General features: G+C 43.1%; 4 protein-coding genes across 6 annotated transcripts; all 4 read left to right on the top strand.

Annotated features, from left to right (window-relative positions):
* Positions 1-13,252: 13,252 nt before the first annotated feature.
* On the top strand, positions 13,253-65,100 carry LOC311116872 (tripartite motif-containing protein 16-like). Of its 3 annotated transcripts, none has more exons than XR_014611518.1 (7): positions 13,260-13,930; positions 14,341-14,436; positions 22,759-22,992; positions 23,105-23,264; positions 23,390-23,449; positions 23,686-24,754; positions 64,728-65,100. XR_014611518.1 is itself a non-coding variant. In XM_084191899.1 (6 exons), the coding sequence occupies exons 1-6, from the start codon at positions 13,334-13,336 to the stop codon at positions 24,195-24,197; spliced, it is 1,659 nt and encodes a 552-aa protein (XP_084048025.1). In that variant the 5' UTR covers positions 13,253-13,333; the 3' UTR covers positions 24,198-25,437. The 3 variants fall into 3 exon arrangements, 1 of the variants encoding a protein (XP_084048025.1); XR_014611519.1 differs by lacking the exon at positions 64,728-65,100 and adding an exon at positions 24,942-25,437 and having other exon boundaries at positions 23,686-24,382; XM_084191899.1 differs by lacking the exon at positions 64,728-65,100 and having other exon boundaries at positions 13,253-13,930; positions 23,686-25,437.
* Positions 33,641-52,460, top strand: LOC311116875 (E3 ubiquitin/ISG15 ligase TRIM25-like; the record flags this gene model as incomplete). The annotated part of the gene is made up of 2 exons (XM_084191902.1): positions 33,641-34,273; positions 52,407-52,460. The coding sequence occupies exons 1-2, from the start codon at positions 33,677-33,679 to the stop codon at positions 52,458-52,460; spliced, it is 651 nt and encodes a 216-aa protein (XP_084048028.1). The 5' UTR covers positions 33,641-33,676.
* Positions 52,499-85,620, top strand: LOC311116874 (E3 ubiquitin/ISG15 ligase TRIM25-like). Its single transcript, XM_084191901.1, has 12 exons — positions 52,499-53,105; positions 54,166-54,261; positions 63,185-63,418; positions 63,511-63,670; positions 63,796-63,855; positions 64,092-64,582; positions 71,722-71,772; positions 74,500-75,096; positions 75,558-75,605; positions 83,016-83,243; positions 83,642-83,690; positions 83,927-85,620. Exons 1-12 carry the CDS (start codon positions 52,509-52,511, stop codon positions 84,439-84,441), a joined length of 3,126 nt encoding a protein of 1,041 aa, XP_084048027.1. The 5' UTR covers positions 52,499-52,508; the 3' UTR covers positions 84,442-85,620.
* Positions 85,621-119,807: 34,187 nt separating this feature from the next.
* Positions 119,808-130,281, top strand: LOC311116873 (tripartite motif-containing protein 16-like). Its single transcript, XM_084191900.1, has 6 exons — positions 119,808-120,489; positions 120,903-120,998; positions 128,069-128,302; positions 128,435-128,594; positions 128,720-128,779; positions 129,016-130,281. Exons 1-6 carry the CDS (start codon positions 119,893-119,895, stop codon positions 129,522-129,524), a joined length of 1,656 nt encoding a protein of 551 aa, XP_084048026.1. The 5' UTR covers positions 119,808-119,892; the 3' UTR covers positions 129,525-130,281.
* Positions 130,282-131,347: the final 1,066 nt, after the last annotated feature.

The following is a 131,347-nucleotide window of genomic DNA, read 5'->3' as shown; positions in this document are numbered from 1 at the left end:
AGCCTACCTGGAGCTGAAAAACCTATTTAATAAGTAGCCTATAACTTCAGTTTGTTGTAGACTTGTGTTATTATGCTATTATTAATGGACATTTTTAGTTAATTAAATTGGAAATTATCAAAGCCGATCAGTTGTTAGAACGCATTAGATTGATGGTAACAGTAGTCAGATTAGGCTATAGGTAAAACAAATTCAAAAAAATAAACACTGGCTGTTGTTGACAAGCATATTTAATTCATATACATATTATTAATATTTAAATCAGTGATTGGTAACCAGTTTATAATAGTAATAAGGCACCCCGGGGTTTGTGGTATATGGCCATATCCCATACCCCATTGTGCCTTATTGCTTAATCATAGCAGTTAAACGAGTTAAATCAACATCCATTGATGGAAAATGATCTGGCGATTTTAATTAGGGCGAATTATCTTTTCTCTTGCCACATATTCAAATTCCTTTATTATGTTATGTCATAGCTTGCAATAATTATTATTTTGAGGAAACTCGAATTTTGCTTCTAAAGCCGTTACAAGTTACTATGATATTCCTTCTTAAATGGCTTGATAACATTATGGAAAAAGGGTTTATTGTATAATTATGGCAAGTCCTCTCTTGCTGTGAAAAAAAAAAACGGGGCTAGTTTTCAGCCTTTTGTACAGGTTTTGAGTTGTCATTGGGTTAGAAATGTATCTTCACCTGGCAACCCTGCTTCTGTGGCATACTGTATCGGACACGAAGCCGGCGCAGAAGAGTGTTATGGGTGGAAGATGGCACAATGATGCCATCTGTTGGTAAATGTTAATTACTGCAACTCCAGTGTTTTACCGGTGTACTTGAGATACCCGGATGTATTGCAATATACTGAACAAGACTGGTTACTCGCATCAATGCCTCTGTCTCGTCATTGAACATTCAAACATGGTGTCAGAGTCGGATAACTAACCATGCTTTCCGCAAATTAGAGTCACCTGTTCTGGTTTACAAAAAAAAAAAAAAGCTTAGTTGAGTAAAACTTTGCCGGAATCCTGTAGCACTAACTCCAAAAAGTTTTGGGACACTGTAAAGTCCATGGAGAATAAGAGCACTTCCTCCCAGCTGCCCACTGCACTGAGGCTAGGAAACACTATCACCACCGATAAATCTACAATAATCGAGAATTTCAACAAGCATTTTGCTACAGCTGGCCATGCTTTCCATCTGGCTACCACTAACCCGGCCACCAACTCTGCACCCTCTGCTGCAACTTGCCCATGCCCCCCCCCCGCTTCTCCTTCACACAAATTCAGACAGCTGATGTTTTGAAAGCGCTGCAAAATCTGGACCCCTACAAATCAGCTGGGCTAGACAATCTGGACCCTTTCTTTCAAAAACTAGCCGCCGAAATTGTCGCAACCCCTATTACTAGTCTGTTCAAACTCTCTTTCATAACGTCTGAGATCCCCAGAGATTGGAAAGCTGCCGCGGTCATCCCCCTCTTCAAAGGGGGTGACACTCTAGATCCAAACTGCTACAGACCTATATCCATCCTGCCCTGCCTTTCGAAAGTATTTGAAAGCCAAGTTAACAAACAGATCACCGACCATTTCGAATACCACCGTACCTTCTCCGCTATGCAATCCGGTTTCCGAGCTGGTCATGGGTGCACTTCAGCCACGCTCAAGGTCCTAAACGATATTATAACCGCGATTGATAATAGACAGTACTGTGCAGCCGTCTTCATCGACCTGGCCAAGGCTTTCGACTCTGTCAACCACCGCATTCTTATTGGCAGACTAAATAGCCTTGGTTTCTCAAATGACTGCCTCGCCTGGTTCACCAACTACTTCTCAGATAGAGTTCAGTGTGTCAAATCGGAGGGCCTGTTGTCTGGACCTATGGCAGTCTCTATGGGGGTGCCACAGGGTTCAATTCTTGGGCCGACACTTTTCTCCGTGTATATCAATGATGTCGCTCTTGCTGCTGGTGACTCTCAGATCCACCTCTACGCAGACGACACCATTTTGTATACATCTGGCCCTTCATTGGACACTGTGTTAACAAACCTCCAAACGAGCTTCAATGCCATACAACAATCCTTCAGTAGCCTCCAACTACTCTTAAACACTAGTAAAACTAAATGCATGCTTTTCAATCGAACGCTGCTGGCACCCGCCCACCCGACTAGAATCACCACTCTCGACGGGTCTGACCTAGAGTATGTGGACAACTACAAATACCTAGGTGTCTGGTTAGACTGTAAACTCAACTTCCAGACTCACATAAAGAATCTCCAATCCAAAGTTAAATCTAGAATCGGCTTCCTATTTCGCAACAAAGCCTCCTTCACTCATGCTGCCAAACATGCCCTCGTAAAATTGACTATCCTACCGATCCTTGACTTCGGCGATGTCATTTACAAAATAGCCTCCAACACTCTACTCAGCAAATTGGATGTAGTCTATCACAGTGCCATCCGTTTTGTCTCCAAAGCCCCATACACTACCCACCACTGTGACCTGTACGCTCTTGTTGGCTGGTCCTCACTATCAATCAATCAATCAATTTTATTTTATATAGCCCTTCTTACATCAGCTAATATCTCGAAGTGCTGTACAGAAACCCAGCCTAAAACCCCAAACAGCTAGTAATGCAGGTGTAGAAGCACGGTGGCTAGGAAAAACTCCCTAGAAAGGCGAAAACCTAGGAAGAAACCTAGAGAGGAACCAGGCTATGAGGGGTGGCCAGTCCTACACTACATGTTCGTCGTCAAACCCACTGGCTCCAGGCCATCTATAAATCACTGCTAGGCAAATCCCCGCCTTATCTTAGCTCATTGGTCACCATAGCAGCACCCACCCGTAGTCTGCGCTCCAGCAGGTATATCTCACTGGTCATTCCCAAAGCCAACACCTCCTTTGGCCGCCATTCCTTCCAGTTCTCTGCTGCCAATGACTGGAACGAATTGCAAAAATCTCTGAAGCTGGAGACTCTTATCTCCCTCAATAACTTTAAGCATCAGTTGTCAGAGCACCTTACCGATCACTGCACCTGTACACAGCCCATCTGAAATTAGCCCACCCAACTACCTCATCCCTATATTGTTATTTATTTTGCTCTTTTGCACCCCAGTATCTCTATTTGCACATAATCTCTTGCACATCTAGCATTCCAGTGTTAATACTATTGTAATTATTCTGCACTATAGCCTATTTATTGCCTTACCTCCATAACTTGCTACATTTGCACACACTGTATATATATTTTCTGTTGTATTTTTGACTTTATGTTTTTTTACCCCATATGTAACTCTGTGTTGTTTTTATTGCACTGCTTTGCTTTATCTTGGCCAGGTCGCAGTTGTAAATGAGAACCTGTTCTCAACTGGCTTACCTGGTTAAATAAAGGTGAAAAAAATAAAAATAATAAAAATTGTCCTTAGCTAGATTGAGTTTGCTAGTTAGCTTCCGTGTTGTTAGCACCGTTTAGACATGGCAGCGAACATTCCCCCTCCCGCCGTTATGAAGCTCAGCGGAGATTGGAGCACAAACTGGGATACGTTTAGAGGTGAATGGGAGGACTATGCACTAGCCACGGGACTTCGGGAAAAGGACGATGAGGTAGTGGCTGCCACTTTGAGGACTATAATGGGAGCTGAATGCCGACACGTATACAAACACAACCTGAACCTAACAGCAGCTCAGCAAGGTAACGCTACAGCTATTCTTGATGCTCTCCAACTTTACTTTAAGCCAGCAAAGAACGTTATCTACGAGCGTTATGTTTTCGGTTGTTGCAAACAGGAGGACGGGGAGTCCATTGACAGCTTTGTCACTAGGCTAAGGGAAAAGGCAGCTACATGTGACTGTGGCGCTTTAAGAGATGAACTGATCAGAGATAAGATAGTGCTTGGCATAACTGATGAGGTCACCCGCAGACGTTTGCTGAGAGAACGTGACCTGACACTGGTCTTGGCAGTGGAGACATGCCGTGCAGCAGAGCTTACTGATATACGGATACGGTCCATGGAGCTAGAAAGGCAACATATGGACAATGTCAATGGTACATTCAGGCAGCCAGTAAAGAAATTCCCTTTTGCCACAGCTAATGCTAATACTACAGCCAACTCTGCAGTAGACAACCCCAATGCATGCCGATATTGTGGCATTTCTCATGGACGAGGAAAAGAACACTGCCCAGCCTATGGAAAAAGATGCAAATCCTGTGGTACAGCCAATCACTTCGCAAGGGCCTGCATGAAAAGCAAGAGAAAGGAGGGTAAAGTGCACTCCATTGAAATAAACACAGATGAAGGGAACAACAGCACAGAGGATGTATATGCTAGCGAGTGCATAGGGGCAGTAAGGGCAAAAGGAAAAAAATGGTTTGTCACTCTGCTACTTAATAATAAACCACAGCAATGCCAGCTAGATTCAGGGGCCACATGTTACATTATGAGCCTTACAGATAAAAGGAGGCTCGCGCCCAGAGACAAACTCACACAGAGTAGCACCAAGCTGAAACTGTATTCAGGCCAGTTCATGACCTCTTTAGGCCTGTTTGTGACAGAGTGTGTTTTACGTGGCCAGAAACACACTCTTGAGTTTGAAATAGTTGAGGCTAGTCAACAGCCATTACTGTCAGGTTCTACATGCGAGCGCCTTGGGCTTATTAACTTCACGATCCCAGCTGAGCTTAACATTATAGACAAAGTCCAGGCTGGGCCCCTAAGCAAGGAGACACTCTTAAGCAAGTACCATGATGTCTTCAACGCACCGGTCGAGTCAGTTCCCGGCGAAGTCCACTTTGAGTTGGACGCAGCAATCCAGCCTGTCCAGTGTGCACCCCGCAATGTACCAGTGGCCATGAAAGCAGCTACGAAGGCTCAGCTTGACAAATACGAAGCAGATGGCCACATCATATCCGTCACCGAGCCTACAGACTGGATAAGTAATATGGTTATCGTCAAGAAACCAGACAAGCTACGGATATGCATTGATCCTAAACACCTCAACCGGGCTCTGAGACGTTCACATTACATTATGCCCACGTTGAGGGATGTTCTTTACAAGCTCCCAAAGGCCAGAGTCTTCACGCTCGTGGACGCCAGAGATGCCTTCCTGCAGTGCAAGCTTGACGAGCCCAGCAGCTACATGACCACCTTTTGGACACCCTGGGGCAGGAAGAGGTGGTTGAAGCTCCCGTTTGGTGTCTCCGTGGCTCCAGAGGTGTATCAGCGGAAACAGCACGAGCTGTTGATGGGACTCAGTGGCGTGGAACCCGTAGCAGATGACATCCTCGTAGTGGGCTGTGGGGACAGTGATGAGGAGGCAGAATGTGACCATGACGCCAAGCTGCTGGCCCTGATGGTCAGATGCAGACAGGTCAAGCTAAGGCTAAGCATAAAAAAGCTTCAGTTTAAAGTGCCAGAGGTTCGCTTTCATGGGCACATCTTGTCCTCCACCGGATTGAAGGCGGATCCAGAAAAAGTGAAGGCTGTCTTGGATATGCCCCACCCATCTGACGTGAAGGCAGTGCAGCGCTTCGTCGGATTCGTCACCTACCTGGCCAAGTTCCTACCGCGGCTCTCTGAAGTGTGTGAACCACTAAGGAGGCTCATGGACAAGGACACCATCTGGCATTGGCTCCCAAAACATGACACAGCGGTGAGGGAAATAAAACAACTGGTCACCCAGACACCTGTACTGCGATACTACGATGTGTCAAAACCTGTCACGATTCAGAGTGACTCAAGCCAGTATGGACTGGGCTGTTGCCTCATGCAAGAGGGCCAGCCTGTGGCATTCGCCTCTAGGGCACTCACTCCAACAGAGCAGAACTATGCCCAGACAGAGAAGGAGTGCCTCAGCATTGTGTTTGCATGTCAACGCTTCCACCACTACCTGTACGGGCGTGACAATATTACCGCAGAGACAGATCACAAGCCCCTTATTGCTATATTCAGCAAGCCTCTCCTGAATGCCCCGAAACGACTGCAGAGCATGCTACTGGCCCTACAAAACTACAACCTCAAGGTGGTGTATAAGCCAGGGCCAGAGATGTATGTGAGTGACACGCTCATTAGGGCTACTGCATCAGGCACTCACACACGCTCCATGCATGAACAACACGCAGTGTGCAGCTTACAAACAGAGCAAGTGGATGTTGAACACATCAACCAGGCTGACTACCTCAATGTTACGGACCAGCGCCTTATACAAATCAGACAGCACACAGACAGGGACGAGCAACTCCAGGCATTGAGGTCTGTGATTCTGATGGGCTGGCCCGACTGCAAGGAAGAAACTGCTTTAGCCACCAGAGAATATTGGCCAGTCAAAGAAGAGCTCAGTGTTCAAAACGGAGTAATATTCAAGGGTCAGAGAGTCGTTATTCCCCGGTCTCTGCGCCCTGAGATGTTGGCGCGCGTGCACTCAAGTCACATTGGAGGTGAGGCCTGTTACAGACAAGCACGTGACACACTGTATTGGCCAGGAATGCAGAGTGAAATCAAAGACTATGTCAGTAAATGCACAATCTGCAATGAATATGCCATTGAGCAACAATGCGCCCCTGGCAGATAGTAAGTCTAGATCTCTTCCAGCACAGTGGCAAAGACTTTCTGCTGGTAGTTGATCATTACTCAGACTTCTGGGAGATTGACCTCCTCCCCGACCTCTCAGCAGAGACAATGATCAAACGCTGCAAGGCTCAGTTTGCCCGCTATGGCCAGCCAGATAGGGTAATTTCAGATAATGGACCCCAATTCTCCGGAAGTGAGTTCCGAAAATTGCCTGGAAAGCAATCCTGCAGTGGCGCAATACCCCGACAGAAGGCATGATTAGCAGCCCGGCCCAGCGCCTCATGGCACAGCGTTTAAAAGCAGCTCTGCCAGTAGCAAGCACTCTCCTGGAGCCATGTGTGGTGACAGCCGTGCTGGTGAAGCTACGTCACAGAAGACAGGTCTCCAAGTTCATCTATGACAAACCAGCAAAATACTTACCTGAGCTCAGGGTGGGTGAAACGGTGCGAATGAAGCCACTACCAGGGGACCGGACGGGCCTCTGGAGACTCGGATCCTGTCTACAGAAAGTGGCACCACGCTCCTACTTTGTCGAAGTGAATGGATCACTGTACTGTCGTAACAGGGTTGTCCTTCGGATTGCTGAGCCAGCATCTACTCAGAACTCTGATGGTCATAGGGGTCGCATGACAAAAGACGGAACCCCAGCAAGTCAACATGGGGCCTGAGGCACTGGGCGAAGTGCCAGGGGATCACAAGTCGGCCACTCCCTCGCCCATCAATACTCCCCTTAGACAGTCAGGTGACACGCCTGTGCGGGAGCCCGCAGTCCACGCAGACAAGTCCCCTGTCTTTTCACGCTGCGGGCGTCTGTCCCAGCCACCAAAAATACTTAATCTGTAGGTTTCCCATTAGGGATTGTTGACAGACAGAGATAAAAGTGAAGAGAGTATCAAAATGTGTTAAGTGGTTAACTGAAAAAAAAAAATACTAAACTGTTCATGTTGGAAATTACTACTAGGTTTGTTTTGTTAGTGAATTGACAGTTCCTGTCCTATTTTATAAAAGGGAAGATGTTATGGGTGGAAGATGGCACAATGATGCCATCTGTTGGTAAATGTTAATTACTGCAACTCCAGTGTTTTACCGGTGTACTTGAGATACCCGGATGTATTGCAATATACTGAACAAGACTGGTTACTCGCATCAGTGCCTCTGTCTCGTCATTTAACATTCAAACAAAGAGTGGGAGATCTCAGCTTAATGCACGATACTTGTACGGCTCCGGTTAACTTGAATAAAGAAGTACTTATGTTTTAAAGAACAGTTGTTTTCTTTAGTATTTCTTAGACAAGAAGATACAACATGGTACCAGGAGTGAAATAACTCGATTTGACTCATCCATCATCGAGTTTTGGTCGAAAATGCTGAACGCCACCAAGAGGCTTCACGTCAACTAGCTAGCTAACTTGACTAACGTTAGCTAACTAGCCACTGGGCTAATGAGACTGAGGTAAAAATAACCACGCCGGAGCTAACGGAGCGTTTAGTGCATGTAGCTAGTCGTTTTGCAGTGCTAGCTGGCTAACGACATGGAGCAGCTAAAGCCTCCAACAGAACTGAAACTGAACGGCAACGTTGAAGAGCAATGGAAGCGGTTCAAGCAGCGTTTCACCCTCTATCTGACGGCGATAGGAGCGGCTGGAAAAGACGACGCACAGGAGGTCGCACTGTTTCTCACAGTCTAGGACACCATTGATGTCTACAACAGCTTTCAGCTAATGGATGAAGAGCAAGCAGATTATGAACTGGTATAAGTCAAATTTCTGTATTTTTGTTCTCCCAGAATAAATTATTATGGACTTGAATCTGAAATGTCAGTGGTGTAATTTCAGTAAAATTGCAGACTTTCTGATATGAGAGAATTGTCATGGGGGTGAGAGACAAGGGGCTGAGAGAAGTTATTTGGTGAGAATGAATTGACACTAGAAAGAGCGATACAAATGTGTCAAGCTAGAGAGGTGACTCAGAGTCGCATACGGCCAATGGACAGCGGTGTTCTTAGTGACACCGTATGCAAAGTGGAGTACGTTAGCGAAGGAAGAGCTACAGCGAAACGGCTAACTTCAAAGGACAGCAGCCCACTTCAGGGAACCAGCGCTCCTGCAGCAGCTGTGGAGGAGAGCACAGACCTTGCCAGTGCCCAGCATATAGAAAAGAGTGTTACAACTGTGGCATGAAGAACCCCTTCTCAAATGCAGGCAGCGGAGACAACAAAATACAGTACACTGTGTCAATGAGGACCAGGACAACAGTGGTGACAACGAGTACAGTGATGGGTCTTTTGGTGACCTCTTTGTGGGAACAGTCGCACTTGCAGGACTAGACGAGGACTGCTACCTACAAGACTAATGGAACTGATATTGTGTTCAAACTTGACACTGGAGCACAGGTCAACATCATTCCAGAGACTGAATTGTTACTTTTACAGGTAAAACCAGTGGACTTCAGGGACATGCAGGTTGGTGCTGGAGGTAGATGATGAATCTCACAAGGTTCCGTTTGTCATAGTAAAGGGAGAAACAACACCCATCATTGGGTTAAAGTCATGTAACTTACTGGGTCTAGTGAAATGGGTTCATATGGTGAAGTGACTCATGTTGAGGATGCATATGCTGATGTTTTTCAGGGAATAGGAAAACTCAAGGTGCAGTACAAAATAGAGTTAGATCAGCCAAATAGACCAGTGATCCATGCACCTAGAAAGGTACCATTATCACCAAGAGACTAGCTAAAAGCAGAGCTGCTGAGGCTAGAGTCCTTCGATATCCTAGACAAAGTAGAAGAGCCTACTGAATGGGTCCACTCACTAGTAATAGTTGAGAAGGAAGACGGCTCGCTCAGACTGTGTATGGATCCAAAAGAGCTAAACAAGCATGTAAAAATGGAACCCTTTCAGCTGCCTACCAGAGGGGAGATATTCAGGGACATAGCAGGGGCTAAATACTTCTCAAAGCTAGACGCCTCTTCAGGGTTTTGGCTGATCAGTCAAGACAAGGAGAGTACAAGGCTTTGTACTTTCAATCCTCCTTTTGGTAGCTAGTCATTTAAAAGGCTCCCGTTTGGTCTCACTTCAGCACCAGAAGTCTTTCACAGGACAGTCCAACAGATATCTGAGAGTGTGTCAGGCACCACAGTGTCCATTGATGATGTGCAAATATGGGCTCAGACTCTTGAAGAGCACAACACCAGGTTGAAAGCAGCACTTGATCTAGTCAGAGTGGCGCAGTGGTCTAAGGCACTGCATTGTGCTAGCTGTGCCACTAGAGATCCTGGTTCGAATCCAGGCTCTGTCGTAGCCGGCCGTGACCGGGAGACCCATGGGGTGGCGCACAATTCGTCCAGGGTAGGGGAGGGAATGGCCGGCAGGGATGTAGCTCAGTTGGTAGAGCATGGTGTCTGTAAGTCGCTCTGGATAAGGGTGTCTGCTAAATGACTTAAATGTAAAATAATGGGCTAAAGCTAAATGCAGACAAATGGGAATTCAGAAAGACAGAAATAACCATCTTGGGTGAAAAACTAACATGTGAAGGTGTTCAGACAGACCAGAGCAAAGTGACCGCCATCAAGAACATGCCACTGCCTACCGATCAAGAGGACGTACAAAGGTTCTAAGGGATGGTTAACTATGTGGGCTAATTTGTACCTAATCTGGCAACTCACACTAGTCAGATGAGAAGTCTACTGTGTAAAACTACAGATTGGTGTTGGAACAGTAATCATCAGAAAGAGTTTTGAGGAGCTCAAGGCATTGATCATGCATGCTCCACTACTTTGGTTCTATGATAAAAAGCTCAAAACCTCAATCTCAGCAGATGCCTCTAAAGCAGGTTAAGGTGCAGTGTTGTTACAGCAGTATGGCACTAGATGGCGCCCAGTTGCATATGCCTCCAGGGCTCTGACAACTTCTGAGTGGAACTATGCTCGAATTGAGAAAGAGGCATTGGCACTGTCATGTGCATGTGAGAAATTCAGTGTGTTTATCTGTGGTAAAACAGTGTGGGATGAAACAGATCATCAACCTTAAGTTACTATTGTAAAGAAGGGTCTAACGTACACACCACCAAGGGAACAGAGACTGTTTCTAAAACTTCAGAAATATGACTTGCAACTCGAGTACAGGCCAGGGAAAGAATTGTTAGTGGCAGACACATTGTCCAGAGCTTTTGACAGCTCAGAACCAAACCAGATATATATGAGCAGGACGAGACCATACATGTAAACCTTATCAGAGAGAGTTGCCCAGTCTCAGATGAAATGTGGACAGTTATTTCACGTGCTACTGCAGAAGATGAGTGTTTGCAAAAGGTGATACAAGCCATAACATGCAGGTAGTCTGTACAAGCTATACCATACCCTTATGGTCAATACAGGGATGAGCTATCTGGACTTGATGGAATTCTGTTTAAGGGTTCAAAAATTGTGATACCAAGTTGTTACAGAAAAACACACTGATCAATATATACAGGTAAAAGTCAGTAAATTAGAATATTTTGAAAAACTTGATTTATTTCAGTAATTGCATTCAAAAGGTGTAACTTGTACATTATATTTATTCATTGCACACAGACTGATGCATTCAAATGTTTATTTCATTTAATTTTGATGATTTGAAGTGGCAACAAATGAAAATCCAAAATTCCGTGTGTCACAAAATTAGAATATTGTGTAAGGGTTACATTTTGAAGACACCTGGTGCCACAAAATAATCAGCTGATTAACTCAAAACACCTGCAAAGGGCTTTAAATGGTCTCTCAGTCCAGTTCTGAAGCCTACACAAACATGGGGAAGACTTCAGATTTGACAGCTGTCCAAAAGGCGACCATCGACACATTGCACAAGGAGGGAAAGACACAAAAGGTTATTGCAGAAGAGGCTGGCTGTTCTCAGAGCTCTGTGTCCAAACACATTAATAGAGAGGCAAAGGGAAGGAAAAACTGTGGTCAGAAAAAGTGTACAAGCGATAGGGATCACCGCGCCCTAGTCAAGATTGTGAAAAAAAACCCATTCAAAAATGTGGGGGAGATTCACAAGGAGTGGACAGCTGCTGGAGTCAGGGCTTCAAGATCCACCACCAAGAGACGCTTGAAAGACATGGGTTTCAACTGCCGCATACCTCGTGTCAAGCCACTGTTGACCAAGAAACAGCGCGAAAAGCGTCTCACCTGGGCTAAGGAAAAAAAGAGCTGGACTGCTGCTGAGTGGTCTAAAGTCATGTTTTCTGACGAAAGCAAATTTTGCATTTCCTTTGGAAATCGAGGTCCCAGAGTCTGGAGGAAGACAGGAGAGGCACAGGATCCACGTTGCCTGAAGTCTAGTGTAAAGTTTCCACCATCAGTGATGGTTTGGGGTGCCATGTCATCTGCTGGTGTCGGTCCACTCTGTTTCCTGAGATCAAGGGTCAACGCAGCCGTCTACCAGCAAGTTTTAGAGCACTTCATGCTTCCTGCTGCTGACCTGCTCTATGGAGATGGAGATTTCAGGTTCCAACAGGACTTGGCGCCTGCACACAGCGCAGAATCTACCCGTGCCTGGTTTACGGACCATGGTATTTCTGTTCTAAATTGGCCAGCCAACTCCCCTGACCTTAGCCCCATAGAAAATCTGTGGGGTATTGTGAAAAGGAAGATGCAGAATGCCAGACCCAACAACGCATAAGAGTTGAAGGCCACTATCAGAGCAACCTGGGCTCTCATAACACCTGAGCAGTGCCAGAAACTCATCGACTCCATGCCACGCCGCATTAATGCAGTAATTGAGGCAAAAGGAGCTCCAACCAAGTATTGAGTATTGTACATGCTCATATTTTTCATTTTCATACTTTTCAGTTGGCCAACATTTCTAAAAAATCCCTTTTTTGTATTAGCCTTAAGTAATATTCTAATTTTGTGACACACGGAATTTTGGATTTTCATTTGTTGCCACTTCAAATCATCAAAATTAAATGAAATAAACATTTGAATGCATCAGTCTGTGTGCAATGAATAAATATAATGTACAAGTTACACCTTTTGAATGCAATTACTGAAATAAATCAAGTTTTTCAAAATATTCTAATTTACTGACTTTTACCTGTATATATATATAAATATATATATATACACACACACTCCGGACTCTAACATTGCTCGTCCTAATCTTTTCATATTTCATAATTCCATTCCTTTACTTTTTAGATTAGTGTGTATTGTTGTGTATTGTAAGTTATTACTGCACTGTTGGAGCCAGGAACACCCTACACCCACAATAACATCTGCTAAATATATTTATGCGACCAATAAAATGTGATTTGATTTTTGAAAGTGTTCCATAATTCTCAATCCGTATTGCGTTGTGCCTAAGAACAGCTCTTAGCTGTGGTATTGTATATTGGCCATTTACCACACCTCCTCAGGCCTTATTGCTTAATTTAAACAAGTAAGTGTATTATAAGGCATTATAAAGGTCATTAAAATAATTATACATATGTTCTTCATAGAAACTGATATCCTTTATATATTCTAACAACTCACATTTTAAGATTCATTATTTAATTTGTTCCATGTTAAGGCCTCTAACCTAGGAACAAAACTATTTGTCTCCCTCTTGCTGTTGCATGCAGTTCCTCTCTCTCTTCCTCCATTCTTCTAACCCTTCCCTCCCTCCTTTTAACCCCACCCCTCTGACAGAACCAGGAAGTCCCTCCCCCTGCCACAAACTCTCTTCTGAGGAAACGAAACTGATCTGAGTCTCTGTGTCGTCTGTCTACGTGAGAGTGAACAACTGTCCAAATGGCTCAGCAGGGAGTTCTGCTCGACCAGGACCAGTTCTGTTGTTCTGTCTGTCTGGATCTACTGAAGGAGCCGGTCACTACTGCCTGTGGACACAGTTACTGTAGGAGCTGTATTGAGGGCTGCTGGGATCAGGATGTTCTGAAAGGGGTCTATAGCTGTCCTCAGTGCAGACAGACCTTCACTCCAAGGCCTAATCTGAGGAAAAATAACATGTTGGCTGAAGTGGTGGAGAAACTGAAGAAGACAGGACTCCAGGCTGCTCCCCCTCCTGCTCTTTGCTATGCTGGACCTGGAGATGTGGCGTGTGATGTCTGCACTGGGACCAGAAAGCGGAAAGCCCTCATGTCCTGTCTGACGTGTTTGGCTTCTTACTGTGAGACTCACCACCAATCTCACTATGAATCTCCTGCTTTGAAGAAGCACAAGCTGGTCAAAGCCACCGCACAACTACAGGAGAAGATCTGCTCTCATCATGACAAACTGCTGGAGGTTTTCTGTCGTACCGATCAGCAGTGTATCTGTTATCTGTGTACAATGGATGAACATAAAGGCCATGATACAGTGTCAGCTGCAGCAGAGAGGACTGAGAAACAGGTAAGACCAGAACTACTTGTTGGTGACTGTCTGATAAACAAATAATAATTACAGTAGGAACTAAGGCTGTTTGAATATGAGATCATTCAAATGAAATCAATCCTCAGCAGAACAAATATGAACACAAACCTTGATTATATAGATATGCTAACCCAGATTCTCCAAATGTATCACAATTTTCTAAAGTCAAACACCATTATCATTCGTTATCAAACACCCAATCAGCTCCCCTGTTTTGTGCACTGTTAAAACTATAATCATTCACATAACAACATAATAATATAATTTCACACAGACTCTTCCTCAACATATTAATCCCTATCTTCTATGGGCCCTATGTCCCATTACTATAATATTGATCTACTGGACAAATAAAGCTTGATAGCTCATTGAAGAGTGATTCTCCACAGAGGCAGCTGGGGATGAGTCAGCAGAACGTCCAGCAGAGATTCCAGGAGAGAGAGAAGGAGCTGAAGGAGCTCCAACAGGCTGTGGAGTCTCTCAAGGTGAGTATTGTTGACCAGAGGAGACACAATTTCACTTCTCTCTTCCAGTCAGAGAGAGAGAGATGCCCCTATCCAATCCCACTGGCCCCACTGTTGGGAACAGGCTGTCTTAAAGTCACAAGTGGGGCTACCTCATCACATAACCTTGAGTAACCATGAGTGACTCATGTCCGCTATACATTAACAGAGCTCTCTCTCTCTCACTCACTCTCTCTCAATTCAATTAAATGGGCTTTATTGACATGGGAAACATGTTACATTACCAAAGCAGGTTAAATAAACAATAAACAAAAGTGAAATCAATGATCAGAAATTAACAGTAAACGTTACACTCACAAACATTTCAAAGTAATAGAGACATTTCAAATGTTATAATTCAAGTGAAAACAGAGTGAGTCAGACCGAGTTCAGGAGGTGAAATGGAAATGAATGAGGGAAAGTTAAGTGAGGTAGAAGGTGTGGTGATGAGCTCAGAACCAGAGCCTGGCATCAATGGACATGATAAAGAAGAATCTGGTGCAGTAGGAATTACATTTTTGTAGAAAGTGGATCCATACCTTTTGGCAGATCCATTTGTGGTTTCAGGGTGGGTGGGAAAGAAGTTGGGTGCAGTTGAATCAGTGAAGGTAACCTGTAATGGACTTGTGATATTTGTTTGTGTTTCTTCTGACCAGAGGGAGTGGGCGCTCCGTGTCACGCAACTTGGGTCAAGATCTGTTTCTTGCTTTGCTCTTAGGAACAGGGCACCATTGAAAGGAGTGATTTCTGGGGTAGCGTTAAGTGTAGAAGTGGAGCAATTAAGGTTGAAGACTGCTGGTGTTTGTGATTCCCGCCGTTTGGTGCAACACAGACCCGGTGGTGAGCGTGGTGAAACAGAGGAGTCACTGTCAGTCCTTTTGAGTTATGAGTCTTTAACAGAGAAAGTCATGGTAGGATATATCAGTTATCCTGTTAGAGCTTTTGTGGCGAATCCACTGTGCTGTTTCAGGTGCAACGTTTATGGTCATGTTGCAGCAGTTTGTAGGAGGGAGATTCAAAGATGTGGGAAGTGTGCAGGAGGGCATGGGATAGAGGATTGTGTAGTTTTGGTGGATACAAATGTGTGTCAACTGTTGGGATGCCCATGTTGCTGGGGATCGGAAGTGTCCGGTGCGAGAGAGGCAGGTTGAGGTGGCTAGAGTCAGAGTAGTGCAGAAGGTGTCGTATGCTGAGACAGTGAAGGAAGTAGAGGAGGATGGGTCAAGGGTGAGAGATCCTGAGAGGATCCCTGTGAGTAGTAGATCTGTGCCAGCACAGAGGGATAGGCCAACGAGTGATATATGCTTCAGTAAAGTTAGCTTCTTAGAGTTCATAGCAATGGTTATCAACTGTACCGCAGAAATGGAACGTAAATCAAAGAAAAAAGATGTTGTGGTGGCAGCTGCAGATAAGTATTTGGGCATACAAGATTTGACTTCAGAAGAGTTACAGGGTGTGTTGAGTTGTGGTTTCCTGTCCTCCCAGGCCGTTGGCATGGTGCAGGAGCAGATAGGGTCAAAGTAGTGGAATGGGGTAGTGGGTTTTTAATGAGTAGGGTTAGTTGGAAGGGTGTTTTTCTGTATTATTATAATTTCCCCTTTTCCCATTTTGTGTCACAAAGTATAATGGATTTATATTATAGTCCAGTTGGGGGCGGTAATGCAACATATTGGATGCCAACCGCCGTTAAACTCCAAAGAAGAAGAACCGTTATATTATGGCTATGTACAGTGTTGTAACGATGTCTCTGTCTCTCTCATTCATTAACTTTCGCGGTAGTTGGTTGTGTGGGTCTCTGGTTATGAATAGGGTGCTGACAGACAATTGTTGATGGATATTTATAGAGCTCTGATCAGGACGACAATTGATTACTGGTGTATAGTTTATCGAACAAGGCAAAACTTGGCTTCAGAAGCTGGACAGAATCCAGTATATAGCTTTAAGGATATGTACTGGTGCATTTAAATCAACATCTGTATGTGCCTTACTGGTGGAGGCAGGAGAGATGCCTTTGGATATACAACGTAAAAAATGGTCATTATCTTATTGGGTTGAAAGGCTGTGAGGTTGAGCATCCCACTGCTACTGTTCTAGATGACTGTTGGGAATATACTAGTAGACAAGGCAGTGGTTTTGGTTGGACAGTTGGAAAGCTTGCTGATGAGAGTGGTTTGAGGAAGTTGGAGGTTGGCCCTTCTGTGGTGATAGGGGATGTTCCTCCATGGTTACTCCCAGACCCTGTTGTTGATCTAACCTTGGTAGAGAAAAGGAAAGATTGGTCAGAAGTCAGTGATATAGTGAAACTAATTGACAATTACATTGGTAAAAGTTTTCATGCTTTTTTAATGCTTTTCACAGATGGATCCAAGGACCCAGATAGTGGGCTCACAGGAGCAGGCGTTTACGTTCCTGAATTTGATGTGCTGATTGATTGATATTAATGTTCCACTGGGTAGAGGTGAGGCCAAATGTAAGATCAGAGCCATTTTGATAGATGTGTGGCAGAAGAGATGGTAATCTGAGCACAAATGCCGGCATTTATATGAATAGTTTACAGTTTTACAGAAAGGTCGATGGACCAAGATTCAAAAGTCAGATTAGGAAGGAAGATGTGGTGTTAACTCGATTGTGCTTAGGACATTGTACATTGAACTCGTCATTACATCTGGTTGGCAAGCATGGGAATGGTTTGTGTCTGGAAGGTACGGTCGATGAAACGGTGGAGCATGTGTTGTTATATTGTTGTAAGTATGTTGAAGAGAGGGAAAGATTGAAGTGTAGGGTCATTGAGGTTGGACGGGGTTGGGGGGGTTTGGAAGGGATTTTGGGGATGGGGGAGGGTCTATTAGAAGTTAGTGGGGCTCTTCTTTATTTTCTCAGAAGTACTGCGTTAGGTAGGAGGAATTAGAAATGTTGGAAACCGTGATTGACCACACACTCCAGCACAGTAGGTGGCGGCATGCACCTTTAACGTTGGTTTGTGGACCGCCATTATATCATAGAAGAAGAAGTTGGTTGTGTGAGAGATTGTGGTTCGTGAGGAGGGCTACTATTCTTTTTTCTTTTGGTTCTTGCGTATTTTCTGAATGTATTTTCTGATGGTGGAGGGTTTGTTTATTGGTTTCCACTGTTTATCGTTTAGAGTTGAGGGGGGAGTAGGGGTAGTTTGTTAGGGCGGCGTGATGGCCTCAACCGAGTGGAGAAGAAACGCTGTCGCTTCGGGTGCGTTCCGGAGAAAGGTGTGGAGGAAGTTTTGCTCATGGTCGGCGAACAGGTTGGAGCGGAACATCTGCACACTGCATCCAGAATGAACAAGGCGGTGGTTGTGGTAATGAAAAAGGTTTGTCTTGTTGTCAGTGGGATTTTTGTGAGGGGTGTGTTGGTGTAGATGTCGCCTCTTTCGATAAGAGTTGTGGTGGCTAATCTGCCTCCGTTTATTACTTACGAACAGACCGCAAGTAGTTGGTTAGTTTTGGTAAATTTGCAAGTGGTTTTCGTGTGCTCTCGGCTGGGTGCCAAGCGGAATCTGTTAAACATGTCTCTTTTCGTAGACAAGTGTTTGTTTCTTAACAAACTTCAAGGTTACACAGGGGAGGGGTGGAACACAGGGTTTGCTAGCACATATAGTTTTCGGTGTTTCTAGTGTGGGGATCATCAGTTATAGGCTACAAGCAGCAATATGATTGATATGTAGGACAGGTATTGAACCCAAATAATCCCTACTCAGATGCGCTAACCTCAACCCTAGTAAACATGCATTATAAAAACCTTCTATATAAAATTATCTCATATTGGGAGTAAATAGCCTCTGAATAGAAAAGAAAAAACACTGCATCTTCCAGCCCACCAATAAATTACATAATGCAACCGTTGCGGTTAGCATATTTACCTCAACATGCCCCTCGCTTGCGTGAGAAGGCAGAGTGCTCGATGCTGGTTGATGAAATTGACAATTAATGTACTAGGAAAATACGTTTTTGTTGACCAGAGGTGACTGAATTAATGTTTAGGCTTATTGATAATCATTATAGTAATGAAGTATAATTTCAAAACATGACCATAAAAACAGGTAATAATAAACATGACTCATCATTATATTACTTCACAGTAATGTGTTTTCAGTCCTTCCTCTTGCGTTAGCAGTGTGGAAAGGGACAGTAAAAAGCTCAGGCAGGAGGAGTTTTCCTGTGAGGGGGAGTGGTGGTGTATCCAGGGAGAGAACTAAATGAATCTTCTGAAATGTCATTCATGGTCTTATGCTGCCATCTATTGGAATTATTAAGCAACTGCAGTAGGACTGAATAAAGTGTTTTTCCTTACTAATCCTTACTAAAGTAGTGATTACTCAGAATTGCAAAATAAATGGCAGGGGTACCAGGAGGGAGGAGAGTAGAGCAGGGTCAAGTGGTGGTGGTACCAGGAGGGAGGAGAGTAGAGCAGGGTCAAGTGGTGGTGGTACCAGGAGGGAGGAGAGTAGAGCAGGGTCAAGTGGTGGTGGTACCAGGAGGGAGGAGAGTAGAGCAGGGTCAAGTGGTGGTGGTACCAGGAGGGAGGAGAGTAGAGCAGGGTCAAGTGGTGGTGGTGGTACCAGGAAGGAGGAGAGTAGAGCAGGGTCAAGTGGTGGTGGTATCAGGAAGGAGGAGAGTAGAGCAGGGTCAAGTGGTGGTGGTACCAGGAAGGAGGAGAGTAGAGCAGGGTCAAGTGGTGGTGGTACCAGGAGGGAGGAGAGTAGAGCAGGGTCAAGTGGTGGTGGTACCAGGAGGGAGGAGAGTAGAGCAGGGTCAAGTGGTGGTGGTACCAGGAAGGAGGAGAGTAGAGCAGGGTCAAGTGGTGGTGGTACCAGGAGGGAGGAGAGTAGAGCAGGGTCAAGTGGTGGTGGTACCAGGAAGGAGGAGAGTAGTGCATGGCCAAGTGGTGGTGCGCAGGCCGTGGAGAAAGCGGTGGTGGGGAGGGTTGCAGCTGGGCTACATGAGCTGAGGCAGGTTTCTGTAGTAACGGAGACTCCGGTAGGCGAAGGCTTGGTGGGCTCATTCCAGGAAATATTGCCTGTCATTGGGGAAGAGGCACTGATCATGGGGGAAGTGCAGGGGGGCAGAGACTGGGAAGGAGGAGGACGGTACCGTGCCAATGGAGGAGGAGGAAGAGGGGGGAGGTGAGTCTGCGGGAGCGGAGGACAAGGCGGTCTCGTTTTCAGACGGCTCATTGGATCCAGAGCTGACAGCCAGTCAGGCTGAGGGCCCAGTACATACGGTGAGAGAACTTTCTAGGTTCCTGATGGAGACTAAAGGGGAAAATGAAGGTTCTGCTGGAGTCTTATTTGATTGATCCTGGAAGGTTTGGAAGGTCAGTACAACACAAGATGAAGAATGAGGGGTTTAGTGTCCTCTCACCCAGGAAGCGGTATAGGCTGAGAAAATGGGTCATGGGTTCTTAAGGGCATGTCTTCAGAATCTGCTTAAATGGATGGTTTTTTCTGGCATGGCGGCTTTATGGGCTTCTCTACTGGTTTCTGATTGTGGTGATTTTCGGCCAAAAACATTTAAACGTGATTTTTTTGCAAGAGACACACAGTGATGTGATTAATGAAGTGTATTGGGGTTCTGGTGGAAGGGGGCGCAGGTGCTGAGCCATGGCACAAATCTTAGTGCAGGGGTAGCAAAAGAGGTGTGTAAGGGTAGGTTGTTAGTGGTTAGAGCCAAAATCAATGACCTTGTCTTTGCTTTCCAAAATGTGTCTGCACCTAGTACAGGGCTCAGTTCTCTGTTTCACCAGGGCCCAGGCAGGTGGGTCTCCTGAGTGGCCCAGTGGTCTAAGGCACTGCATCACAGTTCTAACTGTGCCACTAGATCCTGGTTCGAATCCGTGACCGGGAGACTCATGGGCGGCGCACAATTGGCCCAGGGTAGGGGAGGGAATGGCCGGCAGGGATGTAGCTCAGTTGATAGAGCATGGCGTTTGCAACGCCAGGGTTGTGGGTTCGCTTCCCACGGGGGGCCAGTATAAAAAAATAAATATATATATATATATATATATATATATATATATATATATGTATTCACTAACTGTAAGTCGCTCTGGATAAGAGCGTCTGCTAAATGACTAAAAAAAAAAAAAAAAAAAAAGGTGTCCTATTGGAAATTCCATGTCAAGCTCTTCCAAGATGTCACTTTTTGCTCAAACTTCCAAGGCTTTTGGGAGAGGTGGGGACAGCAGAAGGGGGAGTAACTTCTGTTATGGGGGAGAGGAGGGAGCCTGATGGGTGGGTAACTTCTGTTGTGGGGAGAGGAGGGAGCCTGATGGGTGGGTAACTTCTGTTGTGGGGAGATGAGGGAGCCTGATGGGTGGGTAACTTCTGTTGTGGGGAGATGAGGGAGCCTGATGGGTGGGTAACTTCTGTTGTAGGGAGATGAGGGAGCCTGATGGGTGGGTAACTTCTGTTGTGGGGAGATGAGGGAGCCTGATGGGTGGGTAACTTCTGTTGTAGGGAGATGAGGCTGTGGAGTTGTACTCTGATTTATAAAGGGCAGAACTCTGTGGTCCTCTGTAGCTCAATTGGTAGAGCATGGCGCTTGTAATGCCAGGGTAGTGGGTTCGATCCCCGGGACCACCCACATGTAAAAATGGTCTGTGAGCAGAACCTGAGAACAGGATAATAATAATAATAATAATAATAATAATAATAATAATAATGTCATTTAGCAGACGCTTTTATCCAAAGCGACTTACAGTCATGCGTGCATATATTTTTGTGTATGGGTGGTCCCGGGGATTGAACCCACTACCCAGGCGTTACAAGCGCCGTGCTCTACCAGCTGAGCTACAGAGGACCACGTAATGTCGCGGTCGTATGCTGGGGCTTCATGTATGGTCAAGGTGTGGGGAGGGCTCAGTAGGCCAGTCTGGGTAGGGAGGGGCATTCACCAGGGATGCCCTCTGTCAGGGCAGCTATACACTCTTGTTATTGAGCCCTTTCTGGGCCTGCTACGCAGGAGGCTACAGGGAGTGTGGGAGCCAGGCATAGGGTTGGGGACAGGCATAGCAGTGTCAGCATACGCTGATGACGTCTGTGTTGGTTAGGGATGAGCAGAACCTACAGGCCCTGGAGAATAGTTTGAGGGTTGGGATAGGAAGAACTGGGAAGGAGTGTCACAAGCGGTGGTGTCGAGGCTGACGAAGTGGAGGTGGCTCATCTCCCAAGTGGCATACAGAGGGGCGGTGCTGATCATCAACAACTTGGTGGCATCCTCTCTATGGCTTAAATTGGCCATTCTCAACGCCCCCGGTGGTCTGCTTGTGGACCTGCAGCGCAAGTTAGTGAATTTTTTTCTGGTCAGGGTGGCAGCGTTCTGACTCAGCAGCACAGAGGCTACTGTACCGTACGGAGGTGGGCTGGAGGGAACCAGCATGTACTCTGTTGAGGAGGGCTGGTGGTTTGGGGCTGGATCAGCAGCTCTTCATCATGCGGCAGGAGAGACTCAATACAGCAGGGGTCTCTGATTTCTATGCTGCAGTACTGAGGGCTGGAGCAGCCTGAGGAGGGGCCACCACCGTTTCCACCACTGCAAGTGACAGCAGAGACTGGGGACTGGCAGGAGAGTCTGGAGGACTTACTGACTTTTAACACTCTGAGCTTAGTGGGAGTGAAGGGGCATCAGTGGCAGGGGGTTGTGGGGGCTGAGAGCATGGCAGGGTATAGGTGGAGGGTGCTCTATAAGCTCCCAGTGCTGGAAAGGTCAGGGGTCGTCCAGTGGAGGGTATTACATGGAGCCCTGGACACCAATAGCTGGTTGGCTCGGGTTGACCTGGGAGTTGGGGAGGGGTGTCCGTTTTCTGCAATGACAGACTGTTCATCATGTTTTTTCTGTGTTGCCAGGGTAATGCCATTACTGTTGACGCCTTAGGGTTGAGTTTGAGTTGTACAAAATGATCAACAGTGTGGAGATGTTTCAGGAGGTATGGGGGCTCAGGGGGGCTGTCTGTACGGCTGGAGAGGAGGGGTTGGATGGACGGTTGGAATGTGGTGCTGGTTGGTGTATTGTACTGTGGTGTTGGGTACTGGATAATGTGATTGTGTGGAGGTTGTGGTGGCACGCAATGTGTTGTTAGGAGGGGGGGTGTTAGTGTAATGAGGATGGCTCATTAAAGTGAGACAAGTGTCTCTCTCTCTCTCTCTCTCTCTCTCTCTCTCTCTCTCTTCTCTCTCTCTCTCTCTCTCTCTCTCTCTCTCTCTCTCTCTCTCTCTCTCTCTCTCTCTCTCTCTCTCTCTCTCTCTCTCTCTCTCTCTCTCTCTCTCTCTCTTAACAGCGCTCTGCACAGGCAGCAGTGGAGGACAGTGATAAGATCTTTACTGAGCTGATCCGCTCCATTGAGAGAAGGCGCTCTGAGGTGAAGGAGCTGATCAGAGACCAAGAGAAGGCTCAAGTGAGTCAAGCTGAAGGACTCCTGGAGCAACTGGAGCAGGAGATAGCTGAGCTGAGGAAGAGAAGCACTGAGCTGGAGCAGCTCTCACACACAGAGGATCACATCCATTTCCTCCAGGTAACTCAACTGCCTTGATACATGTGATATGTGAAATTAAAACTCAATGTGAAACTCTCAATCATTTGGTTCTGCTCCCTCTCTCTCTCTCTCTCTCTCTCTCTCCCCCCAGAGTTATCAGTCTCTCTCCAGTACCAGTGTATCTTCAGACTTACCCAGCATCGTTGTCCGTCCTCTTCAGTACTTTGGAGATGTGAGTAAGACTGTGTCTGAACTGAGAGAGAAACTAGAAGACGTCCTTAAAGGAGAATGGACCAAGATCTCCTCTACAGGTGTGTTGAAAATAATAAGAACATCAACTTTAGACCATTGAAAGTTCCCTACTAGTCATATACATGTGGAATATGGTATGATGATAACATTCCCTCTCTCTGTGAATGTGTTTGTGTGTCTGTAGTGAATATAGTGGATGTTGTACTGCCTCCAGAGCCCAAGACCAGAGAACAGTTCTTACAATGTGAGTCTCTTTATTCTGAAGTAACTAACAGTCTCTTTTTACTGACACTCCTAACAATCCCTCTAGAAATATATAGCAATAGTAGATCTAATCAAAGACTGGGTATCTATCTGACTCCTCATATTTCTCTGATTTGATCTCTGCTGTGCTCTAATCAAAGACAGGGTAGATACAGTATCTGACTTCACTTATTGTTCTAACTCCCCTCATTGGTCTCTGCTCTGCTCTTCTCCCAGATTCCTGTCAGCTCACACTGGACCCAAACACAGCAGGCACACTCCTCTCTCTGTCTGAAGGGAACAGAAAGGTGACACTTACAGGCCAAGAACAACCATATCCTGATCATCCAGACAGATTCACTAACTACTGTCAGGTTCTGTGTAGAGAGGGTCTGTCTGGACGCTGTTACTGGGAGGTGGAGTGGAGTGGGGAGTGGGTTGTTACAGCAGTCTCATATAAAGACATCAGCAGAACAGGGACAGATGGTAGATTTGGACACAATGACAAGTCCTGGAGGTTAGAGTGCTCTAGAGGTGGTTATTGTTTCATACACAATAATGTTGGGACTAAAGTATCAGGCCCTCAGTCCTCCAGAGTAGGAGTGGACCTGGATCACAAGGCAGGTACTCTGTCCTTCTACAGTGTCTCTGACACAATGACCCTCCTCCACAGAGTCCAGACCACATTCACTCAGCCCCTCTATCCTGGGTTTAGGGTCTATGGTACTGCTGAGCTGGTTAAACTGTAGTAGGGTCCACATAGATACTAGTCATGCTGGTGTAGTCTATAGCTGAGCTGGTTAAACTGTAGTAGGGTCCACATAGATACTAGTCATGCTGGTGTAGTCTATAGCTGAGCTGGTTAAACTGTAGTAGGGTCCACATAGATACTAGTCATGCTGGTGTAGTCTATAGCTGAGCTGGTTAAACTGTAGTAGGGTCCACATAGATACTAGTCATGCTGGTGTAGTCTATAGCTGAGCTGGTTAAACTGTAGTAGGGTCCACATAGATACTAGTCATGCTGGTGTAGTCTATAGCTGAGCTGGTTAAACTGTAGTAGGGTCCACATAGATACTAGTCATGCTGGTGTAGTCTATAGCTGAGCTGGTTAAACTGTAGTAGGGTCCACATAGATACTAGTCATGCTGGTGTAGTCTATAGCTGAGCTGGTTAAACTGTAGTAGGGTCCACATAGATACTAGTCATGCTGGTGTAGTCTATAGCTGAGCTGGTTAAACTGTAGTAGGGTCCACATAGATACTAGTCATGCTGGTGTAGTCTATAGCTGAGCTGGTTAAACTGTAGTAGGGTCCACATAGATACTAGTTATGCTGGTGTAGTCTATAGCTGAGCTGGTTAAACTGTAGTAGGGTCCACATAGATACTAGTCATGCTGGTGTAGTCTATAGCTGAGCTGGTTAAACTGTAGTAGGGTCCACATAGATACTAGTCATGCTGGTGTAGTCTATAGCTGAGCTGGTTAAACTGTAGTAGGGTCCACATAGATACTAGTCATGCTGGTGGTGATGGTACCCAGATATAATACTCTGTTTTTCTGTACAATTATTTTTGTCTGACTGATATAATCTTCAGAGTGTAATTAAAACGTAATAACATATTTTTATCAAATGCAATGTTTTAATTGGCTACATTTACATTAATCATGATGTATGCTGTTAATGTATGTTGGTTGTCATTCAGAACCATTGAAATGTTTTCTCCATTGGTTCTCTGTCTCAATGTCATTTTCCTCAGTATCATGGAACAGGTAGTGTTACTTACTTGCTAATTGAACTATATGGGCCGGTTTCCCGGACACAGATGAAGCCTAGTCCTAGACTAAAAAGCATGTTCAATGGAGATGTCCGGGAAACCGACCCTAAGTTTGGCATCTTTTATTCTCCCATACTGCTCAGTCAAGCAACATTAAACCTGTCCAGCAGGTGGTGCTATTAACCCAACAATAAAAACCCAGCAGATATCTTGACTTGCCACTCAGTATATCAGTAATGTTCAGAATTGTACTTTAATATCATTGGAGATTGATGGTCTTTTTAATCCACTATCTAGAGTCAGGAACAGATGAAGTTAGGTCTGCTACTGTTCAGTTATTAAATATGATTCATGGTGATGGGAAATAAAAAATTCATCTAGTAGTAGTTTTCCTTTGCTATTTATTCCAAGGTGTGTCTTTAACTTGTAAATGGATTGTGTTGAAGCTGGCATGTGGTGTGGATGGTAGAATAGAGTGAATAGAGGAGAGAAGAGAGGAGGAGAGGAGAACATCATATAGAAGACAGATAAGATAGAGAGACAATTCATACCCAGGGGAGTTACTGACTCTGGCCCAAATGACACCCTGTTCCCTACGTAGTGCACTAGGCTACTTCTGACCAGATCTAAAGTAGTGCACTACATAGGGAATAGGGTGGAGATTTGCTCACTGTCATTAGAATGAAGATTTCCATCCAGGAGTTACTGTCTCTGGCCCAAATCTCACCCTGTTCCCTACGTAGTGCACTAGGCTTCTTCTGACCAGATCTAAAGTAGTCTTCTAGATTTTACATGTTTTCTCCCTGTCGTTAGAAAATGACAATATGGTAATGACTTTAGTGGTTTCCTCCCCCTTTGTTTTTATTGGTTGTGTGTTATGTGTGTTGTTGTGTTAGGTTTTCCCCCTGTGTTCCTAATGGAAAATCCATTAACAATGAATCACAAACAAATTATATTCCAGTTGTGTTTATACAACTTCATGGCTGACATCCCCCAGTTCTGTTAAGACCCATTGAACTGGGTCACATTCTAAATGGTCACTTGTATTGATAGTCCATACTGGGCCTAACTGGGGTTAACCATACTGGAGGGTTTCTTTCTGCACACATATTCCCTCATCTCCAGAACTTTACCTGATGTCCTCTCTCTCTCTCTCTCTCTCTCTCTCTCTCTCTCTCTCTCTCTCTCTCTCTCTCTCTCTCTCTCTCTCTCTCTCTCTCTCTCTCTCTCTCTCTCTCTCTCTCTCTCTCTCTCTCTCTCTCTCTCTCTGTCTCTGTCTCTGTCTCTGTCTCTGTCTCTGTCTCTGTCCTCTCTCTCTCTCTCTCTCTCTCTCTCTCTCTCTCTCTCTGTCTCTGTCTCTGTCTCTGTCTCTCTGTCTCTCTGTCTCTGTCTCTGTCTCTCTCTCTGTCTCTCTCTGTCTCTGTCTCTGTCTCTGTCTCTGTCTCTGTCTCTCTCTCTGTCTCTGTCTCTCTCTCTCTCACTTCCTCTCTCTCTCACTCTCTCTCTGCCTCTCTCTCTCTCTCTGCCTCTCTCTCTCTCTGCCTCTCTCTCTGTCTCTGTCTCTGTCTCTCTCTCTCTCACTTCCCTCTCTCTCTCACTCTCTCTCTGCCTCTCTCTCTCTCTGTCTCTCTCTCTCTCTCTCTCTCTGCCTCTCTCTCTCCCTCTCGCTCTCTCTCTCTCTCGCTCTCTCTCTCTCTCTCTCTCTCTCTCTCTCTCTCTCTCTCTGTCTCTGTCTCTGTCTCTCTCACTTCTCTCTCTCTCTCTCTCTCTCTCTCTCTCTCTCTCTCTCTCTCTCTCTCTCTCTCTCTCTGTCTCTGTCTCTGTCTCTGTCTCTCTCTCTCTCTCTCTCTCTCTCTCTCTCTCTCTCTCTCTCTCTCTCTCTCTCTCTCTCTCTCTCTCTCTCTCTCTGCCTCTCTCTCTCTCTCTCGCTCTCTCTCTCTCTCGCTCTCTCTCTCACTGCCTCTCTCTCTCTGTCTCTGTCTCTGTCTCTCTCTCTCTCTCCCCTCAAACCGTATAGAAAGTAGACAACCTCAATATGGTTCCATTCCTGTAGTTATCAGGACACATGAGGTGTGGAACTATTATCTCCTTTCTAAGTGTGAACTTGTCCGCTTCCCTTCATGTATGTAAAAGGAAATGACTGGTATATGTAAACTCCCTCTACCCCATGCCAACACCAATCCAATGCTTTTACATTTGAGAGGAGTAGTGAAGGAATGCTACACTTCAGGAGGAAGGAGAGATTATTGGGACACACCCATGGAGTGATGATAGAGGGATGTGAAAGAGGAGAGAGGTAATGGTTGGACTTGACTTATTTATTCTCTCATTAGACTTATTCTGTTTCAATAACATAACTGCATAACACAAAATAAGTACATTTAAGGAAGTATCCATGTATTATAGATTTTATAATCACTTTTGTACTATTTTCACAAGTATGTGGTAGAATTTCACAACTCTTAATACAAAACTCAAAACAGATCATCAAAAAGGCTGTTTTTTCAAAACTTTAAGCACATTTTCAATTGACTAAGTACAACACACAAAGGAAGTATCCATGTATTATATCTTAATATGTTAAATGCTCACTTCCTCCCATAAGTCATTAGTAGTTGATGTAGGGTTTCATCTGTCAAAAGGTAAATCACACCTGGTGACTTATGAGTTATAAATGTTATTACTGTGGAGTCACCATGATCAGATTACTGTGGTGTGTGTGTGTGTGTTAGTCTTTGATTAGTTTAGTCATCAAGGCTGAGAGGATGTATCTATTTGAAAGGGTGTCCTGGTCTTTGATCAGACCAAATGGTTGTAAAGTCCTCAAGACAATAGAATGGTTGTCAGGCAGTGGAGTCTGGTGGGAGGAGCTATAGCAGGACAGGCTCATTGTGATGTCTGGAATGGAATAAATGGAACTCAGTCCAACATGTGGTTTCATGTGTTTGTGTTTGATACGTTCCATTGATTCCATTCCAGCCATTACAATGAGCCCATCCTCCTATAGCTCCCCCCACCAGCCTCCTCTGGTGTCAGACCTGCATGGTGCCTCAGGGTCTGTGTAGGAACTGTGAGGTGGGTGTGTTGGGAACATTATTCCCTATTTTTCATAGTTCCACAATCTATTAATAGCCAGAGATGTGAATTAAACATTCTGCCAATCATGGTTATTTTATTTATAACCAGAGAATTGGGCTGATTCAAACAAGACCAAACATGCTTATTTTTAAAGTAAGGACATGTCCAAGAAATGTTACTTGGAAAACTAAAATAACCAACACCCTTTCTTGTGATTGTAATATATAGAAAATATAATAATATATTTCCATTCACATTGTGTGTGTGTGTGGTCCAATGTGTGAGGGGCTTGTTGTGATCCTGGGGGTAGTGCATTGGTCTGTACACTGACTGTATGCCTTCTTAATATTGAGTTGCATCGGGTGGGGGGCTGTTGAAACTGTTTTGAATGGGGTGTGTTTTGGGGTCTGGGGGTGAAATCAAACAGTGTATTCAAACTGGTTAGGGGTAGACTTAGACCCCCCAGAACATTCACACCTGGTCCTTTGTTGCAGGATTTGTTTTAGACATGTTTGTACATTAATTGCTTAAATTTTCATTCCCAGGTTAAATGTCAATAAGAAGTAATATAATTGTGTGTATGACTTTACAATGTCCAGCTACATTATACACCACATAGCTTTATAGGAAGCAGACTTGACAATGTCCAGCTACATTATACTCCACATAGCTTTATAGGAAGACATAGCTTTATAGGAAGCAGACTTTACAATGTCCAGCTACATTATACTCCACATAGCTTTATAGGAAGCAGACTTTACAATGTCCAGCTACATTATACTCCACATAGCTTTATAGGAAGCAGACTTGACAATGTCCAGCTACATTATACTCCACATAGCTTTATAGGAAGCAGACTTTACAATGTCCAGCTACATTATACTCCACATAGCTTTATAGGAAGCAGACTTGACAATGTCCAGCTACATTATACTCCACATAGCTTTATAGGAAGCAGACTTTACAATGTCCAGCTACATTATACACCACATAGCTTTATAGGAAGCAGACTTTACAATGTCCAGCTACATTATACTCCACATAGCTTTATAGGAAGCAGACTTTACAATGTCCAGCTACATTATACACCACATAGCTTTATAGGAAGCAGACTTTACAATGTCCAGCTACATTATACTCCACATAGCTTTATAGGAAGCAGACTTTACAATGTCCAGCTACATTATACTCCACATAGCTTTATAGGAAGCAGACTTTACAATGTCCAGCTACATTATACTCCACATAGCTTTATAGGAAGCAGTTCCTAATCTACTGAAACTTCTTCATGGCCAAGTTGTTTTATTGAATAATTTTGACCCACCCTTGGTTTTTTAATATATTAAACTTTGAATTTGGCTCTATACTCCAGCATTTTAGGTTTGATATTAAATGTTTTATATGAGGCGACAGTACAGAATGTCACCTTTTATTTGAGGGTATTTTCATTCATGTCTGTTTTACTGTTTAGAAATAAATATACTGTATTTATCTAGGCCCTCCATATGTAGGTGTCATAAGTATTTGGACAAATTCACTTATAGTGTATTACACTTTGTCAAAAGTTTAGTATTTGGTCCCATATTCCTAGCAGGCTATGACTACATCAAGCTTGGGACTCTTGTTGGATGCATTTGCAGTGTGTTTCGGTTGTGTTTCAGATGATGTTGTGCCCAATAGAATTGAATGGTAAATAATGTAATGTGTCATTTTGGAGCCACTTAAACATATTATGTTCTTATTTACAATACAAGTGCATAATTTTTTTTGGTGTATGGGTGGTCCCGGGGATCGAACCCACTACCTTGGCATTACAAGCGCCGTGCTCTACCAGCCGAGCTACAGAGGACCACGTGATGACGAAATGCACATACAAATATATATTTTAGAAAATACTAATATATTTTTGCAGTTAAATTCCCATGTACCGGTTAAAAACGTTCTGTTAAATGGGTTTCCATCACATTTTCAACTCTACTGATGGTTTTGTCAGATTTGGTTGTGCATTATATAGTGAACGTGCCCACTCTGGACAGGCTACCTACATGATGACATTATTATGGACAAAAAGACCCTCGATATTTATTGGAAAGGAGCATCAAGCTCTTCACTGTGAACTTTCACCACCCTGTGAAGTTCAGCATAACTTATTTCATCTGTAGCTTAATAAACTGCATGGTTTCCTGAGTCGTAGTGGGAGGACCACACCACATATCATCGTGTGACTCCAAGTTTACTTCAATATGATGGTTATTATATCAATATTTGTCCATAAAGCCGTTTCCACCGCCATTTCTCGCTTAATTAATTCTACAGAGGTATTTGCACCCCACTGCATCCACATGTTTCTTTACAATTTATGATCATTTTACATGACTGAAAATGAAATAAAACTTTTGATTTGACATATTCATCATTCACCACTGTGGCTTCTGAATAGGTCACTGTACATTTATGGAACCTTTAAAACGTTGTAATGTTTTACCACAACCTTATATTTGGTTACACGTCACTATGGCTTCCATCCCTATATACCTCAGTGCATCCATCCAGGACTAACGTCTCCAAACAGATCTAAAAGGCCTCCCCCACCACTCAGACTTTCAAAGAAATTAAAGTTATCTCTGATACTCTGCTGTGCAGTTTGTTGTATGGACATTGCAGAGGCCCTTTTAAAATATCCACTCTGCTGTCTGGATCTACCAAAGGATCCAGTTACTATTCCCTGTGGACACAGCTGTATGCAACGTCATCTTCTTAGCTTGACTTCCATCCCCCAAAAACCTGTAGATACAGAGTACACAGTCAAGAGGAAGCCACTCCCTGTCCTCTGGTGTAGAGTTCCAAGAAACAGAAAGTCATTTTTGACACCCTGTTGCTCAACCTTCAGGTGAAAGCACTAAAATGGCTGACAATCTAGAACTGTTCTGTTGCTCCGTCTGTCTGGATCCACTGAAGGATCCGGTGACTACTGCCTGTGGACACAGCTACTGTATGGGCTGTATTAAAGAAAGCTGGGATCAGGATGATCTGAAAGGTGTCTACACCTGTCCCCACACTCTAAACAATACTGGGTTGTTTGGTTGACCCAAATGTTGGGTTGCAGGCGTTGGGTCACTTAGCTGGGTTGTTTTCTTTAAAAACTGCTGGGTTATGGATGCTGGGTGTTGGGTTATTGTTGCTTGGTTATTGAGATATGACCCAGCAGGTCAGATCAGAAGACTGTAGGCATAGTTTAGTAGGGGTTTGGCTTTCAGATAGTTATTTTTAGCCACCCATGAGAGTAAATATAATTCCTGTTCATCTGGTCTGTTGCGTAGTTAGCACATGTTAAGGTTGAACATTGACATTTTTGTAGCTTCAATGATGCTTATAGAGTTTCCTAAAAGTCCACGTATGTCTCATTGTTGGGCAATAATACAGTGGTATACCTTATTATAATATGTAATACATACTCTACATATTATAGAAGAATTTAATAAGGAAACATTGAGTTTACAGTATGTAAATTTGATATGATAAACTGGAATTACATTTAGTCTCATGGGTGGCCAATAAGATCTAGCTGAAAGCCACGCCCATAATAAGCCTCGCCCTTAATAAGCCAAACTGAGCATCGGGGGAGAAGGGCCTTGGTCAGGGAAGTGACAAAGAACCCGATGGTAACTCTGACAGAGCTCCAGAGTTCCTCTGTGGAGATGGGAGAACCTTCCAGAAGGACAACCACCTCTGCAGCACTCCACCAATTAGGCCTTTATGGTAGAGTGGCCAGACGGAAGCCACTCCTCAGTAAAAGACACATGACAGCCCGCTTGGAGTTTGCCAAAAGGATCCTAAAGTACTCTCAGACCATGAGAAAGAAGATTCTCTGGTCTGATGAAACCAAGATTGAACTCTTTGGCCTGAATGCCAAGCGTCACGTCTGTAGAAAACATGGCACCATCCCTATGGTGAAGCATGGTGGTGGCAGCATCAGGCTGTGGGGATGTTTTTCAGAGGCACGGACTGGGAGAATAGCCAGGATCGAGGGAAAAATGAACAGAGCAAAGTACAGAGAGATCCTTGATGAAAACCTGCTTCAGAGCGCTCAGGATCTCAGACTGGGGCGAAGGTTCAACTTCCAACAAGACAACAACCCTAAGCACACAGCCAAGACGCAGGAGTGGCTTCGGGACAAGTCTCTGAATGTCCTTGAGTGGTCCAGCCAGATCCTGGAGTTGAACCCGATCGACCATCTCTGGAGAGACCTGAAAATAGCTGTGCAGCACTGATAGCAACAACAACCACCGCAGAAAAGTTGGCTGTGTTTACAGACAGACAGACATACAGACAGACAGACAGAGGTTGTTTACTATGACTGGATGAAGGGATACAGTGTTGAAGGCTTCCTTTAGGTCTCCTGGTCTCTTCGGATTTAAACAGTGAATACAGTTAGATAGTCCTAACCATTCAATCAATGTACAGAACAAACAGTCATCATTAACACTATACAGAGTGGAGCCTATGGATGTAATATATTATCTTATAATATAATATAATTTTATGAATAGAAAATAATAACTGTTTTGACATGAAAGCACAGCCAGATGATTTGACTTGACAGTGTGTCTCTATACCTCAGTCTCTGAAGACACCCAGCAATGGTTAGGATTATTAGAGAAGCTTTTCCTGCTGAAAGGCAGTTTCATTTCATCTGTTTGCAGAAACAATTCATTGGATATGTTCATAACCCCGTCCACCTATAATATGTGGGGGGTTTCTGTCTGACTAAGAAGAGATACAAAGAACTCTGATTATAAAACGTCTTCTCTTTTTAGTCCTAGATATGGCTAGGGTTAGGGTTACTGCTGAATGTAGTAACTCTAACCCTGACCCTAGGCCTAACAGTAATACCCACACTGTAATGTAAAGTATTACCTCATTCTCAATGATCAGTCAATACATACAGTATTCATTTAAACTACAGTATATTGTATCAATATCAAGCCCCCCCATTACAACCACTTATTTATTATTATAGACACTTATAATCAGTGTTATAACACATAAGTGTATTATAAGGCATTATGAAGCTTATTATAATAATTATAATATGTACTTCATAGGAACTGTTACCCTTTATATATTCTAACAACTCATATTTGTTAGATTTATTCCAAATGAAGGGCCCTAACCTAGAAACTAAAATATTTGTCTCCCTCTCCACGTTGAACGCAGTTCTCTCTCTATCCCTCCCTCCCTCCCTCCCTCCCTCTAACCTCACCTATCTGGCAGATCCAGAAAGTCCACGCCCTCCCAAAAACTAACTTATGTGGAAACGAAACTGATCTGAGTCTCTGTGTCGTCTGTCTGTGTGAGAGTGAACAACCGTCCAAATGGCTCAGCAGGGAGTTCTGCTGGATCAGGACCAGTTCTGTTGTTCTGTCTGTCTGGATCTACTGAAGGAGCCGGTCACTACTGCCTGTGGACACAGTTACTGTAGGCGCTGTATTGAGGGCTGCTGGGATCAGGATGTTCTGAAAGGGGTCTATAGCTGTCCTCAGTGCAGAGAGACCTTCACTCCAAGGCCTAATCTGAGGAAAAATACCATGTTGGCTGAGATGGTGGAGAAACTGAAGAAGACAGGACTCCAGGCTGCTCCCCCTCCTGCTCTGTGCTATGCTGGACCTGGAGATGTGGCGTGTGATTTCTGCACTGGGACCAGAAAGCAGAAAGCCCTCATGTCCTGTCTGGTGTGTCTGGCCTCTTACTGTGAGACTCACCTCCAACCTCACTATGAATTTCCTGGTTTCAAGAAGCACAAGCTGGTCAAAGCCACCGCACAACTACAGGAGAAGATCTGCTCTCATCATGACAAACTGCTGGAGGTTTACTGTCGTACCGATCAGCAGTGTATCTGTTATCAGTGTGTGATGGATGAACATAAAGGCCATGAAACAGTATCAGCTGCAGCAGAGAGGGCTGAGAAACAGGTAAGACCAGAACTACTTGTTGGTGACTGTCTGATAAACAAAGAATTAAAGATACAGTAGGAACTAAGGCTGTTTGAATATGAGATCATTCAAATGAAATTGATCCTCAGCAGAACAAATATGAACACAAACCTTGAGTATATTGAGTTTGATCCAAATGTATCACAATTTTCTGAAGTCAAACACTATTATCATTCCGAATGCCCTTTTAATAGTTCAAAGTTCAGTCTCAACCCCTTGATACATGTACACCTACCATAAACACTATAATCATTCACATAGAAACATAGAAAATGTCATATGGTAAAGGGACTTCCTCAAGATTTTAGACCTTCCTCTCTATGTGCCCTATGTCACATTACTATACTATTGATCTACTGGACAAATAAAGCTTGATAGCTCATTTAAGAGTGATTCTCCACAGAGGCAGCTGGGGATGAGTCAGCAGAAGGTCCAGCAGAGATTCCAGGAGAGAGAGAAGAAGCTGAAGGAGCTCCAACAGGCTGTGGAGTCTCTCAAGGTGAGTATTGTTGACCAGAGGAGACACACCATTTCACTTCTTTCCTCCAGTCAGAGAGAGAGAGAGAGAGAGAGAGAGAGAGAGAGAGAGAGACAGAGAGAGGGAGAGGGGACTCTCTCCAATCCCACTGACCTCACTGTTGGGTACATGCTGTCTGGACTATTTTCAGAGAATAGACTGCTTAATGTAACCGACGGGATATGAACCAGGTCTACCGCGGGAGAAAGCAACAGCTTGACCGTTACACCAAGAGGACATTCCCTATTGGGCTGAGGCATAGCCTATTTTTCACATCTGATTTAATTTCATACAACTTAATATTGCTACACTAAAAATCTTTGTCTGGACAATAGCCCATTACTCAGCTTTTATTAGAAAATGAATGGCATGCCACTGTGATCATTTTCTGTGACGACAGAGTAAATTATTATGCAGCCTCAGAGGGGTGCCCAAACTTTTTCAGACGACTGGATGTACTTCATAGAAACTGTTACCCTTTATATATTCTAACCACTCTATTTAATGTATTCCATATTAAGGGCCCTAACCTAGGAACACAAATCTTTGTTCCTATTAACATTGTGGACAGTTCTCTCTCTCTCTCTCTCTCTCTCTCTTACTCCACTGTTTTCACTCTTTCTCTCTCTTCACAATTCACTTTCTCTCTCGTTCTGTCTCACTCCACTGTTTTCACTCTCTCTTTCTCTATCCTGGGCACTTCATTTAATATAACAGGCTTTTAAAAATGCAATATTGTTGCACAATTTGTATGTAGCCCTTTAAAGTATACAGGTTGAAAATGGCACTGATAAACGCCTAAATTGGTACGCAGTGGCTGTACAGTAACATGCTATACATGACTTCAGACCACAGGCTCTACGCTTCAGAGGACTAAATGTATTTTGAAAGATGAGACGTTGAGGACTATAATAAATACTGCTTTGATGTCATACAAGCAAGCAAAACACCCATGAGTCCAAATGTGCACTTCAAATGTTCTTATTATAAAACTCATGTCAAATACAGTGTCAACATTTATGATCACTATATTTGATGTATAGTTACAAGATGACATGACGTCATACCCTGGGTTATTCTGAACAGAATGAGCCTGTTTGTCTACTGTGAATAAACTTAGCCGTGGCATACGCACCTGAATGCACTCATGATTCCTATGCGCATCAAAATTACAATCTGTTTCCAGGAATGTTATTGTGAAAGCCTAACTCTGTAATATACTTTTTTTTATAACTTAGCTAATCATGTTGGCAATAGAACCAGATGATGCCATCTTCCTAAAAAATGTCTCAGGTGTTGTCAGGCCATTGTTCTGATGTTTGAAGCTCCTCAAGTTGAGGAATTTCACACCTCTGTGTGGGGGTTTCACAAGCCGTTAGGTTTAGATAGGAATTATAATTATGTCAAGTAGTCTGAATTGTGGCAGGGATGAGGCTCAGTTTGTAGAGCATGGTATTTGCAATGCCAGGGTTTAGGGTTTGATTCCCACTGGGGGGCAGGTATGAAAAAAATAATTACACAAAAAATATATTAAGTCACTCTGGATAAGAGTGTCTGCTAAATGACTAAAAATAAACTACAGGGGTGCCCAAGGGCGCTGTTACTTTCATTCGAAAAATGTTGCAATGCTGTGTTGATCTCCTGTGGAGGTGTTTTTCCCAGCATTGCAACCTCCCTCCTCCATGACCCAACAGCATAATGCAAGGAGAATGGCATGTTATATAGAAATATTGATTTGGAGAATGGCGTGTTATATATGAACATTCATTTGGAAGACAATTGCCCACCCAAGGTGTTGTCGCCTAGGCCATTGCTCTGATGTTTGAGGCTCATCTAGCTAAGGGATTTCACATGTCTGTGTGTGGTTTACACAATATGTAAGTTTTATGTCCAGAAGTCTGAAATTAATATATTTCCAGATTATGGTTGGGGGGCATATAAAGAGCAACATATGTGAAGATCAGCAGGCTCTGAATGGAGGTGAAGCTTCACTTAATCTACTTTGAAGCAGAAAAAAAAAATGAAAAATTATTTTTTCAAAAATATGAAAATGAAAAAAAAGAAGACATGGGGGCGTGCGGGACGCACTCGCTAAGCGGACCGGCACATTGAACGCGGGTCGGCGACTCCCCGCTTGCCAGGAGCCCTCCGAAAACGTGGACGGATCCTGCCGAGTAAGAAATGATACTCGGGAGGAGACAGAGAGAGGGAGAGGGGACTCTCTCCAATCCCACTGACCTCACTGTTGGGTACATGCTGTCTGGACTATTTTCAGAGAATAGACTGCTTAATGTAACCGACGGGATATGAACCAGGTCTACCGCGGGAGAAAGCAACAGCTTGACCGTTACACCAAGAGGACATTCCCTATTGGGCTGAGGCATAGCCTATTTTTCACATCTGATTTAATTTCATACAACTTAATATTGCTACACTAAAAATCTTTGTCTGGACAATAGCCCATTACTCAGCTTTTATTAGAAAATGAATGGCATGCCACTGTGATCATTTTCTGTGACGACAGAGTAAATTATTATGCAGCCTCAGAGGGGTGCCCAAACTTTTTCAGACGACTGGATGTACTTCATAGAAACTGTTACCCTTTATATATTCTAACCACTCTATTTAATGTATTCCATATTAAGGGCCCTAACCTAGGAACACAAATCTTTGTTCCTATTAACATTGTGGACAGTTCTCTCTCTCTTTCTCTCTCTCTCTCTCTCTCTTACTCCACTATTTTCACTCTTTCTCTCTCTTCACAGCTCTCTCTCTCTTTCGCTCTGACTCACTCCACTGTTTTCACTCTCTCTCTTCTCACAATTCACTTTCTCTCTCGTTCTGTCTCACTCCACTGTTTTCACTCTCTCTTTCTCTATCCTGGGCACTTCATTTAATATAACAGGCTTTTAAAAATGCAATATTGTTGCACAATTTGTATGTAGCCCTTTAAAGTATACAGGTTGAAAATGGCACTGATAAACGCCTAAATTGGTACGCAGTGGCTGTACAGTAACATGCTATACATGACTTCAGACCACAGGCTCTACGCTTCAGAGGACTAAATGTATTTTGAAAGATGAGACGTTGAGGACTATAATAAATACTGCTTTGATGTCATACAAGCAAGCAAAACACCCATGAGTCCAAATGTGCACTTCAAATGTTCTTATTATAAAACTCATGTCAAATACAGTGTCAACATTTATGATCACTATATTTGATGTATAGTTACAAGATGACATGACGTCATACCCTGGGTTATTCTGAACAGAATGAGCCTGTTTGTCTACTGTGAATAAACTTAGCCGTGGCATACGCACCTGAATGCACTCATGATTCCTATGCGCATCAAAATTACAATCTGTTTCCAGGAATGTTATTGTGAAAGCCTAACTCTGTAATATACTTTTTTTTATAACTTAGCTAATCATGTTGGCAATAGAACCAGATGATGCCATCTTCCTAAAAAATGTCTCAGGTGTTGTCAGGCCATTGTTCTGATGTTTGAAGCTCCTCAAGTTGAGGAATTTCACACCTCTGTGTGGGGGTTTCACAAGCCGTTAGGTTTAGATAGGAATTATAATTATGTCAAGTAGTCTGAATTGTGGCAGGGATGAGGCTCAGTTTGTAGAGCATGGTATTTGCAATGCCAGGGTTTAGGGTTTGATTCCCACTGGGGGGCAGGTATGAAAAAAATAATTACACAAAAAATATATTAAGTCACTCTGGATAAGAGTGTCTGCTAAATGACTAAAAATAAACTACAGGGGTGCCCAAGGGCGCTGTTACTTTCATTCGAAAAATGTTGCAATGCTGTGTTGATCTCCTGTGGAGGTGTTTTTCCCAGCATTGCAACCTCCCTCCTCCATGACCCAACAGCATAATGCAAGGAGAATGGCATGTTATATAGAAATATTGATTTGGAGAATGGCGTGTTATATATGAACATTCATTTGGAAGGCAATTGCCCACCCAAGGTGTTGTCGCCTAGGCCATTGCTCTGATGTTTGAGGCTCATCTAGCTAAGGGATTTCACATGTCTGTGTGTGGTTTACACAATATGTAAGTTTTATGTCCAGAAGTCTGAAATTAATATATTTCCAGATTATGGTTGGGGGGCATATAAAGAGCAACATATGTGAAGATCAGCAGGCTCTGAATGGAGGTGAAGCTTCACTTAATCTACTTTGAAGCAGAAAAAAAAAATGAAAAATTATTTTTTAAAAAATATGAAAATGAAAAAAAAGAAGACATGGGGGCGTGCGGGACGCACTCGCTAAGCGGACCGGCACATTGAACGCGGGTCGGCGACTCCCCGCTTGCCAGGAGCCCTCCGAAAACGTGGACGGATCCTGCCGAGTAAGAAATGATACTCGGGAGGAGACAGAGAGAGGGAGAGGGGACTCTCTCCAATCCCACTGACCTCACTGTTGGGTACATGCTGTCTGGACTATTTTCAGAGAATAGACTGCTTAATGTAACCGACGGGATATGAACCAGGTCTACCGCGGGAGAAAGCAACAGCTTGACCGTTACACCAAGAGGACATTCCCTATTGGGCTGAGGCATAGCCTATTTTTCACATCTGATTTAATTTCATACAACTTAATATTGCTACACTAAAAATCTTTGTCTGGACAATAGCCCATTACTCAGCTTTTATTAGAAAATGAATGGCATGCCACTGTGATCATTTTCTGTGACGACAGAGTAAATTATTATGCAGCCTCAGAGGGGTGCCCAAACTTTTTCAGACGACTGGATGTACTTCATAGAAACTGTTACCCTTTATATATTCTAACCACTCTATTTAATGTATTCCATATTAAGGGCCCTAACCTAGGAACACAAATCTTTGTTCCTATTAACATTGTGGACAGTTCTCTCTCTCTTTCTCTCTCTCTCTCTCTCTCTTACTCCACTATTTTCACTCTTTCTCTCTCTTCACAGCTCTCTCTCTCTTTCGCTCTGACTCACTCCACTGTTTTCACTCTCTCTCTTCTCACAATTCACTTTCTCTCTCGTTCTGTCTCACTCCACTGTTTTCACTCTCTCTTTCTCTATCCTGGGCACTTCATTTAATATAACAGGCTTTTAAAAATGCAATATTGTTGCACAATTTGTATGTAGCCCTTTAAAGTATACAGGTTGAAAATGGCACTGATAAACGCCTAAATTGGTACGCAGTGGCTGTACAGTAACATGCTATACATGACTTCAGACCACAGGCTCTACGCTTCAGAGGACTAAATGTATTTTGAAAGATGAGACGTTGAGGACTATAATAAATACTGCTTTGATGTCATACAAGCAAGCAAAACACCCATGAGTCCAAATGTGCACTTCAAATGTTCTTATTATAAAACTCATGTCAAATACAGTGTCAACATTTATGATCACTATATTTGATGTATAGTTACAAGATGACATGACGTCATACCCTGGGTTATTCTGAACAGAATGAGCCTGTTTGTCTACTGTGAATAAACTTAGCCGTGGCATACGCACCTGAATGCACTCATGATTCCTATGCGCATCAAAATTACAATCTGTTTCCAGGAATGTTATTGTGAAAGCCTAACTCTGTAATATACTTTTTTTTATAACTTAGCTAATCATGTTGGCAATAGAACCAGATGATGCCATCTTCCTAAAAAATGTCTCAGGTGTTGTCAGGCCATTGTTCTGATGTTTGAAGCTCCTCAAGTTGAGGAATTTCACACCTCTGTGTGGGGGTTTCACAAGCCGTTAGGTTTAGATAGGAATTATAATTATGTCAAGTAGTCTGAATTGTGGCAGGGATGAGGCTCAGTTTGTAGAGCATGGTATTTGCAATGCCAGGGTTTAGGGTTTGATTCCCACTGGGGGGCAGGTATGAAAAAAATAATTACACAAAAAATATATTAAGTCACTCTGGATAAGAGTGTCTGCTAAATGACTAAAAATAAACTACAGGGGTGCCCAAGGGCGCTGTTACTTTCATTCGAAAAATGTTGCAATGCTGTGTTGATCTCCTGTGGAGGTGTTTTTCCCAGCATTGCAACCTCCCTCCTCCATGACCCAACAGCATAATGCAAGGAGAATGGCATGTTATATAGAAATATTGATTTGGAGAATGGCGTGTTATATATGAACATTCATTTGGAAGGCAATTGCCCACCCAAGGTGTTGTCGCCTAGGCCATTGCTCTGATGTTTGAGGCTCATCTAGCTAAGGGATTTCACATGTCTGTGTGTGGTTTACACAATATGTAAGTTTTATGTCCAGAAGTCTGAAATTAATATATTTCCAGATTATGGTTGGGGGGCATATAAAGAGCAACATATGTGAAGATCAGCAGGCTCTGAATGGAGGTGAAGCTTCACTTAATCTACTTTGAAGCAGAAAAAAAAAATGAAAAATTATTTTTTAAAAAATATGAAAATGAAAAAAAAGAAGACATGGGGGCGTGCGGGACGCACTCGCTAAGCGGACCGGCACATTGAACGCGGGTCGGCGACTCCCCGCTTGCCAGGAGCCCTCCGAAAACGTGGACGGATCCTGCCGAGTAAGAAATGATACTCGGGAGGAGACAGAGAGAGGGAGAGGGGACTCTCTCCAATCCCACTGACCTCACTGTTGGGTACATGCTGTCTGGACTATTTTCAGAGAATAGACTGCTTAATGTAACCGACGGGATATGAACCAGGTCTACCGCGGGAGAAAGCAACAGCTTGACCGTTACACCAAGAGGACATTCCCTATTGGGCTGAGGCATAGCCTATTTTTCACATCTGATTTAATTTCATACAACTTAATATTGCTACACTAAAAATCTTTGTCTGGACAATAGCCCATTACTCAGCTTTTATTAGAAAATGAATGGCATGCCACTGTGATCATTTTCTGTGACGACAGAGTAAATTATTATGCAGCCTCAGAGGGGTGCCCAAACTTTTTCAGACGACTGGATGTACTTCATAGAAACTGTTACCCTTTATATATTCTAACCACTCTATTTAATGTATTCCATATTAAGGGCCCTAACCTAGGAACACAAATCTTTGTTCCTATTAACATTGTGGACAGTTCTCTCTCTCTTTCTCTCTCTCTCTCTCTCTCTTACTCCACTATTTTCACTCTTTCTCTCTCTTCACAGCTCTCTCTCTCTTTCGCTCTGACTCACTCCACTGTTTTCACTCTCTCTCTTCTCACAATTCACTTTCTCTCTCGTTCTGTCTCACTCCACTGTTTTCACTCTCTCTTTCTCTATCCTGGGCACTTCATTTAATATAACAGGCTTTTAAAAATGCAATATTGTTGCACAATTTGTATGTAGCCCTTTAAAGTATACAGGTTGAAAATGGCACTGATAAACGCCTAAATTGGTACGCAGTGGCTGTACAGTAACATGCTATACATGACTTCAGACCACAGGCTCTACGCTTCAGAGGACTAAATGTATTTTGAAAGATGAGACGTTGAGGACTATAATAAATACTGCTTTGATGTCATACAAGCAAGCAAAACACCCATGAGTCCAAATGTGCACTTCAAATGTTCTTATTATAAAACTCATGTCAAATACAGTGTCAACATTTATGATCACTATATTTGATGTATAGTTACAAGATGACATGACGTCATACCCTGGGTTATTCTGAACAGAATGAGCCTGTTTGTCTACTGTGAATAAACTTAGCCGTGGCATACGCACCTGAATGCACTCATGATTCCTATGCGCATCAAAATTACAATCTGTTTCCAGGAATGTTATTGTGAAAGCCTAACTCTGTAATATACTTTTTTTTATAACTTAGCTAATCATGTTGGCAATAGAACCAGATGATGCCATCTTCCTAAAAAATGTCTCAGGTGTTGTCAGGCCATTGTTCTGATGTTTGAAGCTCCTCAAGTTGAGGAATTTCACACCTCTGTGTGGGGGTTTCACAAGCCGTTAGGTTTAGATAGGAATTATAATTATGTCAAGTAGTCTGAATTGTGGCAGGGATGAGGCTCAGTTTGTAGAGCATGGTATTTGCAATGCCAGGGTTTAGGGTTTGATTCCCACTGGGGGGCAGGTATGAAAAAAATAATTACACAAAAAATATATTAAGTCACTCTGGATAAGAGTGTCTGCTAAATGACTAAAAATAAACTACAGGGGTGCCCAAGGGCGCTGTTACTTTCATTCGAAAAATTTTGCAATGCTGTGTTGATCTCCTGTGGAGGTGTTTTTCCCAGCATTGCAACCTCCCTCCTCCATGACCCAACAGCATAATGCAAGGAGAATGGCATGTTATATAGAAATATTGATTTGGAGAATGGCGTGTTATATATGAACATTCATTTGGAAGGCAATTGCCCACCCAAGGTGTTGTCGCCTAGGCCATTGCTCTGATGTTTGAGGCTCATCTAGCTAAGGGATTTCACATGTCTGTGTGTGGTTTACACAATATGTAAGTTTTATGTCCAGAAGTCTGAAATTAATATATTTCCAGATTATGGTTGGGGGGCATATAAAGAGCAACATATGTGAAGATCAGCAGGCTCTGAATGGAGGTGAAGCTTCATTTAATCTACTTTGAAGCAGAAAAAAAAAATGAAAAATTATTTTTTAAAAAATATGAAAATGAAAAAAAAGAAGACATGGGGGCGTGCGGGACGCACTCGCTAAGCGGACCGGCACATTGAACGCGGGTCGGCGACTCCCCGCTTGCCAGGAGCCCTCCGAAAACGTGGACGGATCCTGCCGAGTAAGAAATGATACTCGGGAGGAGACAGAGAGAGGGAGAGGGGACTCTCTCCAATCCCACTGACCTCACTGTTGGGTACATGCTGTCTGGACTATTTTCAGAGAATAGACTGCTTAATGTAACCGACGGGATATGAACCAGGTCTACCGCGGGAGAAAGCAACAGCTTGACCGTTACACCAAGAGGACATTCCCTATTGGGCTGAGGCATAGCCTATTTTTCACATCTGATTTAATTTCATACAACTTAATATTGCTACACTAAAAATCTTTGTCTGGACAATAGCCCATTACTCAGCTTTTATTAGAAAATGAATGGCATGCCACTGTGATCATTTTCTGTGACGACAGAGTAAATTATTATGCAGCCTCAGAGGGGTGCCCAAACTTTTTCAGACGACTGGATGTACTTCATAGAAACTGTTACCCTTTATATATTCTAACCACTCTATTTAATGTATTCCATATTAAGGGCCCTAACCTAGGAACACAAATCTTTGTTCCTATTAACATTGTGGACAGTTCTCTCTCTCTTTCTCTCTCTCTCTCTCTCTCTCTCTTACTCCACTATTTTCACTCTTTCTCTCTCTTCACAGCTCTCTCTCTCTTTCGCTCTGACTCACTCCACTGTTTTCACTCTCTCTCTTCTCACAATTCACTTTCTCTCTCGTTCTGTCTCACTCCACTGTTTTCACTCTCTCTTTCTCTATCCTGGGCACTTCATTTAATATAACAGGCTTTTAAAAATGCAATATTGTTGCACAATTTGTATGTAGCCCTTTAAAGTATACAGGTTGAAAATGGCACTGATAAACGCCTAAATTGGTACGCAGTGGCTGTACAGTAACATGCTATACATGACTTCAGACCACAGGCTCTACGCTTCAGAGGACTAAATGTATTTTGAAAGATGAGACGTTGAGGACTATAATAAATACTGCTTTGATGTCATACAAGCAAGCAAAACACCCATGAGTCCAAATGTGCACTTCAAATGTTCTTATTATAAAACTCATGTCAAATACAGTGTCAACATTTATGATCACTATATTTGATGTATAGTTACAAGATGACATGACGTCATACCCTGGGTTATTCTGAACAGAATGAGCCTGTTTGTCTACTGTGAATAAACTTAGCCGTGGCATACGCACCTGAATGCACTCATGATTCCTATGCGCATCAAAATTACAATCTGTTTCCAGGAATGTTATTGTGAAAGCCTAACTCTGTAATATACTTTTTTTTATAACTTAGCTAATCATGTTGGCAATAGAACCAGATGATGCCATCTTCCTAAAAAATGTCTCAGGTGTTGTCAGGCCATTGTTCTGATGTTTGAAGCTCCTCAAGTTGAGGAATTTCACACCTCTGTGTGGGGGTTTCACAAGCCGTTAGGTTTAGATAGGAATTATAATTATGTCAAGTAGTCTGAATTGTGGCAGGGATGAGGCTCAGTTTGTAGAGCATGGTATTTGCAATGCCAGGGTTTAGGGTTTGATTCCCACTGGGGGGCAGGTATGAAAAAAATAATTACACAAAAAATATATTAAGTCACTCTGGATAAGAGTGTCTGCTAAATGACTAAAAATAAACTACAGGGGTGCCCAAGGGCGCTGTTACTTTCATTCGAAAAATGTTGCAATGCTGTGTTGATCTCCTGTGGAGGTGTTTTTCCCAGCATTGCAACCTCCCTCCTCCATGACCCAACAGCATAATGCAAGGAGAATGGCATGTTATATAGAAATATTGATTTGGAGAATGGCGTGTTATATATGAACATTCATTTGGAAGACAATTGCCCACCCAAGGTGTTGTCGCCTAGGCCATTGCTCTGATGTTTGAGGCTCATCTAGCTAAGGGATTTCACATGTCTGTGTGTGGTTTACACAATATGTAAGTTTTATGTCCAGAAGTCTGAAATTAATATATTTCCAGATTATGGTTGGGGGGCATATAAAGAGCAACATATGTGAAGATCAGCAGGCTCTGAATGGAGGTGAAGCTTCACTTAATCTACTTTGAAGCAGAAAAAAAAAATGAAAAATTATTTTTTCAAAAATATGAAAATGAAAAAAAAGAAGACATGGGGGCGTGCGGGACGCACTCGCTAAGCGGACCGGCACATTGAACGCGGGTCGGCGACTCCCCGCTTGCCAGGAGCCCTCCGAAAACGTGGACGGATCCTGCCGAGTAAGAAATGATACTCGGGAGGAGACAGAGAGAGGGAGAGGGGACTCTCTCCAATCCCACTGACCTCACTGTTGGGTACATGCTGTCTGGACTATTTTCAGAGAATAGACTGCTTAATGTAACCGACGGGATATGAACCAGGTCTACCGCGGGAGAAAGCAACAGCTTGACCGTTACACCAAGAGGACATTCCCTATTGGGCTGAGGCATAGCCTATTTTTCACATCTGATTTAATTTCATACAACTTAATATTGCTACACTAAAAATCTTTGTCTGGACAATAGCCCATTACTCAGCTTTTATTAGAAAATGAATGGCATGCCACTGTGATCATTTTCTGTGACGACAGAGTAAATTATTATGCAGCCTCAGAGGGGTGCCCAAACTTTTTCAGACGACTGGATGTACTTCATAGAAACTGTTACCCTTTATATATTCTAACCACTCTATTTAATGTATTCCATATTAAGGGCCCTAACCTAGGAACACAAATCTTTGTTCCTATTAACATTGTGGACAGTTCTCTCTCTCTTTCTCTCTCTCTCTCTCTCTCTCTCTCTCTCTTACTCCACTGTTTTCACTCTTTCTCTCTCTTCACAGCTCTCTCTCTCTTTCGCTCTGACTCACTCCACTGTTTTCACTCTCTCTCTTCTCACAATTCACTTTCTCTCTCGTTCTGTCTCACTCCACTGTTTTCACTCTCTCTTTCTCTATCCTGGGCACTTCATTTAATATAACAGGCTTTTAAAAATGCAATATTGTTGCACAATTTGTATGTAGCCCTTTAAAGTATACAGGTTGAAAATGGCACTGATAAACGCCTAAATTGGTACGCAGTGGCTGTACAGTAACATGCTATACATGACTTCAGACCACAGGCTCTACGCTTCAGAGGACTAAATGTATTTTGAAAGATGAGACGTTGAGGACTATAATAAATACTGCTTTGATATCATACAAGCAAGCAAAACACCCATGAGTCCAAATGTGCACTTCAAATGTTCTTATTATAAAACTCATGTCAAATACAGTGTCAACATTTATGATCACTATATTTGATGTATAGTTACAAGATGACATGACGTCATACCCTGGGTTATTCTGAACAGAATGAGCCTGTTTGTCTACTGTGAATAAACTTAGCCGTGGCATACGCACCTGAATGCACTCATGATTCCTATGCGCATCAAAATTACAATCTGTTTCCAGGAATGTTATTGTGAAAGCCTAACTCTGTAATATACTTTTTTTTATAACTTAGCTAATCATGTTGGCAATAGAACCAGATGATGCCATCTTCCTAAAAAATGTCTCAGGTGTTGTCAGGCCATTGTTCTGATGTTTGAAGCTCCTCAAGTTGAGGAATTTCACACCTCTGTGTGGGGGTTTCACAAGCCGTTAGGTTTAGATAGGAATTATAATTATGTCAAGTAGTCTGAATTGTGGCAGGGATGAGGCTCAGTTTGTAGAGCATGGTATTTGCAATGCCAGGGTTTAGGGTTTGATTCCCACTGGGGGGCAGGTATGAAAAAAATAATTACACAAAAAATATATTAAGTCACTCTGGATAAGAGTGTCTGCTAAATGACTAAAAATAAACTACAGGGGTGCCCAAGGGCGCTGTTAATTTCATTCGAAAAATGTTGCAATGCTGTGTTGATCTCCTGTGGAGGTGTTTTTCCCAGCATTGCAACCTCCCTCCTCCATGACCCAACAGCATAATGCAAGGAGAATGGCATGTTATATAGAAATATTGATTTGGAGAATGGCGTGTTATATATGAACATTCATTTGGAAGACAATTGCCCACCCAAGGTGTTGTCGCCTAGGCCATTGCTCTGATGTTTGAGGCTCATCTAGCTAAGGGATTTCACATGTCTGTGTGTGGTTTACACAATATGTAAGTTTTATGTCCAGAAGTCTGAAATTAATATATTTCCAGATTATGGTTGGGGGGCATATAAAGAGCAACATATGTGAAGATCAGCAGGCTCTGAATGGAGGTGAAGCTTCACTTAATCTACTTTGAAGCAGAGAAAAAAACGGAATGTTGGAGAAGCTGACTTAATCTACTTTGAAGCAGAAAAAAAAAATGAAAAATTATTTTTTCAAAAATATGAAAATGAAAAAAAAGAAGACATGGGGGCGTGCGGGACGCACTCGCTAAGCGGACCGGCACATTGAACGCGGGTCGGCGACTCCCCGCTTGCCAGGAGCCCTCCGAAAACGTGGACGGATCCTGCCGAGTAAGAAATGATACTCGGGAGGAGACAGAGAGAGGGAGAGGGGACTCTCTCCAATCCCACTGACCTCACTGTTGGGTACATGCTGTCTGGACTATTTTCAGAGAATAGACTGCTTAATGTAACCGACGGGATATGAACCAGGTCTACCGCGGGAGAAAGCAACAGCTTGACCGTTACACCAAGAGGACATTCCCTATTGGGCTGAGGCATAGCCTATTTTTCACATCTGATTTAATTTCATACAACTTAATATTGCTACACTAAAAATCTTTGTCTGGACAATAGCCCATTACTCAGCTTTTATTAGAAAATGAATGGCATGCCACTGTGATCATTTTCTGTGACGACAGAGTAAATTATTATGCAGCCTCAGAGGGGTGCCCAAACTTTTTCAGACGACTGGATGTACTTCATAGAAACTGTTACCCTTTATATATTCTAACCACTCTATTTAATGTATTCCATATTAAGGGCCCTAACCTAGGAACACAAATCTTTGTTCCTATTAACATTGTGGACAGTTCTCTCTCTCTTTCTCTCTCTCTCTCTCTCTCTTACTCCACTATTTTCACTCTTTCTCTCTCTTCACAGCTCTCTCTCTCTTTCGCTCTGACTCACTCCACTGTTTTCACTCTCTCTCTTCTCACAATTCACTTTCTCTCTCGTTCTGTCTCACTCCACTGTTTTCACTCTCTCTTTCTCTATCCTGGGCACTTCATTTAATATAACAGGCTTTTAAAAATGCAATATTGTTGCACAATTTGTATGTAGCCCTTTAAAGTATACAGGTTGAAAATGGCACTGATAAACGCCTAAATTGGTACGCAGTGGCTGTACAGTAACATGCTATACATGACTTCAGACCACAGGCTCTACGCTTCAGAGGACTAAATGTATTTTGAAAGATGAGACGTTGAGGACTATAATAAATACTGCTTTGATGTCATACAAGCAAGCAAAACACCCATGAGTCCAAATGTGCACTTCAAATGTTCTTATTATAAAACTCATGTCAAATACAGTGTCAACATTTATGATCACTATATTTGATGTATAGTTACAAGATGACATGACGTCATACCCTGGGTTATTCTGAACAGAATGAGCCTGTTTGTCTACTGTGAATAAACTTAGCCGTGGCATACGCACCTGAATGCACTCATGATTCCTATGCGCATCAAAATTACAATCTGTTTCCAGGAATGTTATTGTGAAAGCCTAACTCTGTAATATACTTTTTTTTATAACTTAGCTAATCATGTTGGCAATAGAACCAGATGATGCCATCTTCCTAAAAAATGTCTCAGGTGTTGTCAGGCCATTGTTCTGATGTTTGAAGCTCCTCAAGTTGAGGAATTTCACACCTCTGTGTGGGGGTTTCACAAGCCGTTAGGTTTAGATAGGAATTATAATTATGTCAAGTAGTCTGAATTGTGGCAGGGATGAGGCTCAGTTTGTAGAGCATGGTATTTGCAATGCCAGGGTTTAGGGTTTGATTCCCACTGGGGGGCAGGTATGAAAAAAATAATTACACAAAAAATATATTAAGTCACTCTGGATAAGAGTGTCTGCTAAATGACTAAAAATAAACTACAGGGGTGCCCAAGGGCGCTGTTACTTTCATTCGAAAAATGTTGCAATGCTGTGTTGATCTCCTGTGGAGGTGTTTTTCCCAGCATTGCAACCTCCCTCCTCCATGACCCAACAGCATAATGCAAGGAGAATGGCATGTTATATAGAAATATTGATTTGGAGAATGGCGTGTTATATATGAACATTCATTTGGAAGACAATTGCCCACCCAAGGTGTTGTCGCCTAGGCCATTGCTCTGATGTTTGAGGCTCATCTAGCTAAGGGATTTCACATGTCTGTGTGTGGTTTACACAATATGTAAGTTTTATGTCCAGAAGTCTGAAATTAATATATTTCCAGATTATGGTTGGGGGGCATATAAAGAGCAACATATGTGAAGATCAGCAGGCTCTGAATGGAGGTGAAGCTTCACTTAATCTACTTTGAAGCAGAAAAAAAAAATGAAAAATTATTTTTTCAAAAATATGAAAATGAAAAAAAAGAAGACATGGGGGCGTGCGGTACGCACTCGCTAAGCGGACCGGCACATTGAACGCGGGTCGGCGACTCCCCGCTTGCCAGGAGCCCTCCGAAAACGTGGACGGATCCTGCCGAGTAAGAAATGATACTCGGGAGGAGACAGAGAGAGGGAGAGGGGACTCTCTCCAATCCCACTGACCTCACTGTTGGGTACATGCTGTCTGGACTATTTTCAGAGAATAGACTGCTTAATGTAACCGACGGGATATGAACCAGGTCTACCGCGGGAGAAAGCAACAGCTTGACCGTTACACCAAGAGGACATTCCCTATTGGGCTGAGGCATAGCCTATTTTTCACATCTGATTTAATTTCATACAACTTAATATTGCGTACAAAGGTTCTTAGGGATGGTTAACTATGTGGGCTAATTTGTACCTAATCTGGCAACTCACACTAGTCAGATGAGAAGTCTACTGTGAAAAACTACAGATTGGTGTTGGAACAGTAATCATCAGAAAGAGTTTTGAGGAGCTCAAGGCATTGATCATTGTGAGGACAACAATGACTAGATGATGTTCTAATACTGTTATTGCATCAAATGGTTGTTTTCTGCAGTAGAAAAGGGTTCTTAGAACTCTCATGTGTCTGTTAACACTGACAGTAGATTAACGATGCCTTTGGTGATAAAACCTACAGAACGCATTCCATAGAATGAGTTGGTGTAATGAGGTACCAGGGAGAGATGGCTTGGCTATGGATAATGATGAGAGGAAGCTTGTTTTGGAGGCTAAACTCTGATTTCCATACAGTAAGAACAGTCTTCATAGCAAATGCTTTCTGGCTTGGGGATACTCCTTTCTCATATATCAAGTCTCACCTTTTGACTCCTTCCATACATCTGTTATTTGTCATGTAGACTAAGAGGGTGTATCTTTGCTATAAAAGATCTTTAGTATTCTTTGTGTCAAGACTGTTGGGTCGACCAGCCTCACTTATTACCTTATTGATACGTTTTGAATAAAGTAATATCCTGATTGGTGATTGACCCTGTCTCTCCTCATTATTGATTAGAATGTCCACTACATCATGCATGCTCCAGTACTTTGGTTCTATGATAAAAAGCTCAAAACCTAAATCTCAGCAGATGCCTCTAAAGCGGGTTAAGGTGCAGTGTTGTTACAGCAGTATGGCACTAGATGGCGCCCAGTTGCATATGCCTCCAGGGCTCTGCCAACTTCTGAGTGTAACTATGCTCAGATTGAGAAAGAGGCATTGGCACTGTCATGTGCATGTGAGAAATTCAGTGTGTTTATCTGTGGTAAAACAGTGTGGGATGAAACAGATCATCAACCTTAAGTTACTATTGTAAAGAAGGGTCTAACACACACACCACCAAGAGAACAGAGACTGTTTCTAAAACTTCAGAAATATGACTTGCAACTCGAGTACAGGCCAGGGAAAGAATTGTTAGTGGCAGACACATTGTCCAGAGCTTTTGACAGCTCAGAACCAAACTAGATATAGGAGCAGGATGTAAACCTTATCAGAGAGAGTTGCCCAGTCTCAGATGAAATGTGGACAGTTATTTCACGTGCTACTGCAGAAGATGAGTGTTTGCAAAAGGTGATTCAAGCCATAACATGCAGGTAGTCTGTACAAGCTATACCATACCCTTATGGTCAACACAGGGATGAGCTATCTGGACTTGATGGAATTCTGTTTAAGGGTTCAAGAATTGTGATACCAAGTGTGTTACAGAAAAACATGCTGATCTCTCATATATATATATATATACACACACACACTCCGGACTCTAACATTGCTCGTCTTAATCTTTTCATATTTCTTAATTCCATTCCTTTACTTTTTAGATTAGTGTGTATTGTTGTGTATTGTAAGTTATTACTGCACTGTTGGAGCCAGGAACACCCTACACCCACAATAACATCTGCTAAATATATTTATGCGACCAATAAAATGTGATTTGATTTTTGAAAGTGTTCCATAATTCTCAATCCGCGTTGCGTTGTGCCTAAGAACAGCCCTTAGCTGTGGTAGTGTATATTGGCCATATACCACACCTCCTCAGGCCTTATTGCTTAAGTAGAACACATTAGTGTATTATAAGGCATTATAAAGGTCATTAAAATAATTATACATATGTTCTTCATATAAACTGTTATCCTTTATATATTCTAACAACTCACATTTTAAGATTCATTATTCAATTTGTTCCATGTTAAGGCCTCTAACCTAGGAACAAAACTATTTGTCTCCCTCTTGCTGTTGCATGCAGTTCCTCTCTCTCTTCCTCCCTTCTTCTAACCCTTCCCTCCCTCCTTTTAACCCCACCCCTCTGACAGAACCAGGAAGTCCATCCCCCTGCCACAAACTCTCTTCTGAGGAAACGAAACTGATCTGAGTCTCTGTGTCTTCTGTCTGTGTGAGAGTGAACAACTGTCCAAATGTCTCAGCAGGGAGTTCTGCTGGACCAGGACCAGTTATGTTGTTCTGTCTGTCTGGATCTACTGAAGGAGCCGGTCACCATCCCCTGTGGACACAGTTACTGTAGGAGCTGTATTGACGGCTGCTGGGATCAGGATATTCTGAAAGGGGTCTATAGCTGTCCTCAGTGCAGAGAGACCTTCACTCCAAGGCCTAATCTGAGGAAAAATAACATGTTGGCTGAGGTGGTGGAGAAACTGAAGAAGACAGGACTCCAGGCTGCTCCCCCTCCTGCTCTGTGCTATGCTGGACCTGGAGATGTGGCGTGTGATGTCTGCACTGGGACCAGAAAGCGGAAAGCCCTCATGTCCTGTCTGACGTGTTTGGCTTCTTACTGTGAGACTCACCACCAATCTCACTATGAATCTCCTGCTTTCAAGAAGCACAAGCTGGTTAAAGCCACCGCACAACTACAGGAGAAGATCTGCTCTCATCATGACAAACTGCTGGAGGTTTACTGTCGTACCGATCAGCAGTGTATCTGTATGCTGTGTACAATGGATGAACATAAAGGCCATGATACAGTGTCAGCTGCAGCAGAGAGGACTGAGAAACAGGTAAGACCAGAACTACTTGTTGGTGACTGTCTGATAAACAAAGAATTAAAGATACAGTAGGAACTAAGACTGTTTGAATATGAGAGAAATCAAATGAAATTGATCCTCATCAGAACAAATATGAACACAAACCTGATATATAGCCCTATATACTAGTAGTATGATATATAGCCCTATATACTAGTAGTATGATATATAGCCCTATATACTAGTAGTATGACATATAGCCCTATATACTAGTAGTATGACATATAGCCCTATATACTAGTAGTATGATATATAGCCCTATATACTAGTAGTATGATATATAGCCCTATATACTAGTAGTATGACATATAGCCCTATATACTAGTAGTATGATATATAGCCCTATATACTAGTAGTATGATATATAGCCCTATATACTAGTAGTATGATATATAGCCCTATATACTAGTAGTATGATATATACAGTGCCTTGCAAAAGTATTCATCCCCCTTGGCGTTTTTCCTATTTTGTTGCATTACAACCTGGAATTTAAATGGATTTTTATTTGGATTTCATGTAATGGACATACACAAAATAGTCCAAATTGGTGAAGTGGAATGAAAAAAAAAAAACTTGCTTCAAATCATTCTAAAAAATAAATAACGGAAAAGTGGTACGTGCATATGAATATGGCACCACATTAAACCTGCCAAGAGAGGGCCGCCCATCAAAACTCACGGACCAGGCAAGGAGGGCATTAATCAGAGAAGCAACAGAGACCAAATATAACCCTGAAGGAGCTGCAAAGTTCCACAGCGTAGATTGGGGTATTTGTCCATAGGACCACTTTAAGCCGTACACTCCACAGAGCTGGGCTTTACGGAAGAGCGGCCAGAAAAAAGGCATTACCACACGTTTGGTGTTCGCTTAAAACTATAATCATTCACATAACAATATAATAATATAATTTCACACAGACACTTCCTCAACATATTAATCCCTATCTTCTATGGGCCCTATGTCCCATTACTATACTATTGATCTACTGGACAAATAAAGCTTGATAGCTCATTGAAGAGTGATTCTCCACAGAGGCAGCTGGGGATGAGTCAGCAGAAGGTCCAGCAGAGATTCCAGGAGAGAGAGAAGGAGCTGAAGGAGCTCCAACAGGCTGTGGAGTCTCTCAAGGTGAGTATTGTTGACCAGAGGAGACACACCATTTCACTTCTCTCCTCCAGTCAGAGAGAGAGAGAGAGGGGCCCGTCTCCAATCCCACTGACCCCACTGTTGGGAACAGACTGTCTGGACCCATTTCAGAAAATATACTGCTTAATGTAACCGGCGGGATATGAACCCGGGTCTACTGAGGGAGAAAACAACATCTTGACCGTTACACCAAGAGGACATTCCCTATTGGGCTGAGGGCCGACACTGATTTTGAAGTCGAAGGCGGGGCTACCTCATCACATAACCATGAGTAACCATGACCGACTCATGTCCCCTATACATTAACATGGAGCTCTCGCTCTCTCTCAATTCAATTGAATTCAAAGGGCTTTATTGGCATGGGAAACATATGTTTACATTGCCACAGCAAGTGAAATAGATACTAAACAAAAGTGAAATAAACAACCAGAAATGAACAGTAAACATTACACTCACAAAAGTTCCAAAGGAATAGAGACTTTCAAATGTTATAACTCAAGTGCAAACAGAGTGAGCCGTGCGCCAGACCGAGTTCTGGAGGTGAAATGGAAATGAATGAGGGAGAGTTAAGTGAGGTAGAAGGTGTGGTGAAGAGCTCAGAACCAGAGCCTGGTATCAATGGACATGATAAAGAAGAATTTGGTGCAGTAGGAATTACATTTTTGGAGAAAGTGGATCCATACCTTTTGGCAGATCCATTTGTGGTTTCATGTTGGGTGGGAAAAGAGTTGGGTGCAGTTGAATCAGTGAAGGTAACCTGTAGTGGACTTGTGATATTTGTTTGTGTTTCTTCTGACCAGAGGGAGTGGGCGCTCCGTGTCATCCAACTTGGGTCAAGATTTGTTTCTTGCTTTGCTCTTAGGAACAGGGCACCATTGAAAGGAGTGATTTCTGGGGTAGCGTTAAGTGTGGAGGTGGAGAAATTGAAAATGAAGATTCCTGGTGTTTGTGATTCCCGCCGTTTGGTGGGACGCAGACCCGGTGGTGAGCGTGGTGAAACATAGGAGTCAGTCCTTTTGAGTTTTGAGTCTTTACCAGAGAAAGTCATGTTATGATATATCAGTTATCTTGATTCAAGCTTTTGTGGCAAATCCATAAATTCAGGTGCAACGTTTATGGTCATTTCGCAGCAGTTTGTGGGAGGGAAATTCCAAGATGTTTTATGTGTGCGGAAGAGAATGGGATAAAGGATTGTTCTGGTGAATAAAGTGTGTGTCAACTGTTGGGATACCCATGTTGCTGGGGATCGGAAGTGTCCGGTGCGAGAGAGGCAGGTTGAGGTGGCTAGAGTCAGAGTAGTGCAGAAGGTGTCGTATCCTGAGACAGTGGAGAAAGTAGAGGAGGATGGGTCAAGGGTGAGAGATCCTGAGAGGATCCCTGTGAGTAGTAGATCTGTGCCAGCACAGAGGGATAGGCCAACGAGTGATATATGCTTCAGTAAAGATAGCTTCTTAGCATTCATAGCAATGGTTATCAACTGTACCGCACAAATGGAACGTAAATCAAAGAAAAAAGATGTTGTGGTGGCAGCTGCAGAGAAGTATTTGGGCATACAAGATTAGACTTCAGAAGAGTTACAGGGTGTGTTGAGTGGTGGTGTCCCGTCCTCCCAGGCTGTCGACATGGTGCAGGATCAGATAGGGTCAAAGTAGTGGAATGGGGTAGTGGGTATTTAATGAGTGTAGGGTTAGTTGGAAGGTTTTTAATTAAATGTTCCTTTCCCCTTTTCCCATTTTGTATCACAAAGTAAAATAGAGTTATATTATATTCTAGTTGGGGGCGGCAATGCAACATATTGGATGCCAACCGCCGTTAAACTCCAAAGAAGAAGAAACGTTACATTATGGCTATGTACAGTGTCTCTGCCTCTCTCATTCCATCACTTTTGCAGTAGTTGGTTGTGTGGGTCTCTGTCTGTCAGCACCGCATTCATAACCAATCGTTGATGGATATTTATAGAGCTCTGATCAGGACGACAATTGATTACGGGTGTATAGTTTATCGAACAAGGCAAAACTTGGCTTCAGAAGCTGGACAGAATCCAGTATATAGCTTTAAGGATATGTATTGGTGCATTTAAATCAACATCTGTATGTGCCTTACTGGTGGAGGCAGGAGAGATGCCTTTGGATATACAGCGTAAAAAATGGTCATTATCTTATTGGGTTGAAAGGCTGTGAGGTTGAGCATCCCACTGCTACTGTTCTAGATGACTGTTGGGAATATACTAGGATAGGAGTGACCTGCTATTGGAGGTATTAATGTTATTATGGAGAATTGAGAGAATGGGGGTAGTAGTGACATTCTGCTGGGTCCCAGCACATTCTGGTGTGGAAGGGAATGAAATTGTAGACCAGTTAGCTAAAAGATCTTTGAAACTAGATATAATTTATATTAATGTTCCACTGGGTAGAGATGAGGCCAAATGTAAGATCAGAGCAATTTTGATAGATGTGTGGCAGAAGAGATGGTACTCTGAGCACAAGGGCCGGTATTTATATGAATAGTTTACAGTTTTACAGAAAGGTCGATGGACCAAGATTCAAAGGTCAGATTAGGAAGGAAGAGGTGGTGTTTACTCGATTGTGCTTAGGACATTGTACATTGAACTCGTCATTACATCTGGGTGGCAAGCATGGGAATGGTTTGTGTCTGGAGGGTACGTCTGTACGTTGAATGTATGTCTAGTATGTTGAAGAGAGGGAAAGATTGAAGTGTAGGGTCATTGAGGTTGGACGGGGTTGGGGGGGTTTGGAAGGGATTTTGGGGATGGGGGAGGGTCTATTAGAAGTTAGTAGGGCTCTTCTTTATTTTCTCAGAAGTACTGAGTTAGGTAGGAGGATTTAGAAATGTTGGAAACCGTGATTGACCACACACTCCAGCACAGTAGGTGGCGGCATGCACCTTTAACGTTGGTTTGTGGACCGCCATTATATCATAGAAGAAGAAGTTGGTTGTGTGAGAGTTTCGTGGTTCGTGAGGAGGGCTACTATTCTTTTTTCTTTTGGTTCTTGCGTATTTTCTTAATGTATTTTCTCATGGTGGAGGGTTTGTTTATTGGTTTCCACTGTTTATCGTTTAGAGTTGAGGGGGGAGTATGGGTAGTTTGTTAGGGCGGCGTGATGGCCTCAACCGAGTGGAGAAGAAACGCTGTCGCTTCGGGTGCGTTCCGGAGAAAGGTGTGGAGGAAGTTTTGCTCATGGTCGGCGAACAGGTTGGAGCGGAACATCTGCATCCAGAATGAACAAGGCAAGGCGGTGGTTGTGTTAATGAAAAAGGTTTGTCTTGTTGTGAGTGGGATTTTGTGAGGGGTGTGTTGGTGCAGATTTCGCCTCTTTCGACAAGAGTTGTGGTGGCTAATCTGCCTCTGTTTATTACGTACGAACAGACCGCAAGTAGTTGGTTAGTTTTGGTAAATTTGCAAGTGGTTTTCGTGTGCTCTCGGCTGGGTGCCAAGCGGAATCCGTTAAACATGTCTATTTTCGTAGACAAGTGTTTGTTTCTTAACAAACTTCAAGGTTACGCAGGGGAGGGGTGGAACACAGGGTTTGCTAGCACAGATAGTTTTCGGTGTTTCTAGTGTGGGGATCATCAGTTATAGGCTACAAGCAGCAATATGATTGATAGGTAGGACAGGTATTGAACCCCGGCCAAATAATCCCTACTCAGATGCGCTAACCTCAACCCTAGTAAACATGCATTATAAAAAACCTTCTATATAAAATTATCTCATATTGGGAGTAAATAGCCTCTGAATAGAAAAGAAAAAACACTGCATCTTCCAGCCCACCAATAAATTACATAATGCAACCGTCGCGGCTAGCATATTTACCTCAACATGCCCCTCGCTTGCGTGAGAAGGCAGAGTGCTCGATGCTGGTTGATGAATTTGACAATTAATGTACTAGGAAAATACGTTTTTGTCGACCAGAGGTGACTGAATTAATGTTCAGGCTTATTGATAATCATTATAGTAATGAAGTATAATTTCAAAACATGACCATAAAAACAGGTAATAATAAACATGACTCATCATTATATTACTTCACAGTAATGTGTTTTCAGTCCTTCCTCTTGCGTTAGCAGTGTGGAAAGGGACAGTAAAAAGCTCAGGCAGGAGTTTTCCTGTGAGGTGGAGTGGTGGTGTATCCAGGGAGAGAACTAAACTAATCTTCTGAAATGTCATTCATAGTCTTATGCTGACATCTATTTGAATTATTAAGCAACTGCAGTAGTACTGAATAAAGTGTTTTTCCTTACTAATCCTTACTAAAGTAGTGATTACTCAGAATTGCAAAATAAATGGTGGGGGTACCAGGAGGGAGGAGAGTAAATTTTTTACATTTTAGTCATTTAGCAGATGCTCTTATCCAGAGCGACTTACAGTTAGTGAGTGCATACATTTTCATACTGTCCCCCCATGGGAAACGAACCCACAACCCTGGCGTTGCAAGCGCCATGCTCTACCAACTGAGCTACACGGTAGTAGTGCATGGCCAAGTGGTGGTGCGCAGGCCGTGGAGAAAGCGGTGGTGGGGAGGGTTGCAGCTGGGCTACATGAGCTGAGGCAGGTTTCTGTAGTAACAGAGACTCCGGTGGGCGAAGGCTTGGTGGGCTCATCCCAGGAAATATTGCCTGTCATTGGGGAAGATGCACTGATCAGGGGGGAAGTGCAGGGGGGCAGAGACTGGGGAGGAGGAAGACAGTACCTTGCCAGTGGAGGAGGAGGAAGAGGGGGGAGGTGAGTCTGCGGGAGCGGAGGACAAGGCGATCTCGTTTTCAGACCGCTCATTGGATCCAGAGCTGACAGCCAGTCAGGCTGAGGGCCCAGTATATACGGTGAGAGAACTTTCTAGGTTCCTGATGGAGACTAAAGGGGAAAAAGAAGGTTCTGCTGGAGTCTTATTTGATTGATCCTGGAAGGTTTGTAAGGTCAGTACAACACGTGATGAAGAATGAGGGGTTTAGTGTCCTCTCACCCAGGAAGCGGTATAGGCTGAGAAAATGGGTCTTGGGTTCTTAAGGGCATGTCTTCAGAATCTGCTTAAATGGATGGTTCTTTCTGGCATGGCGGCTTTATGGGCTTCTCTACTGGTTTCTGATTTTGGTGATTTCCCTCCCACCTCTTATGGAGATTTCACGGTTAGACTTCCTTAACATGAACGGCAGCAGAGACTGGGGGAATATGTAAACCAAAAACATTTAAACGTGATTATTTTAGCAAGAGACACACAGTGATGTGATTAATGAAGTGTATTGGGGGTCTGGTGGAAGGGGGCGCAGGTGCTGAGCCATGGCACAAATCTTAGTGCAGGGGTAGCAAAAGAGGTGTGTAAGGGTAGGTTGTTAGTGGTTAGAGCCAAAATCAGTGACCTTGTCTTTGCTTTCCAAAATGTGTCTGCACCTAGTACAGGGCTCAGTTCTCTGTTTCACCAGGGCCCAGGCAGGTGTCCTATTGGAAATTCCATGTAAAGCTCTTCCAAGATGTCACTTTTTGCTCAAGCTTCCAAGGCTTTTGGGAGAGGTGGGGACAGCAGAAGGGGGAGTTTGAGTCTCTCAGTCAGTGATGGGATGTAGGGAAAGCCCAGAGATAGATTTAACTTGTTGAGATTGATGGATGCTCCCAGCTCTTTCTTTTTGGGTTTGGAAAAACAGTGTGTGGAAATCCATTGTTTTATGTTTGTCTGATGGGTGGGTAACTTCTGTTGTGGGGAGATGAGGGAACCTGATGGGTGGGTAACTTCTGTTGTGGGGAGATGAGGGAGCCTGATGGGTGGGTAACTTCTGTTGTGGGGGAGATGAGGGAGCCTGATGGGTGGGTAACTTCTGTTGTGGGGAGATGAGGGAGCCTGATGGGTGGGTAACTTCTGTTGTGGGGAGATGAGGGAGCCTGATGGGTGGGTAACTTCTGTTGTGGGGGATGAGGGAGCCTGATGGGTGGGTAACTTCTGTTGTGGGGGAGATGAGGGAGCCTGATGGGTGGGTAACTTCTGTTGTGGGGGAGATGAGGGAACCTGATGGGTGGGTAACTTCTGTTGTGGGGGAGATGAAGGAGCCTGATGGGTGGGTAACTTCTGTTGTGGGGGAGATGAGGGAGCCTGATGGGTGGGTAACTTCTGTTGTGGGGAGATGAGGGAGCCTGATGGGTGGGTAACTTCTGTTGTGGGGAGATGAGGGAGCCTGATGGGTGGATAACTTATGTTGTGGGGGAGATGAGGGAGCCTGATGGGTGGGTAACTTCTGTTGTGGGGAGATGAGGGAGCCTGATGGGTGGGTAACTTCTGTTGTGGGGAGATGAGGGAGCCTGATGGGTGGGTAACTTCTGTTGTGGGGGATGAGGGAGCCTGATGGGTGGGTAACTTCTGTTGTGGGGGAGATGAGGGAGCCTGATGGGTGGGTAACTTCTGTTGTGGGGGAGATGAGGGAACCTGATGGGTGGGTAACTTCTGTTGTGGGGGAGATGAAGGAGCCTGATGGGTGGGTAACTTCTGTTGTGGGGGAGATGAGGGAGCCTGATGGGTGGGTAACTTCTGTTGTGGGGAGATGAGGGAGCCTGATGGGTGGGTAACTTCTGTTGTGGGGAGATGAGGGAGCCTGATGGGTGGGTAACTTCTGTTGTGAGGAGATGAGGCTGTGGAGTTGTACTCTGATTTATAGAGGGCAGAACTCTGTGGTCCTCTGTAGCTCAATTGGTAGAGCATGGCGCTTGTAACGCCAGGGTAGTGGGTTCGATCCCTGGGACCACCCATATGTAAACATGTATATACATGACTGTAAGTCGCTTTGGATAAAAGCGTCTGCTAAATGGCTTATTATTATTATTATTATTATCCTGGGTTTTCTCAGGTTCTGCTCACAGACCTTTCCAAACTCTCTCTGTCACAGATAAATCAAATAGACATTTCCCTGGCCTTACACAAACTCTCAGCTGCTGTCTCTCAGACGTAGATTTTTCTAAACAGTTTTGGGGAATTATTGGACAGGACTTGTTTTGTGTGTTGCGTGAGTGCGTCGGGGTGGGGGAGCTGTCGCTAAGATGTAGACGGATAGCTTTTAGTCTCCAACCCAAACAAGTAGATTTGAGCGACTTAAAGAACTGGAGGCCTGTGGCATTGCTCTGTGTGGACTATAAGGTCTTTACCAAGGTCCTCGTTAACAGACTGAAGTCCCACCTGGACTCTATTGTACACAAGGACCAAACGTACTCTGTACCAGGACGCTCAATCACAAACAATCTGTTCATAATCAGGAGAAAGCCTTTGATAGGGTGGACCATGAATATCTGTTTAATGTGTTGTTTTGGTTGTGGGGAGAATTATGTGGCCTGTGTTCAGATGTTGTACGCTGGGGCTTCATGTATGGTCAAGGTTGGGGGAGGGCTCAGTAGGCCAGTCTGGGTAGGGAGGGGCATTCACCAGGGATGCCCTCTGTCAGGGCAGCTATACACTCTTGTTATTGAGCCCTTTCTGGGCCTGCTACGCAGGAGGCTACAGGGAGTGTGGGAGCCAGGCATAGGGTTGGGGACAGGCATAGCAGTGGCAGCATACGCTGATGACGTCTGTGTTGGTTAGGGATGAGCAGAACCTACAGGCCCTGGAGAATAGTTTGAGGGTGTACGAGGGGGTGTCTTCTGCTTAGGTAAACTGGGGCAAGAGTGAGGCTCTGTTATGTGGGGCATGGAGGGACAGGGCACCTCCGCAGCTTCCAGGGGGGTTGCAGTGGGGCTGTGAGTGGCTCAAGATGCTTGGGGTGTATCTGGGCTCGGAGGGTTGGGATAGGAAGAACTGGGAAGGAGTGTCACAAGCGGTGGTGTCGAGGCTGACGAAGTGGAGGTGGCTCATCTCCCAAGTGGCATACAGAGGGAGGGTGCTGATCATCAACAACTTGGTGGCATCCTCTCTATGGCTTAAATTGGCCATTCTCAACGCCCCCGGTGGTCTGCTTGTGGACCTGCAGCGCAAGTTAGTGAATTATTTCTGGTCAGGGTGGCAGCGTTCTGACTCAGCAGCACAGAGGCTACTGTACCGTACGGAGGTGGGCTGGAGGGAACCAGCATGTGCTCTGTTGAGGAGGGCTGGTGGTTTGGGGATGGATCAGCAGCTCTTCATCATGCGGCAGGAGAGACTCAATACAGCAGGGGTCTCTGATTTCTATGCTGCAGTACTGAGGGCTGGAGCAGCCTGAGGAGGGGCCACCACCGTTTCCACCACTGCAAGTGACAGCAGAGACTGGGGACTGGCAGGAGAGTCCGGAGGACTTACTGACTTTTAACACTCTGAGCCTGGGGGAGTTTGAGGAGGTGGGGGGTAAGGTGCTGTACACCCTCAGTGTCAAGGTTAGACACATCAGGAGCTTAGCTGGAGTGAAGGGGCATCAGTGGCAGGGGGTTGTGGGGGCTGAGAGCATGGCAGGGTATAGGTGGAGGGTGCTCTATAAGCTTCCAGTGCTGGAAAGGTCAGGGGTCCTCCAGTGGAGGGTATTACATGGAGCCCTGGACACCAATAGCTGGTTGGCTCGGGTTGACCTGGGAGTTGGGGAGGGGTGTCCGTTTTCTGCAATGACAGACTGTTCATCATGTTTTTTCTGTGTTGCCAGGGTAATGCCATTACTGTTGACGCCTTAGGGTTGAGTTTGAGTTGTACAAAATGATCAACAGTGTGGAGATGTTTCAGGAGGTATGGGGGCTCAGGGGGGCTGTCTGTACGGCTGGAGAGGAGGGGTTGGATGAATGGTTGGAATGTGGTGGTGGTTGGTGTATTGTACTGTGGTGTTGGGTACTGGATAATGTGATTGTGTAGAGGTTGTGATGTCACGCAATGTGCTTTTAGGGGTGGGGGTGTTAGTGTAATGAGGATGGCTCATTAAAGTAAGACAAGTCAGTCTCTCTCTCTCTCTCTCTTAACAGAGCTCTGCACAGGCAGCAGTGGTGGACAGTGATAAGATCTTTACTGAGCTGATCCGCTCCATTGAGAGAAGGCGCTCTGAGGTGAAGGAGCTGATCAGAGCCCAAGAGAAGGCTCAAGTGAGTCAAGCTGAAGGACTGCTGGAGCAACTGGAGCAGGAGATAGCTGAGCTGAGGAAGAGAAGCACTGAGCTGGAGCAGCTCTCACACACAGAGGATCACATCCATTTCCTCCAGGTAACTCAACTGCCTTGATACATGTGATATGAAATTAACTTAATGTGAAACTCTCAATCATTTGGTTCTGTTCTCTCTCTCTCTCCCCCCAGAGTTATCAGTCTCTCTCCGGTACCAGTGTATCTTCAGACTTACCCAGCATCGTTGTCCGTCCTCTTCAGTACTTTGGAGATGTGAGTAAGACTGTGTCTGAACTGAGAGAGAAACTAGAAGACGTCCTTAAAGGAGAATGGACCAAGATCTCCACTACAGGTGTGTTGAAAATAATAAGAACATCAACTTTAGACCATTGAAAGTTCCCTACTAGTCATATACATGTGGAATATGGTATGATGATAACATTCCCTCTCTCTGTGAATGTGTTTGTGTGTCTGTAGTGAATATAGTGGATGTTGTACTGCCTCCAGAGCCCAAGACCAGAGAACAGTTCTTACAATGTGAGTCTCTTTATTCTGAAGTAACTAACAGTCTCTTTTTACTGACACTCCTAACAATCCCTCTAGAAATATATAGCAATATTAGATCTAATCAAAGACTGGGTATCTATCTGACTCCTCATATTTCTCTGATTTGATCTCTGCTGTGCTCTAATCAAAGACAGGGTAGATACAGTATCTGACTTCACTTATTGTTCTAACTCCCCTCATTGGTCTCTGCTCTGCTCTTCTCCCAGATTCCTGTCAGCTCACACTGGACCCAAACACAGCAGACACACAACTATCTCTGTCTGAAGGGAACAGAAAGGTGACCTATACAGACCAAGTCCAACCATATCCTGTTCATCCAGACAGATTCACCAACTACAGTATGGTTCTGTGTAGAGAGGGTCTGTCTGGACGCTGTTACTGGGAGGTGGAGTGGAGTGGGGAGGATGTTGTTACAGCAGTCTCATATAAAGACATCAGCAGAACAGGGACAGATGGTGAATTTGGACTCAATGACAAGTCCTGGAGTTTAGTGTACTATAGTGGTAGTTATTGGTTCATACACAATAAGGTTAGGACTAAAGTATCAGGCCCTCAGTCCTCCAGAGTAGGAGTGGACCTGGATCACAAGGCAGGTACTCTGTCCTTCTACAGTGTCTCTGACACAATGACCCTCCTCCACAGAGTCCAGACCACATTCACTCAGCCCCTTTATCCTGGGTTTTGGCTCTCTGGTACTGCTGAGCTGGTTAAACTGTAGTAGGGTCCACATAGATACTAGTCATGCTGGTGTAGTCTATAGCTGAGCTGGTTAAACTGTAGTAGGGTCCACATAGATACTAGTCATGCTGGTGTAGTCTATAGCTGAGCTGGTTAAACTGTAGTAGGGTCCACATAGATACTAGTCATGCTGGTGTAGTCTATAGCTGAGCTGGTTAAACTGTAGTAGGGTCCACATAGATACTAGTCATGCTGGTGTAGTCTATAGCTGAGCTGGTTAAACTGTAGTAGGGTCCACATAGATACTAGTCATGCTGGTGGTGATGGTCCCCAGATGTGATGATTCATTCTGCTCTGTTTTTATGTACAATGATTTGATTGATTTGATCTTCAGAAGATGTTATGAATTACAATTCAATGCATTCATATTATTTGTAAGTGCAACGTTTTAATCTTATATATTCACATTAATCATGATGTATGCTGTTAATGTATGTTGGTTGTCATTCAGAACCATTGAAATGTTTTCTCAATTGGTTCTCTGTCTCAATGTCATTTTCCTCAGTATCATGGAACAGGTAGTGTTACTTACTTGCTAATTGAACTATATGGGCCGGTTTCCCGGACACAGATGAAGCCTAGTCCTAGACTAAAAAGCATGTTCAATGGAGATGTCTGGGAAACCGGCCCTAAATTTGGCATCTTTTATTCTCCCGTACTGCTCAGTCAAGCAACATTAAACCTGTCCAGCAGGTGGTGCTATTAACCAAACAATAAAAACAGCAGATATCTTGACTTGTCACTCAGTATATCAGTAATGTTCAGAATTGTACTTTAATATCATTGGAGATTGATGGTCTTTTTAATCCACTATCCAGAGTCAGGAACAGATGAAGTTAGGTCTGCTACTGTTCAGTTATTAAATATGATTCATGGTGATGGGAAATAAAAAATCCATCTAGTAGTAGTTTTCCTTTGCTATTTATTCCAAGGTGTGTCTTTAACTTGTAAATGGATTGTGTTGAAGCTGGCATGTGGTGTGGATGATAGAATAGAGTGAATAGAGGAGAGAAGAGAGGAGGAGAGGAGAACATCATATAGAAGACAGATAAGATAGAGAGAGAATTCATACCCAGGGGAGTTACTGACTCTGGCCCAAATGACACCCTGTTCCCTACGTAGTGCACTAGGCTACTGAGCTAAAGTAGTCTTCTAGATTTTACATGTTTTCTCCCTGTTGTTAGAAAATGACAATATGGTAATGACTTTAGTGGTTTCCTCCCCCTTTGTTTTTATTGGATGTGTGTTATGTGTGTTGTTGTGTTAGGTTTTTCCCCTGTGTTCCTAATGGAAAGTCCATTAACAATGAATCAGAAACAAATTATATTCCAGTTGTGTTTAGACAACTTCATGGCTGACATCCCCCAGTTCTGTTAAGACCCATTGAACTGGGTCACATTCTAAATGGTCACTTGTATTGATAGTCCATACTGGGCCTAACTGGGGTTAACCATACTGGAGGGTTTCTTTCTGCACACATATTCCCTCATCTCCAGAACTCTCTCTCTCTCTCTCTCTCTCTCTCTCTCTCTCTCTCTCTCTGTCTCTGTCTCTGTCTCTGTCTCTGTCTCTGTCTCTGTCTCTGTCTCTGTCTCTGTCTCTGTCTCTCTCTCTCTCTCTCTCTCTCTCTCTCTCTCTCTCTCTCTCTCTCTCTCTCTCTCTCTCTCTCTCTCTCTCTCTCTCTCTCTCTCCCCTCAAACCGTATAGAAAGCAGACAACCTCAATATGGTTCCATTCCTGTAGTTATCAGGACACATGGGGTGTGGAACTATTATCTCCTTTCTAAGTGTGAACTTGTCCACTTCCCTTCATGGATTTAAAAGGAAATGACTGGTATATGTAAACTCCCTCTACCCCATGCCAACACCAATCCAATGCTTTTACATTTGAGAGGAGTAGTGAAGGAATGATACACTTCAGGAGGAAGGAGAGATTATTGGGACACACCCATGGAGTGATGATAGAGGGATGTGAAAGAGGAGAGAGGTAATGGTTGGACTTGACTTATTTATTCTCTCATTAGACTTATTTTGTTTCAATAACATAACTGCATAACACAAAATAAGTACATTTAAGGAAGTATCCATGTATTATAGATTTTATAATCACTTTTGTACTATTTTCACAAGTATGTGGTAGAATTTCACAACTCTTAATACAAAACTCAAAACAGATCATCAAAAAGGCTGTTTTTTCAAAACTTTAAGCACATTTTCAATTGACTAAGTGCAACACACAAAGGAAGTATCCTTGTATTATATCTTAATATGTGAAATGCTCACTTCCTCCCATAAGTCATTAGTAGTTGATGTAGGGTTTCATCTGTCAAAAGGTAAATCACACCTGGTGACTTATGAGTTATAAATGTTATTACTGTGGAGTCACCATGATCAGATTACTGTGGTGTGTGTGTGTGTGTGTGTGTTAGTCTTTGATTAGTTTAGTCATCAAGGCTGAGAGGATGTATCTATTTCAAAGGGTGTCCTGCTCTTTGATCAGACCAAATGGTTGTAAAGTCCTCAAGACAATAGAATGGTTGTCAGGCAGTGGAGTCCGGTGGGAGGAGCTATAGCAGGACAGGCTCATTGTGATGTCTGGAATGGAATAAATGGAACTCAGTCAAACATGTGGTTTCATGTGTTTGTGTTTGATACGTTCCATTGATTCCATTCCAGCCATTACAATGAGCCCGTCCTCCTATAGCTCCTCCTACCAGCCTCCTCTGGTGTCAGACCTGCATGGTGCCTCAGGGTCTGTGTAGGAACTGTGAGGTGGGTGTGTTGGGAACATTATTCCCTATTTTTCATAGTTCCACAATCTATTAATAGCCAGAGATGTGAATTAAACATTCTGCCAATCATGGTTATTTTATTTATAACCAGAGAATTGGGCTGATTCAAACAAGACCAAACATGCTTATTTTTAAAGTAAGGACATGTCCAAGAAATGTTACTTGGAAAACTAAAATAACCAACACCCTTTCTTGTGATGGATTGTAATATATAAAAATATAATAATATATTTCCATTCACATTGTGTGTGTGTGGTCCCAATGTGTGAGGGGCTTGTTGTGATCCTGGGGGTAGTGCATTGGGCTATACACTGACTGTATGCCTTCTTAATATTGAGTTGCATCGGGTGGGGGGCTGTTAAAACTGTTTTGAATGGGGTGTGTTTTGGGGTCTGGGGGTGAAATCAAACCGTGTATTCAAACTGGTTAGGGGTAGACTTAGACCCCCCAGAACATTCACACCTGGTCCTTTGTTGCAGGATTTGTTTTAGACATGTTTGTACATTAATTGCTTACATTTCCATTCCCAGGTTGAATGTCAATAAGAAGTAATATAATTGTGTGTATGACTTTACAATGTCCAGCTACATTATACTCCACATAGCTTTATAGGAAGCAGACTTTACAATGTCCAGCTACATTATACTCCACATAGCTTTATAGGAAGCAGACTTTACAATGTCCAGCTACATTATACTTCACATAGCTTTATAGGAAGCAGACTTTACAATGTCCAGCTACATTATACTACACATAGCTTTATAGGAAGCATACTTTACAATGTCCAGCTACATTATACTCCACATAGCTTTATAGGAAGCAGACTTTACAATGTCCAGCTACATTATACTCCACATAGCTTTATAGGAAGCAGACTTTACAATGTCCAGCTACATTATACTCCACATAGCTTTATAGGAAGCAGTTCCTAATCTACTGAAACTTCTACATTATGGGAATAATTTTGACCCACCCTTGGTTTTTTAATTTATTAAACTTTGAATTTGGCTCTATACTCCAACATTTTAGATTTGATATTAAATGTTTTATATGAGGCGACAGTACAGAATGTCACCTTTTATTTGAGGCTATTTTCATTCATGTCTGTTTTACTGTTTAGAAATAAATATACTGTATTTATCTAGGCCCTCCATATGTAGGTGTCATAAGTATTTGGACAAATTCACTTATAGTATATTACACTTTGTCAAAAGTTTAGTATTTGGTCCCATATTCCTAGCAGGCTATGACTACATCAAGCTTGGGACTCTTGTTGGATGCATTTGCAGTGTGTTTCGGTTGTGTTTCAGATGATGTTGTGCCCAATAGAATTGAATGGTAAATAATGTATGGTGTCATTTTGGAGTCACTTAAACATATTATGTTCTTATTTACAATACAAGTGACCCCAAAATGATTCAATACGTAATTTACCATTCAATTCTATTGGGATATTGTTTATAGATGAGGATATTGTTTTTATGCAGATATTTGAATATTCGCATGAAAATCTGTTTCCATTTGACTGGCGTCAGATTTTCATGTGAATATTGTAAAATCTTCATAAAAACATGGTCATTTTACCAGCAGAGATGTTTCCATCAAATTGACGTGTTGAAGATAAATGGCTGTGCATGATGACGTAATGCACATACAAATATATATTTTAGAAAATACTAATATATTTTTGCAGTTAAATTCCCATGTACCGGTTTCAAAAAGTTATGATAAATGGGTTTCCATCACATTTTCAACTCTACCGATGGTTTTGTCAGATGTTTTGGGGGCATTATATAGTGAACGTGCCCACTCTGGACAGGCTACCTACATGATGACATTATTATGGACAAAAAGACCCTCGATATTTATTGGAAAGGAGCATCAAGCTCATCACCGTGCACTTTCACCACCCTGTGAAGTTCAGCATAACTTATTTCATCTGTAGCTTAATAAACTGCATGGTTTCCCGAGTCGTAGTGGGAGGACCACACCACATATCATCGTGTGACTCCAAGTTTACTTCAATATGATGGTTATTATATCAATATTTGTGCATAAAGCCGTTTCCACCGCCATTTCTCGCTTAATTAATTCTACAGAGGTATTTGCACCCCACTGCATCCACATGTTTCTTTACAATTTATGATCATTTTACATGACTGAAAATGAAAGAAAACTTTTGATTTGACATATTCATCATTCACCACTGTGGCTTCTGAATAGGTCACTGTACATTTATGGAACCTTTAAAACGTTGTAATGTTTTACCACAACCTTATATTTGGTTACACGTCACCATGGCTTCCATCCCTATATACCTCAGTGCATCCATCCAGGACTAACGTCTCCAAACAGATCTAAAAAGCCTCCCCCACCACTCAGACTTTCAAAGAAATTAAAGTTATCTCTGATACTCTGCTGTGCAGTTTGTTGTATGGACATTGCAGAGGCCCTTTTAAAATATCCACTCTGCTGTCTGGATCTACCAAAGGATCCAGTTACTATTCCCTGTGGACACAGCTGTATGCAACGTCATCTTCTTAGCTTGACTTCCATCCCCCAAAAACCTGTAGATACAGAGTACACAGTCAAGAGGAAGCCACTCCCTGTCCTCTGGTGTAGAGTTCCATGAAACAGAAAGTCATCTTTGACTCCCTGTTGCTCAACCTTCAGGTGAAAGCACTAAAATGGCTGACAATCTAGAACTGTTCTGTTGCTCCGTCTGTCTGGATCCACTGAAGGATCCGGTGACTACTGCCTGTGGACACAGCTACTGTATGGGCTTTATTAAAGAAAGCTGGAATCAGGATGATCTGAAAGGTGTCTACACCTGTCCCCACACTCTAAACAATACTGGGTTGTTTGGTTGACCCAAATGTTGGGTTGCTGGCGTTGGGTCACTTAGTTGGGTTGTTTTCTTTAAAAACTGCTAGGTTATGGATGCTGGGTGTTGGGTTATTGTTGCTTGGTTATTGAGATATGACCCAGCAGGTCAGATCAGAAGACTGTAGGCATAGTTTAGTAGGGGTGTGGCTTTCAGATAGTTATTATTAGCCACCCATGAGAGTAAATATAATTCCTGTTCATCTGGTCTGTTGCGTAGTTAGCACATGTTTAGGTTGAACATTGACATTTTTGTAGCTTCAATTATGCTTATAGAGTTTCCTAAAAGTCCACGTATGTCTCATTGTTGGGTTATAATACAGTGGTATACCTTATTATAATATGTAATAAATACTCTACATATTATAGAATAATTTAATAAGGAAAAATTGAGTTTACAGTATGTAAACGCCTTAAAATAACCTACAGTAAGGATGACATTAAAACAGACCCAGTTGCTAGGTCAACCAAGCATGACATTAAAACAGACCCAGTTGCTAGGAACAAAAACCCACAAACACAAGGTGAAAACACACAGTTTAAATATGGCTCCCAATCAGAGATAACGAGCCGACAGCTGACACTCGTTACCACTGATTGGGAGTCACACGACCAAACAAGGAAACAACCACATAGACAACCCAACCAAACAGAACACAACGAAACGAACACACCCTGGCTCAACATACAAAGTCCCGGAGCCAGAGCGTGACAATGATATTAAAACAGACCCAGTTGCTAGGTCAACCAAGCATGACATTAAAATAGACCCAGTTGCTAGGTCAACCGAGCATGACATTAAAACAGACCCAGTTGCTAGGTCAACCAAGCATGACATTAAAACAGACCCAGTTGCTAGGTCAACCAAGCATGACATTAAAACAGACCCAGTTGCTAGGTCAACCAAGCATGACATTAAAACAGACCCAGTTGCTAGGTCAACCAAGCATGACATTAAAACAGACCAGTTGCTAGGTCAACCAAGCATGACATTAAAACAGACCCAGTTGCTAGGTCAACCAAGCATGACATTAAAACAGACCCAGTTGCTAGGTCAACCAAGCATGAGAGTAAAAAATACCCAACTGATGGTTAAATTAACCCGTGTTCTGTTAATACTAACAACCCAACATATTGGGTTATTCACGCAACCAAACTGTCTGGGTCAAAATAACCCAACATGTTCTTTCCACTACTTAACCTGCGATGGGGTACTAAATAAACCAGATTGAGTGCAGTGCAGACATACCTTCACTCCAAGGCCTAATCTGAGGAAAAATACCATGTTGGCTGAGTTGGTGGAGAAACTGAAGAAGAAAGGACTTCAGGCTGCTCCCCCTCCTGCTCTGTGCTATGCTGGACCTGGAGATGTGGCGTGTGATGTCTGCACTGGGACCAGAAAGCAGAAAGCCCTCATGTCCTGTCTGGTGTGTCTGGCCTCTTACTGTGAGACTCACCTCCAACCTCACTATGAATCTCCTGCTTTGAAGAAGCACCAGCTGGTCAAAGCCACCGTACAGCTATAGGACCAGCTTTAACATTGCAGATATATTGGGGCTTCTATCTGTGTAATTGTCTGCATCATTTCCAATCCCCCATATATATGTTTTGTAAATATTATTTTAAATATATTTTCCTTCTTTATTATTTTCCCCTAACCCTACCACCCCTCCTAAACTAATGGACAAACAATACTTAGGCTTCCACTTCCAGCTTATAAATGTACATACTACATACATTTCCCAGACACTACATTTTACATTAGTTATATTTTGTATGTTTTTAGTCCCCGCCTTCAGCTACCCGAAGCCCCTCCCATCTATCTCTGAAGACCATCCAGTTTTGATTTCTAGCTGCCATACAGTGCATTCGGAAAGTATTCAGACCCTTTGACTTTTTCAACATTTTATTACGTTACAGCCTTATTCTAAAATTGATTAAATAAAACATTTTCCTCATCACTCTACCCACAATACCACATAATGACAAAGCGAAAACAAGTTTTTATTTGTACACACTTATTGAAAATACAAGACAGAAATACCTTATTTACATAATTATCCAGACCCTTTGCTATGAGACTCAAAATTGAGCTCAGGTGCATCATGTTTCCATTGATCATCCTTGAGATGTTTCTACAACTTGATTGGAGTCCACCTGTGGTAAATTCAATTGATTGGACATGATTTGTAAAGGCACACAGCTGTCTATATAAGGTCCCACAGTTGATAGTGCATGTCAGAGCAAAAACCAAGCCATGAGGGTGAAGGAATTGTCCGTAGAGCTCTGAGACAGGATTGTGTTGAGGCACAGATCTGGGGAAGGGTCCCAAAACATTTCTGCAACATTGAAGGTCCCCAAGATCACAATGGCCTCCATCATTCTTAAATGGAAGAAGTTTGTAACCACCAAGACTCTTCCTAGAGCTGGCCACCTGGCCAAACTGAGCATCGGGGGAGAAGGGCCTTGGTCAGGGAAGTGACCAAGAACCCGATGGTAACTCTGACAGAGCTCCAGAGTTCCTCTGTGGAGATGGGAGAAACTTCCAGAAGGACAACCACCTCTGCAGCACTCCACCAATTAGGCCTTTATGGTAGAGTGGCCAGACGGAAGCCACTCCTCAGTAAAAGACACATGACAGCCCGCTTGGAGTTTGCCAAAAGGATCCTAAAGTATTCTCAGACCATAAGAAAGAAGATTCTCTGGTCTGATGAAACCAAGATTGAACTCTTTGGCCTGAATGCCAAGCGTCACGTCTGTAGAAAACATGGCACCATCCCTATGGTGAAGCATGGTGGTGGCAGCATCAGGCTGTGGGGATGTTTTTCAGAGGCACGGACTGGGAGAATAGCCAGGATCGAGGGAAAAATGAACAGAGCAAAGTACAGAGAGATCCTTGATGAAAACCTGCTTCAGAGCGCTCAGAATCTCAGACTGGGGCGAAGGTTCAACTTCCAACAAGACAACAACCCTAAGCACACAGCCAAGACGCAGGAGTGGCTTCGGGACAAGTCTCTGAATGTCCTTGAGTGGTCCAGCCAGATCCTGGAGTTGAACCCGATCGACCATCTCTGGAGAGACCTGAAAATAGCTGTGCAGCACTGATAGCAACAACAACCACCGCAGAAAAGTTGGCTGTGTTTACAGACAGACAGAAATACAGACAGACAGACAGATGTTGTTTACTATGACTGGATGAAGGGATACAGTGTTGAAGGCTTCCTTTAGGTATCCTGGTCTCTTGGGATTTAATCTGTGAATACAGTGAGATAGTCCTAACCATTCAATCAATGTACAGAACAAACAGTCATCATTAACACTATACAGAGTGGAGCCTATGGATAGAATATGTTATCAAAGAATATCATACAATATAATTTTATGAATAGAAAATAATAAATGTTTTGACATGAAAGCACAGCCAGATGTTTTGACTTGACAGTGTGTCTCTATACCTCAGTCTCTGAAGACACCCAGCAATGGTTAGGATTATTAGAGAAGCTTTTCCTGCTGAAAGGCAGTTTCATTTCATCTGGTTGCAGAAAACAATTCATTGGATATGTTCATAACCCCGTCCACCTATAATATGTGGGGGGTTTCTGTCTGACTAAGAAGAGATACAAAGAACTCTGATTGTAAAACGTCTTCTCTTTTTAGTCCTAGATATGGCTAGGGTTAGGGTTACTGCTGAATGTAGTAACTCTAACCCTGACAGTAATACCCACACTGTAATGTAAAGTATTACCTCATTCTCAATGATCAGTCAATACATACAGTATTCATTTAAACTACAGTATATTGTATCAATGTCAACCCCCCCCCCACCCCCCATTACAACCACTTATTAATTATTATAGACACTTATAATCAGTGTTATAACACATAAGTGTATTATAAGGCATTATGAAGCTTATTATAATAATTATAATATGTACTTCATAGGAACTGTTACCCTTTATATATTCTAACAACTCATATTTGTTAGATTTATTCCAAATGAAGGGCCCTAACCTAGAAACTAAAATATTTGTCTCCCTCTCCACGTTGAACGCAGTTCTCTCTCTATCCCTCCCTCCCTCCCTCCCTCTAACCTCACCTATCTGGCAGAACCAGAAAGTCCTCGCCCTCCCAAAAACTCACTTCTGTGGAAACGAAACTGATCTGAGTCTCTGTGTCGTCTGTCTGTGTGAGAGTGAACAACCATCCAAATGGCTCAGCAGGGAGTTCTGCTGGACCAGGACCAGTTCTGTTGTTCTGTCTGTCTGCATCTACTGAAGGAGCCGGTCACTACTGCCTGTGGACACAGTTACTGTAGGCGCTGTATTGAGGACTGCTGGGATCAGGATGTTCTGAAAGGGGTCTATAGCTGTCCTCAGTGCAGAGAGACCTTCACTCCAAGGCCTAATCTGAGGAAAAATACCATTTTGGCTGAGATGGTGGAGAAACTGAAGGAGACAGGACTCCAGGCTGCTCCCCCTCCTGCTCTGTGCTATGCTGGACCTGAAGATGTGGCGTGTGATTTCTGCACTGGGACCAGAAAGCAGAAAGCCCTCATGTCCTGTCTGGTGTGTCTGGCCTCTTACTGTGAGACTCACCTCCAACCTCACTATGAATTTCCTGCTTTGAAGAAGCACAAGCTGGTCAAAGCCACCGCACAACTACAGGAGAAGATCTGCTCTCATCATGACAAACTGCTGGAGGTTTACTGTCGTACCGATCAACGGTGTATCTGTTATCAGTGTGTGATGGATGAACATAAAGGCCATGAAACAGTGTCAGCTGCAGCAGGGAGGACTGAGAAACAGGTAAGACCAGAACTACTTGTTGGTGACTGTCTGATAAACAAATAATAATTACAGTAGGAACTAAGGCTGTTTGAATATGAGATCATTCAAATGAAATCAATCCTCAGCAGAACAAATATGAACACAAACCTTGATTATATAGATGTGTTAACCCAGAGTCTCCAAATGTATCACCATTTTCTAAAGTCAAACACCATTGTAATTTGTTAAACACCCAATCAGCTCCCCTGTTTTGTGCACTGTTAAAACTATAATCATTCACATAACAATATAATAATATAGTTTCACACAGACACTTCCTCAACATATTAATCCCTAACTTCTATGGGCCCTATGTCCCATTACTATACTATTGATCTACTGGACAAATAAAGCTTGATAGCTCATTGAAGAGTGATTCTCCACAGAGGCAGCTGGGGATGAGTCAGCAGAAGGTCCAGCAGAGATTCCAGGAGAGAGAGAAGGAGCTGAAGGAGCTCCAACAGGCTGTGGAGTCTCTCAAGGTGAGTATTGTTGACCAGAGGAGACACACCATTTCACTTCTCTACTCCAGTCAGAGAGAGAGAGAGAGAGGCCCCTATCCAATCCCACTGTTGGGAACAGGCTGTCTGGACCCCTTTCAGAGAATAGACTGCTTAATGTAACTGACGGGTTATGAACCCGGGTCTACTGAGTGAGAAACCATCATCTTGACCAAATGGACATTCCCTATTGTTCTGACTGATTTAAAGTCGCAAGCGGCTCTACCTCTTCACATAACCATGAGTAACCATGAGCGACTCATGTCTGCTATACATTAACAGGGAGCTCTCTCTCTCGATTCAATTAAATGGGCTTTATTGGCATTGGAAACATATGTTACATTACCAAAGCAAGTGAAATAAATAATAAACAAATCAGAAATTAACAGTAAACGTTACACTCAAAAAAGTTTAAAAGGAATAGAGACATAAAAATAAATCAAAATCAAAATCAAATGTTATAACTCAAGTGCAAACAGAGTGAGCCATTCGCCAGACTGAGTTCTGGAGGTGAAATGGAAATGAATGAGGGAGAGTTAAGTGAGGTAGAAGGTGTGGTGAAGAGCTCGGAACCAGAGCCTGGCATCAATGGACATGATAAAGAAGAATCTGGTGCAGTAGGAGATACATTGTTGGAGAAAGTGGATCCATACCTTTTGGTAGATCCATTTGTGGTTTCAGGGTGGGTGGGAAAAGAGTTGGGTGCAGTTGAATCAGTGAAGGTAACCTGTAGTGGACTTGGGATATTTGTTTGTGTTTCTTCTGACCAGAGGGAGTGGGCGCTCCGTGTCACGCAACTTGGGTCAAGATCTGTTTCTTGCTTTGCTCTTAGGAACAGGGCACCATTGAAAGGAGTGATTTCTGGGGTAGCGTTAAGTGTAGAAGTGGAGCAATTAAGGTTGAAGACTGCTGGTGTTTGTGATTCCCGGCGTTTGGTGCAACACAGACCCGGTGGTGAGCGTGGTGAAACAGAGGAGTCACTGTCAGTCCTTTTGAGTTTTGAGTCTTTACCCGACAAAGTCATGGTAGGATATATCAGTTATCCTGTTAGAGCTTTTGTGGCGAATCCACTGCTTTGTTTCAGGTGCAACGTTTATGGTCAGCAGTTTGTAGGAGGGAGATCCAAGATGTGGGAAGTGTGCAGGAGGGCATGGGATAGAGGATTGTGTAGTTTCGGTGGATAAAGTTGTGTGTGTCAACTGTAGGGATGCCCATGTTGCTGGGGATCTGAAGTGTCCGGTGCGAGAGACGCAGGTTGAGGTGGCTAGAGTCAGAGTAGTACAGAAGGTGTCGTATGCTGAGACAGTGAAGGAAGTAGAGGAGGATGGGTCAAGGGTGAGAGATCCTGAGAGGATCCCTGTGAGTAGTAGATCTGTGCCAGCACAGAGGGATAGGCCAACGAGTGATATATGCTTTAGGAAAGTTAGCTTCTTAGAGTTCATAGCAATGGTTATCAACTATACCGCAGAAATGGATTGTCAATCACAGAAAATGGATATTGTGATGGCAGCTGCAGAGAAGTATTTGGGCATACAAGATTAGACTTCAGAAGAGTTACAGGGTGTGTTGAGTGGTGGTGTCCCGTCCTCCCAGGCCGTTGGCATGGTGCAGGAGGAGATAGGGTCAAAGTAGTGGAATGGGGTAGAGTGTATTTAATGAGTGTAGGGTTAGTTGGAAGGTTTTTAATTAAATGTTCCTTTCCCCTTTTCCCATTTTGTATCACAAAGTAAAATAGATTTATATTATAGTCCAGTTGGGGCGGTAATGCAACATATTGGATGCCAACCGCCGTTAAACTTCAAAGAAGAAGAACCGTTATATTATGTCTATATACAGTATTGTAACGATGTTCATGTCTCTCTCATTCATTAACTTTCGCGGTAGTTGGTTGTGTGGGTCTCTGGTTATGAATAGGGTGCTGACAGACAATTGTTGATGGATATTTATAGAGCTCTGATAAGGACGACAATTGATTACTTGTGTACAGTTTATGGAACAGAGGTAAAGACTTGGCTTCAGAAGCTGGACATAATCCAGTAAATAGCTTTAAGGATATGTACTGGTGCATTTAAATCAACATCTGTATGTGCCTTACTGGTGGAGGCAGGTGAGATGCCTTTGTATGTACGGCGTAAAAAATGGTCATTATCTTATTGGGTTAGGTTGAAAGGCTGTGAGGTTGAGCATCCCACTGCTACTGTTCTAGATGACTGTTGGGAATATACTAGTAGACAAGGCAGTGGTTTTGGTTGGACAGTTGGAAAGCTTGCTGATGAGAGTGGTTTGAGGGAGTTGGAGGTTGGCCCTTCTGTGGTGATAGGGGATGTTCCTCCATGGTTACTCCGAGACCCTGTTGTTGATCTAACCTTGGTAGAGAAAAGGAAAGATTGGTCAGAAGACAGTGATATAGTGAAACTGGTTGACAATTACATTGGTAGAAGTTTTTATGCTTTTTTATTTCACAGATGGATCCAAGGACCCAGATAGTGGGCTCACTGGAGCAGGCGTTTACGTTCCTGAATTTTATGTGCAGATATGTAGAAGACTAACAGATGAACTGTCAGTATACTCAGTTGAACTGAAGGTATTAATGTTATTATGGAGAATTGAGAGAATGGGTTTAGTAGTGAGATTCTGCTGGGTCCCAGCACATTCGGGTGTGGAAGGGAATGAAATTGTAGACCAGTTAGCTAAAAGAGCTTTGAAACGAGATATAATTGATATTAATGTTCCACTGGGTAGAGGTGAGGCCAAATGTAAGATCAGAGCCATTTTGATAGATGTGTGGCAGAAGAGATGGTACTCTGAGCACAAGGGCCGGCATTTATATGAATAGTTGACAGTTTTACAGAAAGGTCGATGGACCAAGATTCAAAAGTCAGATTAGGAAGGAAGATGTGGTGTTTACTCGATTGTGCTTAGAACATTGTACATTGATCTCGTCATTACATCTGGTTGGCAAGCATGGGAATGATTTGTGTCTGGACGGTACGTCGATGAAACGGTGGAGCATGTGTTGTTATATTGTTGTAAGTATGTTGAAGAGAGGGAAAGATGTGTAGGGTCATTGAGGTTGGATGGGGTTGGGGGGGGTTGGAAGGGATTTTGGGGATGGGGGAGGGTCTATTAGAAGTTAGTAGGGCTCTTCTTTATTTTCTCAGAAGTACTGAGTTAGGTAGGAGGATTTAGAAATGTTGGAAACCGTGATTGACCACACACTCCAGCACAGTAGGTGGCGGCATGCACCTTTAACGTTGGTTTGTGGACCGCCATTATATCATAGAAGAAGAAGTTGGTTGTGTGAGAGATTTGTGGTTCGTGAGGAGGGCTACTATTCTTTTTTCTTTTGGTTCTTGCGTATTTTCTGAATTTATTTTCTGATGGTGGAGGGTTTGTTTATTAGTTTCCACTGTTTATCGTTTAGAGTTGAGGGGGGAGTAGGGGTAGTTTGTTAGGGCGGCGTGATGGCCTCAACCGAGTGGAGAAGAAACGCTGTCGCTTCGGGTCCGTTCCGGAGAAAGGTGTGGAGGAAGTTTTGCTCATGGTCGGCGAACAGGTTGGAGCAGAACATCTGCACTCTGCATCCAGAATGAAAGGCGGTGGTTGTGTTAATGAAAAAGGTTTGTCTTGTTGTGAGTGGGATTTTTGTGAGGGGTGTGTTGGTGCAGATGTCGCCTCTTTCGATAAGAGTTGTGGTGGCTAATCTGCCTCCGTTTATTGCTTCCGAACAGACCCCAAGTAGTTGGTTAGTTTTGGTAAATTTGCAAGTGGTTTCCGTGTGCTCTCGGCTGGGTGCCAAGCGGAATCCGTTAAACATGTCTCTTTTCGTAGACAAGTGTTTGTTTCTTAACAAACTTCAAGGTTACACAGGGGAGGGGTGGAACACAGGGTTTGCTAGCACAGATAGTTTTCGGTGTTTCTAGTGTGGGGATCATCAGTTATAGGCTACAAGCAGCAATATGATTGATAGGTAGGACAGGTATTGAACCCCGGCCAAATAATCCCTACTCAGATGCGCTAACCTCAACCCTAGTAAACATGCATTATAAAAACCTTCTATATAAAATTATCTCATATTGGGAGTAAATAGCCTCTGAATAGAAAAGAAAAAACACTGCATCTTCCAGCCCACCAATAAATTACATAATGCAACCGTCGCGGTTAGCATATTTACCTCAACATGCCCCTCGCTTGCATGAGAAGGCAGAGTGCTGGATGCTGGTTGATGAATTTTAGAATTAATGTACTAGGAAAATACGTTTTTGTCGACCAGAGGTGACTGAATTAATGTTCAGGCGTATTGATAATCATTATAGTAATGAAGTATAATTTCAAAACATGACCATAAAAACAGGTAATAATAAACATGAATCATCATTATATTACTTCACAGTAATGTGTTAAATGCTTTTTCAGTCCTTCCTCTTGCGTTAGCTGTGTGGAAAGGGACAGTAAAAAGCTCAGGCAGGAGTTTTCCTGTGAAACGAACCCACAACCCTGGCGTTGCAAGCGCCATGCTCTACCAACTGAGCTACACGGTAGTAGTGCATGGCCAAGTGGTGGTGCGCAGGCCGTGGAGAAAGCGGTGGTGGGGAGGGTTGCAGCTGGGCTACATGAGCTGAGGCAGGTTTCTGTAGTAACAGAGACTCTGGTGGGCGAAGGCTTGGTGGGCTCATCCCAGGAAATATTGCCTGTCATTGGGGAAGAGGCACTGATCAGGGGGGAAGTGCAGGGGGCAGAGACTGGGGAGGAGGAGGACGGTACCGTGCCAATGGAGGAGGAGGAAGAGGGGGGAGGTGAGTCTGCGGGACGGAGGACAATGCGTCTCGTTTTCAGACGGGTTTAGTGTCCTCTCACCCAGGAAGCGGTATAGGCTGAGAAAATGGGTCATGGGTTCTTAAGGGCATGTCTTCAGAATCTGCTTAAATGGATGGTTTTTTCTGGCATGGCGGCTTTATGGGCTTCTCTACTGGTTTCTGATTGTGGTGATTTCCCTCCCACCTCTTATGGAGATTTCACGGTTAGACTTCCTTAACATGAACGGCGGCAAAGACTGGGGGAATATGTAAACCAAAAACATTTAAATGCCATGGCAGAAATCTTAGTGCAGGGGTGGCAAAAGAGGTGTGTAAGGGTAGGTTGTTAGTGTTTAGAGCCCAAATAATGACCTTGTCTTTGCTTTCATAAATGTGTCTGCACCTGGTCCTCTGTAGCTCAGCTGGTAGAGCACGGCACTTGTAACGCCAGGGTAGTGGGTTCGATCCCCAGGACCACCCATACACAACAAAAAATATATATATATATATGCACGCATGACTGTAAGTCGCTTTGGATAAAAGTGTCTGCAAAATGGCACATTATATTATATTATAGTACAGGGCTCAGTTCTCTGTTTCACCAGAGGGGTTGGAGAAACCAAGAAAATCCCTTGTTTTACGTTTGTCTGATGGGCGGGTAACTTCTGTTGTGGGGAGATGAGGGAGCCTAATGGGTGGGTAACTTCTGTTGTGGGGAGATGAGGGAGCCTGATGGGTGGGTAACTTCTGTTGTGGGGAGATGAGGGAGCCTGATGGGTGGGTAACTTCTGTTGTGGGGAGATGAGGGAGCCTGATGGGTGAGTAACTTCTGTTGTGGGGAGATGAGGGAGCCTGATGGGTGAGTAACTTCTGTTGTGGGGAGATGAGGGAGCCTGATGGGTGGGTAACTTCTGTTGTGGGGAGATGAGGGAGCCTGATGGGTGGGTAACTTCTGTTGTGGGGGAGATGAGGGAGCCTGATGGGTGGGTAACTTCTGTTGTGGGGAGATGAGGGAGCCTGATGGGTGGGTAACTTCTGTTGTGAGGAGATGAGGCTGTGGAGTTGTACTCTGATTTATAGATGGCAGAACTCTGTGGTCCTCTGTAGCTCAATTGGTAGAGCATGGCGCTTGTAATGCCAGGGTAGTGGGTTCGATCCCCGGGACCACCCATATGTAAAATTTGATGTACATGACTGTAAGTCGCTTTGGATAAAAGCGTCTGCTAAATGGCATATTATTATTATTATTATTATTATTATTATTATTATTATTATTATCCTGTGTTTTCTCAGGTTCTGCTCACAGACCTTTCCAAACTCTCTGTCACAGATAAATCAAATAGACATTTCCCTGGCCTTTCACAAACTCTCAGCTGCTGTCTCTCAGACAGTCTGCCTGTGGATTTTTATAAAAAGTTCTGGGGAATTATTGGACAGGACGTGTGTTGCGTGAGTGCGTCGGGGTGGGGGAGCTGCTGCTAAGCTGTAGACGGGAGGCTTTGACTCTCCTGCCCAAAATAGGGATTTGAGCGACATAAAGAACTGGAGGCCTGTGGCATTGCTCTGTTTGGACTATAAGGTCTTTACCAAGGTCCTCGTTAACAGACTGAAGTCCCACCTGGACTCTATTGTACACAAGGACCAAATGTACTGTGTACCAGGACGCTCAAACACAGACAATCTGTTCATAATCAGGAGAAAGCCTTTGATAGGGTGGACCATGAATATCTGTTCAATGTGTTGTTTTGGTTGTGGGGAGAATTTTGTGGCCTGTGTTCAAATGCTGTACGCTGGGGCTTCATGTATGGTCAAGGTGTGGGGAGGGCTCAGTAGGCCAGTCTGGATAGGGAGGGGCATTCACCAGGGACAGTTCCATCGTTCTGACTCAAAGCGGTGCAGAGGGGTCTCTGATTTCTATGCTGCAGTACTGAGGGCTGGAGCAGCCTGAGGAGGGGCCACCACCGTTTCCACCACTGCAAGTGACAGCAGAGACTGGGGACTGGCAGGAGAGTCTGGAGGACTTACTGGCTTTTAACACTCTGAGCTTAGTGGGAGTGAAGGGGCATCAGTGGCAGGGGGTTGTGGGGGCTGAGAGCATGGCAGGGTATAGCTGGAGGGGCTCTATAAGCTCCCAGTGCTGGAAAGGTCAGGGGTCGTCCAGTGGAGGGTATTACATGGAGCCCTGGACACCAATAGCTGGTTGGCTCGGGTTGACCTGGGAGTTGGGGAGGGGTGTCCGTTTTCTGCAATGACAGACTGTTCATCATGTTTTTTCTGTGTTGCCAGGGTAATGCCATTACTGTTGACGCCTTAGGGTTGAGTTTGAGTTGTACAAAATGATCAACAGTGTGGAGATGTTTCAGGAGGTATGGGGGCTCAGGGGGGCTGTCTGTACGGCTGGAGAGGAGGGGTTGGATGGATGGTTGGAATGTGGTGCTGGTTGGTGTATTGTACTGTGGTGTTGGGTACTGGATAATGTGATTGTGTGGAGGTTGTGGTGGCACGCAATGTGCTTTTAGGGGTGGGGGTGTTAGTGTAATGAGGATGGCTCATTAAAGTAAGACAAGGCTCTCTCTCTCTCTCTCTCTCTTAACAGCGCTCTGCACAGGCAGCAGTGGAGGACAGTGATAAGATCTTTACCGAGCTGATCCGCTCCATTGAGAGAAGGCGCTCTGAGGTGAAGGAGCTGATCAGAGCCCAAGAGAAGGCTCAAGTGAGTCAAGCTGAAGGACTCCTGGAGCAACTGGAGCAGGAGATAGCTGAGCTGAGGAAGAGAAGCACTGAGCTGGAGCAGCTCTCACACACAGAGGATCACATCCATTTCCTCCAGGTAACTCAACTGCCTTGATACATGTGAAATGAAACTAAAACTCAATGTGAAACTCTCAATCATTTGGTTCTGTTCTCTCTCTCTCTCTCCCCCCAGAGTTATCAGTCTCTCTCCGGTACCAGTGTATCTTCAGACTTACCCAGCATCGTTGTCCGTCCTCTTCAGTACTTTGGAGATGTGAGTAAGACTGTGTCTGAACTGAGAGAGAAACTAGAAGACGTCCTTAAAGGAGAATGGACCAAGATCTCCACTACAGGTGTGTTGAAAATAATAAGAACATCAACTTTAGACCATTGAAAGTTCCCTACTAGTCATATACATGTGGAATATGGTATGATGATAACATTCCCTCTCTCTGTGAATGTGTTTGTGTGTCTGTAGTGAATATAGTGGATGTTGTACTGCCTCCAGAGCCCAAGACCAGAGAACAGTTCTTACAATGTGAGTCTCTTTATTCTGAAGTAACTAACAGTCTCTTTTTACTGACACTCCTAACAATCCCTCTAGAAATATATAGCAATAGTAGAGCTAATCAAAGACTGGGTATCTATCTGACTCCTCATATTTCTCTGATTTGATCTCTGCTGTGCTCTAATCAAAGACAGGGTAGATACAGTATCTGACTTCACTTATTGTTCTAACTCCCCTCATTGGTCTCTGCTCTGCTCTTCTCCCAGATTCCTGTCAGCTCACACTGGACCCAAACACAGCAGGCACACTCCTCTCTCTGTCTGAAGGGAACAGAAAGGTGACACGTACAGGCCAAATCCAACCATATCCTGTTCATCCAGACAGATTCACCAACTGGTGCCAGGTTCTGTGTAGAGAGGGTCTGTCTGGACGCTGTTACTGGGAGGTGGAGTGGAGTGGTAATGCTGTTACAGCAGTCTCATATAAAGACATCAGCAGAACAGGGACAGGTGGTGTATTTGGACACAATGACAAGTCCTGGAGTTTACAGTACTATAGTGGTGGTTATTGGTTCAGACACAATAATGTTGAGACTAAAGTATCAGGCCCTCAGTCCTCCAGAGTAGGAGTGTACCTGGATCACAGGGCAGGTACTCTGTCCTTCTACAGTGTCTCTGACACAATGACCCTCCTCCACAGAGTCCAGACCACATTCACTCAGCCCCTCTATCCTGGGTTTCTTTTCTATTTCACTGGTACTGCTGAGCTGGTTAAACTGTAGTAGAGTCCACATAGATACTAGTCATGCTGGTGTAATCTATAGCTGAGCTGGTTAAACTGTAGTAGGGTCCACATAGATACTAGTCATGCTGGTGTAGTCTATAGCTGAGCTGGTTAAACTGTAGTAGGGTCCACATAGATACTAGTCATGCTGGTGTAGTCTATAGCTGAGCTGGTTAAACTGTAGTAGGGTCCACATAGATACTAGTCATGCTGGTGTAGTCTATAGCTGAGCTGGTTAAACTGTAGTAGGGTCCACATAGATACTAGTCATGCTGGTGTAGTCTATAGCTGAGCTGGTTAAACTGTAGTAGGGTCCACATAGATACTAGTCATGCTGGTGTATTCTATAGCTGAGCTGGTTAAACTGTAGTAGGGTCCACATAGATACTAGTCATGCTGGTGTAGTCTATAGCTGAGCTGGTTAAACTGTAGTAGGGTCCACATAGATACTAGTCATGCTGGTGTAGTCTATAGCTGAGCTGGTTAAACTGTAGTAGGGTCCACATAGATACTAGTCATGCTGGTGTAGTCTACAGCTGAGCTGGTTAAACTGTAGTAGGGTCCACATAGATACTAGTCATGCTGGTGTAGTCTATAGCTGAGCTGGTTAAACTGTAGTAGGGTCCACATAGATACTAGTCATGCTGGTGTAGTCTATAGCTGAGCTGGTTAAACTGTAGTAGGGTCCACATAGATACTAGTTATGCTGGTGGTGATGGTCCCCAGATGTGATGATTCATTCTGCTCTGTTTTTATGTACAATGATTTGATTGATTTGATCTTCAGAAGATGTTATGAATTACAATTCAATGCATTCATATTTTTTTAAGTGCAATGTTTTAATCTTATATATTCACATTAATCATGATGTATGCTGTTAATGTATGTTGGTTGTCATTCAGAACCAGTGAAATGTTTTCTCAATTGGTTCTCTGTCTCAATGTCATTTTCCTCAGTATCATGGAACAGGTAGTGTTACTTACTTGCTAATTGAACTATATGGGCCGGTGTCCCGGACACAGATGAAGCCTAGTCCTAGACTAAAAAGCATGTTCAATGGAGATGTCCGGGAAACCGACCCTAAATTTGGCATCTTTTATTCTCCCATACTGCTCAGTCAAGCAACATTAAACCTGTCCAGCAGGTGGTGCTATTAACCAAACAATAAAAACATCAGCTATCTTGACTTGCCACTCAGTATATCAGTAATGTTCAGAATTGTACTTTAATATCATTGGAGATTGATGGTATTTTTAATCCACTATCTGGAGTCAGGAACAGATGAAGTTAGGTCTGCTACTGTTCAGTTATTAAATATGATTCATGGTGATGGGAAATAAAAAATCCATCTAGTAGTAGTTTTCCTTTGCTATTTATTCCACGGTGTGTCTTTAACTTGTAAATGGATTGTGTTGAAGCTGGCATGTGGTGTGGATGATAGAATAGAGTGAATAGAGGAGAGAAGAGAGGAGGAGAGGAGAACATCATATAGAAGACAGATAAGATAGAGAGACAATTCATACCCAGGGGAGTTACTGACTCTGGCCCAAATGACACCCTGTTCCCTACGTAGTGCACTAGGCTACTTCTGACCAGATCTAAAGTAGTGCACTACATAGGGAATAGGGTGGAGATTGGAGATTTGCTCACTGTCATTAGAATGAAGATTTCCATACAGGAGTTACTGTCTCTGTCCCAAATCTCTCCCTGTTCCCTACGTAGTGCACTACGCTTCTTCAGACCAGATCTAAAGTAGTCTTCTAGATTTTACATGTTTTCTCCCTGTCGTTAGAAAATGACAATATGGTAATGACTTTAGTGGTTTCCTCCCCCTTTGTTTTTATTGGTTGTGTGTTATGTGTGTTGTTGTGTTAGGTTTTCCCCCTGTGTTCCTAATGGAAAATCCATTAACAATGAATCACAAACAAATTATATTCCAGTTGTGTTTAGACAACTTCATGGCTGACATCCCCCAGTTCTGTTAAGACCCATTGAACTGGGTCACATTCTAAATGGTCACTTGTATTGATAGTCCATACTGGGCCTAACTGGGGTTAACCATACTGGAGGGTTTCTTTCTGCACACATATTCCCTCATCTCCAGAACTTTACCTGATGTCCTCTCTCTCTCTCTCTCTCTCTGTCTCTCTCTCTCTCTCTCTCTCTCTCTCTCTCTCTCTCTGTCTCTCTCTCTCTCTCTCTCTCTCTCTCTCTCTCTCTCTCTCTCTCTCTCTCTCTCTGTCTCTGTCTCTGTCTCTGTCTCTGTCTCTGTCTCTGTCTGTGTCTCTGTCTCTCTCTCTCTCTCTCTCTCTCTCTCTCTCTCTCCCATCAAACCGTATAGAAAGCAGCCAACCTCAATATGGTTCCATTCCTGTAGTTATCAGGACACATGAGGTGTGGAACTATTATCTCCTTTCTAAGTGTGAACTTGTCCACTTCCCTTCATGTATGTAAAAGGAAATGACTGGTATATGTAAACTCCCTCTACCCCATGCCAACACCAATCCAGTGCTTTTACATTTGAGTGGAGTAGTGAAGGAATGATACACTTCAGGAGGAAGGAGAGATTATTGGGACACACCCATGGAGTGATGATAGAGGGATGTGAAAGATGAGAGAGGTAATGGTTGGACTTGACTTATTTATTCTCACTAGACTTATTCTGTTTCAATAACATAATTGCATAACACAAAATAAGTACATTTTAAGGAAGTATCCATGTATTATAGATTTTATAATCACTTTTGTACTATTTTCACAAGTATGTGGTAAAATTTCACAACTGTTAATACAAAACAGATCATCAAAAAGGCTGTTTTTTCAAAACTTTAAGCACATTTTCAATTGACTAAGTGCAACACACAAAGGAAGTATCCTTGTATTATATCTTACAGTTTTTCTCAATTGCTAAGACACATTTCTTGAAAGCTGCTCTCCTTTTCTCTTAACTGTGAACACAAAACCCAATTTTCAAGCTACATTCACAAAACCTCAGACTCTTCTTGCAAAACCAAACTTTCACCTCAAAACAGTTCAATCTGTGCTCAAAACTGAACTATGTTGTCAAATCGTGAGTCAACCCGAGTCAATCAAAATAAAAAACACTACTGAACAGTCACTAAACACTACGTAGAAAAATAGAAAACATAATGCTCAGGACATGAAGCTGGAGAAATAAATGTTTATTGTTCACTGTAGGCTAAATGCATGTTGCATAACAAAAAAAACCTGTGCATTTAGCACTTGTACAAAAAGACAAAACAAATCTTGTGCATTTACATGTAGCACTTGTAAAAACAAACAGAAATCTTATGCGTTTGCCACTTGTGTACAGTAAGCCCATGTAAAAATAAAGTACAAAAATATTCAAATAAGTGCATTACTCAGCCACAGCATCATGTCTCCGTACTGGGTCAGGCCACAGGACTTCATCCACATCACAGGCCACATTTTGTCTGGCCAGGCAACGGGGGAAAAAAACCCTGGAATGCCGTATCCAGGCTTGGCATGCCTCCACACCTATGTCACCACAGGCAAGTCCCATGGCTTGCAGGAGATTTACATTTACATTTACATTTTAGTCATTTAGCAGACGCTCTTATCCAGAGCGACTTACAGTTAGTGAATACATATTTATTTTTTATTTTTTTATACTGGCCCCCCGTGGGAATCGAACCCACAACCCTGGCGTTGCAAACGCCATGCTCTATCAACTGAGCTACATCCCTGCCGGCCATTCCCTCCCCTACCCTGGACGACGCTGGGCCAATTGTGCGCCGCCCATGAGTCTCCCGGTCGCGGCCGGCGGCGACAGAGCCTGGATTCGAACCAGGATCTCTAGTGGCACAGTTAGCACTGCGATGCAGTGCCTTAGACCACTGCGCCACTCAGGAGTTTAGGTTGGCATTCATATACCTTCCACCGCCATGAGGAGAAGAATTCCTCAATGGGGTTTAGGAAAGGGGAGTACGGTGGAAGGCAAAGATTGATAAAACCTTGGTTCATATTGTACCACTCTCTAACCTGGAGGGCTCTGTGAAAACTCACATTGTCCCAAACAACAACATAGATAGATGCTCATCCTGCTGCCCTAACAAAGCATCTCGCATGTGATTGAGGAAAATGAGGAGCTGGTGAGTGTTGTAGGGCCCCAGGTTGGCATGATGGTGGACAACCCCATGATTGCTGATGGCAGCACATAATGTGACATTACCACCACGCTGCCCAGGAACACCAACAATGGCCCGATGGCCAATCACATTACGGCCTCTCCTTCTCCTTTTGGTGAGATTAAACCCAGCTACATCCATGTAGATGTATTGATGGGGTCTTTCCATTGCATCCAGTTGAAAAACCCTCTGTAGAAATAGATATAGTTTTGTAAGTGATACGGAAAAAGTGATTTAGGCCACTACAGTAAATCACTACTTAGAGTAATCAACATTGAATGTGTCTGGATATATGCCAACCTGTACATACTGGAATCTTTGCTCTTTGACTCTGTCTGAGTTGCGATCAAAGGGCACTCTGTATAGCTGTTTCATGCGCAGTCTGTTGCGCTTGAGGACACGATCAACAGTAGAGAGGCTGACACTGTTGATACCCTCAAAATTTAAATGGTCCTCAATGATCTTCTGCTGAATTTCGCTCAGTTTAATGGCATTGTTCTCACGGACCATATCAACAATTAGGGTCTCTTGGTGTGGGGAGAACATACCTGTCCTCCCACCCCCATGTGGCAGTCTTTAAATTCTACAAAAAGAGAACATGGAGTTACAAAAAATATACATGGAATACTAGGCCTACAAACAGTTAGACCAACCCTCCATTACAATACTACAGTACATTGGTACAGTGATGTACTGAAACATATATTTACTTACAGTATACTGTGGTACAGTATATAGTATGTCATACAGTAATTGCTGTCAACATTTACATACTGTACTGTAATGTCAAAAAAAGGTAATTACCTGTTCTCTTCTCTAAATCTTCGGATTATGGTGGACACAGTGAATCTACTGATGTTTGGTTGTACCCTTTGTCCAGCCTCCCTCATGCTCATACCATGGACAAGAACATGGTCAATTACAGTAGCTCTGATTTCATCAGATATTACTGTTCTTTGTCTTCGCTGACCACCTCGACCACCTTGACCTCCTCTCACACGAACTCTTCCTCTCAGATTTCTATCCATTGTAGGGCCTCACAAACCAGTGCTCTCTGAACTGGCTTACTGTATATGTTCCTTCACATCATTAGCCACAAGTGTGATCAATTTTGAGTTGTTGTGTTCAAGTGGTGACACCTGTGCTCTAATTGTGTTTGACTTTTGTCACCTGTGCTCACCATTATGCAGCACGGGTGCATCACAATGAAAATGTGTTGGCAAGTTATGTCTAAACAGGTGAAAAGTGCTTATGGTTTTGCCAAAAGAGTGATTGATTCAATCAGTAGGTTCAGGCAACTGAGCATTTGGTTCAGACAATAGGGTTTAGTGTTTTAGCAATTGAGAAAAACTGCAATATGTGAAATGCTCACTTCCTCCCATAAGAGTCATCAGTAGTTGATGTAGGGTTTCATCTGTCAAAAGGTAAATCACACCTGGTGACTTATGAGTTATAAATGTTATTACTGTGGAGTCACCATGATCAGATTACTGTGGTGTGTGTGTGTGTGTGTTAGTCTTTGATTAGTTTAGTCATCAAGGCTGAGAGGATGTATATATTTGAAAGGGTGTCCTGCTCTTTGATCAGACCAAATGGTTGTAAAGTCCTCAAGACAATAGAATGGTTGTCAGGCAGTGGAGTCTGGTGGGAGGAGCTATAGCAGGACAGGCTCATTGTGATGTCTGGAATGGAATAAATGGAACTCAGTCAAACATGTGGTTTCATGTGTTTGTGTTTGATACGTTCCATTGATTCCATTCCAGCCATTACAATGAGCCCGTCCTCCTATAGCTCCTCCCACCAGCCTCCTCTGGTGTCAGACCTGCATGGTGCCTCAGGGTCTGTGTAGGAACTGTGAGGTGGGTGTGTTGGGAACATTATTCCCTATTTTTCATAGTTCCACAATCTATTAATAGCCAGAGATGTGAATTAAACATTCTGCCAATCATGGTTATTTTATTTATAACCAGAGAATTGGGCTGATTCAAACAAGACCAAACATGCTTATTTTTAAAGTAAGGACATGTCCAAGAAATGTTACTTGGAAAACTAAAATAACCAACACCCTTTCTTGTGATTGTAATATATAAAAATATAATAATATATTTCCATTCACATTGTGTGTGTGTGGTCCAATGTGTGAGGGGCTTGTTGTGATCCTGGGGGTAGTGCATTGGTCTGTACACTGACTGTATGCCTTCTTAATATTGAGTTGCATCGGGTGGGGGGCTGTTAAAACTGTTTTGAATGGGGTGTGTTTTGGGGTCTGGGGGTGAAATCAAACAGTGTATTCAAACTGGTTAGGGGTAGACTTAGACCCCCCAGAACATTCACACCTGGTCCTTTGTTGCAGGATTTGTTTTATACATGTTTGTACATTAATTTCTTACATTTCCATTCCCAGGTTGAATGTCAATAAGAAGTAATATAATTGTATGTATGACTTTACAATGTCCAGCTACATTATACTCCACATAGCTTTATAGGAAGCAGACTTTACAATGTCCAGCTACATTATACTCCACATAGCTTTATAGGAAGCACACTTTACAATGTCCAGCTACATTATACTCCACATAGCTTTATAGGAAGCAGTTCCTAATCTACTGAAACTTCTACATTATGGGAATAATTTTGACCCACCCTTGGTTTTTTTATTTATTAAACTTTGAATTTGGCTCTATACTCCAGCATTTTAGAATTGATATTAAATGTTTTATATGAGGCGACAGTACAGAATGTCACATTTTATTTGAGGGTATTTTCATACCTATCTGTTTTACTGTTTAGAAATAAATATACTTTATTTACAGTTGAAGTCGAAAGTCGGAAGTTTACATACACTTAGGAGTCATTAAAACTAGTTTTTCAACCACTCCACAAATTTCTTGTTAACAAACTATAGTTTTGGCAAGTCGCTTAGGACATCTACTTTGTGCATGAGACAAGTAATTTTTCCAACAATTGTTTACAGACAGATTACTACATTTAATCACAATTCCAGTGGGTCAGAAGTTTACATACACTAAGTTGACTGTGCCTTTAAACAGCTTGGAAAATTCCAAAAAATGATGTTATGGCTTTAGAAGCTTCTGATAGGCTAATTGACATCATTTTAGTCAATTGGAGGTGTACCTGTGGATGTATTTCAAGGCCTACCTTCAAACTCAGTGCCTCTTTGCTTGACATCATGGGAAAATCAAAAGAAATCAGCCAAGACCTCAGAAAAACAATTGTAGACCTCCACAAGTCTGGTTCATCATTGGGAGCAATTTCCAAACGCCTGAATGTACCACGTTCATCTGTACAAATAGTACGCAAGTATAAACACCATGGGACCACGCAGCCGTCACACCGCTCAGGAAGGAGATGAGAGAGAGATGAACGTACTTTGGTGCGAAAAGTGCAAATCAATCCCAGAACAACAGCAAAGGACCTTGTGAAGATGCTGGAGGAAACAGGTACAAAAGTATCTATATGCACAGTAAAATTAGTCCTATCTCGACATAACCTGAAAGGCCGCTCAGCAAGGAAGAAGTCACTGCTCCAAAAAGCCAGACTACGGTTTGCAACTGCACATGGAGATAAAGATCATACATTTTGGAGAAATTTCCTCTGGTCTGATGAAACAAAAATAGAACTGTTTGGCCATAATGACCATCGTTATGTTTGGAGGAAAAAGGGGGTCGCTTGCAAGCCGAAGAACACCATCCCAACCGTGAAGCACGGGGGTGGCAGCATCATGCTGTGGGGGTGCTTTGCTGCAGGAGGGACTCGTGCGCTTCACAAAATAATTGGCATCATGAGGAAGGAAAATTATGTGGATGTATTGAAGCAACATCTCAAGACATCAGTCAGGAAGTTAAAGCTTGGTCGCAATAGAATTGAATGGTAAATAATGTATGGTGTCATTTTGGAGTCACTTAAACATATTATGTTCTTATTTACAATACAAGTGACTCCAAAATGACTCGATATGTAATTTACCATTCAATTCTATTGGGATTTTGGTTTTATGCAGATTTTTGAATATTCGCATGAAAATCTGTTTCCATTCGACTGGCGACAGATTTTCATGTGAATATTGTAAAATCTTCATAAAAACATGGTCATTTTACCAGCAGAGATGTTTCCATCAAATTGACGTGTTGAAGATAAATGGCTGTGCGTGATGATGTAATGCACATACAAATATATATTTTAGAAAATACTAATATATTTTGCAGTTAAATTCCCATGTAGCGGTTAAAAACGTTCTGTTAAATGGGTTTCCATCACATTTTCAACTCTACCGATGGTTTTGTCAGATGTTTTGGGGGCATTATATAGCGAACGTGCCCACTCTGGACAGGCTACCTACATGATGACATTATTATGGACAAAAAGACCCTCGATATTTATTGGAAAGGAGCATCAAGCTCTTCACTGTGAACTTTGGGAGATTATTTCCTTTTCAAATAACTGCAAATGAGTTGTTGTAATCTGAATAAAGGGAAAAAGGCCTTTCTTGAACATTGGGTGAGACAATCTTACTAATTTACTTGAGAACCAATTAGGATTAAAGTATAACTTTTGTATGACTGAAGCTTTTAGTGATAGGTCTAATGCTTTAATATTTAATCATTTCTGTCCTCCGAATTCATATTCATTATATAAATATGCCCTTTTAATTTTGTCTGGCTTGCCGTTCCAAATAAAATTGAATATTTATTTCTCATATAATTTAAAAAACTGTTCGCTAGGCGTAGGCAAGACCATAAGCAAATAGGTAAACTGGGATAATACTAAAGAGTTATTCAGGGTGATTTTTCCACAAATTGACAGGTATTTTCCTTTCCATGGTAGTAAGATCTTATCTATTTTTGCTAACTTTCTATTAAAATGTATTGAAGTGAGATCATTTATTTCCTTTGGGATATGTATTCCGAGTATATCCACATCACCATCAGACCATTTTATTGGTAAACTACATGGTAATGTACAATTTTTATTTTTTTGTGATCCGATACGTAATATAGTACATTTGTCATAATTTGGTTGTAATCCAGAGAGGTTAGAAAATGTATCTAGATCCTCTATGAGGCTGTGGAGGGATTCTAGTTGTGGATTTAAAAGAACATGAATCATCAGCGTACAATGAGACCTTTGTTTTTAAGCCCTGGATTTCTAATCCTCTGATATTATTATTGGATCTGATTTTAATAGCTAACATCTCGATGGCCACAATAAATAGATATGCCGATAGTGGACAACCTTGTTTCACTCCTCTTGACAGTTTAAAACTTTCTGAGAAATAGCCATTATTTAATATTTTACACCTAGGGTTACTATACATGATTTTGACCCATTTTTTAAGAGATTCTCCAAAATTGAAATGCTCCAGGCATATATATATAAACCCCAGTCGAACTTTATCAAATGCCTTTTCAAGTCTGCTATGAATAGCAGGCCTGGTTTCCCATATTTTCCATAGTGTTCTATTGTTTCCAATACTTGCCTTACAGTATATTATCTCCAATGTATCTTCCATGTAAAAAACCTGTCTGATTAGAATGAATAATATCCGACAATACCTTTTTAATTCTATGTGCTATACATCTTGCTAGAATTTTTGCATCACAACACTGAAGTGTAAGGGGCCTCCAATTTTGTAAATGGACTGGTTCTTTATATTTTCCACTTGTATCCTGTTTCATTAATCATGAGATCAGACCTTCTTCTTGAGTGTCAGATAATCTACCATTTACATAGGAGTGGTTAAAACATGGTAATAACGGTCCTCTTAGTATATCAAAAAAGGTTTGGTATACCTCGACTGGTATGCCATCCAACCCTGGAGTTTTCCCAGACTTAAAGTCTTTAATTGCATCCAGAAGTTCCTCCTCTGTAATTTCACCTTCACATGAGTCTTTCTGTGTGGCTGTTAATTTGACATTATCAATAGAAGAAAAAAAAATCTACAATTAGCTTCAGTTAGAGGAGATGGAGGCGACTGAAAAGAAAACATATGCTTAAAGTACTTTGTTTCTTCCTTCAAAATAACATTTGGTGAATTATGGGTGACTCCGTCAATTGTAACCAGTTTCATTAAGTTATTTTTGGTAGCATTCCTATGTTGAAGATTAAAATATAATTTTGTGCATTTTTCCCCATATTCCATCCAGTTTGCTTTATTTTTATAATATATTACACTTGATCTTTCTTGAATAAGTTTCTCCATTTATTTTTGTTTTTCCTCTAATTTATTCTGAGCCTCTATGTTACAGTTTTTATTGCCATCTATCTGTTCTGTTAGACTTTCTATTTCCTTTGTTAGTATAAACTCTTTTGACCTAAATTGCTTTTGTTTTTGAGATTAGTACTGAATTGCATGGCCTCTAAAGCCACATTTAAAGGTGTCCCATACAATAAGGGGATTCGCTGTACCTATGTTATGTTGGAAAAAATCAGTTATAAATTCCTTTGTTCTAATTATAAATAAATTATCATCCAATAGGCTTTGATTAAATTTCCAATATCCTCGCCCACGTGGAAATTCATTAAGAGTAATGTATATGCCTATTATATGATGGTCCGACCGCATTCTGTCCCCTATCAACACTTTTTTTACTTTTGGTGCCAACGAGAATGACATAAGAAAGAAGTCAAGACGACTAGCTTGATTGAGTCTCCGCCATGTATATCTCACTAGATCAGGATATTTAAGCCTCCATATATCTACTAGTTCTAATGTATCCATGACGTTCACGATTTCCTTAAGAGCATGTGGGTGATTGTTTGTGGTGTGATTTCCTTTACGGTCCATTGAGCTATTTAAAACAGTATTATAATCACCCACCATAATAATATTGTCTTGAATTGCTTGCAGGGTTGATAATTTATTATATATATTGTCAAAGAATTGTGGATCATCATTATTTGGTCCGTAAAGGTTAATGAGCCATATCTGTTTATGGTCCAATAACATATTTAAAATAATCCATCTACCTTGCGTATCTATTTGGACAATTTGCACATTCGGATCGAAATTACTATTCATTAATATCATCACCCCTTTTGAATTTCTTTGCCCATGGGAGAAGTATATCCCCCCCCACCCCCCCCCCCATTATTTTTTCCACAAAACTTCATCTCAAATTGTTGAATGAGTTTCCTGTATACAATAGATATTATATTCCTTCTCTTTGAGCCATGTAAATATTGTTCTTCTTTTGTTATTATCAGCTAAGCCATTACAATTATAACTGGCTATACTTATTTCACCACACACCATAATGAGATACAAGTTTCAAGTCTATTTATCATTATATATGTTTGTACATTTACCAATAAAAAATACCATAATGATTGAGTGTCCATATAGCTGTACCGTGATATTTGCATTGCTACGGAGTAACCCTTCAATTGTTCTCCACTAATTCCCCCGCTAAAGCCCCTCCCCATCCCAAGTTGAGCCATCATCCCAGTGATCGGCATCCCACCCACGTCCCTCCGGATCCCTAAGGCCCCGAGTGGCCAGGACCCATCCATCGAAAACAGCAAACAGTGCCACCCACAAAACAGAAGCAGATTAACCGCCAACAGCATTGAAATGCTGTCACGTCTGTAGCTCAGCTGGTAGAGCACGGCGCTTGTAACACCAAGGTAGTGGGTTCGATCCCCGGGACCACCCATACACAAAAATTTATGCAAGCATGACTGTAAGTCGCTTTGGAAAAAAGCGTCTGCTAAATGGCATATTATTATTATTATTATTATATATACAGTGGGGAGAACAAGTATTTGATACACTGCCGATTTTGCAGGTTTTCCTACTTACAAAGCATGTAGAGGTCTGTCATTTTTATCATAGGTACATTTCAACTGTGAGAGACGGAATCTAAAACAAAAATCCAGAAAATCACATTGTATGATTTTTAAGTAATTCATTTGCATTTTATTGCATGACATAAGTATTTGATACATCAGAAAAGCAGAACTTAATATTTGGTACAGAAACCTTTGTTTGCAAATACAGAGATCATATGTTTCCTGTAGGTCTTGACCAGGTTTGTACACACTGCAGCAAGGATTTTGGCCCACTCCTCCATACAGACCTTCTCCAAATCCTTCAGGTTTCGGGGCTGTTGCTGGGCAATACGGACTTTCAGCTCCCTCCAAAGATGTTCTATTGGGTTCAGGTCTGGAGACTGGCTAGGCCATTCCAGGACCTTGAGATGCTTCTTACGGAGCCAATCCTTAGTTGCCCTGGCTGTGTGTTTCGGGTCGTTGTCATGCTGGAAGACCCAGCCACGACCCAACTTCAATGCTCTTACTGAGGGAAGGAGGTTGTTGGCCAAGATCTCGCGATACATGGCCCCATCCATCCTCCCCTCAATACGGTGCAGTCGTCCTGTCCCCTTTGCAGAAAAGCATCCCCAAAGAATTATGTTTCCACCTCCATAATTCACGGTTGGGATGGTGTTCTTGGGGTTGTACTCATCCTTCTTCTTCCTCCAAACATGGCGAGTGGAGTTTAGACCAAAAAGCTCTATTATTGTCTCATCAGACCACATGACCTTCTCCCATTCCTCCTCTGGATCATCCGGATGGTCATTGGCAAACTTCAGACGGGCCTGGACATGCGCTGGCTTGAGCAGGGGGACCTTGCGTGCGCTGCAGGATTTTAATCCATGACGGCGTAGTGTGTTACTAATGGTTTTCTTTGAGACTGTGGTCCCAGCTCTCTTCAGGTCATTGACCAGGTCCTGCCATGTAGTTCTGGGCTGATCCCTCACCTTCCTCATGATAATTGATGCCCCACAAGGTGAGATCTTGCATGGAGCCCCAGACCGAGGGTGATTGACCGTCATCTTGAACTTCTTCCATTTTCTAATAATTGCGCCAACAGTTGTTGCCTTCTCACCAAGCTGCTTGCCTATTGTCCTGTAGCCCATCCCAGCCTTGTGCAGGTCTACAATTTTATCCCTGATGTCCTTACACAGCTCTCTGGTCTTGGCCATTGTGAAGAGGTTGGAGTCTGTTTGATTGAGTGTATGGACAGGTGTCTTTTATACAGGTAACGAGTTCAAACAGGTGCAGTTAATACAGGTAATGAGTGGAGAACAGGAGGGCTTCTTAAAGAAAAACTAACAGGTCTGTGAGAGCCGGAATTCTTACTGGTTGGTAGGTGATCAAATACATATGTCATGCAATAAAATGCAAATTAATTACTTAAAAATCATATAATGTGATTTTCTGGATTTTTGTTTTAGATTCCGTCTCTCACAGTTGAAGTGTACTTATGATAAAAATTACAGACCTCTACATGCTTTGTAAGTAGGAAAACCTGCAAAATCGGCACTGTATCAAATACTTGTTCTCCCCACTGTATATATATATATATATATATATATATATATTTTAAACTAGGAAAAGAGACCCTTAATCTAAGACTTGGGACCACACAGCCACCACTGAAGCAATGCTTGCAGTTAGCCACTGATTCCTTCCAAACCACTCATTGTTGAATTTGCGATTTCCAACTTGTTGTGTAATGTTTATGTCCAATGGCCGATGAGCACCGATAGGTTTTATCTATAATTTCTCTTAATTATTTCTCTTCATATGACAAGGATTAAAAAGGATTTGCCAGTAGATTGTCGACTTGATTCATGATGATGACTGCTAGCTAAGATTTTGAAAGAATGATGTTGACATGATCAGTCCAATCAAAGCTACTGTAGATATAACGTGATTTGATGTAGTTTTATCTGTGGCCAATGACCTTGAGCCTTCTTGGATGGGCATTTCTAATGTAACTCTATGGCAGCACCCAAGGGGCTTGAATTTTCTAGTTCTACCCTTAGACTTGGCGGTGACTAGTCTCCCCATGAGTGACAGAACACTGAGCCAATCACGGTGTAACGCTCCGTATTTTCTGCTGGCTTGTCCCACCACCACAGAAAGCACTGAGCTAGGCTGAAACACCTGCATTTTGGAGCTGCCTTACTCAAGAAAACAAAAAAAGAGACCATGTTTGTATGCAGCTTTATTAATTAAATTACATATTATTATTTTTTTTTTTTACATTGTTTGCAAACTGCTATGTGACACATATTATTGCCAAAATAACATGCAAAACAGGCAAGCCCCCCCCAAAAAACAAAAAACATGTTTATTTTTTCATTAGCTAAATATGTGGGTCTCAAAACAGAATGACGGGTCGTCACTGGACACCTGTCCTTGTTCTCATCACATAAAGGGCTGTGAAAACAATGAACACAATATATTTTGGGATGTAAACCAGAAATATGAATCACTGATGATCCATACTGTTCTGATCTAATGAGATGGATGTAGGGTCTTCTGGGACTTTCCCAGTCATGGAGGACAGAAACATGCAGCTGTGCACCTCACTGAAGACCACTACTGAATTGGGGGTAGGGAGGATATTGTGGCAGTAAATACATTTATGACAGGTTAGGGTTAGGCAGGATATTCCATGTCAGACTCTTTAATGCCACTTTTATCAACATCATAGACCCCAAAGGATGTTAATGAACCCTTTTTAAGCTCATATGACTTGTAATATTTTGATAGAGGGCTGAAAACCTCAGCCGAATGGGTTACCATTGACCATTTCTCTCTAGATATCTCCTCTTCCACAGATGGCAGGTTAGGGTATATATTCTGTCAGACTTTTCAATACCACTTCTCTCAACATATTAACACCCCAAAGGATGCCAGGTCAAGCTGTTTCTCGTAAGAAAAAACCAACATGTACAGAAATACAGTGATGAAAAAAAGCAGAAGTCCATTTTATAAAAAAGCATGAGTAAAAACACAGTCTAAGCTCTGTCCCACTCCCAAAATAATATGACCCAGGAATACACTGGGTATGTACCACACCGCTCATTCAGCTCTCCTCTCCTTCTTTCCTCTCCTTCTCCTCTCCTCTCTCAGCTCATCCTCCACTCTCACCCCAATCTAGGTCAAGTGAGGGCCGAAGGAGAGCGTGTTGAGAGACCTGCTGCTGACTGTCAGGCAGTGAGTGATGCGGAGGGCCGAAGGAGAGTGCATTGAGAGACCTGCTGCTGACTGTCAGGCAGTGAGTGATGCGGAGGGCCGAAGGAGAGCGTGTTGAGAGACCTGCTGCTGACTGTCAGGCAGTGAGTGATGCGGAGGGCCGAAGGAGAGCGCATTGAGAGAGCACAACAGCTATTGGCTGAGTCATGTGAGCGAGAGGAACGAGAGCATTACGCACGTTGTTAGAACTTTTTACCAGTTGTAGGTAGGATATTTAGATTCTCATTATGGAGACACCTATTTCCAACCCTTTTCCCATTAAACATATTCATACGCTAGAACTGATGCACGTCAAGAAATAATGGAGACAAAGCACTGGAAAACGACTCTGAGGTGGTTTAAACTGCATTCTAATGTTGACTGCTTAAAGAAAACATTATCAAGTGAATCGCTTTATGCATGCTCAGTTCTTGGTTCTCGGGGGCTGCCAGAGTGGAACTTTGAAATGGAAGTTATGGAACTCTTTCGCGTGGTTCTTTTTATGGGGGAAAATCCTCAATGAAACGGACATTAAATGAGGAGAATGATACATTTGCCTCTGTTGGCCATCAAGTAGCCTATTAATGTATATGCCATTATAGGCTACCATTTGATACAATAAATATGTTGAAATGACGATATCACTCAATTAGTGCCACTTGTGTAGCCTACCTGGAGCTGAAAAACCTATTTAATAAGTAGCCTATTACTACAGTTTGTTGTAGACTTGTGTTATTATGCTATTATTAATGGACATTTTTAGTTCATTAAATTGGAAATGATCAAAGCCGATTAGAACGCATTAGATTGATGGTAACAGTAGTCAGATTAGGCTATAGGTAAAACAAATTCTAAAAAATAAACACTGGCTGTTGTTGACAAGCATATTTAGTTCATATACATATTATTAATATTTAAATCAGTGATTGGTAACCAGTTTATAATAGTAATAAGGCACCCCGGGGTTTGTGGTATATGGCCATATCCCATACCCCATTGTGCCTTATTGCTTAATCATAGCAGTTAAACGAGTTAAATCAACATCCATTGATGGAAAATGATCTGGCGATTTTAATTAGGGCGAATTATCTTTTCTCTTGCCACATATTCAAATTCCTTTATTATGTTATGTCATAGCTTGCAATAATTATTATTTTGAGGAAACTCGAATTTTGCTTCTAAAGCCGTTACAAGTTACTATGATATTCCTTCTTAATTGGCTTGATAACATTATGGAAAAAGGGTTTATTGTATAATTATGGCAAGTCCTCTCTTGCTGTGAAAAAAAGAAATGGGGCTAGTTTTCAGGCTTTTGAACGGGTTTTGAGTTGTCATTGGGTTAGAAATGTAGCTTCACCTGGCAACCCTGCCTCTGTGGCATACTGTATTGGACACGAAGCCGGCGCAGAAGAGTGTTATGGGTGGGAGATGGCACAATGATGCCATCTGTTGGTAAATGTTAATTACTGCAACTCCAGTGTTTTACCGGTGTACTTGAGATACCCGGATGTATTGCAATATACTGAACAAGACTGGTTACTCGCATCAATGCCTCTGCCTCGTCATTGAACATTCAAACATGGTGTCAGAGTCGGATAACTAACCATGCTTTCCGCAAATTAGAGTCACCTGTTCTGGTTTACAAAAAAAAAAAAAAACTTAGTTGAGTAAATCTTTGCCGGAATTGTCCTTAGCTAGATTGAGTTTGCTAGTTAGCTTCCGTGTTGTTAGCACCGTTTAGACATGGCAGCGAACATTCCCCCTCCCGCCGTTATGAAGCTCAGCGGAGATTGGAGCACAAACTGGGATACGTTTAGAGGTGAATGGGAGGACTATGCACTAGCCACGGGACTTCGGGAAAAGGACGATGAGGTAGTGGCTGCCACTTTGAGGACTATAATGGGAGCTGAATGCCGACACATATACAAACACAACCTGAACCGAACAGCAGCTCAGCAAGGTAACGCTACAGCTATTCTTGATGCTCTCCAACTTTACTTTAAGCCAGCAAAGAACGTTATCTACGAGGGTTATGTTTTCGGTTGTTGCAAACAGGAGGACGGGGAGTCCATTGACAGCTTTGTCACTAGGCTAAGGGAAAAGGCAGCTACATGTGACTATGGTGCTTTAAGAGATGAACTGATCAGAGATAAGATAGTGCTTGGCATAACTGATGAGGGCACTGTCGTATATGATGAATGGTGGCAATTATTGCTGTCAACAAAAGAGTCCGTTTTATGCTGCATCGTGTCAGAAGTTTTTATTCATACCACGAGGTTACAGCATAAATTACAGACACGCGTTTGTCTGGAGAGCAGTTGCCTCGAATTATAATAACCGCTCTGACGTCTCATCGTTTAACCCCTATTTATAAACAATGCAAAAAGAGGGGTGACTCCCTCTTCTGACCAATCACCAGTCTCCCCTCGGGCGTCACCCTCCAAACGTAACATTTCGAATAACATCATAAAACATCCCCCCTTCTTGCACTAAATGCAACAACATTCCATTTCTTCATGAAAAACATTTAACACAGACATAATCCAATACACTACATTTCCCCCCTTCGAGACTAAACTAAGTCTCGAAACCAACAGAATAGGATTTTGACCAGTAACAATTTATCTTATTGAGTATCCTTAACCTTAAACCCAAAAACATTCTCCTCTAGAATGTAAATACCTTTCTATGACATATGAATAACTGTTTATGAAGTGTGAACACATTACTATGAATTATGAATAAATCTTTATGGAGTGTGAGAGCGAAAAAACTGTCCGGCAACCTTTGTTCCAAATCCATCCATCCATCAATCAAGACAGTAAAATTCTCTCACGGTCCCTCTGCCCCAGGCAACCACCGCAGTACTCCAGATAAACTCATAAACCATGTAAATACATTTGAAACTATGATGCCATTAAATACACATGTTTCCCCTGCAAACAAAATCCTATCCAGAAACATCCACTCTCAGGCTGGTCAACCCATTGGACCTGAAAGGGAATCTCTCCCTGCCTAAACGTCCTTTCCCTAAACCCCACCGAAATAAACAAAAGCATCTAAGATCCTCATCTGCATTCAATAACATCAAACATCATTCTACTAAAATCAATACCTAAGAATATGACACAATTATGTATTACACATCAAATATGTCTATATTTCATTGCTGACACTGGAATGTAGTCCACTACACTTCATCTCCTCCGTAGTCCCCTCTTCCAATGGACTTGTTGATGATGGAATCAGCCACACCCTCCTTGTTTCATCTCCTCCAGTCATATTGTCCCTTCATATTGTCTTTGAGTCACATGTTCCCCCAAATGCTTCTGGAATGAAAAGAAAAGAAACGACCAAACAGTATCCTTTGCAAAACAACCACTTTCAAATTAAACCTCAATTTCACCTAAGAATTTAAAAAATGATACATAAATGATGCATGAATCACATTATCCATTCCCCCCTTTGATTCATAAATCATACTAAAAATCATACTAATATTGAAAAACAATTTGAAAAATCATCAAATAATCCAAAATGATATTTATCCATCAGTAGGCCACTTGTCCCTCTTCGTCCAGATCCGGAACAGTCAACAATGGCATCTGAGTGTTGCCTCCAGGCACCACTTCTCCAACCTATCTCAATCTCATAACTTTCTCAAAAGTCAGTAACATATTACACAGTGCTGTCAAAGCTGTGATTAAAATGTAACCCATCACTGCCCCCTACTGGCCTAACTGATCTTGCAACCAAATGCATCCCTGATATTTTCCAATGTATATATATATAACCCCAGTGATATTATCTGAACTATCCGGACCCAAATTATAACTAATATTTATCAATATGATCTTCCCAAATGTTTGCACCATATCATGGAAAAAGTCCAAGTCCCCACTTCTCTCCCAGACTTATTCTCCAATGGTAGGCTTCAAGATTACTAAATTTAGCAATGTTTCTTTTCACCCTATTTTCAACAGTAGTTTCAGATTGACCTGTGTTGGTACCACTCCTCTTTTAATGGTAAAAACCTCATATGTAAGCTTAAACGTTGACATGTAACCACATCCTATCCCTCCATAGGGTAAGATTATACTCTATCATCACAAACCCACCAAATATCTCTAAAATTCCCATAGTCACATTGTCAGTCAAAAGCTAATCTTTTAACCATCAAAGTCCTGCTCTTCTTACTACCTGGTATATAAAAAGTAACCTATTATTTGTCATTACTACCCTTAAGGTCATACTTATCCAAGGTTATCCTATACTCATCACACTCTGATATTCCCATAAGCATACCCCTTACCTCATATATTTTATTAGAACAACAACAACTTTTATCCTCACTGGTTCACCGGAATACTTCAGGTTTCCACTGTTACCTGACTTTACTTTCCATCTAACAATTCCCATAGGGTAATCCATTTACCCAAGAACACTTAAACCCTACTGTTCTGACAACTACATTATTTTATCTGTCAATGACTGTTGCTGATACCACAGCTATGACAAAGCATAACACTGACTCATACCCGATAGAGGCCGCGCGACCGTCTAACACGTCTTGGGCTGGCATCCCCAACAGACATCAACCCTCAAGATTCCTCACTGATTCTTACAGAATGAGTTAATCTATCTCTAATTTCCACAACAGAGGAACGAGCAGCACTGATCAGATGCCCCCCCCCCCTCTGTCATCAAAATCAAAAGACCCCATCCTGCAGCTTCCATGATGAATCTCTCTTCTCCATTTCAGATTAATCTATATTGTTTCTATCTGCTCTCCTATTTTCCATAACCTCCTGAGTCCCTCTTGCTACCTCTAATTTCAGAAAAGTTGTTGTCATCTTCCTACATTTGCTATTACCATCGTATCATTAATCCCTTCCCAAAGTTACCATTAACGTTGTTGATTTAGTTGATGAATTAAAACCCTTAATTCCCTCTAGTGAGAAACTACCAACATCATATTCGATTATTCCCTATTGGAGTGACTACTGTAATAAACTTATCCTTAACTCCCTATGTGACTGTGGAAAGTTCCACAGCTTTCGAATCTTCCATTATAAGCGTCACTTTACAAATTACATAACCCTTTAACCAATCATTCTTAACCGGAACAAATTTTAATGCTTGCACTAAATAAGTACACATATATTCTCCCTGATCTTTCTCTGTAACATTACGCAAAATAAGTGAACAGTCACTCCTAACCCTATTCCAAACTATACCTCCTTCTACTCCTGGTCCTCATAACAATACTTATTCTCCCTAATTATCTCTCTCTCTCTCTCTGTGAAAGGAACGTCATCATCCTAAATGGCATATTATTATTATTATCATTATCCTAACCCTAACAACAGTATTTTCCCCCTATAATTGGTGCTGGACCCTTATAATCAACCTAGTTTTCCCCTAAGCTCTGAACTCTTTCCTTGTACTTCCATCCATCACCACTAGTGTCACTTTTTCCCCCTTTCAGTTCTACCTCTAAACTTTAAACCTTTTGATTACACAAAATACACCTATAATGACCTTGATCTTCCTACTGTACAGTGTCATTCACCATTGTTCTCTCTCTTACTACTAACTTTGAAACTTAGCTTACTGTCTCAGAGTTCCTTCACCCCTAGTTCTCCTAACTTATTTTAATCTAATCTTCTCCTAACCTTTAAAAAACCTTTTTCCACTGATTTATTGACAAAATTCCTTCCCCACCAATTTTAGAATACGTGATTGGGAATTCCCCACCTGCTCCTGACTCCTTTACACAGACTTGGCAAATGACTAAACACCTTTAGCCTAACCTCAAATCTCTTGGTGTAAGGATGTAACCCAGAATAACAGTCACTCTATTCAGTTTATTTTCCCAGACAGATTGTCTAACAGGCAATCTAATACATTATCATCCTTCCTATGATATTATCTTTTAAGCAAATGATTCCCAAAAACCCTACTTCTTAAAATATTCTACCAGACAGTCAGTCGTCTAGTGTGCCTCTGATTGAACACTTCAATTTACACCATGCATCTCTTCCCACAATGTCATTGATATATTGTCCTAATATTAGTATGTCTATTCTAATTCCTATTTGACTTCTATAGCAGAGCTCAATTGATTCCTTAAGAGTAATTAAACTGTTTTACTACCTCAAATCCCTATCCTATCCTAATTAGTTAGATGTTTAATTAGTGAAATGTTTAACCTCTTTAGGCTGAACCCAGATAAGTTTTTCCCCTATTCACTATCACTTCTAATGGTCGGTTGTTTTTACTTCAATTGTTGGCTATTTTCTCTTCTTCTCTAATCGATGCTCTCAGCTGATACCCCCCTTCCGGATATTCTAGGCACTCTAGAATATTTAGGGTTCACCTGAAGAACAGGTGATCTTCACTTGCTCCTTTATCTTCCTCTGTTGTTTCCTCTCCAATTCTGTGTCTGTCCAGAAACTGACAGTGGATATGGATAACCTGGTACCCCCCTTGGCTGGTACAATTGCACTTGACATTGTTCAGTTGAAGCTGTAACAGTGATTGTTGATTTGATTCACTCTGATTCTTCATAACCAACACTTCTTTTCTTCTTCTCCACCACCAGTTATAAGTTGTATTTGATTGAGTTTTCTTCGTCGTGTTCTTCTCGTCGTTGACATATCAGTATTCTTCAAAAAGTTCTCTTCTAAATTCTGTCCTCGACATATCATCTTCCATCATCTTCTTACTGGTGGCCTCAATGTGTTCTTCTTCTTCAATTCTTGGGATCCTTTCCTCAGCAGTTTCTCCTCTTCTGTATCTTCAGCTGTGTTACTTCTTCTAAACTATTCGCTTTATCCAGGCATGATAAGCATCGGTCTATACCTCCATTTCTTCTTTGCTAGTCATTGTAGGATAAAATCCTCTTGAACATAAAGCACCTTTAATCTCCAAATCTTCATCGCTTTCTTCATCTTTGCTCTTGTATCCTTCTTCTTTCCTCTCTTGCCAACTTCCTTCTGATCACAGAGTCATATCCACCCATGCATAACCTCTTCATCATCACTCATCTTCATCATCACTCATCTTCTTTAACTTCCCAGACATCTCGGTTTTTCTTCCTTCTGGAGTTTTGGATTCATCTTTATCGTCGTTTCTGCTTGTATTCGTCTTCATCTCTGATGCCATAATCACACTGCTGAATGATCACTGAAAGCTTCCTTCTAATAAGGTGGGTGTCTTTCTGCTGAATCCGTATGTAAGAAAGGTGTACTAACATCTGCCATTAATTTTCCTAACCCTACTTTCTAACCCTACTTTAATTAAAGGATTACTATTTTACCCCTATATCAATCGGTGTAATCACCTTCCTCTAGCCTTGCTGTCCTTTCTCCCCCTTGTAACAACTCTTTCATATTCCTTTATTATGAATTAGCTTATTTTAGACTGTAGAGCCTAAGGCTTCCCCCCTTAAATTATTAATATAAACCTAACAAACCCATTAACAATCCTGAATAATTAAACCCAATTCCTATTCCTATGTCACCAATATCAATTAATGTTGGCTATCTTACCACAACCCATCAAATGCAAGTAAATGAAGTTAGTCAACTTCAAAGCCATCCCCCAAAAACAAAGCCTCTAACCCCTTGCTCTATAATTACCATAAACCCTTGGTCTATAAGCACCCAATTATCTTAAATTTACCGAACAATGTCAGTCCTGGATTCCCAACACATCTGTAATTAACCCAAGTGTTGCCCATAGCCTCCAAAATGCAACTTTTAATGAAATAGCATTTGCCAAGCCTATGTAAAATCGTCACAACATCACATATTTTGTAACAGTCTCAAAACCTTATTTTTTGACTTGATCCTCTGCCGCGTCACGTGATCACTTCCTGTATCTCCTCGCTCCCCCTCTCTCCTGTCTCTCATGACAAGGGACAAAGACACAGAAACAGCTTTTAATAGTTAATGCCATCACTGAGTATTTCCAACCATTCAATATTCATTCGTTCTACATTATTCACTCTAAGACTAAACTCAGAACTAAATAGATCGCTCAAAAACATTATTTTATTTTAATCCGTTATTTAATTATTTAATTCAATTTATTATAATCCGCTACCATATATCTAATTTATAAATTCAATAGGTTACAAAACAAGTTTCATCTTTAACCAATCGCAATTTAAACTAGCATCATCGTGTTAAAATTTCTCCTCTGTCTGTCTATTTTCCCTTGCAGGGTAACGCCAAATGGGACCTATGACCTGTACCCACCATTTTGTTTTGTTGTTTTACAATACCCTCGTGTTGTAGTTTAGTGCCGTAAACCAAAACGTGTCCTAATCTCGTGCCATAAACTCCCCCTTTCTGTAGTGTAGTGTCGCAAAATTAAACGCATGCACCCCTCCATTCAAAAATACTTATTCACCGTGGAAGGAAGATTCTCTACTCTCTCTCCCCAAACAGACAGAATACCAGTTCAGCTGTAATTCCCATTTCCCCCTTATAGTCAACCAACATTTAACAGCGCTCACAAAACATATAACCTGACTTACACACAGAGACAAGTTTAAGAGACTTAAATCCATCGCAATGGAATCTCTAAGGATACGTTAGCATGTAGCACACAACACAATTAGCATTTAGCCTTAGCCACTAGCTAACTGCGGTCTACCCCGCCCAACGTAACCTGCGCTTCCCTTAAAACATAAATGTATCACTGCACATCGTTACCAATGAAATATAAACGTATCATTGTCACACCGTTACCAATGAAATATAACCCCATCATTGTCTATCGTTACCAATGAAATATAACCCCATCATTGTCTATAGTTACCAATGAAATATAACCCCATCATTGTCTATAGTTACCAATGAAATATAACCCCATCATTGTCTATAGTTACCAATGAAATATAACCCCATCATTGTATATAGTTACCAATGAAATATAACCCCATCATTGTCTATAGTTACCAATGAAATATAACCCCATCATTGTCTATAGTTACCAATGAAATATAAACTTCTACCGTTCCTTTTGCTCTAAATTTGTCATTGCCACCCGTTACCAATGAAATCTAAACATATCATTGCCCATAGTTACCAATGATATATAACCTTATCACTCTAAATTATCATTGTCTATCGTTACCAATGAAATAACATTTTAGCAGACTCCAGTCGACCAGCAACAACGCCACCGAGGCCAGATCGCAATGGAACATCTCTCCAGTGTACACAAGTCATATCCAATCTAACAAACTCCGAAGCGGTAAGAACACTCACCCTTTTTTCGGCCATGCCTCAGAGAGAGTTAGCCCGGCGATTGACTGAAACAAGGAAGAGACGCAAACCCAGCCCCACGTTGGGCGCCATTATGTCGTATATGATGAATGGTGGCAATTATTGCTGTCAACAAAAGAGTCCGTTTTATGCTGCATCGTGTCAGAAGTTTTTATTCATACCACGAGGTTACAGCATAAATTACAGACACGCGTTTGTCTGGAGAGCAGTTGCCTCGAATTATAATAACCGCTCTGACGTCTCATCGTTTAACCCCTATTTATAAACAATGCAAAAAGAGGGGTGACTCCCTCTTCTGACCAATCACCAGTCTCCCCTCGGGCGTCACCCTCCAAACGTAACATTTCGAATAACATCATAAAACATCCCCCCTTCTTGCACTAAATGCAACAACATTCCATTTCTTCATGAAAAACATTTAACACAGACATAATCCAATACACTACAGCACCCGCAGACGTTTGCTGAGAGAACGTGACCTGACACTGGTCTTGGCATCTGGAGACATGCCATGCAGCAGAGCTTACTGATATACGGATACGGTCCATGGAGCTAGAAATCAATCAATCAATCAATTTTATTTTATATAGCCCTTCGTACATCAGCTAATATCTCGAAGTGCTGTACAGAAACCCAGCCTAAAACCCCAAACAGCTAGTAATGCAGGTGTAGAAGCACGGTGGCTAGGAAAAACTCCCTAGAAAGGCCAAAACCTAGGAAGAAACCTAGAGAGGAACCAGGCTATGAGGGGTGGCCAGTCCTCTTCTGGCTGTGCCGGGTGGAGATTATAACAGAACCATGCCAAGATGTTCAAAAATGTTCATAAGTGACAAGCATGGTCAAATAATAATCAGGAATAAATCTCAGTTGGCTTTTCATAGCCGATCATTAAGAGTTGAAAACAGCAGGTCTGGGACAGGTAGGGGTTCCATAACCGCAGGCAGAACAGTTGAAACTGGAATAGCAGCAAGGCCAGGCGGACTGGGGACAGCAAGGAGTCACCACGGCCGGTAGTCCTGACGTATGGTCCTAGGGCTCAGGTCTCTCAGTTGGCTTTTCATAGCCGATCATTAAGAGTTGAAAACAGCAGGTCTGGGACAGGTAGGGGTTTCGTAACCGCAGGCAGAACAGTTGAAACTGGAATAGCAGCAAGGCCAGGCGGACTGGGGACAGCAAGGTGTCAGCATGCCCGGTAGTCCTGACGTATGGTCCTAGGGCTCAGGTTCTCAGAGAGAAAGAGAGAACGAGAGAATTAGAGAGAGCATACTTAAATTCACACAGGACACTGGATAAGACAGGAGAAGTACTCCAGGTATAACCAACTGACCCCAGCCCCCCGACACATAAACTACTGCAGCATAAATACTGGAGGCTGAGACAGGAGCGGTCCGGAGACACTGTGGCCCCATCCGAAGAAACCCCCGGACAGAAAGGCAACATATGGACAATGTCAATGGTACATTCAGGCAGCCAGTAAATAAATTCCCTTTTGCCACAGCTAATGCTAATACTACAGCCAACTCTGCAGTAGACAACCCCAATGCATGCCGATATTGTGGCATTTCTCATGGACGAGGAAAAGAACACTGCCCAGCCTATGGAAAAAGATGCAAATCCTGTGGTACAGCTAATCACTTCGCAAGGGCCTGCATGAAAAGCAAGAAAAGGAGGGTAAAGTGCACTCCACTGAAATAAACACAGATGAAGGGAACAACAGCACAGAGGATGTATATGCTAGCGAGTGCATAGGGGCAGTAAGGGCAAAAGGAAAAAAATGGTTTGTCACTCTGCTACTTAATAATAAACCACAGCAATGCCAGCTAGATTCAGGGGCCACATGTAACGTTATGAGCCTTAAAGATAAAAGGAGGCTCGCGCCCAGAGACAAACTCACACAGAGTAGCACCAAGCTGAAACTGTATTCAGGCCAGTTCATGACCTCTTTAGGCCTGTTTGTGACAGAGTGTGTTTTACGTGGCCAGAAACACACTCTTGAGTTTGAAATAGTTGAGGCTAGTCAACAGCCATTACTATCAGGTTCTACATGCGAGCGCCTTGGGCTTATTAACTTCACCATCCCAGCTGATCTTAACATTATAGACAAAGTCCAGGCTGGGCCCCTGAGCAAGGAGACACTCTTAAGCAAGTACCATGATGTCTTCAACGCACCGGTCGAGTCAGTTCCCGGCGATGTCCACTTTGAGTTGGACGCAGCAATCCAGCCTGTCCAGTGTGCACCCCGCAATGTACCAGTGGCCATGAAAGCAGCTACGAAGGCTCAGCTTGACAAATACGAAGCAGATGGCCACATCATATCCGTCACCGAGCCTACAGACTGGATAAGTAATATGGTTATCGTCAAGAAACCAGACAAGCTACGGATATGCATTGATCCTAAACACCTCAACCGGGCTCTGAGACGTTCACATTACATTATGCCCACGTTGAAGGATGTTCTTTACAAGCTCCCAAAGGCCAGAGTCTTCACGCTCGTGGACGCCAGAGATGCCTTCCTGCAGTGCAAGCTTGACGAGCCCAGCAGCTACATGACCACCTTTTGGACACCCTGGGGCAGGAAGAGGTGGTTGAAGCTCCCGTTTGGTGTCTCCGTGGCTCCAGAGGTGTATCAGCGGAAACAGCACGAGCTGTTGATGGGACTCAGTGGCGTGGAACCCATAGCAGATGACATCCTCGTAGTGGGCTGTGGGGACAGTGATGAGGAGGCAGAATGTGACCATGACGCCAAGCTGCTGGCCCTGATGGTCAGATGCAGACAGGTCAAGCTAAGGCTAAGCATAAAAAAGCTTCAGTTTAAAGTGCCAGAGGTTCGCTTTCATGGGCACATCTTGTCCTCCACCGGATTGAAGGCGGATCCAGAAAAAGTGAAGGCTGTCTTGGATATGCCCCACCCATCTGACGTGAAGGCAGTGCAGCACTTCGTCGGATTCGTCACCTACCTGGCCAAGTTCCTACCGCGGCTCTCTGAAGTGTGTGAACCACTAAGGAGGCTCATGGACAAGGACACCATCTGGCATTGGCTCCCAAAACATGACACAGCGGTGAGGGAAATAAAACAACTGGTCACCCAGACACCTGTACTGCGATACTACGATGTGTCAAAACCTGTCACGATTCAGAGCGACTCAAGCCAGTATGGACTGGGCTGTTGCCTCATGCAAGAGGGCCAGCCTGTGGCATTCGCCTCTAGGGCACTCACTCCAACAGAGCAGAACTATGCCCAGACAGAGAAGGAGTGCCTCAGCATTGTGTTTGCATGTCAACGCTTCCACCACTACCTGTACGGGCGTGACAATATTACCGCAGAGACAGATCACAAGCCCCTTATTGCTATATTCAGCAAGCCTCTCCTGAATGCCCCGAAACGACTGCAGAGCATGCTACTGGCCCTACAAAACTACAACCTCAAGGTGGTGTATAAGCCAGGGCCAGAGATGTATGTGAGTGACACGCTCAGCAGGGCTACTGCATCAGGCACTCACACACGCTCCATGCATGAACAACACGCAGTGTGCAGCTTACAAACAGAGCAAGTGGATGTTGAACACATCAACCAGGCTGACTACCTCAATGTTACGGACCAGCGCCTTATACAAATCAGACAGCACACAGACAGGGACGAGCAACTCCAGGCATTGAGGTCTGTGATTCTGATGGGCTGGCACGACTGCAAGGAAGAAACTGCTTTAGCCACCAGAGAATATTGGCCAGTCAAAGAAGAGCTCAGTGTTCAAAACGGAGTAATATTCAAGGGTCAGAGAGTCGTTATTCCCCGGTCTCTGCGCCCTGAGATGTTGGCGCGCGTGCACTCAAGTCACATTGGAGGTGAGGCCTGTTACAGACAAGCACGTGACACACTGTATTGGCCAGGAATGCAGAGTGAAATCAAAGACTATGTCAGTAAATGCACAATCTGCAATGAATATGCCATTGAGCAACAATGCCCCCCTGGCCGATAGTAAGTCTAGATCTCTTCCAGCACAGTGGCAAAGACTTTCTGCTGGTAGTTGATCATTACTCAGACTTCTGGGAGATTGACCTCCTCCCCGACCTCTCAGCAGAGACAATGATCAAACGCTGCAAGGCTCAGTTTTCCCGCTATGGCCAGCCAGATAGGGTAATTTCAGATAATGGACCCCAATTCTCCGGAAGTGAGTTCCGAAAATTGCCTGGAAAGCAATCCTGCAGTGGCGCAATACCCCGACAGAAGGCATGATTAGCAGCCCGGCCCAGCGCCTCATGGCACGGCGTTTAAAAGCAGCTCTGCCAGTAGCAAGCACTCTCCTGGAGCCATGTGTGGTGACAGACGTGCTGGTGAAGCTACGTCACAGAAGACAGGTCTCCAAGTTCATCTATGACAAATCAGCAAAAGACTTACCTGAGCTCAGGGTGGGTGAAACGGTGCGAATGAAGCCACTACCAGGGGACCGGACGGGCCTCTGGAGACTCGGATCCTGTGTACAGAAAGTGGCACCACGCTCCTACTTGGTCGAAGTGAATGGATCACTGTACCGTCGTAACAGGGTTGACCTTCGGATTGCTGAGCCAGCATCTACTCAGAACTCTGATGGTCATAGGGGTCGCATGACAAAAGACGGAAACCCAGCAAGTCACATGGGGCCTGAGGCACTGGGCGAAGTGCCAGGGGATCACAGGTCGGCCACTCCCTCGCCCATCAATACTCCCCTTAGACAGTCAGGTGACACGCCTGTGCGGGAGCCCGCAGTCCACGCAGACAAGTCCCCTGTCTTTTCACGCTGCGGGCGTCTGTCCCAGCCACCAAAAATACTTAATCTGTAGGTTTCCCATTAGGGATTGTTGACAGACAGAGATAAAAGTGAAGAGAGTATCAAAATGTGTTAAGTGGTTAACTGAAAAAATAAAAAAAATACTAAACTGTTCATGTTGGAAATTACTACTAGGTTTGTTTTGTTAGTGAATTGACAGTTCCTGTCCTATTTTATAAAAGGTTAATTACTGCAACTCCAGTGTTTTACCGGTGTACTTGAGATACCCGGATGTATTGCAATATACTGAACAAGACTGGTTACTCGCATCAATGCCTCTGTCTCGTCATTTAACATTCAAACAAAGAGTGGGAGATCTCAGCTTAATGCACGATACTTGTACGGCTCCGGTTAACTTGAATAAAGAAGTACTTATGTTTTAAAGAACAGTTGTTTTCTTTAGTATTTCTTAGACAAGAAGATACAACATGGTACCAGGAGTGAAATAACTCGCCTTTGACTCATCCATCATCGAGTTTTGGTCGAAAATGCTGAACGCCGCCAAGAGGCTTCACGTCAACTAGCTAGCTAACTTGACTAACGTTAGCTAACTAGCCACTGGGCTAACGAGACTGAGGTAAAAATAACCACGCCGGAGCTAACGGAGCGTGCAGTGCATGTAGCTAGTCGTTTTGCAGTGCTAGCTGGCTAACGACATGGAGCAGCTAAAGCCTCCAACAGAACTGAAACTGAACGGCAACGTTGAAGAGCAATGGAAGCGGTTCAAGCAGCGTTTCACCCTCTATCTGACGGCGATAGGAGCGGCTGGAAAAGACGACGCACAGAAGGTCGCACTGTTTCTCACAGTCTAGGACACCATTGATGTCTACAACAGCTTTCAGCTAATGGATGAAGAGCAAGCAGATTATGAACTGGTATAAGTCAAATTTCTGTCTTTTTGAACTCCCAGAATAAATTATTATGGACTTGAATCTGAAATGTCAGTGGTGTAATTTCAGTCAAATTGCAGACTTTCTGATATGAGAGAATTGTCATGGGGGTGAGAGACAAGGGGCTGAGAGAAGTTATTTGGTGAGAATGAATTGACACTAGAAAGAGCGATACAAATGTGTCAAGCTAGAGAGGTGACTCAGAGTCGCATACGGCCAATGGACAGCGGTGTTCTTAGTGACACCGTATGCAAAGTGGAGTACGTTAGCGAAGGAAGAGCTACAGCTAAACGGCTAACTTCAAAGGACAGCAGCCCACTTTAGGGAACCAGCGCTCCTGTAGCAACTGAGGTGGACAGCACAGACCTTGCCAGTGCCCAGCATTTATAAAAGAGTGTTACAACTGTGGCATGAAGAACCCCTTCTCACTCAAATGCAGGCAGCTGAGACAACAAAATACAGTACACTGTGTCAACGAGGACCAGGACAACAGTGGTGACAACGAGTACAGTGATGGGTCTTTTGGTGACCTCTTTGTGGGAACAGTCGCACTTGCAGGACTAGACGAGGACTGCTACCTACAAGACTAATGGAACTGATATTGTGTTCAAACTTGACACTGGAGCACAGGTCAACATCATTCCAGAGACTGAATTGTTACGGTTACAGGTAAAACCAGTGGTCTTTAGGGACATGCAGGTTGGTGCTGGAGGTAGATGATGAATCTCACAATGTTCCGTTTGTCATAGTAAAGGGAGAAAGAACACCCATCATTGGGATAAAGTCATGTAACTTACTGGGTCTAGTGAAATGGGTTCATATGGTGAAATGACTAATGTTGAGGATGCATATGCTGATGTTTTTCAGGGAATAGGAAAACTCAAGGTGCAGTACAAAATGGAGTTAGATCAGAAAAATAGACCAGTGATCCATGCACCTAGAAAGGTACCATTATCACCAAGAGACTAGCTAAAAGCAGAGCTGCTGAGGCTAGAGTCCTTAGATATCCTAGACAAAGTAGAAGAGCCTACTGAATGGGTCCACTCACTAGTAATAGTTGAGAAGGAAGACGGCTCGCTCAGACTGTATGGATCCAAAAGAGCTAAACAAGCATGTAAAAAGGGAACCCTTTCAGCTGCCTACCAGAGGGGAGATATTCAGGGACATAGCAGGGGCTAAATACTTCTCAAAGCTAGACGCCTCTTCGGGGTTTTGGCAGATCAGTCTAGACAAGGAGAGTACAAGGCTTTGTACTTTCAATACTCCTTTTGGTAGCTAGTCATTTAAAAGGCTCCCGTTTGGTCTCACTTCAGCACCAGAAGTCTTTCACAGGACAGTCCAACAGATATCTGAGAGTGTGTCAGGCACCACAGTGTCCATTGATGATGTGCTAATATGGGCTCAGACTCTTGAAGAGCACAACACCAGGTTGACAGCAGCACTTGATCTAGTCAGAGTGGCGCAGTGGTCTAAGGCACTGCATTGTGCTAGCTGTGCCACTAGAGATCCTGGTTCGAATCCAGGCTCTGTCGTAGCCGGCCGTGACCGGGAGACCCATGGGGCGGCGCACAATTGGCCCAGCGTCGTCCAGGGTAGGGGAGGGAATGGCCGGCAGGGATGTAGCTCAGTTGGTAGAGCATGGCGTTTGCAACGCCAGGGTTGTGGGTTCGATTCCCACAGGGGGACAGTATAAAAAAAGAATAATAATGTATGCACTCACTAACTGTAAGTCGCTCTGGATAAGGGCGTCTGCTAAATGACTAAAATGTAAAATAATGGGCTAAAGCTAAATGCAGACAAATGGGAATTCAGAAAGACAGAAATAACCTTCTTGGGTGAAAAACTAACATGTGAAGGTGTTCAGATAGACCAGAGCAAAGTGACCGCCATCAAGAACATGCCACTGCCTACCGATCAAGAGGACGTACAAAGGTTCTAAGGGATGGTTAACTATGTGGGCTAATGTGTACCTAATCTGGCAACTCACACTAGTCAGATGAGAAGTCTACTGTGTAAAACTACAGATTGGTGTTGGAACAGTAATCATCAGAAAGAGTTTTGAGGAGCTCAAGGCATTGATCATGCATGCTCCAGTACTTTGGTTCTATGATAAAAAGCTCAAAACCTAAATCTCAGCAGATGCCTCTAAAGCAGGTTAAGGTGCAGTATGGCACTAGATGGCGCCCAGTTGCATATTCCTCCAGGGCTCTGCCAACTTCTGAGTGGAACTATGCTCAGATTGAGAAAGAGGCATTGGCACTGTCATATGCATGTGAGAAATTCAGTGTGTTTATCTGTGGTAAAACAGTGTGGGCTGAAACAGATCATCAACCTTAAGTTACTATTGTAAAGAAGGGTCTAACACACACACCACCAAGAGAACAGGGACTGTTTCTAAAACTTCAGAAATATGACTTGCAACTCGAGTACAGGCCAGGGAAAGAATTGTTAGTGGCAGACACATTGTCCAGAGCTTTTGACAGCTCAGAACCAAACCAGATATATATGAGCAGGACGAGACCATACATGTAAACCTTATCAGAGAGAGTTGCCCAGTCTCAGATGAAATGTGGACAGTTATTTCACGTGCTACTGCAAAAGATGAGTGTTTGCAAAAGGTGATTCAAGCCATAACATGCAGGTAGTCTGTACAAGCTATACCATACCCTTATGGTCAATACAGGGATGAGCTATCTGGACTTGATGGAATTCTGTTTAAGGGTTCAAGAATTGTGATACCAAGTGTGTTACAGAAAAACATTCTGATCAAAATACACAAGGACCATCAAGGGATGGAAAAGTCAAAACGAGGTGCTAAAGCAGTGTTATTCTGGCCCAAGATGAATGCTGATATAGACCAGACAGTCAGAGCATGTATACAGTACCAGTCAAAAGTTTGGATACCTTCACTACTGGTAAAAAGTTTTAGAACACCTACTCATTCAAGGGTTTTCCTTTATTTGACTATTTTCTACATTGTAGAATAATAGTGAAGACATCTAAACTATGAAATAACACATGGAATCATGTAGTATCCAAAAAAGTGTTCAATCAAATCAAAATATATTTTAGATTTTAGATTCTTCAAAGTAGCCACCCTTTGCCTTGACAGCTTTGCACACTCTTGGCATTCTCTCAAACCGCTTCATGAGGAATGTTTTTCCAACAGTCTTGAAGGAGTTCCCACATATGCTGAGCACTTGTTGGCTGCTTTTCCTTCACTCTGCGGTCCAACTCATCACAAACCATCTCAATTGGGTTGAGGTCGGGTGATTGTGGAGGCCAGGTCATCTGATGCAGCACTCCATCACTCTCCTTCTTGGTCAAATAGCCCTTACACAGCCTGGAGGTGTGTTGGGTCATTGTCTTGTTGAAAAACAAATGATAGTCCCACTAAGACCAAACCAGATGGGATGGCGTATCGCTGCAGAATGCTGTGGTAGCCATGCTGGTTAATGTGTGCCTTGAATTCTAAAGAAATAAGTAAAGTACCCCCACACCATCACACCATCTACTCCATGCTTCACGGTGGGAACCACACATGTGGATATCATCCGTTCACCTACTCTGTGTCTCACAAAGACACTGCGGTTGGAACCCAAAATATCAAATTTGGACTCATCAGACCAAAGGACAGATTTCCACCGGTCTAATGTCCATTGCTTGTGTTTTCTTGGCCCAAGCAAGTCTCTTCTTCTTATTGGTGTCCTTTAGTAGTGATTTCTTTGCAGCAATTTGACCATGAAGGCCTGATTCTCCTCTGAACAGTTGATGTTGGGATGTGTCTGTTACTTGAACTCTGTGAAGCATTTATTTGGGCTGCAATCTGAGGTGCAGTTAACTCTAATGAACTTATCCTCTGCAGCAGAGGTAACTCTGGGTCTTCCTTTCCTATGGCGGTCCTCATGAGAGCCAGTTTCATCATAGCGCTTGATGGTTTTTGAGACTGCACTTGAAGAAACTTTCAAAGTTCTTGAAATGTTCCATATTGACTGACCATGTCTTAAAGTAATGATGGACTGTCGTTGCTCTTTGCTTATTTGAGCTCTTCTTGCCATAATATGGACTTGGTCTTTTACCAAATAGGGCTATCTTCTGTATACCACCCCTCCCTTGTCACAACACAACTGATTGGCTCAAACGCATTAAGAAGGAAAGAAATTCCACAAATTAACTTTTAAGAAGGAACACCTGTTATTTGAAATGCATTCCAGGTGACTACCTCATGAAGCTGGTTGAGAGAATGCCAAGAGTGTGCAAATCTATCATCAAGGCAAAGGGTGGCTATTTGAAGAATCTCAAATATAAAATATATTTTGGATTTGTTTAACACTTATTTGGTTACTACATGATTCCATATGTGTTATTTCATAGTTTTGATGTCTTCACTGTTATTCTACAATGTAGAAAATAGTACAAATAAAGAAAAACCCTTGAATGAGTAGGTGTTCTAAAACTGCCTTATTGCTATTAACGTACCAACGTAATTAGAGCAGTAAAATAAATGTTTTGTATACGGTCTGATATACCACGGCTGTCGGCCAATCAGCATTCAGGGCTTGAACTACCCAGTTTATAAATATATTTACACTCCAGACTCCTACATTGCTCGTCCTAATATTTATATATTTCTTAATTCCATTCCTTTACTTTTTAGATGTGTGTATTGTTAGTTATTACTGCACTGTTGGAGCCAGGAACACAAGCATTTCGCTACACCTGCAATAACATCTGCTAAATATGTGTATGCGACCAATAATTTGATTTGATTTTTGAAAGTGTTACATCATTCTCAATCCACGTTGCGTTGTGCCTAAGAACAGCCCTTAGCTGTGGTACTGTATATTGGCCATATACCACACCTCCTCAGGCTTTATTGCTTAATTAGAACACATAAGTGTATTATAAGGCATTATAAAGGTCATTCAAATAATTATACATATGTACTTCATAGAAACTGTTATCCTTTATATATTCTAACAACTCACATTTTAAGATTCATTATTTCATTTGTTCCATGTTAAGGACTCTAACCCAGGAACAAAACTATTTGTCTCCCTCTTCCTGTTGCATGCAGTTCCTCTCTCTCTTCCTCCCTTCTTCTAACCCCTCCCTCCTTCTAACCCCACCCCTCTGGCTGAACCAGGAAGTCCATCCCCTCCACAAACTCTCTTCTGAGGAAACGAAACTGATCTGAGTCTCTGTGTCGTCTGTCTGTGTGAGAGTGAACAACAATCCAAATGGCTCAGCAGGGAATTCTGCTCGACCAGGACCAGTTCTGTTGTTCTGTCTGTCTGGATCTACTGAAGGAACCGGTGGTTATTCCCTGTGGACACAGTTACTGTAGAAGCTGTATTGAGGGCTGCTGGGATCAGGATGTTCTGAAAGGGGTCTATAGCTGTCCTCAGTGCAGAGAGACCTTCACTCCAAGGCCTAATCTGAGGAAAAATAACATGTTGGCTGAAGTGGTGGAGAAACTGAAGAAGACAGGACTCCAGGCTGCTCCCCCTCCTGCTCTGTGCTATGCTGGACCTGGAGATGTGGCGTGTGATGTCTGCACTGGGACCAGAAAGCAGAAAGCCCTCATGTCCTGTCTGGTGTGTCTGGCCTCTTACTGTGAGACTCACCTCCAACCTCACTATGAATCTCCTGCTTTCAAGAAGCACAAGCTGGTCAAAGCCACCGCACAACTACAGGAGAAGATCTGCTCTCATCATGACAAACTGCTGGAGGTTTACTGTCGTACCGATCAGCAGTGTATCTGTTATCTGTGTACAATGGATGAACATAAAGGCCATGATACAGTGTCAGCTGCAGCAGAGAGGACTGAGAAACAGGTAAGACCAGAACTACTTGTTGGTGACTGTCTGATAAACAAATAATTAAAGATACAGTAGGAGCTAAGGCTGTTTGAATATGTGATCATTCAAATGATATCGATCCACAGCAGAACAAATATGAACACAAACCTTGATTATATAGATATGCTAACCCAGATTCTCCAAATGTATCACCATTTTCTAAAGTCAAACACCATTATCATTCGTTATCAAACACCCAATCAGCTCCCCTGTTTTGTGCACTGTTAAAACTATAATAATTCACATAACAATATAATAATATAATTTCACACAGACACTTCCTAAACATTTTAATCCCTATCTTCTATGTGCCCTATGTCCCATTACTATACTATTGATCTAGTGGACAAATAAAGCTTGATAGCTCATTGAAGAGTGATTCTCCACAGAGGCAGCTGGGGATGAGTCAGCAGAACGTCCAGCAGAGATTCCAGGAGAGAGAGAAGGAGCTGAAGGAGCTCCAACAGGCTGTGGAGTGTCTCAAGGTGAGTATTGTTGACCAGAGGAGACACACAATTTCACATCTCTCCTCCAGTCAGAGAGAGAGGGAGAGGGGACCCTCTCCAATCCCACTGGCTCCACTGTTGGGAACAGGCTGTCTGGACATTCCCTATTGGGCTGAGGGCCGACACTGATTTTGAAGTCGAAGGCGGGGCTACCTCATCACAAAACCTTGAGAAATCATGACTGACTCATGTCCCCTATACATTAACATGGAGCTCTCTCTCTCTCTCTCTCTCTCTCTCTCTCTCTCTCTCTCAATTCAAATCAATTCAAAGGGATTTATTGGCATGGGAAACGTGTTTACATTGCCAAAGCAAGTGAAATAGATAATAAACAAAAGTGAAATAAACAATCAGAAATGAACAGTAAACATTACACTCACAAAAGTTTCAAAGGAATAAAAACTTTCAAATGTTATAACTCAAGTGCAAACAGAGTGAGCCATTCGCCAGACCGAGTTCTGGAGGTGAAATGGAAATGAATGAGGGAGAGTTAAGTGAGGTAGAAGGTGTGGTGAAGAGCTCGGAACCAGAGCCTGGCATCAATGGACATGATAAAGAAGAATCTGGTGCAGTAGGAGTTACATTGTTGTAGAAAGTGGATCCTTACCTTTTGGCAGATCCATTTGTGGTTTCAGGGTGGGTGGGAAAAGAGTTGGGTGAAGTTGAATCAGTGAAGATAACCTGTAGTGGACTTGTGATATTTGTTTGTGTTTCTTCTGACCAGAGGGAGTGGGCGCTCCGTGTCACGCAACTTGGGTCAAGATCTGTTTCTTGCTTTGCTCTTTGGAACAGGGCACCATTGAAAGGAGTGATTTCTGGGGTAGCGTTAAGTGTAGAGGTGGAGCAATTAAGGTTGAAGACTGCTGGTGTTTGTGATTCCCGCTGTTTGGTGCAACACAGACCCGGTGGTGAGCGTGGTGAAACAGAGGAGTCACTGTTAGTCCTTTTGAGTTTTGACCCGACAAAGTCATGTTAGGATATATCAGTTATCCTGTAAGAGCTTTTGTGGTGAATCCACTGTGCTGATTCAGGTGCAACGTTTATGGTCATGTTGCAGCAGTTTGTAGAAGGGAGATTCCAAGATGCGGGAAGTGTGCAGGAGGGCATGGGATAGAGGATTGTGTAGTTACGGTGGATAAAGTTGTGTGTGTCAACTGTTGGGATGGCCATGTTGCTGGGGATCGGAAGTGTCCGGTGCGAGAGAGGCAGGTTGAGGTGGCTAGAGTCAGAGTAGTGCAGAAGGTGTCGTATGCTGAGGCAGTGAAGGAAGTAGAGGAGGATGGGTCAAGGGTGAGAGATCCTGAGAGGATCCCTGTGAGTAGTAGATCTGTGCCAGCACAGAGGGATAGGCCAACGAGTGATAAATAAATAAATAATTGGTCATTTAGCAGACGCTCCCTGCCGTGATATATGCTTCAGTAAAGTTAGCTTCTTAGAGTTCATAGCAATGGTTATCAACTATACCGCAGAAATGGATTGTCAATCACAGAAAATGGATATTGTGATGGCAGCTGCAGAGAAGTATTTGGGCATACAAGATTAGACTTCAGAAGAGTTACAGGGTGTGTTGAGTGGTGGTGTCCCGTCCTCCCAGGCCGTTGGCATGGTGCAGGATCAGATAGGGTCAAAGTAGTGGAATGGGGTAGTGGGTATTTAATGAGTGTAGGGTTAGTTGGAAGGGTGTTTTTTTATTATTATTATAATTTCCCCTTTTCCCATTTTGTATCACAAAGTATAATGGATTTATATTATAGTCCAGTTGGGGGCGGTAATACAACATATTGGATGCCAACCGCTGTTAAACACCAAAGAAGAAGAACCGTTACATTATGTCTATGTACAGTATTGTAACGATGTTCATATCTCTCTCATTCATTAACTTTCATGGTAGTAGGTTGTGTGGGTCTCTGGTTATGAATAGGGTGCTGACAGACAATTGTTGATGGATATTTATAGAGCTCTGATCAGGACGACAATAGGAGTGACCTGCTATTGGAGGTATTAATGTTATTATGGAGAATTGAGAGAATGGGTGTAATAGTGAGATTCTGCTGGGTCCCAGCACATTCGGGTGTGGAAGGGAATGAAATTGTAGACCAGTTAGCTAAAAGAGCTTTGAAACTAGATATAATTTATATTAATGTTCCACTGGGTAGAGGTGAGGCCAAATGTAAGATCAGAGCCATGTTGATAGATATGTGGCAGAAGAGATGGTACTCTGAGCACAAGGGCCGGCATTTATATGAATAGTTGACAGTTTTACAGAAAGGTCGATGGACCAAGATTCAAAAGTCAGATTAGGAAGGAAGAGGTGGTGTTTACTTGATTGCGCTTAGGACATTGTACATTGACCTCGTCATTACATCTGGTTGGCAAGCATGGGAATGGTTTGAGTGTGGAGGGTATGGTCGATGAAACGGTGGAGCATGTGTTGTTATATTGTTGTAAGTATGTTGAAGAGAGGGAAAGATTGAAGTGTAGGGTCATTGAGGTTGGAAGGGGTTGGGGGGGTTGGAAGGGATTTTGGGGATGGGGGAGGGTCTATTAGAAGTTAGTAGGGCTCTTCTTTATTTTCTCAGAAGTACTGAGTTAGGTAGGAGGATTTAGAAATGTTGGAAACCGTGATTGACCACACACTCCAGCACAGTAGGTGGCGGCATGCACCTTTAACGTTGGTTTGTGGACCGCCATTATATCATAGAAGAAGAAGTTGGTTGTGTGAGAGACTTTGTGGTTCGTGAGGAGGGCTACTATTCTTTTTTCTTTTGGTTCTTGCGTATTTTCTGAATGTATTTTCTCATGGTGGAGGGTTTGTTTATTGGTTTCCACTGTTTATCGTTTAGAGTTGAGGGGGGAGTAGGGGTAGTTTGTTAGGGCGGCGTGATGGCCTCAACCGAGTGGAGAAGAAACGCTGTCGCTTCGGGTCCGTTCCGGAGAAAGGTGTGGAGGAAGTTTTGCTCATGGTCGGCGAACAGGTTGGAGCGGAACATCTGGACTCTGCATCCAGAATGAACAAGGCGGTGGTTGGGTTAATGAAAAAGGTTTGTCTTGTTGTGAGGGGGATTTTTGTGAGGGGTGTGTTGGTGCAGATGTCACCTCTTTCGATAAGAGTTGTGGTGGCTAATCTGCCTCCGTTTATTGCTTCCGAACAGACCCCAAGTAGTTGGTTAGTTTTGGTAAATTAGCAAGTGGTTTCCGTGTGCTCTCGGCTGGGTGCCAAGCGGAATCCGTTAAACATGTCTCTTTTCGTAGACAAGTGTTTGTTTCTTAACAAACTTCAAGGTTACACAGGGGAGGGGTGGAACACAGGGTTTGGTAGCACAGATAGTTTTGGGTGTTTCTAGTGTTGGGATCATCAGTTATAGGCTACAAGCAGCAATATGATTGATAGGTAGGACAGGTATTGAACCCAAATAATCCCTACTCAGATGCGCTAACCTCAACCCTAGTAAACATGCATTATAAAAACCTTCTATAGAAAATTATCTCATATTGGGAGTAAATAGCCTCTGAATAGAAAAGAAAAAACACTGCATCTTCCAGCCCACCAATAAATTACATAATGCAACCTTGGCGGTTAGCATATTTACCTCAACATGCCCCTCGCTTGCGGGAGAAGGCAGAGTGCTCGATGCTGGTTGATGAATTTGACAATTAATGTACTAGGAAAATACGTTTTTGTCGACCAGAGGTGACTGAATTAATGTTCAGGCGTATTGATAATCATTATAGTAATGAAGTATAATTTCAAAACATGAAAGTTGTCAAGTGGTGGTGGTGGTACCAGGAGGGAGGAGAGTAGAGCAGGGTCAAGTGGTGGTGGTACCAGGAGGGAGGAGAGTAGAGCAGGGTCAAGTGGTGGTGGTACCAGGAAGGAGGAGAGTAGAGCAGGGTCAAGTGGTGGTGGTACCAGGAGGGAGGAGAGTAGGGCAGAGTCAAGTGGTGGTGGTACCAGGAAGGAGGAGAGTAGAGCAGGGTCAAGTGGTGGTGGTACCAGGAGGGAGGAGAGTAGAGCAGGGTCAAGTGGTGGTGGTACCAGGAAGGAGGAGAGTAGAGCAGGGTCAAGTGGTGGTGGTACCAGGAAGGAGGAGAGTAGAGCAGGGTCAAGTGGTGGTGGTACCAGGAAGGAGGAGAGTAGAGCAGGGTCAAGTGGTGGTGGTACCAGGAAGGAGGAGAGTAGAGCATGTTCAAGTGGTGGTGCGCAGGCCGTGGAGAAAGCGGTGGTGGGGAGGGTTGCAGCTGGGCTACATGAGCTGAGGCAGGTTTCTGTAGTAACAGAGACTCCGGTGGGCAAAGGCTTGGTGGGCTCATTCCAGGAAATATTGCCTGTCATTGGGGAAGAGGCACTGATCATGGGGGAAGTGCAGGGGGGCAGAGACTGGGGAGGAGGAGGACGGTACCGTGCCAATGGAGGAGGAGGAAGAGGGGGAAGGTGAGTCTGCGGGAGCGGAGGACAAGGCGGTCTCGTTTTCAGACGGCTCATTGGATCCAGAGCTGACAGCCAGTCAGGCTGAGGGCCCAGTACATACGGTGAGAGAACTTTCTAGGTTCCTGATGGAGACTAAAGGGGAAAAAGAAGGTTCTGCTGGAGTCTTATTTGATTGATCCTGGAAGGTTTGTAAGGTCAGTACAACACAAGATGAAGAATGAGGGGTTTAGTGTCCTCTCACCCAGGAAGCGGTATAGGCTGAGAAAATGGGTCATGGGTTCTTAAGGGCATGTCTTCAGAATCTGCTTAAATGGATGATTATTTCTGGCATGGCGGCTTTATGGGCTTCTCTACTGGTTTCTGATTGTGGTGATTTTCGGCCAAAAACATTTAAACGTGATTTTTTTGCAAGAGACACACAGTGATGTGATTAATTAAGTGTATTGGGGGTCTGGTGGAAAGGGGGCGCAGGTGCTGAGCCATGGCACAAATCTTAGTGCAGGGGTAGCAAAAGAGGTGTGTAAGGGTAGGTTGTTAGTGGTTAGAGCCAAAATCAATGACCTTGTCTTTGCTTTCCAAAATGTGTCTGCACCTAGTACAGGGCTCAGTTCTCTGTTTCACCAGGGCCCAGGCAGGTGGGTCTCCCGAGTGGCCCAGTGGTCTAAGGCACTGCATCGCAGTGCTAACTGTGCCACTAGAGATCCTGGTTCGAATCCAGGCTCTGTCGCAGCCGGCCGTGACCGGGAGACTCATGGGCGGCGCACAATTGGCCCAGCGTCGCCCAGGGTAGGGGAGGGAATGGCCGGCAGGGATGTAGCTCAGTTGATAGAGCATGGTGTTTGCAACGCCAGGGTTGTGGGTTCGCTTCCCACGGGGGGCCAGTATAAAAAAAAAATATATATATATATATATATGTATTGACTAACTGTAAGTCGCTCTGGATAAGAGCGTCTGCTAAATGACTAAAAAAAAAAAAAAAAAGGTGTCCTATTGGAAATTCCATGTCAAGCTCTTCCAAGATGTCACTTTTTGCTCAAACTTCCAAGGCTTTTGGGAGAGGTGGGGACAGCAGAAGGGGGAGTAACTTCTGTTGTGGGGGAGATGAGGGAGCCTGATGGGTGGGTAACTTCTGTTGTGGGGAGATGAGGGAGCCTGATGGGTGGGTAACTTCTGTTGTGGGGAGATGAGGGAGCCTGATGGGTGGGTAACTTCTGTTGTGGGGAGATGAGGGAGCCTGATTGGTGGGTAACTTCTGTTGTGGGGAGATGAGGCTGCGGCTGTGGAGTTGTAATCTGATTTATAGAGGGCAGAACTCTGTGATCCTGGGTTTTCTCAGGTTCTGCTCACAGACCTTTCCAAACTCTCTCTGTCACAGAGAAATCAAATTGACCTTTCCCTGGCCTTTCACAAACTCTCAGCTGCCGTCTCTCAGACGGTCTGCCTCTGTTTTTTTTTAAAAGGTCTGGGGAATTATTGGACAGAACGTGTGTTGTGTGAGTGCGTCGGGGTGGGGGAGCTGTCACTAAGCTGTAGACGGGAGGCTTTGACTCTCCTGCCCAAAATAGGGATTTGAGCAACATAAAGAACTGGAGGCCTGTGGCATTGCTCTGTGTGGACTATAAGGTCTTTGCCAAGGTCCTCTTTAACAGACTGAAGTCCCATCTGGACTCTATTGTACAGAAGGACCAAACGTACTGTGTACCAGGACGTTTGGTGGCTCCTCTCCCAAGTGTCATACAGAGGGAGGGTTCTGATCATCAACAACTTGGTGGCATCCTCCCTATGGCATAAATTGGCCAGTGATTTCTTTCCGGTCTGGGCATCACTGGCTGAGGGCGGCAGTGCTGTACCTGCCTGTCCAGGAGGGGGGACAAGGTCTGCTGGATCAGCAGCTCTTCATCATGCGGCAGGAGAGACTCAATACAGCAGGGGTCTCTGATTTCTATGCTGCAGTACTGAGGGCTGGAGCAGCCTGAGGAGGGGCCACCACCGTTTCCACCACTGCAAGTGACAGCAGAGACTGGGGACTGGCAGGAGAGTCTGGAGGACTTACTGACTTTTAACACTCTGAGCTTAGTGGGAGTGAAGGGGCATCAGTGGCAGGGGGTTGTGGGGGCTGAGAGCATGGCAGGGTATAGGTGGAGGGGCTCTATAAGCTCCCAGTGCTGGAAAGGTCAGGGGTCGTCCAGTGGAGGGTATTACATGGAGCCCTGGACACCAATAGCTGGTTGGCTCGGGTTGACCTGGGAGTTGGGGAGGGGTGTCCGTTTTCTGCAATGACAGACTGTTCATCATGTTTTTTCTGTGTTGCCAGGGTAATGCCATTACTGTTGACGCCTTAGGGTTGAGTTTGAGTTGTACAAAATGATCAACAGTGTGGAGATGTTTCAGGAGGTATGGGGGCTCAGGGGGGCTGTCTGTACGGCTGGAGAGGAGGGGTTGGATGGACGGTTGGAATGTGGTGCTGGTTGGTGTATTGTACTGTGGTGTTGGGTGCTGGATAATGTGATTGTGTGGAGGTTGTGGTGGCACGCAATGTGCTTTTAGGGGTGGGGGTGTTAGTGTAATGAGGATGGCTCATTAAAGTAAGACAAGTCTCTCTCTCTCTCTCTCTTAACAGCGCTCTGCACAGGCAGCAGTGGAGGACAGTGATAAGATCTTTACCGAGCTGATCCGCTCCATTGAGAGAAGGCGCTCTGAGGTGAAGGAGCTGATCAGAGCCCAAGAGAAGGCTCTAGTGAGTCAAGCTGAAGGACTCCTGGAGCAACTGGAGCAGGAGATAGCTGAGCTGAGGAAGAGAAGCACTGAGCTGGAGCAGCTCTCACACACAGAGGATCACATCCATTTCCTCCAGGTAACTCAACTGCCTTGATACATGTGATATGAAACTAAAACTCAATGTGAAACTCTCAATCATTTGGTTCTGTTCTCTCCCTCTCTCTCCCTCTCTCTCTCTCTCTCTCTCCCTCTCTCTCTCTCTCTCCAGAGTTATCAGTCTCTCTCCAGTACCAGTGTATCTTCAGACTTACCCAGCATCGTTGTCCGTCCTCTTCAGTACTTTGGAGATGTGAGTAAGACTGTGTCTGAACTGAGAGAGAAACTAGAAGACGTCCTTAAAGGAGAATGGACCAAGATCTCCACTACAGGTGTGTTGAAAATAATAAGAACATCAACTTTAGACCATTGAAAGTTCCCTACTAGTCATATACATGTGGAATATGGTATGATGATAACATTCCCTCTCTCTGTGAATGTGTTTGTGTGTCTGTAGTGAATATAGTGGATGTTGTACTGCCTCCAGAGCCCAAGACCAGAGAACAGTTCTTACAATGTGAGTCTCTTTATTCTGAAATAACTAACAGTCTCTTTTTACTGACACTCCTAACAATCCCTCTAGAAATATATAGCAATAGTAGATCTAATCAAAGACTGGGTATCTATCTGACTCCTCATATTTCTCTGATTTGATCTCTGCTGTGCTCCAATCAAAGACAGGGTAGATACAGTATCTGACTTCACTTATTGTTCTAACTCCCCTCATTGGTCTCTGCTCTGCTCTTCTCCCAGATTCCTGTCAGCTCACACTGGACCCAAACACAGCAGGCACACGCCTCTCTCTGTCAGAAGGGAACAGAAAGGTGACCTATACATACCAAGTCCAACGATATCCTGTTCATCCAGACAGATTCACCAACTACTACCAGGTTCTGTGTAGAGAGGGTCTGTCTGGACGCTGTTACTGGGAGGTGGAGTGGAGTGGGGAGGATGTTTATACAGCAGTCTCATATAAAGACATCAGCAGAACAGAGACAGGTGGTGAATTTGGAGACAATGACAAGTCCTGGAGTTTACAGTGTAGTGGTGGTTATTGTTTCAGACACAATAATGTTGAGACTAAAGTATCAGGCCCTCAGTCCTCCAGAGTAGGAGTGTACCTGGATCACAAGGCAGGTACTCTGTCCTTCTACAGTGTCTCTGACACAATGACCCTCCTCCACAGAGTCCAGACCACATTCACTCAGCCCCTCTATCCTGGGTTTAATCTCTCTGGTACTGCTGAGCTGGTTAAACTGTAGTAGGGTCCACATAGATACTAGTCATGCTGGTGTAGTCTATAGCTGAGCTGGTTAAACTGTAGTAGGGTCCACATAGATACTAGTCATGCTGGTGTAGTCTATAGCTGAGCTGGTTAAACTGTAGTAGGGTCCACATAGATACTAGTCATGCTGGTGTAGTCTATAGCTGAGCTGGTTAAACTGTAGTAGGGTCCACATAGATACTAGTCATGCTGGTGTAGTCTATAGCTGAGCTGGTTAAACTGTAGTAGGGTCCACATAGATACTAGTCATGCTGGTGGTGATGGTCCCCAGATGTGATGATTCATTCTGCTCTGTTTTTATGTACAATGATTTGATTGATTTGATCTTCAGAAGATGTTGTGAATTACAATTCAATGCATTCATATTATTTGTAAGTGCAATGTTTTAATCTCATATATTCACATTAATCATGATGTATGCTGTTAATGTATGTTGGTTGTCATTCAGAACCATTGAAATGTTTTCTCAATTGGTTCTCTGTCTCAATGTAATTTTCCTCAGTATCATGGAACAGGTAGTGTTACTTACTTGCTAATTGAACTATATGGGCTGGTTTCCCGGACACAGATGAAGCCTAGTTCTAGACTAAAAAGCATGTTCAATGGAGATGTCCGGGAAACATGCCCTAAATTTGGCATCTTTTATTCTCCCATACTGCTCAGTCAAGCAACATTAAACCTGTCCAGCAGGTGGTGCTATTAACCAAACAATAAAAACCCAGCAGATATCTTGACTTGTCACTCAGTATATCAGTAATGTTCATAATTGTACTTTAATATCATTGGAGATTGATGGTATTTTTAATCCACTATCTAGAGTCAGGAACAGATGAAGTTAGGTCTGCTACTGTTCAGTTATTAAATATGATTCATGGTGATGGGAAATAAAAAATCCATCTAGTAGTAGTTTTCCTTTGCTATTTATTCCAAGGTGTGTCTTTAACTTGTAAATGGATTGTGTTGAAGCTGGCATGTGGTGTGGATGATAGAATAGAGTGAATAGAGGAGAGAAGAGAGGAGGAGAGGAGAACATCATATAGAAGACAGATAAGATAGAGACAATTCATACCCAGGGGAGTTACTGACTCTGGCCCAAATGACACCCTGTTCCCTATGTAGTGCACTAGGCTACTTCTGACCAGATCTAAAGTAGTGCACTACATAGGGAATAGGGTGGAGATTGGAGATTTGCTCACTGTCATTAGAATGAAGATTTCCATCCAGGAGTTACTGTCTCTGTCCCAAATCTCTCCCTGTTCCCTACATAGTGCACTAGGCTTCTTCTGACCTGATCTAAAGTAGTCTTCTAGATTTTACATGTTTTCTCCCTGTCGTTAGAAAATGACAATATGGTAATGACTTTAGTGGTTTCCTCCCCCTTTGTTTTTATTGGTTGTGTGTTATGTGTGTTGTTGTGTTAGGTTTTCCCCCTGTGTTCCTAATGGAAAATCCATTAACAATGAATCACAAACAAATTATATTCCAGTTGTGTTTAGACCACTTCATGGCTGACATCCCCCAGTTCTGTTAAGACCCATTGAACTGGGTCACATTCTAAATGGTCACTTGTATTGATAGTCCATACTGGGCCTAACTGGGGTTAACCATACTGGAGGGTTTCTTTCTGCACACATATTCTCTCTCTCTCTCTCTCTCTCTCTCCTCTCCTTCTCCTCTCCTCTGCTCTCTTCTGTCCTCGCTCTTCTCTCTCTCTCTCTCCTCTCTTTCCACTCAACGAGGGCAAAGCTCTCCACATCAAAACACTCCTTTACACGACGCAAACACCAAGATGAGCAAGGT

Source organism: Coregonus lavaretus, assembly GCF_964263955.1.
Source record: "Coregonus lavaretus genome assembly, contig: HAP1_SCAFFOLD_1361, whole genome shotgun sequence".
Taxonomy (NCBI): domain Eukaryota; kingdom Metazoa; phylum Chordata; class Actinopteri; order Salmoniformes; family Salmonidae; genus Coregonus; species Coregonus lavaretus.
Note: the sequence above shows the minus strand (reverse complement) of the source record. Positions and strands in the feature narration are given on the sequence as shown.

Bases quoted from the DNA above. Each gene is read 5' to 3' on its own strand.
- LOC311116873 (XM_084191900.1), top strand. From the start codon at position 119,893: ATGGCTCAGCAGGGAATTCTGCTCGACCAGGACCAGTTCTGTTGTTCT. The intron at 128,303-128,434 runs GTAACTCAACTG...CTCTCTCTCCAG, and splicing joins ATCACATCCATTTCCTCCAG to AGTTATCAGTCTCTCTCCAG. The intron at 128,595-128,719 runs GTGTGTTGAAAA...GTGTGTCTGTAG, and splicing joins GACCAAGATCTCCACTACAG to TGAATATAGTGGATGTTGTA.
- LOC311116874 (XM_084191901.1), top strand. From the start codon at position 52,509: ATGTCTCAGCAGGGAGTTCTGCTGGACCAGGACCAGTTATGTTGTTCT. The intron at 53,106-54,165 runs GTAAGACCAGAA...GATTCTCCACAG, and splicing joins CAGAGAGGACTGAGAAACAG to AGGCAGCTGGGGATGAGTCA. The intron at 83,691-83,926 runs GTGAGTCTCTTT...CTCTTCTCCCAG, and splicing joins CAGAGAACAGTTCTTACAAT to ATTCCTGTCAGCTCACACTG.
- LOC311116872 (XM_084191899.1), top strand. From the start codon at position 13,334: ATGGCTCAGCAGGGAGTTCTGCTCGACCAGGACCAGTTCTGTTGTTCT. The intron at 13,931-14,340 runs GTAAGACCAGAA...GATTCTCCACAG, and splicing joins CAGAGAGGACTGAGAAACAG to AGGCAGCTGGGGATGAGTCA. The intron at 23,450-23,685 runs GTGAGTCTCTTT...CTCTTCTCCCAG, and splicing joins CAGAGAACAGTTCTTACAAT to ATTCCTGTCAGCTCACACTG.